The sequence below is a fragment of the Cyprinus carpio genome, chromosome B1, assembly GCF_018340385.1.
Source record: "Cyprinus carpio isolate SPL01 chromosome B1, ASM1834038v1, whole genome shotgun sequence".
NCBI lineage: Eukaryota > Metazoa > Chordata > Actinopteri > Cypriniformes > Cyprinidae > Cyprinus > Cyprinus carpio.
This window is the reverse complement of record NC_056597.1, coordinates 7,643,455-7,787,633: the sequence shown is the minus strand read 5'-3', so window position 1 is coordinate 7,787,633 and position 144,179 is coordinate 7,643,455. Positions and strand designations below refer to the sequence as shown.

General features: G+C 37.3%; 1 protein-coding gene across 2 annotated transcripts; it reads right to left on the bottom strand.

Moving 5' to 3' along the window:
* Nucleotides 1–29,935: 29,935 nt before the first annotated feature.
* Nucleotides 29,936–137,651, bottom strand: nlgn4xa (neuroligin 4 X-linked a). Of its 2 annotated transcripts, XM_042716430.1 has the most exons (7): nt 137,302–137,651; nt 129,918–130,674; nt 117,519–117,575; nt 108,329–108,481; nt 53,795–53,980; nt 48,497–49,286; nt 29,936–32,517 (listed from the first exon to the last, which is right to left on the bottom strand). In XM_042716430.1, exons 2-7 carry the CDS (start codon nt 130,378–130,380, stop codon nt 31,629–31,631), a joined length of 2,538 nt encoding a protein of 845 aa, XP_042572364.1. In that variant the 5' UTR covers nt 130,381–130,674; nt 137,302–137,651; the 3' UTR covers nt 29,936–31,628. The 2 variants fall into 2 exon arrangements, with proteins under 2 accessions (XP_042572364.1, XP_042572365.1); XM_042716431.1 differs by lacking the exon at nt 117,519–117,575 and having other exon boundaries at nt 137,302–137,650.
* Nucleotides 137,652–144,179: the final 6,528 nt, after the last annotated feature.

The following is a 144,179-nucleotide window of genomic DNA, read 5'->3' as shown; positions in this document are numbered from 1 at the left end:
TTTCTTTTTTCTTCTTCTTCTTCGTGGAACCATAGATGCCAAAAAAAAGGACCATTATTTTTAAGAACCTTCATTTAATGTGGAAAAAAAAAATGGTCAAAATGGGCACAGAATTGTGGCAAAACACAAATGCAAATGTTGTAAATGTTGAACTTTTCAAAATCTCTCTTCCAAAGAAAACCTGCCAGTAATTAGGTTTTCTCATTGGAATGACTTTCCCCTCAAATAGAACTGCATTCTGTTTTGCATGCAAGTTATTTGAGGACAGTAATAATCGGTCTGACAGTCACTGACAGTAGGTCGTAGTGACTGGAAAAATGCGGCCATATTCTTGTGTGAACATGAGGGGTCGGAAAGCCACAGGAAGACAGTGATTGATTATGTTCAATGTAATGTTGAAAGGGGTCAAACAGTTTCAGCAGTTTTACATCAATTTTACAATATGAATGTTGGACTAGTGTCCTGAAAGAATGGTGGTTGTGTTTAAAGTATTATTAGAGCAAAGCCTGCCATTTAAGGGAAATTTTTGGTAGCCCATAAAATATATTTTGAAGAACTGCTTTAAATAGTTGTCCTTTATATAATGTCCTTAAAAAACATCATGTGGGCCAGCAGGTGATTGCTAAATTAATCATTCTAATTAAAGCAGGAGTGTCCAGTTCTGCTCCTGGAAGGCCACTAGTTTAGCACCAGTCCTAATTAAACACACCTCAACAAGAGGCCCTTTTCAGAAAGGAGGTTAAGTTATGTTAAACCTGAAATGAGGAAAACTGGGTTTTCCATTTCAGAATGGGAAGTATGTCAAATCCGAGAAAGCAGAGTAAGGCAAGCCTGTTTCTGAAAGAGAGCAGGTTTTCTTTGGTAATTGAAACATACGCAACTATTCAAGACTATTCAATAAACTCTGCTCCTTTTTTTTATCATCACTTTGTCTCCTGCTTCTGTTCTTCACTAGTCTTTTCCTCAGTCAACTTCTTGGTTAATAGAAGACTGTTAATAGAGTTTTGGGTATTTTGGGTACCAGAAAAGACTTCCTGTTAGCAGGTTTTTGGGTATTAGACTACTTTGCTTAATTATCTGGCGTGGAGGCATGATCTAATAGGTTGAAGCTAACTTCTGAAAGACATCAGCTCTCCAAAACCAGGATTGGCCACTCCTGATGTAAACTCAACTTAAATAGCCAGAAGTGGAAATCTAACTGCTTTGAGTAAGCCTAATGAAATGAGAGTAACTTGAATCACATGCGATTAACTATAAGGTACCAATAGCAAACATCAGCAAGTTAAATTATTATTTATTTATTTATTTATTTATTTATTTTTATTTCCACAATTAAATAAAAGCCAAAGGACAACATATTTTCACATAGTTTTGCATTAGCATGGGCCTTCACTTTATGGTTTACCTCTAAATAATTCAACCACACATACAAACACTTGCTTCAAATTGAGAACAACACAGAATCAGCACAGCTATGAGTCACTGGTGCTGCATTCACAGTTGTCAAGCTCATTTCTCTCCAATTAGGTGTCCCTAGCGGTGCCCAAAGCCACGTACATATAACTCTGACTGAGCTGTTTGAAACTTGCATTTGGAAAGATGAGGCTGTGATTCTGTTTGACAGCTCTCCTCCGCTCAGTGGCCGAACTCTGTGGGAAATATGGCAGATTCCTGTGTTTAAAGACCTCTGGTCCCATTCTCTTTCACTATTCTTATTCTCGCTCTCTCCAGTAAGCTCACGGGTAAGAGATGAAGCTGCGTTTATTCTGCAAAAGGAAGTGAGGAGAATGAAATTGAGAGATGTGTCTCTCTCAGGTGCTTTCAAAGATGACGAGCAGAAACAAGGGTGTGTTGAAATGTCTGTAAGGCACTTTGAATTGTTCCTCTAGGTGGCTCAGCGATGCTTTGATAAATGTCTGGTTGGAAAGGCAGAGCCTTACAACTTTGCAGATAATTGTAGGGCTGATTGATGAGATGTAGGGAGCGCCCTAAGGTGATGTCAGCCTCTGGAGGTTGTTTGTGGTAAATGATCTGACCCTCAGGTGCTCTGTAGAAGGAAGAGGCAGAGAATAGTGAACAGTTCTGTGGTCAAGCACTCAGGAGAATTGAGTTGGCCAGTACAGACCAACTCATAGGCCTAGATTTCACTCCCCACCTCACACAACCCTGACCCAACCCACCACACAGAGTTTTTTTAAAGGTATATTTTTAAACATTTATTATTGATAGGTCAGGTGAACCAATGACAGGAAGTGATCATGGGAAAGGATAGAGGCCAGTCTGCCTGAAGCAGTGTTGCTCTGCTGTGGTTCTTGATTGTTTTCAATCAGTGCTAAAAATAATTTTGCATAAAATTCCAGCAATTATTTGTAAATTGCTGATGAATTAACTTTAAATGATTTCCCTTTAAATACAAACAAGCTTCTGAATTAAATAAAATCAATAACAGTAACATACATAACAGCACATAACTAAATTGAACTGGTACATATTTAAATGTACAAATACTCAGTACCATTTCATAGCACTATTACACACTTGCTTTACATTAAAAAAATAAAAACCCAACCCGAAATTACCGCGAGGTAAACGGCTGTTTGATACTAGCGAAACATACAGTATTTGCAGCATATCTGTCATATCTGTTGATTTCTTGAATGCAGCCATATCTGTTGATTTTCTTGAACGCAGTGACCAGAAGTGTTAGAAGTTAGTAAGAAGTTAGAATCCACTCACCACTCAAAACGCTGAGGTTTTTATCAAGTGCCGAGTTCTGCAAGCTTGTGAATCATCTCATTATAACAAAGTGTAGATACAATGTAAATAAGAGATTTATTGTGCAGTGTAGAGAGCTTACTAAAGGAATGTTTTTGGAATGTAATGTACTGAAGTGAGTGACAGCTTTTAATGATTTTATGAGGGTGTGCTCTCTATGTGCATTCTATATAATATGTATTGTCGTGTCGCAAGTAGTTAAGACATAGTGTAATATTTGTTATAGAACAGCATCAGGTTGACTAAATATTTACTAGTTGTGAAGGGATTAATAAACTATATACTATGAGAGTGAGCAAGCAAAATAAGGGTTAGTCGTAAAAGAGGACACAGTTATTGTATTGGGGCCTCAAACCTGAAATTTTCTTAGGGCCCCCAAATCACTAAGACCACCCCTGACTAGACTTTTGTGGCATTGATGAAATTGAAAATATGCATACTACTGCTCAACCAGCTATTTCACAGAGCAATGTATGGTCACAGCATTGAGCAATAGTGTAAGTTAAGTTTAAATTCTTAAAAAAAAAAAAAATAATCACCTGTCTTAGTAAGATCAGGATAACACTAGATGAAAAGTTGATGACTCTTACCTCTTTTCCCTTTTTACTCTTTTCTCATTTGAATCTGTCTTTTCTTCCCTCCTTACATCCATTGTGATTCCATGTGCCGTATACCGTATTCATGGATGTGCTTTACGCAGCAATTATTTCTGTGCTACATCAGAGAAGATAGAATCCATCAACCTGTAGATAATCACCAGTTAATAATTCATTATAATCTGCACTAGAATGCAAGTCTTCACACTTACTCTCCGAATAGACACAGAACACGCTGAAAGGGTGATATAGCGTGTCATTTATTTCAGTGTCTCACATCATGTGAAATCTTGATGCATTAGCAGTTTTTACTTTCTGTTCTCCATAACCTGAACAAGGCCTTTTGCTATGTAGAGGACACAGATTTTACGGAGCATAAAGCGATCACCTTTTTGTATACATTAAAGATGTGAAGCGGGACGTGGTGAGCTGAAAATCAATGCAATCTCCTGCAGCTGTCAGCATGCTGCATCTTGTTTCCCACTTGATGGACGATCCTGCTCTCATTTAAGCTCTTAACATGCCCCTGATTGTATCCCTCAACAGCCCTGTAGCGCACTCAGCCGCATCTTAATGCTCTCCATTTGCCGTGCGCCTCAGGTGAGGCTCTCAAAAAACAGAATTCCTTGTCTTAATTCTTTTCCTCTGTGTCATTAAAAAATGCATAGCACCACTGCAGCCATGATAATTATGTGTGACCTCGTTGATACGGAGTTGACTAATTCTCTGAGGGGGGCTGGAAAACGATATATGTCCTTGCCTGACTTCCATAAACAGATGTTAATGACTGGATTGACAAAACCAGTCTGAAGTGGAACATTAGGTGAAGTGGCCTCATTTTATGTGAGAAAAGTTAATAAATTGGGTAAGAAAAGGGAATGTGCCCCAGTCTTCAATTTTCCCTTTGAAATAAACAAATTAAATGTAAATGTAAGCCAAACAAAATTATATATATATATATATATATATATATATATATATATATATATATATATATATATAAAATAATGAAACTAAACATATAATTAACAAATTTGATGTTACCTTAATATGGAGTTTTAGTCATATCCTTGCTGGTCACACTTTATTTTAAGGACCAATTCTAGGTGCAAACTATTAATTATGACCTGTGCCTCAATAAACTACTAATTTGCTGCTTATTAATAGTTAGCAAGGCAGTTGTTAAGTTTAGATATTAGGTGGGATTAGGGATGTAGAATATGGTCGTGCAGAATATGTGCTTTATAAGTACTAAAAAACAGCCAATATGTTAGTTAATAGTGAGAACTGGCCCTGGCCCACGCAACTGACTTGCAGCTAATGCCGCGGCCCTGTGGTGGTGGTACACGCGGCGGTATTACCCATTCTGGTTGTCCACCTACTGTACGAAAATGTCACCTGCTTGGTTTTATAGGTATTTTTCTCTACCAATGTAAGAAGCCTAAACGTCAAGTTTTGTATGTCACCAAACAACAAACAGGCAGAGTTGTGTGTGGAGCAGGGCGACAGCAATTTTCCCTCAGTGCTTGGAGCATTCTGTAATCACCCAGCCTTTTCCAGCTCCACTCAGAGTTTTCCATTTCCTGCTCCTCACTTGCTCTGAGCGATCTTGGAGTGAGCGTAAGCACCAACACTAAAACCTGCACCTTGCTCCAAGCATAATCACACAACTGTGCTTTCACCCCACACCACTCACATACTCTGGTCTGGAAGGCTGCAAGAACAGACAAACGGAGTGAAACAATGAATTGTCATTGTGCTGCTCTACTAAATGCAGCAATCAATCAAATTTGTTATTGACATTTCAAGTTTGAAGTGTAGAGCTGTAAATTATCATATGCAATACAGACAATTATTTTAAGATATATAATAATTATCAGATAAAATTAAATAATCATTAGCATTCAAATATTCGGGGCTGTTTTTTATGTTTTTAAAAGAGGTCTCTTTTGCTCACCAAGGCTGCATTTATTTGACCAAAAATAAAATAAAACAGTAATATTTTGAAAGATTATTACAATTTAAAATAACAGTTTTCGATTTGAATATACAGTATGTTGAACTGCAATTTATTTATTTGCAGTTTATTTACAACAACATGGCACACACACGTAGCAGAGGGGATAGACGAACAATACTGGACGCTAGACACAGAGAAACACAGGGCATAATTCAATTCAATTCAATTCAATTCAAGTTTATTTGTATAGGGCTTTTTACAAATCGTTGCAAAGCAACTTTACAGAAAATTACGTTTCTACAATATTTAGTAGTAGCTTATCAGTGGTGACTGTCAGTTTATGTGCATATGGCAGAAATGTACGGAAAAAATCAATTAAAGACGTAATCAAACAGACGATGAACACTATTAACAGCAATTATTATATGATGCAATCAAACGTATAGCAAAATTTGGTAGTTCTGAACATTATCAAGAATATGTTTCTAAGATTGAAGAATGCTGTTTTCGTAATATGGGAAATATAGTTTTCAAAAGACAAGTTGATGTCTTATATAACACCCAGATTTTTGACTGTAGAGGACCTAGGACAGATCCTTGTGGCACTCCATATTTTACTGGTGATAAATGAGATGACTCCCCATTTAAATAAACAAAGTGGTAGCGATCGGACTATCTTAAAGCCTGTCCTTGAATACCTTTATAGTTTTGTAATCGATCTATGAGTATATCGCAATCTATGGTGTCAAACGCAGCAATAAGATCAAGTAAAAATAGCGATGAGATGCAGCCTTGGTCTGACGCAAGAAGCAAGTCATTTGTAATTTTAACAAGTGCAGTTTCTGTGATATGGTGGGGCCTGAAACCTGACTGAAATTCTTTATAGAGATTTTTTTTTTTTTTTTTTTTTTGCAGGAAGCAGCACAATTGAGTATTAGATTTAGACACTGTAGAATCTACATTTGTTATTGTATTTCTGATGTTATCTATTTTATCAGTTAAGAAATTCATAAAATCATTACTATTTAACTGTGAGGGAATATTTAGATTGGGTGGCGTCTGGTTTTTTGTTAATCTAGCCACTGTGCTAAATAAAAGCCTTCGATGGTTTTGGTTATTTTCTATGAGTTTGTGGATATGCTCGGCCCTAGCAGCTTTTAGAGCCTGTCTATAGCTGGACTTCTAAGTTAGTTTTTCTTCATTTGCACTCAAGACTATGAGTTTCTTTCTTGAGAGAGTGGGTATTACTGTTATACTATGGCACAGTACATTTTTCTCTAACCTTTTATCAATTTGATGCCAATCATTTCGTCTAGTTCATGTGTATTTATGGGTACACAGAGCAGTTGAGATAAATCAGGCAGGTTATTTGCAAATCTGTCTTTGGTGGCTGGAACAATAGTTCTGCCTGGACGATAACGTGGAGCCATATAGTTAATATCAGTAATACGCAGAATGCATGATACAAGGAAGTGGTCAGTAACATTATCACTTAGAGGTACGATATCTATATCAGTAAGATTGATTCCATGCGATATAATTAAATCTAGCGTATGATTAAAACGATGAGTGGGCCCGGTGACATTTTGCTTAACTCCAAAAGAGTTTATTAGGTCAGTAAACGCAAGTCTTAATGCATCATTTGTATTATCAATGTTAATGTTAAAATCTCCTACAATTAGTGCTTTATCAATGGGAACCAATAAGTCTGAGAGGAAATCTGCAAATTCTTTTAGGAGTTCTGTATATGGCCCTGGTGGTCTATAACCAGTAGCCAGAGCAAGAGATATGATATATTTATTTTGCATATCTGATAGTGTAACATACTTAAGAACTAAGAGCCAAACGAGACACACCTGGAATAAATCACATAATAATAATAATAATAATAATTCCTTACATTTATATAGCACTTTTCTGGACACTCAAAACGCTTTACATAGAAGGGGGTAATCTCCTCAACCACCACCAGTGTGCAACATGCATCTGGATGGTCATTTTTATTGACCACAGAGACTCAGGACCACGGTTTATCGTTTTATCCGAAAGATGGTGCTTTTTGTCAGTATAGTGTCCCCATCACTACACTGGGGGGTTAGAACCACACAGACCACAGGGTGAGCACCCCTGCTGGCCTCACTTACACATCTTCCAGCAGCAACCTAGTTTTCCCAGGAGGTCTCCCATCCAGGTACAGGCCCTGCTTAGCTTCAGTGGGCAACCAACATCATATACATAGGAAACACCTGGGAACCATGAACGTAATCAGACATGGGAGAAACTAGATCATGGGGCACATGGTGAAGGAAAACACAAGACACTGAACAAAACACAACAAAGACAGGAGCACAGAACTGACAAATTTATTCACGTGATGCAAAGCTGAATTTTCAGCAGCCATTACTCAGTCTTCGGTGTCACATGATCCTTTAGGAATCATTCTAATGTGTTTATTTGTTGCTCAAGAAACATTTATTATTATTATTATTGTTGTTGTTGTTGTTATTATCAGTGTTGAAAACAGTTGTGCAGCTTAATGATTTGTGGAAAATGTGATACATTTGTTTATGAATTATAAATAGAAAGTAAAACAAAATCAGCGTTTATTTGAAATATAAATAATTGGTAACAGTATAAATGTCTTTACTGTCACTTTGATTAATTGAATGCATCCTTGCTGAATAAATTAATTTCTTTCAAAAAGTTAAATAAATAAAACAGTTCTCACTGACCCTTGGGTTACTAAACTTGGGTTATGTAGAGTTGTAGCAAGACTATGAGATCGCTAGACCCATGACACTAATCACATACTAAATAAATGTCTTTACACAAACAAGCACGCTCCCTATGGACCTGGGATCAAAGCCTCCTTGACCGAGTATTCATTATGACCCTTTCACCAGCTAACAGCATTCCTAACAGGGATTCAGGTCAATAATTCATGGCTCTTCAAATAAAAAGGAATTATCAATATTGATGTTCTTGTTAGTTTTATACTATGATGTGAACATATATTTGCGGAGTGTGAAAACTTAAACAGTGGCAAAGCACTAACACTCCATTGCCAAGTGAAAATAAAGGGTAGTTTTTCACTGGAGTTCTGAATCTCTCATCGTCTGCTTGACTTTACCTCTGACATATCCACTGAAATATCGACAGTGGTCTAAACACCTTGTTCAGCATCCAATCAGATGTCAATAGTTTGCTTGCGTACATGGGATTTTGCATTGTGTGCATTGTAGAGTTCCTTGTACTGCAACCAACCACTCACATCCTAATTATCCGTGGTTTTTCTCTGGCAATAAAAGTAAAATTTTGCTTTGAAATTCTTGAATAGCACTAAGCTAATGGCCATGTCTATATGCAAACTGGAAGGTACTATTCCTACATATGCAAATCCTAGAACAGGCTGAAGAATAACCAACAAGTACCTGAGTGGAAGAAGAAAAAAGTAAATGATTTGTTATCCTGCAACATGAAGGAAAGCAAAGCAAAGCAGATTTAGATATTTTAGAACCGTATGGAGATTTGCTCATACATAGTTATGAAAAATGCTACAGAGCTTCTGCAGTTTATTCTCTTTCAGTACTGCTTTGCAAACAATATGAATGTGACTTACTGTCGAGCATAGGAACTTTGTGTCTGACACAAGTAAATTTCCCACATTTTTTATATATAGGATACTTCATACTTGACTGAACAAATCTTCAAAAGAATCAAGATTGCTATTAAATTGTAACTATGAAATGTATGTGAAATGCTATCAATCTACTCAAGATATATACATATACATATTGATGTGTGTAAAACAACAGAAGATAGATGAATAAATAATATTAACTCAAACACCTGTTGGTTAAGATCATAATGATGGCAGTGCCTACTAATACATTTGGATGGGGAAAACAGTACTTTAAATGGATCTTCTACATTATTTAACCCATGAAGTTTAGGTTGATTTAGTGATATTAAATAATGTTTTACTTAAAATTATTGTTTTTAATGTTACCTTTATTTTAGTATAGAACCAATATAAATATCTAATGAAATGAAACATGAATTTACTTAAGATTAAAATAACAACAACAGAAAGAAAGCATTACTTATTGGAATAGTTCACCCCAAAATGACTATTCTGTACACACACACACAAAAAAAAAAACAAAAACAAAAAAAACATAGAAGTGGTCTATATGGTGGTTGTTCTCAAGCTGTACAATAGTTTTATATGTGGAACAGAATAATATTTAAGCTGTTATTCACTAATAACCTTGACAGCTCAAAAAACAAAACAAAACAAAAAAAAAATAACTGACAGGGGATTCCTAATTCCAGAAGCCCACACCAGGTCACTGGATCACAACTGTAACCATATTATCTATCTAATCACTGATAACCTGAAATAAAACGTTACACAGATGGCCTACTATTTTAAATCCAATCACTTTTTCCACTCTGTATTTTACCAGAGATTACAGTCCAACTATTCAAAGGATGCTGTTTTACGAAATTCCCAAAAGACTAGGTATAGAGATTGCATTTTGTTTGGCAAGAGATCCCTGTCATGTGGCATTATTAAAATGACCTCCAGGGATAGGATGACTGATTGAGATTGTAAGGCTGAAACGAAGCCCTTTGCATTTTGTGAGTAACCCAATTTCAGTTGCATCTTTTGGGCCATTAAAAAAGTTGCCTTGCTCGGCATGTGTCTTCCCTCAGATTCCCAATAAATCATTGCAGCCTTTCCTCCCTTTTGGTGAAAGGGGCAAAAATAATCTATCTGATAGGGCAAAAAAATAATCTCTCTTCGCCCTTTTGTCCTACATAGCAAGAACTGCCAACTGCTGTCTCACATACTGTAGATGCATCAGTCCAACTAATTGCAATGTCTATTAATGTAAGACCCCCTGTGGTTAAAATTAAGTTTTTAATGTTGTTTACATATCTATCTGGTGCTTTTAATATGCTTAAATACAAACCATGTGCAAATACATCAGCCCCTTTCTAACGGAGCATGCGGCACAACTTCTTGTCCAGGCCCTTGTTATTTCTAGGCTGGACTATTGCAATGGTCTTCTGGCTGGACTTCCATCAAGCACAATCAAACCTCCACAAATGATTCAGAATGCAGTTGCATGACTGGTCTTCAATGAGCCCAAAAGAGCCCATGTTACACCTTTTTTTATCTCCTTGCACAGGCTACCGGTTGCGGCTCGCATCAATTTCAAGACATTGATGCTTGCATATAGAACAGCCACAGGCTCAGCACCCGCCTACTTCCACATACTACTACGAATCTACATCCCCTCCAGAAATCTGAGATCCGCAAGTGAGCAACGCCTCGTGGTACCATCACAGAGAGGCTCAAAATCACTTTCCAGAACATTCTCGTTCACCATTCCTGGCTGGTGGAATGATCTTCCCACCCTTATCCGGAATGCGGAATCCCTGACAATTGACAAACGACAGCTGAAAACTCATCTCTTCCAAAGCTACTTGATTTCATCATCATCATAATCTCTTTACTTATTCCTTCTCTTTCTAGCTTGTACTTATTTGAATAATGTCTAAAACTTGGTATAACAAGCACTTCTTGTGTCTGTTTGCCTCTTTAAGAAGAATCGCTTTACGTATCCCCCAAATGTAAGTCGCTTTGGATAAAAGTGTCTGCAAAATGACTAAATGTAAATGACTAAATGACATCAGTCAACACCAGTGCTGAACATTTTCTCCTTGTGATTTGAAACAACTCCTTTCCTACCCTCAATTTGCTGGATGGGGCTTTTAACCACTTAAGGCATGAAGCAATTCATTTTACAGATAAAAATTTTTAGGTATGTCATTTTGATTATCAAAGATTAGTTTTAAGGGATAAAATTAGTGACTGCAAGGCGACTAATGATTTAACACTATAAATAATCAGTCCCACTGGTTAATGAGAAAGGGTTCCTAATTAAGATAAATACATTAAAGTAGGTGACCATGTCTTTAAAATTATTAGATCAAACTCTAGGTGGTGTCACATAATCTGCTCTTAATGTACAGCTGCTCAACTCCAACCTTTTGTATTATTCCTATAAATAATCTGTCCAATAACATCCAATAACAATCATCTAATAGCGCTTAAGCGCCACGCACATGTCCACCATCAGCCCGCTATAACAAACTGGAAGCACTCCATGGCAAATATGGCTTAGGAAGCAAGATGGTGCTACATCTGTTACAAATTCAGGCAACTTGAAATTATATTATTACATTTCTCTTTTCCCCCACACAAAAAAAGGCTGTCATTTGCTGTATCTTTGATGGCACTGGCTGTTCATGTCCATGTAATTGACTTACATTAGTCAAATGAGCTGGTGATGGGAAGCAAACCATTTAGAAAAATGAACATATTAGAAAATCACAGCTGGCTGCCCAGCTGCTGAGAGTGAACTCCAGATCACTGAGTATCACCATTCTCTCCGTGTCCAACTAGGTCATTCCCACCACTAACGCCAGCAGGGACAAAACTTAACCTGGAATTAACTTGCCCTTTCACACTGATCTCGAATTGGTTTTGCAGTCCTTCTCATAAGAAGGAAGGTTAGTACTTTAGATGTGAATGCTGGTCCTGGATCAAGGTTACTTTAGATGTGAATGCTGGTCCTGGATCAGAGGCAATATGGGAGCTTTACAGCTTTTAATCTAATCAACACAGTCAGGAAGAGCGATGAGCACATTTACCCTGTTTTGTTGGGCCTCTTCCCTGCTAACAGTGTAGTGCATGCACAGCCAGCCATTAAGAGGAATTAGATTTCAGCTTAGCTCTGGATGTGAATGAGGGCTAATGTTTTGAATTTGACAAATCACTGATAGGAGCCATTAAGTGTCCCAGCGGCACTGAAAAAAAAAAAAAAAAGATAAAAATGTGTGATTTGAAATTTCCCTTTAAGGAATTTGAACTGAATTTATTTATTTTACAGAAAGTATTTCAAGGGGTCAGACCAGGTCCATTTGAATATTAAAATCTTGTTTGTTGTTTTACTGCTAATGAGTAATCAGTGCAGGAAAAAAAGTTCCATTAAGCATCACTTAATGGAACAGTTCACCCCAAAATGAAACTTCTGTCATTATTCACCCACCCCTATGTTGTTCCAAATCCACTTGATGTTATTATTTCATTACTTGTACTTTTGTTGAAATCTCTGTCATTTAATTTTCAAAGAAAAGCACTCTTTTTTATTGAATAAAATTAATGAGTGGGGATGTCAAGTTTTAAAGTGGTCATATGATGCGATTTCAAGTTTTCCTTTCTCTATGGAGTGTTACAAGCTGATTGTGCATAGATAAGATCCCTGAAGTTGCAAACACTAAAGTCTCAAAACCAAATATATATTCTTTATAAAAGTTAAGACTCTCTGCCACGCCCTCCTAAAATGGCTCATTCAAACACTCCGCCACATGTGTATGTCACAATGTGGAAATATTTGCGTTATAGCCCATTAGCATCACCAGCGTGGTTGTCGCTAAACCTGCGTGCATCACTAATACTCTATTCACACACATTACAATCGCTTTACTCACTGTTACTTGCTTTAATGGCGGATGTTTGGCTACCTTTGAGTGCAGGTGATGACACGTTTGAGCTGCATTCGGTGCAGCTCGAGCTGGAGGCCGTGGAGAAGCAGATTCGGGTCCTGGAGCAGAGGCAGGCCCAGCTGAGAGAGCGGAGAGCCACGCTGGAAACCTCCCAGGCTGACGCTCACAAGTCCAGGGTAAGTATGCAGTGTGCTACTAACAGTCCCACCACCTCCACCCCGTGTGTTTCTCTGCACAGGCCCGGTGCACCCAGGATGCGATCTGCCCAGATGTCCTTCACTCCGGCGCCGGGACACCACGGACCCTGGGTGCATCCGCAGAGGAGGACGCGAGCCAGGCCCCGGGCGACGACTTCTCCCCCTCCGGTCTTCGAGATCTCCACACGGAACCGCTTCTCTCCCCTCCGCGAGACGGAACGCGACGCTGTGATCGTCGGAGACTCCATCGTCCGACACGTCCGTGCTACGTTAGCCAAAGGTAAAGTGCACACTCACTGTTTCCCTGGTGCTCGTGTTCTCGATGTTTCTGCGCATATACCCGCGATCCTGAAGGCCGACGAGAGCCCCAGAGCGGTCGTGCTTCAGCACCGGGGTTAACGACACCACGCAGCGGCAGACGGAGACGCTGAAGAGGGACTTCAGGAGCCTGATCGAGACGGTTCGCTGCACGACGCCCGCGGCGACGATCATCGTGTCAGGACCACTGCCCACGTATCGACGAGGACACGAAAGGTTCAGTAGACTTTTTGCTCTAAATGAATGGTTATTGTCATGGTGTAAAGAACAGAAACTGCTCTTTGTTAATAATTGGAATCTTTTCTGGGAGCGTCCTATGCTTTTTCGCGCTGATGGCCTGCACCCCAGCAGAGTCGGAGGAGAACTCCTGTCGGACAACATCTCCAGGACTCTATGCTCCATATGACTAGTAAGCCAATTCTCAAATAACTGCTATGATGGCTTTTGTTCTACCCGCTTAAATGTTAGAAGTACTTGCGCTGTCCAATCTATTAATACTGTGCCTGTTCCCCGAATAATGAGGTCAAAATATAAATTTAATGTAGGATCTGGAAAAAATCTTATCATGATTAATAAGAAAAATGTAAAATAAATGAACAAAAACAATTTTAAAGTTTGGGCTCATAAACATTAGATCACTCACACCCAAAGCAGTTCTTGTAAATGAAATGATCACAGATAATAGTTTTGATGCACTCTGCTTGACTGAAACCTGGCTAAATGCCTAATGATTATATTAGTCTAAATGAGTCTACTCCACCAAACTACTGTTATAAACATGAGCCCCATCAGACTGGTCGTGGGGGAGGTGTTGCAACAATATATAGTGATATTCTCAATGTTACCCAGAAAACAGGATACAGGTTTAAATCATTTTGAAATACTTATGCTTAATGTTACACTGTCAGATATGCAAAAGAAATCTATTGTATCTCTTTCTCTGGCTACTGTGTATAGACCACCAGGGCCATATACAGAATTCCTAAAAGAATTTGGAGATTTCCTCTCAGACCTGTTGGTTACCGCTGATAAAGCGCTAATTTTCTGAGATTTTAACATTCATGTTGATAATACAAATGATGCATTAGGACTTGCGTTTATTAACTTATTAAACTGTTTTGGAGTAAAGCAAAATGTCACCGGGCCCACTCATCGTTTTAATCATACACTAGATTTAATTATATCGCATGCAATCGATCTTACTGACATAGAAATCATACCTCAAAGTTGTGATGTTACTGACCATTTCCTTTTATCGTGCATTTTGCATATTGATGATAATAACTATATAGCTTCGCGTTATCGTCTGGGCAGAACTATTGTTCCAGCCACCAAAGACAGATTCACAAATAACCTGCCTGATTTATCTCAACCTGCTCTGTGTACCCATAAATACACATGAACTAGACAAAATGACTGGCAACATGGACACTATCTTCTCTAATACATTAGAAGCTGTTTGCCCCCCATCAAATTGAAAAAGGTTAGAGAAAAACGTACTGTGCCATGGTACAACAGTAATACCCATGCTCTCAAGAAAGAAACTCATAGTCTTGAGCGCAAATGGAGAAAAACTAACTTGGAAGTTTTTAGAATTGCATGGAAAAACAGTATGTCCAGCTATAGACAGGCTCTAAAATCTGCCAGGGCCGAGCATATCCACAAACTCATAGAAAACAACCAAAACATTCCAAGGTTTTTATTTAGCACAGTGGCTAGATTAACAAATAACCAGACGCCACCCGATCTAAATATTCCCTCACAGTTAAATAGTAATGACTTTATGAATTTCTTCACTGATAAAATAGATAACATCAGAAATACAATAACAAATGTAGATACTAATACTTTAGTTTTATCCATCGCACCCAAAGATAAACTGCAGTGCTTTACAACTATAGGACAGGAAGAGCTAAATAAACTTATCACTGCATCTAAACCAACAACATGTTTATTAGATCCTGTACCCACTAAATTACTGAAAGAGTTGTTACCTGTAGCCGAAAAACCGCTTCTCAATATTATTAACTCGTCGTTTTCTTTAGGTCACGTCCCAAAACCATTCAAGCTGGCGGTTATTAAGCCTCTTATTAAGAAACCACAAGTAGATCCTAGTGAACTGGCAAATTACAGACCCATTTCAAATCTTCCATTTATGTCTAAAATTTTAGAAAAAGTTGAGTCTGCTCAATTGTGCTCCTACCTGCAAAAAAAAAAAAAAAAAAGATCTCTATGAAGAATTTCAGTCGGGTTTCAGGCCCCATCATAGCACAGAAACTGCACTTGTTAAAATGACAAATGACTTGCTTCTTGCATCAGACCAAGGCTGCATCTCATTGCTAGTTTTACTTGATCTTAGTGCTGCGTTCGACACCATAGATCACGACATACTCATAGATAGATTACAAAACTATACAGGTATCCAAGGGCAGGCTTTAAGATGGTTTAGATCCTACCTGTCCGATCGGTACCACTTTGTTTATCTAAATGGGGAGTCATCTCATTTATCACCAGTAAAATATGGAGTGCCACAAGGATCTGTCCTAAGTCCTCTGCTATTTTCAATATACATGTTGCCCCTTGGTAATATCATAAAAAAATATGTGATTAGTTTCCACTGTTATGCTGATGATACTCAACTATATATCTCAACAAGACCAGGTGAAACTTCAAAATTATCTAAGCTAACAGAGTGTGTTAAAAATGTAAAAGATTGGATGACCAATAATTTTCTCCTATTAAATTCATATAAGACAGAGATATTACTTATTGGACCAGAAAACATTACACAGAATCTCATAGATTACAGTTTGCAACTAGACAGATGTACTGTTACTTCCTCTACTGTCAAAAATCTGGGTGTTATATTAAACAGTAACTTGTCTTTTGAAAATCATATTTCCCATGTTACAAAAACAGAATTCTTCCATCTTAGAAACATTGCCAAGCTACGAAACATGTTACCTGTTCCTGATGCAGAAAAGCTAGTTCATGCGTTCATGACCTCTAGACTGGGCTATTGTAATGCACTGCTAGGTGGTTGTCCTGCATCCTCAATAAACAAGCTACAAGTAGTCTAAAATGCAGCGGCTAGAGTCCTTACCAGGTCAAGAAAATATGATCATATTACCCCAATTTTACAGTCTCTGTACTGGCTACCTATTAAGTTCTGTATCAGTTACAAAATATTATTACTTACTTCTAAGGCCCTTAATGGCTTAGCTCCTGCGTACCTAACTAGTCTTCTACCACGCTAGAACCCATCACGCTCCCTAAGGTCACAAAACGCTGGACTTTTGATAGTACCTAGGATAGCAAAGCCCACTAAAGGAGGTAGAGCTTTTTCGCATTTGGCTCCCAAACTCTGGAATAGCCTTCCTGATAATGTTCGGGTTTCAAACACACTTCCTCTGTTTAAATCTAGATTAAAAACACACCTCTTTGGACAAGCATTCAAATAATGCATCTCATAATTTTGGACTGCAGTTATATCTGATCAAATGCGCATTATTATTCTTTAGCTTGGGTTAAACTAATTAATTTTACTTGGCTGGAACAGCAGCTATGCTAATTATGTCTCTATTTGGTTCTCAGTTTTGCCACGGGGTTTACATGCTAACTAGGATTTACACAAGCTCCAGTCTGGATCCAGAACACCTGAGAAGGGATGATGCCAACCCCTCAGAGGACCTCAGATGATGCTAACCCAGAGACAACATACAGAACTACCACATTTTGCTATAAGTTTGATTGCATAATTGCTGTTAATAGTGTTAATCGTCTGTTTGTTTACGTCTTTTATTGATTTTTTCTGAACATTTCTGCCATATGCACATGAACTGACAGTCACCACTGATAAGCTGCTACTAAATATTGTAGAAACTTAATTTTCTGTAAAGTTGCTTTGCAATGATTTGTATCGTAAAAAGCGATATATACAAATAAACTTGAACTGAATTGAATTGCATTAATGCCGCCCAAATGTTCACGCAAAGAAAGAAGGTGTTTGTTTCAGTAACCGCAGTTAGTGTTGAAGCAGCCATGTCAGGGAGATGCTGTGTGTTTCTAGGTGAAAGCAAAAGCACTTTATTTGGCCTTCCGAAAGTAGATGCATTTAGGAATCGTTAAAATTACTTACAACAGAACAGCAACACATTTTATGGACGACCATTTCGTGAACCTTGGAGAGGAGGTAATTCTGACTTTTCTACGACAATCAGGCGATTCTTAATCAGCTACAGTAAGTATGTTTTGTTATTAGTTTAAGTATTTGCTATTGACTGTTCAAATGCGGAGTTTTGTGTGTCGTGTGTGTGTGTGTGTGTGTGTGTGTGTGTGTGTGTGTGTGTGTGTGTGTGTGTGTGTGCGAGTCAGCTGTCTTGTGTACTGCAAACTAGAGGACTACACGGGTCCAAAAATTGAACCCGACAAGACCTGTAAATGTGCCACACTCTATTATTTTGAAAATACCAGGCTCGTGCAGAACCGAGAAAAGTCAAAAATGTATTACCCGGAACCGTCAATTATTTGAAAGCTGGACCCGAAACCCGACACAGACACAGACCCGACTGGACCCGAAGGAGATCTGTGAATTAATCCATGTGACATCAGTGGTTCATTCGCAATTATTATCACTGTATTATTATTATTCTTTAGCTTGGGTTAAACTAATTAATTTTACTTGGCTGGAATAGCAGCTACACTAATTATGTCTCTATTTGGTTCTCAGTTTTGCCACGGGGTTTACATGCTAACTAGGATTTACCCAAGCTCCAGTCTGGATCCAGAACACCTGAGAAGGGATGATGCCAACCCCTCAGAGGACCTCAGATGATGCTAACCCTGAAACAACATACAGAACTACCAGATTTTGCTATAAGTTTGATTGCATAATTGCTGTTAGTAGTGTTAATCGTCTGTTTGTTTAGGTCTTTAATTGATTTTTCCGAACATTTCTGCCGTATGCACATAAACTGACAGTCCTCACTAATAAGCTACTACTAAATATTGTTGAAACTTAATTTTCTGTAAAGTTGCTTTGCAAAGATTTGTATCGTAAAAAGCGCTATACAAATAAACTTGAATTATACAAAGCTACGAGAATACTTTTTGTGCGCAAAAAAAAAAAAAAAAAAAAATTCAACAATTTGTCTCCGCCACATCACCCTGGTCCCATTTTAGAAAATATCTCAGCTGCATCATGCCTGAACTGTTTCCTAAATTGTTGTGATTTGATCTGAACGGAAACAGCGTATCGGCATGACGCAGCTGAGATATTCTCTAAAATGGCACCAGGGTGATGCAGAGGAGACAAATTGTCTCATGTGAAATCAGTGGTCCATCTGCAATTATACGAAGCTATGAGAATAGTTTTTGTGTGCAAAAAAAAAAAAAAAACACTTTATTCAACAATTACATGATTGTTACATGGATTATTTTACAGATCTCCTTGCTATGTTTGGGAACATTTCAGTTGCATTGCTGTCTGTGCAGGGTCAGACAGCTCCAGATTCCATCCAAAAAATAATAATAATAATTTGTGTTCCTAAGATGAACGAAGGTCTTACGGGTTTGAAATGACATGAGGGTGAGTAATTAATGACAGAATTTTCATATTTGGGTGAACTAACCCTTTAACAAGTCGACAAACAAGTTCTGAAAATTAAACTTTTTGGCTTACCTAATGTAAGAAGCCTTCTCCCTTGTACCTGACTGTGATGCACATAATCCTCCTTGCCAACAAAGTTCCATCCATGTTATTCCTCTCTTGCCAATAGAAATGCTTAATCCACTTATTATTCCAGCTTCAAAAGTCCACTTGCTGTTACAGTGATGGATGACACATCCGACTTTGCAGTTTTGCATTTTTTGTATCTCGAGTCAACTTGCATAATAATTTAGACTGTTTGCCCATGCATTATAATAACGATTGTTTGTCCAGTGCCATGGCTGCTAACGTTAGCTGTACTTATTTGCTATCAACTCTGTGCTGTCTGAGCCAAGTCTGAGCAAAAATTTTAGATGTAACAACAAGATGGTTCATTCATAATATTAATACAAAAATTGGAGAAACTGCAAAGCGTGGTATGGCGGAATAAGTACCGCCTTCTTAATTAAAAAGCCAATTGTCAAAGGTAAAATCATTGCATCGTTATTTTTATTTTTTTTCTCCACCTTATTTCAAATTACCGACTCACACTTTTCTCATCCTATTTTTACAAGTTGAAAGTTACAAAGCAACACATGCACAGTACTGAGTGACTCTGATAACGGCTGGGTGTTCTCAGTCCGATCGACTCGGGTATTTCACACAATGTTAAACAGACCTGGGACCCGAAGTAATAGATTGGGACCCGACCCGGACCCGAACCCGGCTGACCATTTAAAGTATAGCCCCGAACCCATACGGTTCACAATGCACTGGGTCAGTTGGCCAATCAGAGCAGACTGTGCTTGTTGGAAAGAGGGACTTTGTAGAAAACGACACGTTTGAGAGAGGCAGGGCATAGAGAACCTACAATAACATACAGTATTTGAAAAATAATGTGTTTTTTGAACATTAAAGCATGTCAACATATTCTGTTACACCAAATACACAAAATAATGATCTTTTAAAAAAGCATAATATGACCCCTTTAAAATTAAAAAAAATATATACATATCATAGAAGTGATCTGTACGCTTTCTATTTTTCAGGTCTTTTGAAGCCATAGGCCTACAATAGCTTTGTGAGGAGCAGAATAGGTCACTGACGACCTTGACATCTCCTCTTGCTGCATTCTTGCAAACTTTTGAGTCAGAAAGAAATGAGTCATTTCATGAAGTCCACAAAACCCATATAAAAATCTGAATGATCTGAAAAGAAAGCATTAAATTAATCATACTGATTCAGTTCATGAGTTCAACTGCCTCAGTGATTTGCTAGTGAATAAGTACTTCATTCTCAGTTCTTTCTCGACACAAAGCTAACATATGTAAATATACAGTATTGTACATAAGTCATATTGGTGTTTTTTTATATATATATATATACTTTTATGGTTCTTTTTGTGTCATTTTGAAAATCTTGAAAACTCAATATTCAATATTGTAATTGCAAAAAAAATAAAAAAAAATAAAAGAAAGAAAAAAGGATTACCAGTGCATTAATCAGTATTTTTTTTTCCATGAAAGAAAGAAAACTACACGAATAATGACATATAGATTTCTAAAGATTACTACTTGATTATTGAATTCCTCAACTGTAACAGAATGCTTGATTTGGCAGTGTATAACTTAAATGTGTGGCGCAGTGCTAGACTCATTCACTTATACATGCTGGTTGTGTTGTGTAGTTTTTGAATGTGTGATAAGCTCCCGCTTTTGTCAACGTTTAGTCCTCATCATTCATCACGCTGCCTCCTCTCTGTCCACTTAGCTAGCAGCAGATTGCAGATTACATCAGTAACCATGGAAATGCCTTTCCAAGAGGACACAGAGCCCGACTTTATAACGTTAGTAGAGAGAGAAAGAGAGAAGGCAAGGGGATTTCAGCCGAACTCTTCACTCTGAATTATTTTCCATTTCTCCCTGACAGCTTGTCTTGATAACATTTCAAGAATCATGACAGGATCCATCTTACACCGAAGTTACTTTCCTGTTTAGTTATTCAGCTAAGAAATATTGAGTCTGCCTATTACACATGAAGTCCTACAATTAATAAACCAGATTATGAAGTAGTGGTTTAATATTTGGACCAAGATAATACTTAAATCTAAGTTACGAATGATGCATATACTGATTGTTCATTGAATGTTCCAAGATGGCGCTGCTGAGTTCGGATGCCATCCAGGTCGCTCCACTTAGATTAGTTTTTATTTACTTTTGCACTTTCTTTTGCTCTCTCTTTTTACACACATATTGTCTGCACTGATCACTTACGACAAAGGAACACTTTTGGACACTGGACACCGCTTTAATACCTGTTTCAGGACACTTTATCCTCCAACCCATCGTGGCCATGTGAGATTCTCCAGAACACCAAGATGAACAATGGCCACTTGAATAACCCACCGCGGCGAGGGATCAATAAATACTACGGGAAACGCACTGGGATTCACAACAGACTGAGGAAAAGAGCACACAGCCCTCCTCTGCGAGCATTCTGCTTGCCAATGTCCAATCTCTGGAGAATAAGATGGACGATCTTAGAGCCAGGATAAGTTTCCAATGGAACATTAGGGACAAACATCCTTTGTTTGTCTGAAACATGGCTCACAACCTCAGTCCCGGACACTGCTGTAATGCCGTCTGATAACCTCTCTGTTTTATGGATGGAAAGGACAGTAGAAGCTGGTAAATCCAAAGGTGGTGGAGTGTGTTCAACATCAACACCCATGATCAACAGGAAATGGTGTGATCCCAGGAATATCTCCACTCTGTCGCGCTCCTGCTCGCCTCATCTGGAACATTTATCCATTATTTGCTGCCCATTCTATCTGCCCCGGGAATTTCACTGATCACCGTTACTGCTGTGTACATTCCACCACAGGCAGACACAAGCTTGGCTTTGTCTAAGCTTCATGATGTGCTCAGCGATAACATTAACAAACATCCTGATGCTGCTTCTATCATCGAGGGGGACTTTAACAAAGCCAACCTCAGGCAGGTCATACTGAGCTTTTATCAACATGTATCCTGTCCAACCAGAGGACTGAATACACTGGATCATTGTTATTCTCAGTTTAAGAATGCCTACAAATCTCACTCACTACCGGCTTTTGGCAAATCTGACCATGCCACCATTTTCTTTACACTGGAATATAAACAAAGGCTCCTTCAAGAAACCCCATGCTTCAGGTGGCTCTTGATGACATCGACTGGGACATGTTCCGAGCGAGTTCCTCTGACGTCAGCGAGTTCACGGATGTAGCATTAAGCTTTGTAAACACACTAACCGAACAAGCAACGGATACAATAACTATAAGGACTTTCTCAAATCAGAAACCGTGGGTGGAAAGAACAATCCATGCTGCAGTAAAGAAATGCACTGCCGCATACAACACCGGTCTCTCGTCGGGGAACATGAGAGAGTACAAAACATCGTGCTATGATCTCCAACGAGTGGTAAGAGCGACTCTGCCGATCAGCGCGTCTGGTAGTAGCAGTCAGAGCAGCGATAGTCATGTAATCACAGTGTCGGAGGACGAGGTTCGGAGGGCCCTAAAGCGAGTGAACTTCAGGAAACAGCAGGTCCTGATGGGATTTCTGGTCATGTTCTGAGGTCCTGTGCTGAACAGCTTGCTGGTTTGTTTACATCTATTTTTAATGAGGCCCTTGCTACCTCGGTGGATCCCACCTCCTTTTAAAAAAAATCTGTCATTATTCCTGTGCCTAAGAATAATAGTCACTCTTGCCTGAATGACTATTGTCCAGTTGCCCTTATGTCATCAGTCATGAAGGTCTTTGAGAAACATATAAAGAACAACATTTGCTCCTCCATCCCTAATATTTTGGACCCTCTTTGCCCCAACAGATCTACTGAAGATGCCATCTCTCACATACTGCACTCTTCTCTCACGCATATTGACAGCAGCAATGGGAACTACTGTATGAAAGGTTGCTATTCATCGACTATAGTTTAGCTTTCAATACTATAGTCCCCATCAAGCTAGCTTCTAAACTAATGGACCTTGGCCTGAATTCTTCACTCTGCAACTGGATTCTTGACTTCCTCACTGGTAGACCTCAAGTGGTGAAAGTAGGCCAGTTCACCTCCAACTCCATCACCCTGAACGTGGGAGCTCCACAGGGCTGTGTCCTGAGTCCCCTGCTCTACTCTCTCTACACACATGACTGCGTTTCTTCCCACAGCTCCACATCTATTATTAAATTTGCCGATGGTACTGTGGTTTTGGGCCTCATTTCCAACAATAATGAAGCCACATACTTGGATGAGGTAGAGAAACACACATCATGGTGCCAAGACAATTGTCTCTCTTTGAATGTGAGTAAAACTAAAGAGCTGATTGTGGGCTTCAGGAAGAGACAGAAGCTGCCCTAAACTCCTCTGAAGATCAGTGGGAACCAAGGGGAGAGGGTGAACAGCTTCAAGTAGCTTGGTGTAAATATCCAAGGACCTGACGTGGACTTCACACATCAAAACTCAGGTTAATAAAGCCAGGCAAAAGACTGTACCATCTGCGACATCTGAGAAAATTCAGGGTTTCACCAGCAATCCTGAAAACTTTCTATTCAGGGGCCATAGAAAGTGTATTTACTCAGTGTATCTCAGTGTGGTATGGGAACAGCTCCAGTCAAGACTGCATAGCCCTGCAGAGAGTTGTGCGCTTAGCTGAGCGCATCTCAGGGTCTGCTCTCCCCTCTGTACAGGACATCTACCTCAAATGCTGCAAAAGCAGAGCTATTAAAATAATTTAGGACTCTAACCACCCTGGTAACTGTCTTTTAATTTTTGTTGCCATCTGGTAAGCGCTTCCGTAGCCTGATGGCAAAAACAGAGAGACTTAGGAGGAGCTTTTCTTCCCCCAGGCCCTAAACTCAGACTCAGTCTCTTAACTTCTACATGACTTCACTTAATTATCAGTAAGATACTTAATATACTGACATTGTAACTTGCACACAGCAATTTCTGTAATTTTTATTTACTTTTTTACCTCTATTGCTGCTATGTAAATACCTCGTACAACCTGTTTGCACATTCTTCTCTTGTACATTCCTGCTCATCTTAATATTTATAAGTCTACAGTATACTGTCCTGTGCATTTTATTTTATTTTTATAAGCATTTTATTTCATTCTTATTTTTTATCTTACGTTTTCCATACCATATTTATATATAATTTACTTGTGTTTGTATTCTTTAATAATTGTACTGTCCATTGAGTGGACCTGACTTACATTTCATTGCTGGTCATATACTCTCCATATAACCATGTACTGTATGTGACAAATAAAAATCTTGAATCTTGAATCTTGAATACTGAGACTCTGAATAATACTGATTGCAAAACATCTTATGAGGCTAATATTCGATGCTGGTTAGATAGAGATGCATATTAAAAATCTCAATAAAATACTAAAGCCGGCAATAAGTCAAATGAATTGTTTTGTTATCATTTAATTACTTAACTAATTATCCAGTTCTAAACAAGCTAATGAAATATTTCTGTTGATGTGGAGATCTTTCACCAGAAGGTCCCTGAAAGCTCTTGCCAATTGGACATGTTTTACCGAGCTGCTCAGAAATAATGAAGTATGTTATTAACTTGTAATTGGGAGCCTCTTGTTTGTGGATGCTGCGTAAGCAAGTGTATGTCTGTTTGTATGAGATAAAAACAGAGACAAAGAGAAACAAAACAAGAGAGGGAAAATGATGAAGCCATAAGAATTACAGATTGAAACATTTATCATCACCATTCTGTCAGAGCATATAGTACAAAGGCAACAGCGGCCAACATGGCAACAACATCTAAATAAAATCTTTGTGACTGTGTGATTAAAAACATCTGAATTACTAATTATTAATAAGTTTCACATAAATAAATATTATGTATTTATTTATTTAGCTTTTTATAAATAAAGTGTTTTCAATCAGCTGAGAGAGCATGAAGAGGGTAATATATTTTGTGTAAAATATCAACAGCACTAAACCTAATATACTCCATCATTCTCAATTATGTCAACTCAAATCAAGCTTCCCCAAAACTGTGTTTTCCTCAAAAGTTATCTGTTGAAAATTTAGTGAAATAAGCATAAAATGAAAATATATGAATCCAGGACAGTCTCATAAGGGAAATATCACTCTTTTATCCTTCACCTCATTGCTATTGTGACATTCTTATCTCAGTTTGAAGGATTCCATCAAAGCCTTGATAACCTTCAGATATTATCATGTTTGCATGACGAAAAACATAAATTTAGCTGCATTTAAAAAAAAAATATATATATATTTCTATGATATATTGTACTTAATTTATGTAGATATTTTTGAGCGAGAACTAATTACATTCGATATCACTGATGTCAAACCTGAAATAACCTGTCAAAGCCTGTCAAAAACTAAACAAACAAGTAAACAAATCTTTATGAGATAAATCATTGAAATGATAAGATACTAAGTTATAAGTCAAAATTATAAAAAGTACATATAATTATGACAGAGAAAATGTAATTATTATGAGATAAACATGACTTTTTTGTCAAAATTAAGACTTTATTTTAGAATTTCAACTCAATTTATGGCATTACATTTAATAACATAGCCCATGACTTTGACTCCATATTTTTTTTTACATCACAAAAAAAAAAAAAAAAAAAAAAAAAACATAAAATATGAAGTAATCAATAAAAAATCACAGAATATTAAAATCTAATTGAAGACTTAAAGGTTTTATTTAAAGTGACTACAAATGAGAAATAAAATGAAACTATTCACCCTAACAGTAACTCGGGAGGCCTTAATCAAGCCTTAGCTAAGATTTTCACTGTTTTTCTATGGATGCTTGCATTGCAGTTCCCTGCCTTCTTTCCACTCTCTTTAGATGAATGATGCAGTCTGGATTTTTCCAACACACTCATGTTCGCTAATGATCAGGCATTGCATTGTGGCTCTTGTCTATTAAGACGGAGACTGCCATGTATAGAAGACAAACTGTCTCATTGTTCATTGTTCTTTCTAGAACTACACTGGATGAATTAATCATCCATTTGTGTAAAGACCGAGCACCAGCAAGAACGAAAAATGAACTTTTTTTAACTGTAAAAGTTTTTGAAGTAGTATTGATAGGAGGAAAACGGGAGGAGGAACACAGAGGGGGAACAAGAAGAAAGAAGTTTATCTGGGCTATATTCATTACCTAGGCAGGGCGGCACAGATGAGTGTTCCTCTCCACTTAACTGTTCAGCATATATATTGGCTCAGAAGATTTCATATTCATCTATTAAGGTCTTGCCACTGAGGGAGCAAAGGCAATCAGCTGAATTGGATGCAGAGGTATTTACCTGAATCTTAATTCGTGTTTAGAGAAGGAGAAGTGCAGAAAGATGGAGAGAAGAATGGGGAAAGAGTGTGAGTTTGTTGGAGTGAGAAATAATAGGTGTGTAGAATTTTTATTCTTCAAAAGAAAAAGAAAAAAATCTAAACTCTTAATAGTTGGTAACTTTCTTAATTTCCATACATTTGCTCTATGAACACCCTTGACCATTCTTACATTCCCTTTATATACCCTAGTCCTCTTCCCTTCACACTCCTCCACTTTGGATGGCTACCTTGTCACAGCTTGGATCGATATGCCACGGTAATGACTGTTTAGAAGGGCCCACGCGTGGATGACAGACAGGGGGCAGGGAGACTGATGGAATGCTGGAGCAGGCTTAATTAACTTCCAGTTGAGTCAAGAATATTCAGGGCCCACTCACTTTTCCCTTCTCCTGCTGATTTTGCCTCTTATAAACAATCAGTGTGGTTTGAGAGTTTAGCTTCACAGACTGAACCCCTTGGATATGAGGGTGTAGAAATAGTTTCTGTTGGATAGGATGCAGGGCTTGACATTTTTTTGCTCACCAGCCACTGTGGCTAGTTTTCCAAAATTAGCCATAGCCATAATTTTGTTGCTGGGAAATTACATTTTATATGAATCGGTTATTGAAACATTCATTCATTTCATACAATGAATCATTTGGTAGCGAAACACCGCATGTGTTGCTCAGACATGCGGCAGTCATACTGTGATTTTTGTTTGGAACTATCTTCCTTAAATCGAGCAACAAACATTAATATTAAGTCACTTAATATTAACTATTGTGTCAAATCTGCAGTCAATCTGGTTTTCATGGTAAACTACACTCTTTTGGTTGTGTCATGTTGCTTAACTAGCATTAGGCTATATCGTATGATATATATATATATATCAAATGTAATGAAATCAGAATAATTCTCGTTGATTTTTTTTTTTTTTTTTTTTTTTTTTTTTTTTTTTTTTTTTTTTTTTGATTCCATAATTAGATGTTTTATCACATTTGTTGTCCAGTTGGGCAATCTAAAATTCTCTATTACTTGTCCCAGACAAGCATTAATGTCAAGCTCTGTTACTGTATCTAAACTTCAGCCCACCAAAGTGGCTAGTAATAGTGACCGTGTTACACGCCTCAGCTGAAATCCACCCACATTTGGCAGGTTTTCGCGTTTAAATGTCAACTTGTAACACTGTGATATACTGTATGGAATTTTTTTCTTTCTTTTTTTTTTACATTTCTTTTCAGTTGTTGTTCTTTTGATTTCATTGGGATTACGATGTAATTACAATGAGACGACAATGTAATTACTTTTTAATTATATCAGTTTAGTATAATATAAACAACTGCATGTACTTGACATGTAATTATTATTTAAAATTATGTTATTTCTCCTGTAATTAATTATATTCAAATGTAGCATCTGTAACAGATACAGAAAATACTAATATTAGCTTACCATTAATTTTTTTAAAGTGTTATGCATCACAAAAGCACAAGGTGCCATAGCCCTCTATTTGCTGAGAGATGCCGTTAAACTTTGCTAAGTTCAACGAATCCATTAAATTCCATGTCTGACTTTCAGTCCCTGAAAGACTCAACATACTCCATGGAATGTATAGGGACATCTGTCACGCTTGAGTAACTGCAAATAACTATTTAAGCTTTTGGTTTTTCTCCTGTCATTTCAGTTTTAACTTAAAAGCTAATTTACTAACGGCATTTTAGAAAAGATCAATAACAGCAATGAAAGTGAGTGGCAGAATTTCAAAGCAATTTATTGCACCTCTAGATGAACTCCATGCTGATTCCTACTGGGGAACATGCAAGGCTCAACTTGATATATTATGCCTTTAAGTTCTAAATAGTCTCTCTCTCTCTCTCTCTCTCTCTCTCTCTCTCTCTCTCTCTCTCTCTCTCTCTCTTTCTCTACCAGCTATCGTAACCAATCACAAAGTCAGTTGCTTTGACTAAACAATTTAGAATTCAATTTAGTGTTCTGAAGTTCCAGTGGCTAGATTACAGGAGTTGATAAACTCTGATTTGAGAGCTTAATGAAGTAAAAACTATGAAAGTGATTTCCTCTCCCTACGCCCTGCTCTCCTCTCATTTGAGTGTTTCTGTATGGCATATACAACCATTGAGTAAGGAAACATTTGAGTCCCTGTTGAGAAACTAGTGAGCTTTAGGGCAATTCTTTGCCTTTTTGTTGATGGTTTACTATTTAAATTCCACATTTTAAATTAATCAAACAACCGCCAAAATCATTTGCACTGTTCACAAAGAAATCATCACTGATGCAGTACTATCCTGTTTTCTTGTACTGTGCTACAAACATAAAGCTTCAATATCATATTTAATTAACTTGCAGACACAATACATACGATTAGAAATTCTACCTAAAAAGGCAAATGGAAGGCTTTACAAATTCACAACTTTCTACATCCCCTCTTAGCTTATCTCAAAATCTGAGTTGGCAGTTACACAAAAAGGAACTGCAGGTTGGAAAATGAGAGAGTGCTCTGGAAAATGATGAACAGATGAACCGGCATTAGGGGAAATATTTGTGGACCACCTGCAGAACAGCTGATCAATTTCAATCTTAATCTAAATTAATTAATTAATTAATTTGTGTGTGCATATAGCCACGTTATGCTGAATAAATAAATAAAGAAATAAAGAAATAAAAAAGAAGAGGAAGAAGACGATGAAAAAAAAACACCTGAAAAAAAAAATTAGGAGACTTGATTGAACCTGAAGGACAGAGGTGTCAAGAACAGCAGAGCTGTTTGTCTATTCATAGAATGTTAATGAGAAATACTGTTCACATCACTTGTCAAGAGGGATGGGGTGCAAAAGAAACTGAATAACAGGCATTCCTGTTTGTTTATTTGTTCTCAGCTGTCATAGGTTGATATAGGAGCCAGTGATAAAGAACATGACTTTGTTTTGTATAGGATTTTTTTTTTTTTTCAAGGAGCCCTGCATCTCTTTGAAAGTACAGACAATGATTGTACTTCTTAAGAGAGAAAGTAGTATGAGGGAAGGCAAAGCAAGCAAGCATGAGTGAGTTTTCTGCCCCCTACTGCTGTCTAACTGATTTGGCTTTGCTTGACATTATCATGAACTTTTAAAAGAACAGAGGTCATCTTGTAACAACCATAAAAATTACTGATTTTCAAATATAGATAATCTACTATTAACAAGACATGCACAGGGCACTGACATTGAAAAAAGTGCTGTAGCCTTATGGTTGGTAAATAAGTTAAGTTGGAATTCAAAACATGCAATGGAGTGGGAGATATTTTAATGGGCTTATCAAATATAATAGGCAAGTCAAATTTATTTTTCATTTAAAATGCATTAAAATGTTTACCAATGCTAAAAAGTGCTTTTACTGAGAAAAGAAACAGCTTCATATTGATATCACATACTAGGTGCATATCAGTTTTTCCATTTAAGTTCAACAAAAAGTCAATAAATCTGAAGACACGGTTTTAGAAAATACTGTGATATTTTATTAAAAATGCGGCAGAAAATTTTTATACAGGTGTCCAGCCAGAAATATCATCTATCACTTAAGGCAAAAACTGCAAACAATATAAGACAAACTATTATTTAGAACCCTACATTTGACCCTTGTTGTACTGACAGGTAACAAACCAAGGGCTAACATGAATCATGAACTGATTTAATATACAAATGTATCTTTATAAACTCATTAGTTCATTTATTTTTAAATTCTTTCTTGCGCTTTCAACATCTTTGTTATAGGATGCAGAACTGAAAAATATCAGGGTTATTTTTTTTTTTCTTTGTTTGTATTTATAGTAATCATAATTATTTGTATTTACACTGATTCACTTACGTTTTAACCCAAAATATCACAAGCCTGGCACAATACTTTACATATTGCTAGCATGTTACGAATAGAAATATCTAACATATACTTCTTTACAAACATATCCAACTAATATAGATACCCAAATCCACTGCCTGTGTTATTTATTTATAGATATTTTTAATTATACAATGCTGGTCACATCTGAAGCTCAGGCAGTGATGATACAGATAAAAAAAAAAAAAAAAAAAAAAGTAAAAAATAGAGAGATTTATGCAGGTAAAACGAATTGGACGTGGGTAGAAGTTGCCATGATTTGCATCCATCCCACCTTCCTCCATCAAACCAGCAAATGAGAAAAACGTTACAACTACTCTCTGAACAGCTTGAATAGGCAACCTCACCCAGCACTGTAATGTAATTAGAAGCAATATTTCATTTTTAACATCTGTATGGGGTCAAGGTATGGGGTTATCAAATGTAAAGCAGCAATCAAACATGCAATATTCGTTAAACATTGGGACAAAGGAACACTCAGATGACTGAAATGGATATTTAGAGGCTTTGGAATAAGAATACTGTCTTCTCCTTTATTTATTTTTCATGTGTAAAGGCTGTTTAGCACAGACATAATTTCAAAAATAAAAACAAAAGATAATGATTGATATATTTACACGCACCTTAACGAAAGCGTAAGCTCATAATAGTCATATTTTCAACTAAACAACAGTAAAAGCTTTTGTAATTCATTTTATATTTGTATTTGACTCACAAGTATTTACATTTTGTCACCTTTACAAATTTTTGTTATAATTACATTTCAGGCTGGGATTTTTCAGTTGAGTCCACAGGTTCGGTATGTGACAACACTCTCAGAAAATAATATTAATGTGTTTGTCTGAAATATAGTTCTCATATAATAACATTGCTCTCATTGTTGCTCTTGGTATATGACATATGGTATGGCACATACAAAGCTTCGTCAGAATCTTCAACCTCTCTCTCTCGTTTATGTAGTATATGTTGTCTACGCAAGCAAAATAGTCCTTCAGAAAGAGTTCTCGTCTTTTGGTGTAAAGTCCCCTGCCCTAAACAAGCTTGGCTCCAAATAAAGTATTACTTTAGTGACATTCGTTTTTTTTTTTCGCAAGTACAGTAGGTCATATTTGACTTTGATATATTCTGCAAGAAGGCTTCATAAGAAAATAACTTCTTATCCACCAAGGTAAGTCTCAGAGTGGAACAAAGTCAGCACAGTTTGACACCATGACAAACAAAGGTCCTTAACCCCCAGTCTCTTAGTAGACCATGTCCTATAGTTCTGATCTTTCAGTGCACAGTACAAAGCTATACCCTGGTGGTGGAGTGCCCATGGGGCAGGTTGGTACTGTTCTGACTACCTCCGAACGTGTTAAAATCGTGCAGGGACTGAATTCCGGCCAGATTGTTAGGAATCATTGTTATGGTACTTGGTGTCATGAGCGGCATGTCGTCAGGCGAACGTCGTAGAGTAAGTGTGTAATCGGCTGGGCAGGTAAAACGAAGTGTATCGTGAGTTGGCAGAGAATCGCACTCATGATGGTGCTCGTGTTCCATCTGCTGCTGTTTCATCTGGAGTGACATCATCTCCTCACTCTGCAAATGTGCTATGTCATTAGCAGTAGCCGCTGCATTAGCCGGTGCAGAGTTCCGCTGCGGGCTGGACCCACGTCGGTTGGATTCATGTCGACGCTTATCCTTCTTGTAGTAGAGTGCTGCGAAGGCCAGAATGTTGAGGAACAGGAGAGAAGCACCCACCGCGATGGTCACGCTGAGCTCGGTGGAGTAGTCTCTCTTTGTCTCGATAACCACCGCAGAGTCGTCGCCCAGATCATTGCCTTTACGCTGGTCTGTAGTTTGTTTGGTGTTGGCGGGAGGTACACCAGGATGGCGTGTGGTGGACGGCCATGTTTTCCCTAGTCTCTTAGTGTACGGGAATGGCGTAGTATCCTGAGGAGGTATCTTAGTCGTGGTCGAGACATATTGAAAGAGTTCATTGATGTTATGAAGATGAGGTACCAGCTCTAACCAGAAGGCAACCTTAGTCGCACGATAGTGATCTCTCACCCTTGGCTTCAGTCCAATGTGTAAGTAGAGCTGGTCTTTGGGGTTGTATTTAGACCAAGCCACTTCCTCGAAGCGGTTAGGTTTTGTGTGGATGAATTTGGTGTCTTGTGGAACTGGCTGATTCGGATCCCTAAAACGAAAATTAAAAAAAAGAAATCATCAAAATTTGTTTCAGTAACAGTTCAGAAGCAAATAGCTTTATAAATGCAATGCAGTGTGTGGTTTAAAATTGCAGTGTTAAAGAACAAGTCTACACAGATGCTCATAAACCCACATACATCAATAGCTTTAACCTCTGTGCACTGTATGTGTTTATGAACACACATATGCTATAATAATAGCTTAACCTTAGGTTGTTGAACCTAAGGGTATTATAACATAGAGATGCCTACTACATTTGATCATTTGCAAAGATTCATGACCTCAGAGTGTTCTGGGATAGGATGCCTCTTCATCAGTCTTTTTGCTCAGTTTCATAGCACACAAAAAAATCTGCTCAGTATAATTTCATAACTGACACGCTTGAACTAAAAAATACAGAACTGCTCTGTATTTGAACAGTCATTACTGGTATAGCTTTCCTAGCCACAAAAAAGAACATACCTAGTGATAAAGGTTTTAACCGGAAAGCCAATTTACCACTCCTACACATTATTCAGTCTGGGAACAGCAGACAACCTAGCCGGGCATAAAAGGTTTCTAAATATGGAGATGAGGTGGTAAAAACCGGGCCGGCATTTCTCTCTGAGTGCATTAGCGTTGTCAAGGTTTGTTTCTGAAGCAATAGCTTCACTTCTCTGCAGATTTTGCTCAAATTTGTTTGTTTAAAAATTGGCCTCAGTAGTCATCTTTTGTCATCAGGCATTTTTACATAGCATTGCAGAGCACAAATATTTTGACGATAATTTGGCATGACAGAAAGGAAAATAAGTAGGCTTTACAGTGGTTTAAAGATATTGAGAAACACAGTTTGGAATGCATGCACTTAAACCTTGAAGGCTTGTGAGGACAAATTTACCTTGTTATTATTTGTTTCAATATGTTTTTGGGGACAATAGAAATAAATGACCAAATACTAAAATTTATAAGAAATGAAAAGAAATTGGTCCTTAAAAGAAAGACCAATTCTAACAATTAACTTATTAGTATGCATATCAGTGTTCATTAGAAATTATAAATCACATATTAATGCCTTATTCTGCATGACCATATTTTAGATCCTTTAATCCTACCCATTAATAAACAAATACCTTACCAACTATTAATAATGTTAACACTTAAGTGTAGAGACCAATTCTCGCTATTAATTTGTGCTTATTAGCATGCCTTTTATTAACATAATGGCTGTTTATTAGTGCTTATAAAGCACATATTCTGCATGACCATATTCTACATCCCTAATCCTACCCAATACCTTAATTTAACAACTACATTACTTACTACTAATAAGTGGCAAATTATGAGTTAATTGAGGCAAAAGTCATAGTCAATGGTTTGTTAATAGCAAGAATTGGATCTTACAGTAAAGTGTGACCTTAATAAGCAGCAATAACCAGGAGTTTATTAAGGCAGAAGTCGTTGTTAATAGTTAGTTAATAGTGAGAATTTGTCCCTAAATTAAAGTCTGATAATGGTATTTTGAAATTGAAGGAACCCCAAAATCCTCAAAAAAAAAAAAAAAAGACAAGCAGCCATTATGCTTATTTGAAAGCATTTTTGCAGCCATTTATGTCCCCGTTGATTTAGATGTACCCACCCTGGACCCTGAAGACATTCCCAGTGTCCTTAATCCGACCCTGACAGACCGGGCAGTTAGGTTGAATGCATGTCTGACAGATCAGATCTAGAGAACAGTGCCACTCAGGGCACTGAATATGGTGACTCTCCCGGGGGCCATCACTAAAGCATAAGGTTTAAATGTAAATTAACCAAAGCTTAATTTGAAATTGTGTTGCAAAGCCACAGATTCTTTATTCATTTACCTTATCGCTTTAATTATTAATAAATGGTTTTGTGTCATGGATGAATTGCTGCTATAGATTTAAACGTTGTTATGTAAATATGAACAGTCTCTAGTGCGTAAATATCAATATCAATCAGGCTAAATGGGAGCATATCAGGGATTTGCATATGTAGGGATTTATGATATAGATAGCAGCTATGTAGTTGTTCCTATAGCAGCTTAGTGTCATGCTTTCCATTAAGTATTCTGAAAATAGAACGCTAATGTAAATTAGCTTGTATTATTGTATTACAAGCTGGCTGATTGCTAGTTTCAAAATGGCTCATGCAAAATACTCACATGCATTGCACGCAACTGTACATATGATGATTTCAGTCAAACAATCTTCCAAACTATTTCAAAGCTTTGTTCAGCTGCTACTCATTCAGATTATTATGGCTCTTGAACGGCGTGTCATTGTGTGAAACTTTCAAGGATGACAGATTCAGTGTTCTGCTGGTCTACTTGGCCTCATTTTAGATTATTATCATATTTAATAATAGCAGAAAATGAAAAAGTCCCATAAAGAATTTGACTGCTTGAAATTCCATGATATGGCCATATGCGTTGTTGTGACATGGTGTGCTGTTTTATCATTAAATTCCAAGGTGTGTTGAAAAATGTGCATGACTGAAATCGAACAAGAGCCCTTTTCACATTACTAAGAGCAAAACAATACATTAATGAAAATGATTAAAGCACAGCTAAATAACTGAAATAATTTATGCTTTCAAAGGTGCATAGATGAATAATAAGTGGATGAAATGGATAAAATTAATAAGTTGGTTTAAGAATTTAATGATGGAACCATGTGTCCAACGGGGAAAATAAATACATACATACATACATACATAAATAAATACATACATAAATAAATAAATAAATAAATAAATAAATAAATAAATAAAGGTTTATCTGTCAGTATAGGGGCCTAAAGGAATAGTTTACAATATTCCTGTCATCATTTCCCTCATGTCATTTCAAACCTGCATGACTCTCTTTATATTCATAGAACACAAATGGTGATATTTATGTGATTTTATTAGAAAGTGAATAAGGACTTTGGCTGACATATTGACTACTTTTTGATGCTTTTTGGTCTTTTTTAAGCTTGAAAGCACTAGTTCCTGTTTATTGTAATTGCATAGAGCAAATCAAGTAGTTAGTCATAATTTTGTGTTTTATGGAGAAAGAAAATTATATAGGCATGGAGTTATGTGAGGGTGAATAAACAATGACACAAATGGCATTCATTTTGCGGGTAATATATTCCTTTAAACTGTGGCAATGATGTCATGTGATATTTTAGATGTGTTACTGATATCAAATGGAAGGCAGCTGATGGCAAATGTTAAATTTATTCATGGTTTTGGCTATATTATTTATTATGGCTTGCAAGGTAAATTATTGTGGAAAACATAATATATTTTTCTTTTCCACAAATGATCTTCTCAAAGGGCACCATCTCACTGCAAGCATATATATGGCAGGGACTCAACAATCTAATATAGTTACAAGCAAACATGAGAGAGAATAAATAGTATTTCAGCTGTTTGCTTTAAGCTCTGGTTATGCTTATATAGGTACAGTATGTAAGCAATAACAATACTAACTAGATAGTAAAGTACTGTATGTAGACAAATTTTTTAAGTTGGCTTGAAAAAGCCTAGCCAGAAAGTTTGACGTAGTTTTAAAAGCTCAAAGTTTGAGGGTATTCAGTTTTAACTAATTTGAAGTAGTTTTAAAGTTTTGAAGGCAATATAATCTATCAGAAAAATAGATAAATAAATAGACAGATAGATAAATAGATAAGAAATAGTAAACTTGCATGTTGCTAACATGATTAGTGAGTGACTAGTATGTCACTAGCATGATTAGAAAGTTACTAGCATGTTGCTAGCATGTTTCCAGCATGATTAGCATGTCGTTAGAATGTTGTTGACATTATTAGCAAGTAACTAGCATGTTGCTAATATGATTAGAAAGTGACTAGCATGTTGTTAGCATGTTTCTAGCATGATTAGCAAGTGACTGGCAAGTCGCTATCATGTTGTTAGCATGATTAACCAGTGAATAGCAAGTGACTGGTATGTCGCTAGCATGATTAGAAAGTTACTAGCATGTCGCTAGCGTGTTTCCAGCATGATTAGCATGTCATTAGCATGTTGCTGACATTATTAGCAAGTAACTGGCATGTTGCTAACATGATTAGAAAGTAACTAGCATTTGGTAGCATGATTAACAAGTAACTGGCATGTTGCTGTCATGTTGTTAGCATGATAACAAGTGGTAAGCATGTTGCTAGCATGATTAGCAAGTGACTAGCATGTTGCTAGAATGACTAGCAAGTTACTAGCACGTCATTAACATGTATCTAGCATGTTGCTAAGTTGATTAACAAATGACTGCCATGTTGTTAACATTACTAGCAAGTGACTAACATATCGTTAACACGATTAGCAAGTGACTAGCATGCTGTTAGCATGATTATCATGTTGTTAACATAATTAGCAAGTGACTAGCAAGTGACTAGCATGCAATTAGCATGATTAGCAAGTTCCTAGCATGTTGCTACCATGTTTCCAGCATGATTAACAAGTGACTAGCATATTGCTAGCATGATTAGCAAATGACTAGCAAGTCTTTAACATTTCGTAAGCATGATAACCAAGTCACTACCATTTTGCTAACAAGTTTCTAACATGTTGCTAACATTATTAGCAAGTTACTGGCATGTTGCTAGCATGACTAATAAGTGACTAGCATGTTGTTATCATGATTAGCAAGTAATTAACATGTTGTTTACATGATTTTAAAATGTTGCTAGCATGATTAATAAGTTATTAACATGTTGCTAGCATGATTAGCAAGTAAGTAGAATAAAAACACCAAAAACCAGCCTGTACTGCCAAAATCACTTTAAAACCAGCTTGGGAGACTAGCCAAAGCATCCAAGCTGATTTTTTTTATTTATTATTATTTTATTTATTTTTTTTCTGTAGGGATTCTGTAGGGATTGGAAAAGATATAGCAACCCATGTCAGACCAGTCTGAAGGTACTGAAGGTTTGGTGGTTGTAGCAAGAAGAAGAAGAAGAAGAAGAAGAAGAAGAAGAAGAAGAAGAAGAAGAAGAAGAAGAAGGTTAAAACGGATTTCAGTAAGTTGGCTTTTTCAAGCCAACTTAATGACTATTTCAGAGAATTCAGACCTGAGAAAGGCAAGCAACGCTCTAAGCTATTTACCCACAGAGCCAATCTACAGCTCCTTAATTTCTGTGTTCCACATAAGAGCAGCACTTAACTAAAGTGGCACAGTGTACAGCATATTTCACATTGCATCCACTTTGCTTTTATCATTTGTACAATCACACAGTTAGATGCATTCAAGAGAGATGAAACTGTGCACACAAAATTAACAGACAAAAATAACTTTGCATTTTAAAGACAACATTAAATGTATATTGCTATTGTGATGTATATGTACAGTATAAACAGTCAAATATACAGTCAAATGGCTTAACAAACAAGTAAAAAATAACGAGTTATAAAGTGTACAATAAAGTACAGTCAAATCCTTATATTATAATCACATTGCACTTGAATAAACTAAAAGGTGTAATCTGTCGATTGTCCTGCAGGTGACCGCATAAATATGTCACTTAGGGCTTTACGATTACTCCAGAGCATTCGTAGATCTAAGATGATTTTCAAGTGGAACTTAAGTTACGGTGCTTTCGGGAAATAGCCCTTTATATTAAGATCAGTCATCCGATCGTTTTTACAGACTTTTTCGGCTTACAAAGTTTTTGGGAAACGCAACCCAGACCAATTGGTGAGCTACTGTATGCAAAATGGAAGCAGAGCAGAAAAGTGGTGTACCTGTTTTTTTAATCACTCCTAATTGCTCAGAATGGGGTTTCTACCACCAGTGAGCATGGAGCAAATAGAAAGCGGTAAACGGGAAATCTTTTAGTATTTACTGTGATATATAATTTTATTTTACACAATGCAACATACAGGGCCGGGATGTCAGTCACCATTGGCCGTTTCACATAACAGAAATGCTTGTTGTCCTGTATAAACTGATTTTATTTGTTATTTTACTGAATTTAATTGGTTTGGATGGATGTTAAAATGTGTTATACTGATATATTTCAGCTTGAGGTTCGCAGTTCCTCCGCCAAACATCATTCCAACACTAGCTCAGATTTTAGCAATACACCAGCATGAGAGCCAGCACTATTTCATTGGAGAAGCTTTTTTTTATTATTATTTATTTATTATTTATTTTTTTCCTTATTTGTTTGTTAAATGAGTTTAATGGTATGCATGAATAATAATAATAATAATAATAATAATAATAATAATAATAATAATAATAATAATAATAATAATAATTATACATTTTTACAAATGATCTATATATGTTGCATTTACAGCTGTATTCATCCAAAAAAAAAAAAAAAAAAAAAGTAAAAATTACCTAGAATAAGTCAACCCATTATGCTAAGTTATATTAAACTCAAAATTGGTTTCAAAACATCTCAAATAGGGTTACTTTCATTCCAAGACTTTAACAATTTAACAGTCTGGAACATGAACGTATGTATTTATGTAATTGTATGTATAATCTTCTTTCATTCAGGCTATTTACAATGCTGGAACAGGTCACAGTTATTCAACAGTTGGACATGCTGTCCACCAACAGTTCTGAACAGTTTAGTGCACTACTGAAGCTGTTTGTATTACTCCATTTGTCTGTGTTTGCAACATTCCAGACAAGCTGCCAGTCTGTGCGTCGCTCAGTAACACCAAACATTTTACAAACTGCATAGCCTTGTGCCTACAGCCAAATCACAGCCACGCTGATATTCAGTCAAACAGTGCTCATATTATTTAATTATTGCCTGAAGTATACAGTCATCACAGGTTTATATTCAGATTGTTCACACTGTAGGCAATGGTACTTTCTTTTGAATTACAAAAACCTTTTCCATGGTTAAATCCACCGTATCCTTAGACAGCATCAGGGAATGTTATGCTTCATTTCAGTCAGTGAGTATACTTCTGTAATGGCTGAAATCCATATTGATTTTCACTTTCATTAACGGATTTGACTCTCCCAGCCAGAATTTGGCAAACGGTGTGATTCCATGATGCAGAAATGCATTTACTTAAAGATCCACTTAATGGTGTGTGCAGAATATAACTGGGAATAGTCATTTCTTCACATTTTCTTGTGCTTTCTGAAACTAATATCTGTGTATAGCCATTATCGTCATGTGTAATGTAATGCACAATACTGATAATATTTCAGGGCTTGTAAAGCTAACTGGTGTGTTATGCTGTAACAATAAACAACTAAACTGCACAAGCATTCAAGCAGGAAGTGTCATATAAAGAGTCGTTTACATCACCTCATTCAATTCGTAGCATGACAAGGTGATATTACTAAAGTGGGGTACTGTTGGATCTTTTTTTTTCTTCTTCTTCTTCTTTTTTTTCCCCCCAGCATTACCCAATCACTGAGTAAGTGGTTAGTTTAATTTTCAGGGATCCAGATATATCCCTGCCCTCAAAAGACCCCTCAGCAGCAGTGTTACTGCAACCCAATCGAAAATCAAGCTGGTATTGGGGAAAAATCCACGCCAATAGTAAACAAAGATGATAAACGATCAGAGAAAGAACAAACTGGAATAGAGGATACTGAAGTAGATGGTGAAAGTGAGGCAGCTGTAGAAAGCTACACTCAGATGTCCACTATGAGTTCAGAATATGCTCATCCTGAAAATGATTCAGACAATAATCTGGAGAGTTTAGGGAGTCTGTCGGATGGAGAGGATTCTGAAAGAACGGAATCATTTATCCCTAAGTTGTATGTAATGAAACCAAAGGAGTTCGTAAGCCACAAATTAAGGCTTTCTTTCCAGATTTGAAGCGGGTTTTGGTGTCTGGTAAAACTGCAATGAGAAAATTAAGTTTTGATGAACTCAGTAGGCAGAAGTGGTATCGCCTTAAAAAAGTAATAACAAAGGTGGAAGGCATGACTAATTGTGATGAAAAAAAAAATCTGATTATTACAGAATGAGGAAGAAATAATTTATTGCTTTTTGTTTGATACGTTTTTTTTCTATAGTAAACACTATGACATCCTTGAATTTTGGATCTCTAAATATTAATGTATGCCTTAGTGCTGAAAAAGGACTGTTTTGTTTGATTTTGTAGGTTTGAAAAAAAAAAGTGTAGTTTTCTCCAAGAAACGCACACAGTTATGGACAATCAGGCACAATGGTCGAGTGAATGGAGAGGCCAAGCTTTCCTTAGCAATGGATCAAATGTTAGGGCAGGGGTGGCAGTTCTTATTTCCTCAGATTTACAAATTCAAGATAATAAGGTCACAGAAATTATACCTGGCAGAATGCAAATGTTAGATATTAAGTTATATGACTTATGTTTTTATCTTATTAATGTTTATGCTCCAAATGATGGTGTAGAAAGAGTATATGTATATATATATATATATATATATATATATATATATATATATATATATATATATATATATATATATATATAAATGTTATCTCAGAAATCCCAAATAATAGAATAATAATTTTAGCTTGTGATTTTAATTGTACTCTTGATTACACTATGTATAGGAATCATGTTGAGCCTCACTTAAATTCTCATGCTGAAACTCTCAAAACCAGTATCATAGTCCAGTAGTCCAGTATCATAATCTCATTGATGTATGGAGAGAGGCTTTTACAATTAATATACATGGTTAAAAATTAATGCTAACACAGTTTCTGGTGCAAGACTTGATAGGATTTATGTTCCAATGGGTAATAGAGGAAGAATTTTAATAGTTATATTTCACCAACGTCACTTTCTGATCATCACTATATTGCTGTAACTATGTCTATAACACAGAGCACTTCCTACTATAATTATTGGTGGTTTAATAATAGATTTAATTAGATTTTTTTTTTTTACTCAGTTTTCGGGAGAGTGGAGAGAAAGAAAGAAAGACACAGTACAAAACTCTAGGCCAGTGGTGGGACATTGGAAAAGTACAGATCCAAATTGTTTGCAAACAATATACAAGGAATCTTGCGGTTGAAATAAGAGGAAAAAGTAATTTTTTTTGAAGCAGCAAATTGTTAAGTTGAGCAGCTTTATTGGTGTGGGTGAAGATACAGAGACTGCAAAGATACTTGGAAAGTATACCTTTGTATACCTTTCTTCAACAATTTTTATGAAGAAAGGAGCCATAGCACATCTATTTGTGGGAACTTTCTTCTTTTCATTGGAGAAGAAGATTAGAGAAAAGAAGAACATAATTATCTCAAACTGTTAAATGGAAAATAAATAAATAAAAAAAGAAATAATGTTTTTATATAGATTTACAGGTGCATCTCAATGAATTAGAATGACGTGGAAAAGTTCATTTATTTCAGTAATTCAACTCAAATTGTGAAACTTTTGTATTGAATCAATTTAATGCACACTTTGGTTATTTTAATTTTAATGATTTTGGCTCACATTTAACAAAAACCGACCAATACTATCTCAACAAATTAGAATGCTTCATAAGACCAATAAAAAAATAAATAAATAAAAAAAATAAAAAAAAAAACTTTTTAGTGAATTGTTGGCCTTCTGGAAAGCATTTACTGTACATGTACTCAATACTTGGTAGGGGCTCATTTTGCTTTAATTACTGCTTCAATTCGGCGTGGCATGGAGGTGATCAGTTTGTGGCACTGCTGAGGTGTTATAGAAGCCCAGGTTTCTTTGACAGTGGCCTTTAGCTCATCTGTATTGTTTGGTCTCTTGTTTCTCATTTTCCACTTGACAATACCCCATAGATTCTCTGTGGGGTTCAGGTTTGGTGAGTTTGCTGGCCAGTAAAGCACACCAACACCATGGTCATTTAACCAATTTTTGGTGCTTTTGGCAGTGTGGAGAGGTGCCAAATCCTGCTGGGAAATGAAGTCAGCATCTTCAAAAAGCTGGTCAGAAGAAGGAAGCATGTAGTGCTACAAAATGTATTGGTAAACGGGTGCAGTGACTTTGGTTTTCAAAAAACACAGTGGACCAACACCAGCAGATGCACCCCAAATCATCACAGACTGTAGAAACTTAAGACTGTGCTTCAAGCAACTTGGACTATGAGCTTCTCCACCCTTCCTTCAGACTCTAGGACCTTGGTTTCCAAATGAGATACAAAAGTTGCTCTCATCTGAAAAGAGGACTTTGGACCACTGGGCAACAGTCCAGTTCTTCTTCTCCTTAGCCCAGGTAAGATGCATCTGACGTTGTCTGTGGTTCAGGAGTGGCTTAACAAGTGAAATACGACAACTGTAGCCAAATTCCTTGACACGTCTGTGTGTTGTGGCTCTTGATGCCTTGACCCCAGCCTCAGTCCATTCCTTGTGAAGTTCACTCAAATTCTTGAATCGATTTTGCTTGACAATCCTCATAAGGCTGTGGTTCTCTCGGTTGGTTGTGCATCTTTTTCTTCCACACTTTTTCCTTCCACTTAACTCTCTGTTAACATGCTTGGATACAGCACTCTGTGAACATCCAACTTCTTTGGCAATGGATGTTTGTGGTTTACCCTCCTTGTTAAGGGTGTCAATGATTAACTTCTGGACAACTGTCAGATCAGCAGTCTTCCTCATGATTGTGTAGCCTGGTGAACCAAACTGAGAGACCATTTTGAAGGCTAAGGAAACCTTTGCAGGTGTTTTGAGTTGATTTGCTGATTGGCATGTCACCATATTCTAATTTGTTGAGATAGTATTGGTGGGATTTTGTTAAATGTGAGCCAAAATCATCACAATTAAAAGAACCAAAGACTTAAACTACTTCGGTCTGTGTGCATTGAATATATTTAATACACGAGTTCCACAATTTGAGTTACTGAAATAAATGAACTTTTCCACGACAATCTAATTTACTGAGATGCACCTGTATATAGTGCACGACCTTATAATCTTGAAGCAACTGTTCAACTTTTAGATGGACTTCCACAGCTTGGAAAATGAGATAAAGCTGAATTAGAAGGAACATTGTCTTTCCAGGCGTTAAGTAAAGCCGTACAGCAGCAATCTTCAGGAAAAACACCAGTACTGGATGGCCTGACTTCTGATTTTTATATATATATATATATTTTTTTTACGTTTTTTGGTCCATCATAGGACAAAATCTTACCTCTCAGTTGTAGAAGAGCAGTGGTAACCCTTTTACCTAAGAAATGAGACCTTGGCTTATTAACTAAACTGGTGACCAGTAGATTACAACATTTTGTCTAAGGCTTTGACAAATTGCCTGATAAAGTTTAGAGCATCAATTATTTATGGAGACCAATCTTACTGCATTCCAAAATGATCTGTATTTGACAATCTTTTTCTTGTGCTAGATATGTTGTATTTAACCGAATTGCATAAACTAGATCTTGGTCTTGCGTGTTTGGATCTAGAAAAGGCTTTTGACAAAGTTGACCATGAGTATTTTGTTTTTAAAACGCTTGAAGGCTTTGGCTTTGGAAAACAGTTTACTTTATGGATAAGGCTTCTGTATAAGGATGTGCACAGCATGCTGAAGGTTAATGGAACTTTGACAAGACACTTTTCGGTGCATAGAGGAGTTAGACAAGGTTGCAGTTTATCTGGCCTCTTGTACACAATTTCAGTTGAACCGTTGTTAAGGATGTTGAGAGAGAAGTTGCAAGGAGTGACTTTTCCATCATCTTGCCGCCTGAATACACCAACATTGAAACTAACAGCTAATGCTGTCAGCATCACATTTATTATTAGATCTGAAGATGATGTTAAACATCTGTTTTCATGTCTTAATATCTTTGAGTGCATCTTCTGCACCGGTTAATTTAGGGAAAAAAAAACTGACACTCTGTTATTGGTTCGTTGGTCAGATCAGAGACCTACTTAGCTTCCATATCAGTGCCTTTGGAATAAAGAGGGTGTTAAAATACTTGGATTGTTTTTTTGGGACTAAGCAATATATGAAAAAGAATTGGGAAGGTGACTGGAAAGCTGCAGAGATGGAAATTGATTCAAGCTCTGCTTTCTTACAGAGGCAAAGTATTAGTAGTGAACAATCTTGCTGCCTCAATGCTGTGGCATCATCTGACAGTATTGGATCCTCCAAAAGACAATGAGGGTGGTCAAGGGTTAATCCATCTGGCCTCTATGGAGAAAGCCATGAGGTTACAAACTGCCCAAAAGTTGCTTTATTCTTCGGACTCTGCACCATGGACTAGTTTTGGTCTTGCAATTTTACAAAGAACAAAACAAACAAAAAAACAATGCAAAAGATAACACTATTATAACGTTTTATGGATCTGTTTTTGAAACTTGGAAATATTTTAAGTTAGAGCAGAGAGAACATTTTGATTTTGATGAACCACTTTTTTAAAATCCTTGGCTTTGTCAAAACTGTACAGTGTCAATGGTGATAATGTGGACAGTTAATTTTTTTTTTGGACAGTTAAGAGAGAGGAGAGATATAAAATGAAGAAAATAATTAATCTTCTTTGCGTTCTTTGTTGATCTTTGTTTACATGCAAATTTTCAGTTTCTTCACTTTGTACTGTGTGCAAAGATCCTGACACTGTTTTTCAGATTTTCTGTGAATGTTGCAAATTATTTCCTCTTTTTAATATTTTAGATGGAATTTTCAGTAGGTTAGATTTAAATTTCTCAAAAATAATGTTTATATATGGGTATGAATACTCTCGCAATTAGAAAGAGATTTGTTATTTTTCTGATTTTTTGCTTGGACAAGCAAAGTTAGCTATCTGGAAGACTTATAGAGTTGAAATAGAAGGTCAGGAAGTCAGTATGGTCAATTTGTTTAAGGCCTTAGCTGAATGTAGGATTCGACTGGAATATGAACATTATCCAGTAAACAGTGATGAACTGATGTTTGAGAGTAAATGGTGTTTAAAAAAGTGTTTGGTTTTTGTAGAGGATGAAAACCTCTTTTTTAACTGGTAGTGAGTTATAAAATTTGTTTTTGTTTGTGATAATGTGTTTAATGGTAAAAATAAATTGCTTTTAAAAGTAAAGAAAAAAAGTATCTCTCTCTCTCTATATATCCCTCTCTGTGTATACAAAAATCAATAGGGTTCAATGTTGTTTTGGACTCCATTGACTTTTCTCAGAAGAAGTAAAGTAATACCGGATAGGAACAACATGATAGTGAGTCCCAAAGATTTCCATCCATCCATTTCAGGTTTTTATCTCGAGTCTGCTGTTGATGTATAATACAATGTTTGTGTATAATAGACCTGACCCATAAAATCCACAAAGCCAATGTTGACACTTGACATCCAGAACACCAGTGTATGCTAATTTTCGTCAGTGATAGCATTAATGACCCATGTTTTACTCTCTAGAGTGAGCACCCAAGCTTGACAGCCATGGCAACAAACGAAGGCTACAAATGATACACTTTGTTCTGCACATTTCCCTCCACGTTATTTATTCGCCCTGTTTATTTATTTATTTATTTTATTTACTTTTTTTTTTTTTTTATGTGGAAACACTCAGAGAGGCTGATATCACCACTGGAGTGTTTACCAGAGGCTGGAGTGACTCTCTTGCAAAGCGAGCATTCTCCAAGTGCTGCTGAAATTGCTTTCGTTTTTCCTCCTCTGTTTTAAAGTACTCGCACTGAGAGAAACACTTAGCCAGCAGAGGGAAAGCAGCCTGACGTGAGGTATTGATGAGCCTGCCAATCTATCTCATGACACACAGGTATCACCTGGAGTGGTGCCAAACATCAGTGCCTGTTCTGCTTACAAACGGTGAATGGAGCCCTGAATGTATGAGGGGGCCCCAGTCACTTATATTTGAAGTATGTTCGGGATGAACTGGGCTTGCCCTGAGTGCAGTCATGCTGTATGGGAAAAAGGATGGAGAGAACCCCATAATTCAAGAGGCTAGTTAAGAGCTGGTCCGACACCATTAAAAGAATAATCTGACTGACACTGTTGAGTCTTCATATTGTGAAATGTGAGGTGTCAGCAAAGGTCACTGAAGGTTCTTTAATCAAAACCATGACACATTTAGGACAAGTTCCCTAAACAGAATGTGTTGTTCTGCCATGGCCTGTATGCACGCTCACCACGCAAGGCTCTACTGCTAAAGAAAAAGCATGTTGAAACTTGTTTGTTGCACAACATTTAGACAAGCCTGGGAAATACTAGGAAAATATAGTCTGGTCAGATGAGACAAAAATTGTACTCTTTGGATACCATAATACACACCATGTTTGGAGGTCAAATGGGACTGCACATCATCCCAAAACGTAATGGTGTAGCACTGAACAAATTCATATAATTGAAGGAAGGGTGAATGGAAAATGTACCGATACATTCTTGATAAAAAAAAAAATCAGCCAAGGAAACTCTTGTTTAGTTTCAGAGAAAGAAAGTAAAGCTGCTAGAATGGCCAAGCCAATCACCTGACTTGAATCCAATAGACAATCTATGAAAAAAAAAAAAAAAAAAAAAACTAAATATTTCATAGGAGAGGCCCATGGAACCTTAAAGATTTGAAGACTGTTTGTGTGGAAGAATGGGCCAAAATCACACTTGAGCAATGCATGCGACTATAGTTTTTCCATACAGGAGGCGCCTTGAAGCTGTCATTACCAACAAAGGCTTTTATACAAAGTATTACATAAATTTCAGTAAGCACGTTCAATACTTTTTTTCCCTTGGGTCTTTCCATTTTATTACACAGAACTTAATTTCTAAACTTATTTGTATTGTTTTCTTCGTATGTATGGATTACTTGGGTTGTTACCGACATCTGGTGAAAATTTCATGTTAACAGCTCCTTTAGAAATATATTTACTGAGAAAAATGGTGATGTGTTCAATATTTATTTTACCCACTGTATATGTACATTAATATACATATAATGCATTGAAAAATATATTACATTTATTTATTTAAATATATTTTAGTCTTTTAATGCAATATTTACTACAAATATAATAATTATTTATGTATTAGTCATTTGGGGAAAGGCTATCTTTGACTTTAGCCCTATTTGGATGGGACTAGTTTTCTAAACTACGTCTGTGATTTTCATGTACCAATTCCGATGGGACTAACATCTCTGTGTTAATTACAGAGTTGGGAGGGTCTGTTTTGTACATATGTTTTGTTATCTCTGGTATTGCAGAGATAACACACTCTATGTGCATGCAATGTGTATTGTCATTCGGACTGATTACCATTAGTATAACCACATTTTTACGACCAATACCATGGTTAAGCTATGGCTAGTATAGCAAAACCATGGTTAATTTGTTGTTACTTTAACTATTTTTTTTTTTTTTAATTGTAGTAAAACCCATGTTTAATTTTTGGTAAGATATGTAATTAAAACATTGTGTGATTGAGTAGCCAGTCTTAACAGTTTACGTGATCTGGCTCTTGAATTTATTATTATTATTTATTTATTTATTGTTAATTTCTTTGCCGGGAGGCAAACATGAAACACGTTTTCTCAGAGGATCGCTGAGTTTGCCGAAAAACAGTAAGTAACCAGAAGTTGTGTGAGAAAAACACAGACGTGACAGATTCGGATTGGATTAAAATCACAAAGTATGTCTGTGAAACACAAATTTTTCTAACGGCCCCCTGTAAAACTAGTCCTGTCCAAATAGGGCTTATTTTAACTTTTCTATGAACATGACATTATGTGATTTTCTTTTTGAATATGTAATCTTTCTAGCATGCCCTTATTTAAGGACAGCTATCACACTCATAATAAACATTTTGTCTTTATGACCCCTAAAAATATCAAAATAAAAAAGCATTCTCATCACAGAAGAGGTGTATTAATAATAATAATAATAATAATAATAATAACTATAAATTACATATTTAAGTTTTTTTTTTTTTTTTTTTTTTTTTTTTGAAAGAAGAAGAAGAAACTAATATATAAAATGTTGTTGACTATGATAACAAGTGAAAAAGTGTTCAAATAACTATTCACACGTATTTGATACTGAAGCCATTGTACAAGACTAATTAACAGAACAAATAAAATGCTTCAACTTACCCAGTTTTTGCGAAATTCGTCCAGTAAGTCATTACCACCGCTGAAAGCATGACATCATTCTTGGAGAAATTACAGTTAAAGAGATCAGTGGGGCCAATCATGGGAATTCCAAACACATAAGGCACCTCGTCTCCATGTGCTGAATCTGACCAGCTAGGTTTCATTTCGCTCTGACAGTGGTGGTAGAAAGCGTAAAAATACGTAGGAGATCCGTATTGAGCATGAAGGTCTGCCGTAGCTACCGCTGGTGCCACCCATTGGTGATCAGTAAACAGTGCAACAAGAGTCTTTCGCCTGGTCTCCGGGTTCTCCTTGTCAGCCCAGTCGGTATACATGAACTTGATGGTTTCTCGAAGCGTGTCTTTGCCCTCTGGATAACCATAGAGGTGGTCCACAAAATCAGACACAGCAAAGTCAAAGTCGTTTGCAGAGACACCATCCTCACTGTCCACGATGCCATCCACAAATTTAAAACCTTCACCCTGGTTGACGCCCAACATGATGTCATAATTGAGAAACTCTCCCTGTTCCATCAGAATTTGGGGGTCATCTGGGATGACATCACCATCAATAACTGGACCAAAAGCAATGTGGTACTTGGCCTGTGTGATGTACTGTTCAATCAGTTCCTTGTAGTTTTTGTTCTGTAGACATTCCACCAGATCTATAGTATCTAGCATATTGCAGCCGACCTTCTCAGCTAGTATGCGGGTGTATTTGGCTGGCTGGTAGTTGACAGCCCAGCTTGACAAAGCAGTCCCACTCTGGATGATGGCTTTCTGAAATAAATCTGAAAATAAAAATAAAAATATGAATTAAAATTAAACCATTATTTCACCCCAAAATTAACATTGCTTAATATGTGCCATGTGTTGCGCACGCACATTTAAGCTTCTACAAGAACCAATGAGTTTCGTTTGCATGTCAAGCAAGTACAGTTGCGCTTCCATGAACCATATTTGATGTGCTCTATGTATGTGTGTTGATCAATGTTTATATGTAAATAAAAGCCTAAATTAAAACCTATTCATCATATGAATGGATCGTGTCAGAAGACTTTAAGCAGCTTGATTCATATGGATTGCTTTTATGATGAAAATTTTATGAAGCATCCAAGTTTTAGGTGAATGGACTTGCAGTGGAAGAACAGCAATCTCTTATGTTTCATTAAAAATAATGGTAACACTTTAGTATAGGGAGCAATTCTTACTATTAACTAGTTACTCATTAGCATGCCTATTATTAACACATTGGCTGTTTATTAGTACTTATAAAGCACATATTTTGCATGACCATATTATACATCCCTAATCCTACCCAATACCTAAATTTAACAGCTATCTTATTAACGATCGATAAGCAGCAAATTAGGAGTTTATTGAGGCAAAGGTGTAGTTAGTTGGAACAACATGGGAGTAAGTAAATGATGACAGAATTTTATTTATTTATTTATTTATTTATTTATTTATTTATTTATTTATTTATTTATTTATTTATTTATTTATTTTGTTTAGTGTCTATCTCTTTAACACAAATCAAAGTGAGAACTGAGGGAAAATAATGAGCATAATAATAACAAAATTGAAGAAACAAAAAGCAAGGTGATTGTTTATTTCATATTGTATATTACAATGTGTCATCAAAGACTTCATTTGGACCTGACCAAAAAGGGCTTGAAAATGAAAGTGCATGTAGAATAAAAATGCTTTGTAATGAAACCTGCGGTCTTTGTCCCTGCATAATGTTATATGGGTAAGTAATATCAGACAGTGCCTGACATAGACACCTAATATGCATATGCATTGATGCTGTACCTTTGTCAGCTCAGCCAGTCGTGGCCATAACACGTTGACACAGATTGTGTCCTAGAAAATAGCAATACCTCAGGGCACGGATCTCACTAGGCTGAACCAAGGTTTCTGACGCACTGACACGGAGTGAAAAATAGCCTGCACTCAAGTTTAAAATATCAAAAAATGTGGACTGTCAAGAGCTTTCTAATGTACAGGCCATTAAAAATATCAATATCAATGCCCAGACAATGGAGCTTAGCAGACCCTTCCCATAAAACAAAGACTGATTACTCATAATATGTTTTTAACTAGGTTAAAGGAAGTCCAAATCAAACCCAGATGCATGACAGCTTTGCCAGGCACATTGAACACATTGCAAGTGGGATCTGAACAATATTATAAGAATAAAAACAGGAAATAACAGCATTTTCCTTTTAAAAAAGAAGCTCTTCTTTAGATCAGAAAATGATTTTACATCCTAAATAATGTATTTAATTAACCATACATTAATTACAGTTATTATTATTATTATTATTATTATTATTGCAAAAAAACAACAACACTGTAGAGGGCCTGGCATGCATCTGAAGACAAAGGGCTTAGGAGAACAGCAGGGGTAGCAAGTGAAATTAAATGCCCTTCTGCTTATTTTACAATTTACATTATGTAATTCATTCATAAATCATGGTCGACCTTTCAGACAGAACACCAGGAGGGAACTGTACATCTTGTCCTGTTATTTTGATCAAAATGGCACTTCCTTATTTGGGGATGTGTTAGTGTTAGAGTAACTGTAGCCAGAGGTCATTTGATCCATTACTAGATTTTGTCTGCTATCTAGCCAGGCTGGACATTGAATGTAAAATCTATTTTTATAGTGGGACAATTGAGTTCCAGATGAATGCCTTGTAGGGGTTGTTGCAATGAAAATTGCATGCAGCCAGGCACACTGGAACCAAGGGCTTTTGGTTCATAGAAGATCTTTCAATCTATCAGTACAGAGAAAAGAGGGTTTGTTGTAAATGTAGATAAATAATGGTTTGGAAAATGAATTTTGAATCAGCGAGAGAGAGAAAGAGAAACAAAATGGAACATAATTACAGTTTATTTTCTCATAATTACAATTTAGGGCATGCTCAGACCTGTATTTCACTGATTTTTGAGACATGGGGACATGGAGACATTTGAGACATGTCTTCTCACTACATCTAAAAGGTTATCAAAGGTAACACTTAATAATATCTAATACCAAAGCAAGGTTGTTTTTCAGTGACACGTGTGTTTCATAAGGTTTCCAAGTTGTGTCCCCACTTTTTGTCAGCACTGTCAGACATTCATTAGAATGTAAAAAAAAAAAAAAAAAATCAGTGGTGACTGTTACTCTAAACGACCCCCTTGCCACATTCCACCTCTGCAGAGTACATCAATAGAATATTTTAGATGAAAAATAGATGTTTTAGAATATTTTAATATTTCCTCTGTCACAACCATGATATGTCAACACCATCTTCCAATTTTTGAGGAAATTATTTAAAATATTTAGATAATTGTATTCTCCTGAGGCAGGTTCTATCAGCATCTAGCATCAACAGAGAAGAAAAAAATGGCTACTACATGAACTCCATTTGTTTTGTGAAAGAAATGCCAAATTTGTCAACACTGTCAGAAGTCAACACTGTAAGATTTTCGGTGTTTTTCCAATGATGGAGTTGACATTCATCACGTGAAGTCATCATATCTTTGTGGTTTTCAAGTCATTTTTAATTATATTAAATATAAAATAGTGTTTATTATTATTTTATTTATTTGTTTTCTAATAATGTATAAATACTAAATATGTGACCTGACGGCATTGCCTTTGTGGATTGATAGTCAACATTCTAGCAGAGTTAGGGATGAGGGAACACATAACTGTTCTGTCAGCTCTGTCAGATGAATATTTTGATAATATTGCATTAGATTTTATATTTGTTGTCGTACATGTGTAAGTGTAATCTGTCTGCTAACTTGAGAATGTGTTTTGAAATGTAAAAAAAAAAAAAAAATCTTGATTGCTGTTAAAGATTATGTTGAAATTATATTTCACAGTCCAAGGTAAAAAACACTGTTTGATAAAAAAAAAAAAAAAAAAAAAGAACAAAAATAAAAGCACATTTTAATAGGTTGCATCAAAGCATAGCTCAGTAGCTTAGTACATATAAGATACATAAATGTAGTTTAATTTGTCTGAATACAATTTTATTTTTATTATTATTATTATTATTTTTTTGCACCCTGCTTTGTCCCACTTTTCAAGAATCAGTGATTTATTTGTTTATTTATTTGCTTTTTGTTCCAGAACAGGGATTAAAATTGTTTTTATTTTTATTCTTATTTTTTAGTTTGCTTTCACCAGGCAACATGTCTAAATGGACCAAAATTTGTTAATGCAAGTCATATTATTCAAATGCAACTGGTCTCGTAGCAGGACAACAGTTTAGCAGGCTTGCAGCATTCTTTCTAATCATTAGTTATGTTTATGTATGAGTCTGGACATAAATTAAGGCTACATCAGGACAGCAGTGCTTCTCTAGACCTGTTTCGCAAAGAGCAATTAGAAGGTATTTTCAGATAAAAAGGGGGTGTATTGATTATGAATTGCAGTGATGTGCTAGTACACCGATTCTGCCTCATCTTTGCTCCAGGTTAACTGGTTCATTCTGCTAGACAAACAAACAGTGCTGTCCCTCATGCAGCAGAACTCATGCATAATGATATTGGTTCTTTCATCTGCTGGGTCAGATTGCTATCTTTCAAGATGCATATCTTTCTAGAGTGTGTCTTCAATCAGTCCCTGATCACTTGATGATTGTTTTGGTGCAGATCTGAATTCAAATGCTATTTATATTTTTGCCTAAATGAAATTAAGGGAAAAATGCACTAGGTTCCAAACCAAAAGCTCCAAATGAGCCAGGTTTTAGAGGTCTTAAAGGGAGAGTTCACCTCATGTCGTTCCAAAACTGTACGAGTTTCGTTCTCATGTTGAACACAAAAGAAGATATTTTGAAGAATGTTGGTAATCAAACAGTTGATGGTCCCCATTGACTTTCATAGCTTTTTTTTCCTTTCTATGGTCAGTGGGGAGCAAAAGTCAATGGGGACCAACAACTGTTTGGTTCTTTAAAATTCTTCAAAATATCTTCTTAAATGATGACAAAATATTCATTTTTGGGTGAACTATTCCTTTAATGTCTCATATTTGTGACTTTATTACCAACAATTGGGACTTTAATTCTGTAAGATATTGAGAGATATATCTCAATTGCGATTATATTTTGACTGTGATCTTACACCTCACAATTGTGACTTCCTTTTTCATCATTGACATTTGCGACTTTATATTTCACAACAGCAACTTTACATATATCACAATTTGACTTCATTTTCCTCTTATTTCACAATTACTCAAAGAATGATCTGATAACACTGTACTGTATCTAATTGTCTATTACAAAAAGCTTTTTACCTTCTGAATAGTGTGACAGGGTCAGCAAGCTAACACAGGATGCCCCAGCTCCTGATCCAAATATAGTCACCCTTTTCGGGTCTCCTTTGAAAGCCAGGATATTCTCTTTGATCCACCGGAGTGCTTGGATCTGGTCCAACAGCCCATAATTCCCTTTGGCTGCCTGGTCACCTGTACTCAGGAACCCTAGTGACACACAAACAAACACACACACACAAACAAACACAGACACACACACACACACACACACAGACACACACACACACACACACACACACACACACACACACACACACAAAATGCATTTAGAAGAAATCTCAGAAAGCTTTTAAAGGTATTATTTAGAAGTAAACCATTGCTTATTAATATTCAATCTTTCATTTTTTTCACATAATCCTTTTATTTCTCATAGACATCTGTGGGCCATTTGATTAAAACTTTTTTTTTTATTCTATTTTTTTTTTATTTAATTGTTTTTCTGACACGTACGTTCCCTCCCACTCACAAACACATGTACATAAAAGAATCACTGCACTTGACATCTGAATAGGCAGAGCACAGAATTCTAAAAAGAGACTCTTAATGGCATGCCTTGGTTACTTCATGTTAAGGGCACTAATGGCTGCCCTCGAAACCCTCTCATTATTTACCTCGGGACCCTATCTGTCCCACTAGCCTTTCACTAAAGTCATCATTGTGAAGAAAGAATCAAAAAGGAAGCACTTTGGGTGCAAGAGACATGCTGTTAAGGCACAGAGGATAGTTCAAGGTTGCATTTTAGACACTAATAGGATCATTCGACCGTCTTTATGGATAAAGGCTGAGGTTACTTCCATGTTAATTGATGCGATTTAGATACTCATTCAAAGTTGAATGTAGAGGTGCCCATAATTTCCATTGGGTTAAGGGTCCATTGGCTTGATGGCATCTTTTTGCAGAGGTCTCCATGTGGATAAAAGCTAGAATCTAATCAAAATTAGCATTCAGATTGCTAAAGGAAGGCAGCACCTTCGTATTAAATGGTGATTTGTCTTTAGGCATTGTTTGACAAAATCACTTCTTATTTGAGGAGACACTACATCAAAGTGACAACATGCAGCAACAGATATTTCCTAAAGACTTTTTAAATAATCCCCATTGCTCCGATCGGCTTACGGTAAGTGTGCCAAACTTTAACAGGCTTGTCAATGTGCACAAAATCACAAACAGGTTGACAAATTAGCCGACTGTCTTAAACCCATTAGCAAGACCCGGAAAAGCCTCAAGGGTGTCAACTCTGTTCCTTTGCCCAGTCTTGGATTTCCGACTCTGGCCTATGGCAAAGGCACTTTCCTCATACACACGCTTAGGGGATGGTCCCAGACAGCGCTGGACAAATAGGATGAGAAGCAAGGGAAGCAGGGCTAGCCACTGTGGCTTTTTGATAGAGGGACAGATCCAGTTGGTCATGCCTACACAGAAGGGGCTTGCTGTGGGAGAGGGATTACAAAGCCCAGGACAGCATCACTACTGTAGCTCAACTGGATAACCCATGGCCATGGTCACATACAGAACATCATCATGACAAAGAGGGAAAAGAAGTCAGAGGAATTCTGCGAGTACATCTTACTGTAACCTCAATAGAAATATCCTAGGAGAAAGTACTAGAATATATGCATGCAGATAATGAATCCTTTCTTGAAACATTCATCAATTCCCAACAGCCAGGCCTCATCCAGTCCCATCCAGTATCAAAGGGAATATTGCTGGGAGTGTGATGAGGCACACCTGGTGCATATTGCACTTTGTCCACTATTGTGTGTCTACTATCTGTGAACCTGTCCATTCACAAGATATTCTTCAAAACCATTCTTTAGGAGGAAAAGAATGGAGTGGATTGAAAAGTATTATTTTGTTGATATCTGTTGGTGATTTTTTTTTTTTTTTTGTTTGTTTTTTGTTTGTTTGTTTTGTAACCTTATGATTTGAAATAATGTGTTTCAGTCTTTTTGAGTACTTTTTTTTCCAAACCAGAAGTGCCTCCCATAATAACTCCCAAAACACAGTGGCCTCATTCAGAAAAAAAAAAAAAAAAAGTGGATTGGTTGATTGATTGATTGATTGAGTGAGTGAGTGAGTGAGTGAGTGAGTGAGTGAGTGAGTGAGTGAGTGAGTGAGTGGTATTTCTTACGTTGTCTCAATATGTAATGTCAAATAGTTCTTAAAAAGTGAGAGAACTAAACAGTGTGTGTGTGTGTGGATTGTGGAGGGAGGGGGGCGATTCACAGATCTCAAAAAGGATGTACAAGGCTTCATTTGGTTTGGCAGGAAAAATCTGAAAAGTAATTGTATTTCACAGCATGCTACACCATAATAAGAGCCTGGATCCAAGGCATTCAGTGTTAAAACTTCAAAAAAAATGCTGACAATAAAAGTAGAACAGTCAATCATCATGTAAATTCTGCACTTTTTTGTTGACCCACTATTTTTTTATTTTTTTTTTTGAGTGTGCATGTTCAGCAACGTGTTCTGCTGCAGACATCACAGGTATAACAGAGTCAGGAGCTTAAAAAGTGCTTAATAGTTCTTTTTTTTTTTTTTTTTTTTTTTTTTCTCTTTCTATGTGTGTACATACATACAATCTTGACACCTGCTTCTGGTTCTTATAAAGCATAATGTGACGTTATTTTCTCTTTACGGACCACAGTATTATATTAATACTTGGCCACATGATGTGGACACTTTTGTATTAGTGTTAGGATAGACACTCCGGAACATTCAACAAGGATTGATGCAGTTCCTGGTATGTTGTTCAAAGTAAGACCCTCACTAATCCTTTTCTGTATTAAATGGTGAAGCCAGCAAGAGCCGCGTGCAGAAATGTAGGTCACCCCTTCAAATACTTTGGAGAGATCAGAAGGCTGAGCGACAGTGACAAAAAAGATCTTGCCAGGCTCACAGCTAGCTGCTGTTGCTAAAACACTTCCAAATGTATCCCTAACACACCTCAGCAGGATGTATGGAAGGAAAGGGCGCTCACACTGATGTCACCACAGCGGTGTCAGCAGCACAATTATACACTAGCAACAATCCCCAAAGCAGTCTGCGATGACAGTTATGACTTCTAGGGGAGCAGTAAAGTAAACAGAGAACCTAAACAGCATGACAGGATAGTTTAGTGGAAATAAATAAATACATGTCTCTCAGGATGGAATACTGCTTATTGATTGATTGATTGGATTATTTGTTTGTTTGTTTGTTTATTCTGTAGAATGCACAAGGACAGGTTAAAGGTATAGTTCATCTAAAAATGAAAATTGCCTTTATTTACTCACCCTAATGTTGTTCCAAACCTGTATGAAATTCAATGAAGATTAATTCTAATTTTAATAATTGTTGGCAACCAAATTGTTTCTGTTCCCATACAATACATTGTATTTTGTCCTTCCAAAGAAAGTCAATGGGAACTAAAACTGTTTGGCTACCAACATTTTTCAAAATAAATGAATAAATAAATGAATGTATGCAACGTGGTCTCATGATGAAAATGTACCTTGAGGAACTAATAAAAAAAAGATACTGTTTTTATGTTGTTTGTACATTTGTACATTGAAGATTTAAAGTGAAATTATTGCAATATAAAAGTATATTTAAAAAAAGCTTGACTGTTAGGAGGGATTAATCGTGATAATTTTCATGAAAATTGTGCGATTAATTAGCTATTTTTTTAATCGTTTGACAGAACTAATATATATATATATTATATATATATATATATATATATATATATATATATATATATTATATATATACACACACACACACACACACACACACACACACACACACACATACAGTACACATACCGTATCAAAAACTAGCTATTGTTTTTGTCCATTAGATTTTAATGTGTTGAAGCACAAATTGAAAACACATTGTATTACATTGTAGCTAAATCCTAAGAAAACTTGACTGTTCAGAATGTTTCACACATTTATTGAAACATTTCTGAACTATAAAGTTTTCTTAGGATTTAGTTTTCTTGATGAACTGGTATTTCTTGATGGCAAATGAATGTACAGTATAAGTTGCTTTCTTCTGTGGAACACAAGAGAAGATTGAATGAAGATGTAAGTTCATTTTGAAGAACAAACTGGTAACCAGTGCATCCCTTTGACTTCACTGTGTTTTGTCCTTCCAATGGAAATCAATGGGAACTGAAAATTATTTACGAAGCTTCTTCAAAAAAATATTTTTCTCAAAAAAATGTATATTCCACTGAAAAAGACATACAAGTTTGGAATGACATGTGAGTAAATGTGTTCCAAACATTTATTGAAAAAGTTTCTGAAATATGCAGTGACTCTCTGTACTTCATGGCTTGCCAGTGACTGGTACTTCTAAAAGATCTATCGATTAGTTTAATAAACACAGCTTCAGTCAGGACACACTTAAACCCACTAGAAATTGATTGGAATGCTTCGAGTCCTTGGTACTGATAGTACTAAATATGTCATATCCAAGTGAGTAGTTGTGAGGGAAAAAAAAACAATGTACATATTGATTTCATTTCTTTTGGATGACACCCTCTTATTTTATAACGGCATAAAAACAGCCACATTTGTCAAAACTTGTCTTTAATGCCAAATCCTTGTTAATACATGCATTCAGCAATCATTAACTAATGTTTTTTTTTTTTTTTTTTTTTTTTTTTTTTTTCATCAAAATATACAAAGGCAGCAAGAGAAAGAATGAATGAAGGAAAAGAAAGCCGTATTCTGACAGGCTGATGGTAATAGTGTCTAATTGTGCTCACTGTCAAGAAGATAATCCCTTTGAATTCTCAGATGAAATGTAAATTTTCAGAGAAGGAGATGTGAGAGAAACATTCTGGATTAGCTCAGTTGAGGTCAGGTCACACACATTCACCATACCAGGAATTTTATTTGAGACTTTATTGGTCAATGTCTTTTGTTTCAGAATGACACCAATAGAGCGGTAATGAAGTCTGGTACAGCATCTCTAAGGTGCAGGTGCCGGTTATAATGACCGCCATTAGGGCTGATGGGAAATTAACCTCAGTCCATCAACTCCGATCACTGCATTCACACTAGACCTCAATCTGCAGTTGAGATGATACAGCATCCATACAAATTTATTCTGGGATCATTACTGTTAAATATATATATATATATATATATATATATATATATATATATATATATATATATATATATATATATATATATATATATCTGGGAGAAGTAATGGACCTTTTTCACATTTCTGGGTTTCTCTCAGCAGCGGAAGTCATCATAGTTGGGTTAACTTGAAGAGCAGGGATTGGTAGAGTAAAACCACAAATACATATATATATATATATATATATATATATATATATATATATATATATATTTTTTTGCATTCCCATTTGCTCAAATAGAGAAAGAAAAACTTTCACCAAAAGGAAAACAAATAGAGAGAGACTGATAATGGCAGTCAGAAGAGAGAACGATGTCAAATTTACCATCCCTCCCATAGACGCTACACTAAAAACACCCTCGCAATAGCATCAACCGGTGTTTTTTTTTTATTATTTATTTATTTATTTATTTTTTATTTGTAATTTGATGCAAAGGTGATATAATACAAAGCATAGTGTCATAAATATACATACATTTAAAAAAAATAATAATAATACAAATATGAAAAACTTTCGAGGATTTACGATGCTGATGACCGTAAAACATGTCATCACAGTCTTGTGAAAAGGGTCCGTAGTCTCCAAAGCTGAAAATGGCAACCGGAAGAAACCGGAACCATCATAGCTGAGCCCAGCAGGGATAGACTCTAAAATAAGTGAACTCTTAGTCACCCTGGATAAAAGTGTCTGCTTACTTACATAAGCAGATGCTCATAGACATGTTTGTAAAGGGAATTCTACTACAACATATGTGATACATGGATACATTAGAACATATACGAGTAGTCACAACAAAATAAAGTCATCATTTATGCAGTTTCTATCATTCTGCTGTATAGACTTGTTTGACTTTTTTCTGTGGAAGACAAAAGGTGTTTTTTAAAATCTTCCTTAGTTCTTTTGTTTTTGAGAGAAGTAGTAATGACTGTTTTGTAAAATAATAGTTATTTTGAGTCAGTTGAATCAATAAATCGATTGATCCTGTTCACAAAAATGGTCTGACATATTAGTTCAAATGGTCACAGTGATTAACAGTCCAAATTATAGAGTGAATGAAGACTTGACATACATTTCTGTCATCATTTACAATTTTTTTTTTTTTTTTTCAAAACCTGTATGATTTTCTTTGTTCTGTGGAATATAAATGTTGATGTCTATGTGATCCACAAAAGGAAGAAAGTAATTAAGCTTTGAAACAACATGAGGGTGAGTAATTTTTATTTTGTGTATGTGTGTACGTTCGTACTTATTTATTATTATTTTTTGGGTCAACTATTCATTTGAATGTCATGCAAAGCAAATGTATGGCTTCAGAAATTTTTTAATAAATGTTAAATGTTTATGGTGCTTTTGCATCCTATTTGACATTTGAAAGTCCCATGAAAGTGTAACTCCATGAAAAAAAAAAAAAAACAACGTCCAGCACATACACACAACATACTTTACAACATACACACACACACTTTAATTATGATAGATGATTAGATGAATGTTACAAAATCACTGATGAGTTATTATGAAATCCATAAAAATATTAATATTTTCATTTTATGTGCATTTATGTTTCAGCACAGATGTACATGAATGAATCATGTCTTGTAGATTATTTTTATTCATGTGCAGTATCAAGCAAACAAAGCTATAAACACTTGGCCTTAAAAGACATCCTTTTTTCTCTGTTTGATAAAGAAACGCCTTAAAGGGTTTGTTTGACATTGCAGCTTAGTTTCTTTATCTGTGTATTTCAAGCCTTAACAAGTAAACAAAGCCGTTCTTTTTAAGCCTGTCTGCAGCAGCAGTTGATTGTTTCACACACAGATACTGGGAGAAAGATGCTCACAATATATATATATAAATATATAAATATATAAATTTAAATGAAAACATTTATTTATATCTGTACGTGTTTCTTACATCTCATATGAAGATATTTTAGTTCTTCTCAAACCTTAACCATGATGACAGTGCATAAAAAAATTGTCAAATCTGCCAAGGGAATCATTAAACAGACCTTTGTAGTCCACCAACCACAAAAATCATAACTGAGTGGGTTAGCCTTAAATTCACTTACTATTTCCGTAAATGATACACCTAATATCATCAATGATATCAGGAGAAACCTCAGTGGGATTATTTACCAAAGCAACCCACTATTTACAGCTTTGGATTGCATTAAAATTGAGCATCTACTGTAGTTAAAAGCTGCATGTATTAACACATATACAATAACAGCTGTGCTACTGATCACACTCCAAATGCCATAGTTAAAAATAAGACTCTGGCCAGTACTCAATCCTGCCTTTTTTTTTTTTTTTTATTCCCTTTCATCGAGATTACATAAACTGCAATCTGGCACAATATTTGGTGAATGTTTATATACATTTTTTAATCAAGTGCTTTACGCCACTGGCTCTGAGTAAACAACTGGATTCAGTCTGTCATTTTGGACTTAATGTAGAACTGTGCCGTCAGCCTGAGGTCCTATTCTGATGATATGCTTGCAGGATGTCAGACTGCATGATTTAGATAATTTATTATTCTCAGTTACAAATGAGAACTTCGGATATTTTTGGAAGAAATAAAAGCACTAGTTACATACTGTTCCTTTGGCTTGTTTCATAAAGAATTACGCCACTTATGGTAACTGTATAGCCGTAAGTGTGAGCCTTCTTGTTTGTTATTTACATTTCAGAGTTACCATCTTCCCTGACTCAGTTGCAATCTGTCACAATGCTCCTTCACGACTAGGAAAATCTGGACCAACATCTTTGTAATTCTATTGTGACTATGGAACAGATGTATGGAGCTTATTTCCACTATCAGATTAAAAAGGAATCACAATTCTGAATTTTTTCCTTGCATTTATGAGTTTATATCTATGTGAGTTTATATTTCACAAATATGACTTTATATCTCACAATTATGAAAAAAGTCACAATTATCTTTTTATTTATTTATTTATTTATTTATTTATTTATTTATTTATTTATTTATTTATCCTGTGGTGGAAACAAGCTTCCATAGAGATTAGATAAAAACATAATTCTCTAAACAGCATCTAAAATGTAACTGTGACAATATAACAGTTATGCACTGTACTTGCAATACTTGCTTAAAACCAATGCAAGCAAAAAATATTGGTTTTATGAAGATGTAAGTGTCAGTCTATGGAGCAACAGAAAATAGTGCTCCATCACACCTATTGCATAAAACACAGAAGCACATTATCACAGAAGTGATTAAAATGAGCATGTGTAATTATCAGGGAGTCTGTCTGATGTGTGGTGAAAACGCCATCTGTTCTTTATTTAGTGAGAATTGTGCTGTCGAGAAAGTGTCTTTTCTACCATCAGTGCTGCTGTCTGTCTGCTGTATAAAAGGTTATGATATTGCAGGGAAAATGCTCCAATTCTGTAACTTAACACCTTCAGATATTCTGTGGAATACAGAGACATGCCAATAAAGCTCAGTTGAATTGAATTGAAATGCATGTAATTTCATTAAAAAATTTAATTATAAGCATAATTATTTGAGTAAAAAATGAACACAACTTTATGCATGCTTTGCTTTAGCACTCGAGCTGGCATAGAGCCCACAAATTTGTGCAAAACCTGATGATAATACTTTCCAAAATGATTCACTTTTTCTCAATCTTCTTGTGGTTTTAATAAAACTAAAACATATAGCCTTTTGCTCATGGTAAATTTCACAAATGAGCTTATTTCATTAGTCATTAAGAAAACAAAGAGTAGAATCTTAATTATTTTCCTATTCATTTTGCATTACTTTTCTGTGTATTTCTTAATACTAAAACATTCTGCTTTATTTAAATTACACTTGGAATCCCAGATTTTTAGTTTCGGACTCCACTGTATATATTCCTTAAATATGTATAGAGAAAGGGATATATAATTAAGTAGTACGTCAAAGCACCATGAAACGAAAGCCCGGTTGACTAATCAAATTGCATTATTCATTGTTAAGCCTAGCATTATAGTGAACTGCATGCATTTTAGATGAGTGCACTTGGTTGACTGCTCTCCTGAAGTCATTCAAGGTCCATATAAGCAAGGACTCCTGCCTCTCACAGGCCGTCTATAATGTCCTGCAATCTTTCCTTGTTTCTCTCTTTTAATAGTGGGCACCACTGTGTACTGAACTCTTCAGAATTCCTGGAAATGTTGCATGAGGAATTATGCAATTATCCTTTTTTTTCTGACATAAAAAAGCTCCAGTATCACAAAAGGTTCTTTTTGGCGAAAGAAGGGTCTTCAGATTATAAAAAGTTGAGAAAGAGATGGTTCTTTAAAGAAAATGGTTCTGTGAAGAACCTTTTAAGCACCTTTATGTTTAAGAGTGTATGTCTTTCACACTTTCAGTCTGTTTTTCTTAATTAGTAAAATGGAATTTTACAGGAGGAGTTGAATCATGCAGACAACAGGTTAAGTAAAAATATTAAAATGCAACAGCGCATAAATATAGCAAAATGCTCCTCTTTATAGTTATCTTTCATGGAACTATCTGACTGATGAGGTTATTGACACCAAATGGTTATTCTGAGGTAAATGTATATTGCAAATTACAAGCTTTACAGGTTTTCCGCAGTTTAAAACACTGAATGAGCTTTTACATGAGACATTTCAGTAAGTTGTACTGTAGGCTCTATTATAAAATAGCCTACCTTTTGATGTTAATTCATGTTCATTATGTACTATCGTAGTAAAGAGAAAGATTAAATGGGTTACTTGCCGCTTGAACTGAGACGCTAAAGCAATTGTGCCTGCCACATTAAAAAGCACCAAAAACAAAACTGTATTTATTGTTTGTATTTCGTTATGAATTTTAAATAATATTAAAGCTGATACTTTGTTTATTAAAAAGTAACAAAGCACAAAGCATTTTCCGATTACTGGACGGCAAGTGCGCTTCAAATAATATGAAGTTCATACATTAACAGAACAAAGCATAGACTAAGATCTTGATAAGAAGAAGCCATATTAGTAATGATTATAAACGAGAATTGTTAACGATATTGCCAATATCCACACAGCTGACAGCTTTGCCTGTTGTGGTTTGTTCAAGTTGTGCACAAAATAGATGCTGCTTTTCTGCCCTTTCACTTCACACGTCTCTGTCATTTCGATCTCTTTCACGTTGCACAACTGAGCTGCATTTAGCAGGTATGTGACAATGCTACTGTGCGGCAGGGGCGTTGCACAAGATCCCGGGCCCTATGCATAGGCAGTCCTGATGGGCCCCCATGAAAATATCCAGGTAAAATAAAATATATTCCAGACTTTTCAAGGGCCCTCTCTTCCTTTGGGGCCCTGGTAAACAGTACTGGTTTTACCCCCAGTCCGACGCACCTGCTGTGCGGCAGCGATGAGAACTGTTTGAAACTCTTTTTTCCACTAAAACTTTGAAGTGCATTATCTCAGTTTAATACGCGTACAACAAAAGATGTGATCGCAAAACAATCAGGAAAAAGGCATTACATGCCAATTTTTAAGTTATAACATGTAAATACATAGGTCTAGTCACCAGTTGGGACCTCAGCAAAAATCTTTACTTGCCTTTTAATATTTTTGGTCACAAATGCGATCGTTTTAGTCATAGTTAGGAGCCATGAAGTTCATATTTCTCTTCTGATTAAATAAAAGTTCTCCTTTGAAATTATACATTTATACACATTGGAACTCTCACAAACTCAAACTGAGTGAACTATAATAATTTATTCAAAAAGAAAAAAAAAAGAAAAAAATGTTTTCATTGTTTATTCTAAAGCCAGTGAGTAACTCTTTTTCTTGCCTTTTCCATAGACATTTACATTTATGCACTTAGCACTTTTATCCAGTGCAACAAAAGAGGAACAAAGCAATTTGTCAAAGAGTCAACAATAGTGGTAATACACATTGCCAGATTTATTAGACAACAAGATTAAGAAGCAAACTAGAGAAGATGATAAATGCAGAGAAGATTGATTGATTGATTGATTGATTGATTGATTGATTGATTGATTGATGCATATATACCAAATATACTGATCCTTTTATACTGAACATAAATGAACGAATGAACAAATGAAAGAATGAATGATAACATGTACTACTGCAGATCCATTGTGGTACAGTGAAAATGTACATATTTTTTCAATGTTCTGTAAAACAGTGACAGTCAAAGTTGATCTGTGAATTAATTAATGGATGAATGAATGAATGAATGAATGAATGAATGAATGAATTCCTTATGTATTATAAATATTGAATAGCATAATTTAAGGATCATTTTAGACAGCATGTGTCTTCTTTCAAAATAATAATAATATTAATAATAATAATAATAATAACTGTAGAAAATCATTATTTCGGAGGGAAAAGTCAAATGTCATGTGGCCTTTTTTTCCCTTCTAGAAATTCAGATAATTTGAATTCCTAGAACCTGATAATCAGAATTCCTAGAAAGCGAAAGGAACATGTTATGCTTCCATACTATATGGCTACAATACCTACCTTAAAACGTTTAGCAGATAGTCCTAAGCACAGTCAGATCCCAGTCATTTCAGAGGAGGGAAAAACTCCAGACACCTAGTAACTGCAGTGCCCTTCCTCACACAGGGCATGGCATATGTCTCTCAAATTCTCTTTCTTTCTCTTTTGGAGTAAAATCCTCACAGACTCAGTCAAGTGTAATTTGGTTTAAAAGGATATAGTGAGGTAATACATACAGAAGGTCTGGTGTGAAGTAACTCCTCCAGCTCCTCTACTCCCTCTGAACCGTGAAGAGTGCAATTGGTTACACATCCTTGGAGCCAGGCTATGCCTCCCATGATCTATTAGCGTATGTTCATTTAATTCTGCCGAGGTAATTAGAATCTATTTGACACCCCTAAGAGAAGGACTGCAAGGCTTGCAGGATCATACAGTAAAAAATAGCCCTAAAGCTGAGGGAAAGTACAGTGCATAACTCTTAATAAGTTCTCATGCAAGTTCAGAAGGAAGTTTATGTTTGTGTGTGTGTGTGTGACTGTTTGAGTTAAGAGGTGGTTAGACCTCACTTGCACTCAGTTCTATCAATTTGTGCTGCGAATGTAATTGGATTCATAAATTTATGAATTAATTTCCATAGACGGTTATAAAATTAGCCACTGCAAGATGTTGAATCTTTACTCCTCGCGGGTAGGTGTTTTATCTTTGGCCCCTGAGGCACAAATAAGTAAGTCTTTAATATATGACTCTATTAGACTAGGTCTTGGCAGCATTGTGTAAAAGCAGGATAAGCTTCAGGGGCATGATGTTGTAAAGGACAAAATATTCCCCATCTATCAGCAAAAACCTCAGAGGTAATTGATGGAGTCCTCTTTCTGCTCCACTTCCTGTCATTCTGCCATTGTCAGATAGACATATTTTGATGGATGATGTCTTTTTCTGGACCATGATATATTCTTAACATGCTCTTTTTCTTTCAATCTATTTTCTCATACTGGTTATTCTCATACTCAAGCTGTCTCAAGGATGTCTTCATGTTTGCATGACTGCTGAATCTCTTTATTTATTTTTATTATTATTATTTTTCACTGTTCTAAAGTCTGAGATCAGAAAGAGCTGGCTTTTAAAAGAAAGAGAATTGTTACACCAAGGCTGCATTTATTTTATCAAAACTACATCAAAGAAGTACTATTGTGAAATACCATTAGTTTAAATGAACTGTTTTCTATATTTAATAAACAGTATTAAAAACTAAAAATATAATATGAAATATAAAAAATATAATGATTGTATGCATTTATAATAATAATCACAATCAGTAATAATCACAATAATCACAGTTGAAAATGATTGTGCTGCTAAATGAGGTAAGGAAACCACAATACAGTCTTTTCCCCCAGGATTCTATGATGATCAAACTGTTTGAAGAACAGCATTTATTTTAAATCTTTTGCAAAAATGTAAATGTCTTTAATGTCATTTTCACAATTTAAAGGGGTCATGAACTGAGAAACCAGAATTCCCTTGATATTCTGACATATATGAGGTCGTTGTAGTATAAAAAAACATCCTGTAAGTTTCAGAACTCAAAACGTTCTTGTTAGTCAAAAAAAAAAAAAAAATGTTATATTGAAGGCAGTTAGCCAAAACAACAGCTTGTGCAATGTCACTCTTTGATGTAGCAGTGTGGCTAAACACTGCCTCCACAGAAGATCAACGCCTGCTTCTATTTCGCTGCCTGTTTAGTCCCTCCCACCGCGTCGGTAAGAACTTAGCCCTTTCTTTACTTCATTTTACTGCGGATTCCTTTACACACAAATAAAAATTAGACGCAGGATTTTCAGAAAGATTGAAGCTGAAAGACGATGCTGTGCCGACTTAACTGGATCCAACAGTAATGTCTCAACACACAAGTGTGAGTAACTGTTTTTATTACATGGCCACTATTGCTTTGTCTGTTATTACACATTGTTTGAAATGTACTGAGCATTTATGTGTTTTTGACCTAAAACATAGCAGCATCCATCTATAAAAAATGGAGGCTGTCAAACATACACAATTGTTAGCCAATCATGGCACTGGGCATTTTCTTCCGAGTCTACATGCCTATTCAAACAGAGCGTTCTGATGAAGGTGTTTAAAAACATGACAGAAAATAGCCTATTACTATTACTACGTATTTATTTATTTATTTATTTATTTATTTATTTATTTATTTATTTATTTGTGTGTGTGTGTATGTATGTAAAAATCTTGATACAATTATTAGGGGACCTCAGAGAGAAAGAGAGAGAGAAAAAAAAAAAAACAGTCGTAGTGAAGTCAACCAGAAATATGCAGTATCTAAATTAAGAGATATAGTGAGCAAGTAAGATAGTAAGTAATCTTTCTATGTTAATTGGGATTTTGCCATTTTAAGAGTCAATTCAGGGTGCCCTAATCACAGAGGTGGACATTGTTGTATAGTCCTAGTAATGTACTCCTGCTGCTTCCTCAAGCACCTACAGTAACATTTAGAACAGACCTACAATACTGGGAACTGTGGCATGCAAATTTGTTCAATACTAAATCAGTAAATACAGAACACATTTGGTGAAATCTTGTGCACTTAGGGTGCTTTCACACCTGGGACATTGTTTCGGAACCTGGCATGTTTCCCCCCTTAGCTCGGTTCGTTTGGGCATATGTGAACACGGAAATCAAGCTCGGAACAATTGGTCCGAGATTGAGAACATCAACAAGCCCTCAAAGATGTTGTAGTTACATCAAAGCTGGTTCCATCCTGACGGATGACAGCTATGAGCGGAATTTCGGAAAATAGACCATGAAACTTTGACCAATGAGAGGACAGTTTACTTGCACGTGACTTGTATTAACATTTTTGGTTCATTTAGAAACTTTGCAGTGTGAAAGCGAACCACACCAAGAATAAAATGCAACATTGTAAATGTTAATTTTAATCCCTGTTTCGGAATGAAGCAATCGATCTACAGGTGTGAAAGCACCCTTCGTATTTTCTGTGAACATTCTTTAGCACAGAAAAAAAATACCCTTCTCATTTTCCTCAGAGTATTTTATACTGTTCATCTTGGATGAAGTTGAAGTTGAGCTCACTGAAATGCATTCTGGCAATGCCTTATCTGTGAAGGATGCATGCTATGCTGCATAAGAGTTTGGCCAATTTTTTTTTTTTTTAAAAGGCAGCATAATTTTGCTCTCTACAGTTTCAAACATCATTTGCATCAGGAGAGTGTCTAAAATGCCATCTAGGTAGGCAGCTCTGCTGTTTTTTGGAATAGAGCTCCTTACAGAACTTGCACATCATATTCTGGTCTCTCTCACACACACACACACACTGTTGAACAGGATGTATAGCTAAGAGCATCTTCGACAGACATTTAAGACACTTTCTGACCCCAAACTGTTAACAAAAAAACATATTGGCAAAATGCAGTCAAAGAAAGCAGGGTCTGCATGTGACTGAAATCAGACATACTTAAAGAAAGAAAGAAAATTCTATCATCATTTGTTCATTCTCAATGGCCATCGAAACTTTCATGACTTCCATTCTTCTGTGGAACATAAAAGCAGATATTTAGAGTGTTTTTTTGTCCATATAACTAGTCCTACTTGCACCGCTCCTAAGGGGATTCAAACAAGCGTATACTGGAATGGAAGGCAGGAGAATTAACAAGGATGGTTCAGCCTCTGGCTTTAGAGTCTAGTGCACCTTTTCAGGCCAGAGAAGTGTGGCTTACCTGCACAGCTCTTCCCAGCCTGCCTCCGTTACACTAACCTCCATAAACCTCACTCTCATCTGGGTCATGGTAACCTGTCCTACTCAAACTGTTTCAAGAGGGGTCTAAACTTGCATCAACCGGCATGGGAGGTTGGTGTGCTTCCTAGCTGGCCTCCATTACACTCATCTCCCTAAACTGTGAATTTGAATTTTAGGGTGAACTGTTCTATAAAACTTTCCTGTCCTCCTATTTTATCTCCCTCATTTTCTATGCTTTTTTTCTTCTTCCACCGTTGGACAGCATATCTATACCCGTAGGCCCCTACCTATCATCTTTAGCCTTCTCTCTGTCTGTCTCATACTTCATATTAAGACAGGTGTCCAGTCTACTCAGTTTGACTGGACAAGGATCAGCAGTGAGTGGGAGACTGATGAGGGGCCCTGTGGGTGAAGGAGTCCAGACACTCTCTGCCCATGAAGGTCTCTCCTGCTCTGATGTATGGTTAAACTGTCACAGGAATCAAAGCTGTGTCTGGTGGGTATTCAGAATGACAGGTCACTCAGGTGAAGGGCACCAGTGTTTTATGGGTGGACAAAGACAGCTCAGCTGAAGACAGACATGTGACATTGACAGAAAAGAAAGGAGGATGTAGTGTATGTTTGAGCTATATATTTCTCTCTAGAATATTTCTCTATTAGGCAGTTCGGAATACCTCCTCTCATCAGTTGTCACAGGACGGGTCAGAAACCCAGACACGAGTCTCATTCCTCTTCCTGCACATAAATAAAACACGGCCTGCACTTCATGTTGTCCCAAAGCAGGAATGTGAATTCTGATCAAAACCTTTTACTCTGGCTTCATCTATATCTCTGAGTCAAGAGAGCCACAGATGAAACTCTGCAGTGAAGGCTGATTTCCCAAAACACATGTGAGGGATTTTTTTTTTCTATTTCCATGTCTGATAAAACGTGAATTTGCCCTTGACCAGAAGCTGCAGGGAAGAACAGAGGCAAAACAGGCCTCCATAAATACTCTGGGATTGAACAGAGGAGAAAAAACACATATATCACAGTAGAAAAGAACACATTGTCATCCCCAGGATTCCAACAACCTCGGACAGGGGAAAACGTGGAGACTGCTTAACTGAGATCAGGGTCAGAGAGAATTAAATCCCCCTGTTGCGAGTCCATACACACATACACACACACACACACACACACACACACACACACACATCACCTCAACACAAGCCATCTGTCCTCCAAAAGCATGGCAATCAGATCCAATAGGGTCTCCCAGGTCGCTATCTGCAGGGCAGAAAAACCCACGTGCCCATGCCATCTGACAAATACGCTGAGCTCTCTCTTACTAACACCCAACTCTCTGCAAGAGCTGGCAAACAACAGGCCAGATTCTTCTATGTCTGCATATAGAGTACAGCATTACTATATTATGTTGGGTTGTTGCTTACGACCAGATCTATGCTGATCTATAAGGACTGAGGCTAGAGAAAAAATGTTGCTGTAGTAACAATGAATTAGAACTAGCATTGGGGTATATCTCACTAATAAAATATATATTTTTCCAGTAATGTGACTGTAGCTCTGTAGCTGATATATCCACGAATACTGATGTATTATAGTCACATTGTATGGATTCTATTATTTATGTTTAGTATAACTATTTTTTTATAGAAAGAAAGAAAGAAAGAAAGAAAGAAAACTGTATAAATTATTAGTAGCTCATAGCTACAGTTACAGGTAGCTTCCTCACCACTTATTTAATTACATCTGCTATGAACGCATAAATTAAAGCATATGGTTGATGGTTTGAAGGCCCCCACTGGTAAGATATTTTCTTACCTTAAAGGGACAGTTCACCCAAATATAAAAAAATACCCCATGATTTACTCACCCTCAAGCCATCCATCAAATGAATACAATAAGAGTTGTATTAAAAAAAAAAAAAATGTCTTGATTCCAAGCTTTATTATGGCAGTGAATGGTGGTTGAGATTTTGAAGCCCCAAAAAGTGCATCCATCCATCATAAAAAGTACTCCACACTGTCAAAGGCCTGCTGTAGCTAATTGATTCATTTTTGTAAGAAAAAAAAAATATCGATGTTTAAAACATTACAAAGCTTGGAAGAGCCAGGGCATGTTTTAATATAACTCAGATTGTATTCATCTGAAAGAAGAAAGTCATGTACACTTAGGATGGCTTGGGGTAAATCATGGGGTAAATTTCATTTTTGGGTGAACTACCCCTTTGAATTTCTAGCTGGTTTTTCCTAGCAAAGAGAGTATTACTTAATTTTATTACATATGAATACGAATTGTATTAATAATAATATATCAGTTTGGATAATTTTAAGTCATCCTGCAACACTTTTGGTTGTTTGCCGAGGCTCCCTAGAGGGTCATGGCTGAGACCCATTGGTCTAAATTAATAGATACAGTATAAAGTCACAAGAAATTATTGTGGGCAGAGACACAGATCAATATACTGTGTGTGTATATATATATATATATATATATATATATATATATATATATATATATATATATATATATATATATATATATATATATATATATATATATATAAAACAGACTAAAACCTGTATCACTCATTTGGGCACCACAGCTCCATGTGTCAAGGACACATGCATTACCTACTTTAGATCAAATATGAGGCCCTGTTTTGTCACACAGTAGTAAGAAATCTATCCATTTTTTAACCTCTAGCCAATCACCAAAACCTGCAAAGACTGTCAAAATAACTTTCAGTTTTAAACTTTGAGCATCGCAGTTCGCTCCATCAAACATTAAGAAGCTTCCAGGGGTGAGAGTACACATCCCTCAGCACTTTAGTGGTAACCACACAGGTCCATGATGAAGTCGGCTGTCCCTTACAGGCCACTATCCTTCACTCACAAGATGAACATCACGCCTGGGAAATGCTTTCATGTCAGTGTCGATGATGGATGTCAGAGTCAGTTGTACTCATTAAGACAGGTGGTCTTCACCTCAAGGCTCAGAAGAACCTACAGACAGTATATGATGTGTTTCTCCTTCACCTTTGACATGGAGCATTAGTCAGTCAGTGACAAAGCCAGTGTGAAGATGGAGCACAGTGATATTTAAGTTACATAACATTAACATGCCATGAGCATTATTACTCTAGTGTTATAGGATGTTACAAGCAGGGCTCTATGATTTTAGCAGTGTTGAAAATGCAGTCAAAATTGTGAAAACCAGTCATTAAAAAGGAAATTACTGTTACAGAATTTGGCAATGTTTTGGAATTCTAAAACAAGTGTAGGACTTTACCGTTTATTTAAAGGGGACATATTATGCTGCTTTTTAAATGATGCAATATAAGTCTCAGGTGTCCCTATAATGTGTCTGTGAAGTTTCAGCTCAAAATACACCACACATCATTTATTATACCATGCTAAAAATGACAAATTTTTTAAACATGTATTTTAAATGAAAATGAGATGCGATTCCCCACCCCCTTACCGGAAGAGGGCAGTACCTTTACAGCGTGTGCTTTGGATATTCTGCCAAAACAAAGGATCTGTTATGTCTATTATATATATATATATGTATAACATAGTTTTCTGAGCGCAAACATCTGAAACACTCGCATAGAAAGCTGTGACTGTGAAGTTCTCTTTCGTACTGAGCTTAAACTGTCAAATATACACAAAGTTATGTCAAAAACACACAAAGTTCACATAAACACAGTTACAGTATGTGAACGTAAAATGCTTGGAAAGAAATTGCATGTCCTGTATATATGTGATCTGTGCATTTCTGAATGGCTTATTTTGAAACATAATTTTCTGTTTTATGGGGAAAACAACAAACAGTGTAGTAGTAGTAGTAGTAGTAGTAGTAGTAACACTACAACTAATAATAAGACAATAACATGCTTTACGGAACATCACACAATCAAATTAAATTTGTATCTATGTTTTAATTGATACAGTTAAGCTGCTACACTATTACAGTTTTAATGATAAATATGGATTAAATTATAAACAGTGAATAGAGAAAGAAAAAAAAATTGTGCAAAATAGAAAAAATGAAACAGATTGGGCCCTGTCAAAATTTTAATAAGTTGTTAAACTATGAATATTTTATGAATTGCATCTATTAGACATGCTGTTCGACAACAAAAATGTAATTAAACCATCCAAGTTGAATCCAAATACTAATCATTTTAATTTCCTTCATTTAAAAATGGACAATTTTGCTTACAATAACCTTAACTAGTAGTTAACCTTAACTACGTTGGTGGTTACCAAGGAGATTTTAATAGGAAATATTAAATGACTCTTTCATACAATGACAGCTTATCCTCTGATATTCTAGGGTTAACTGTGTGATAATCAGCAGCTTGATTTACGTTGACGTACAAAGAAACAGTTACAAAGTATTAACAAAGTATGTTTTAAAGAGCAACTTTAATGGTCCAATATGGATCCAGTAATATGAAAGATGGCACCAATTAGCAATGGCATTTAGCCTCATTTTGTCTCTAATTCATTCATCTGGCAGAAGCTCCCTGATAGAGTTTGTTCTTTTAGTAGAAAGTACTTGGCCACTAAAACTCTTTGTTGTGTCACTGAAATGGTTTATGCAGCCATGAGTGGGGAGTGGAGAGGACACATTAGGGATAGATCGATACTAAGTAAATATATAACCATGTCAAAACACAAACAAATCCACTTTATCAACAAGAGCTGGAGTTCTTTTTCAAAGGCCAGGATCCACACAAAAAAACAGCACTCTACAAATGATGCAAACATGTTACCAATGAGCCATGACAGCAGCTCCAATGGGTCTCCTTCGTACAATATATTGAATTCCTCTGTCAGTGTTCTACATGTGTAGAGTTTTCCCTCAACTGCAACATCTAGTTAGAACCTCAGGACGCAATCCACATCTCAACAGCATCATGCAGCACTTAAATAACATTGGTGTGGCTACTTGACTCATATTTCACATCACTATGACTGTGGATGCTGAACAACCAATTAAAATTAATCTTAGACTAAGCTGTATTAACATACAGTTGAAGTAAATTAAGCATTGATATGAAAATAGGAGGAACACCATGAATCCAAACATCCAAATTAAATTTTAAATGAAGAAACGTGTTAGCTATGCTCAGAGCTGGCTTGAGCACCACAGGGATTGAGACTATCTTTGTAATAATCACCTGGTCATCAAGCAAATAGTTTTCTTCCTTTAATGCAACCAGACAATCATGAATCATGCTTTTTGCTATTACCCAGAGCAGATGAATACAAAACCAAAAAAAAACTTTGTTGTCATGGCAACATAGCTGTTATCTTCTGATGTGTCCTCTGTGAAGTTGGCACCCCATAAAAAGAAATAATCACCAAAACTATGCCATTCGTTTGTGCTACGTTTGTGCTGATTTGTGCCACAAAAACAAACATTTGTGCTGGTTTGGTGTTTGAGATATTAAACATTTTGTAACACTTTTTTTGATAGTACAGTTCGTATGTGCTGGTTTGTGCTGTTAAAGATATACTGTAGATATAACCAAAATGCTTTCGGGAGCTGTGACGTCACTCTTCACCCCAGTTCGTCTAAATCACACAAAACTGGTGTCATGTGTTTGTCCTCGATTAGTGCTGATATGTGCCATTAAAATTAACATCAAATATATTTCCCCTTCTTAGAAATTACAAACAGAATTCGAGGCAGTGATGTCACTCTCAACCCATGCCGTCCAAATGTCTCCAAACCGGTGCTGTTCATTTGTGCACGATTTATGCTGGTGCCGTTAAAAGAAACCCTGTAACTATGATTGCTTCTTTTATGTAACTAAAATACACTTTTTACAAACAGTGACGTCACTCTCCACCCCAATGCAATCTAAATCGTTCCAAAATGGTGTCATTCGTTTGTGCTCGATTTGTGCTGGTCTGTGCTGTTAAAATAAACATTGTATCTATTTCCAGTTCTCAGGAATAGCAAATACAAAATGGGGCAGTGACGTCACTCTCCACCCTATGCCCTCCAAATCCCTCCAAACCGGTGCCGTTTGTTTGTGCTCGATTTGTGCTGGTTTGTGCTGTTAAAATAAACAATGTAACCATGACTTCTTCTTAATGTAATGGGAACTTTATTTTCCATCCCATTTAGTGCGGCCACAGAGTTTTTTTCTTTTTTCTTTATTTATTTTACAGTGAATCTAAATCCTTTTGTTTGTGCTCAATTTGTGCCGTTAAATTGAACACTGCATTTATCCACCTAAAATATATATATAGGGCCTATGCTTCAGGGCGCTCTTCACAACAAATACCGCATTCGTTTGTGCTCAATTTGTACCTGGGAAATAAATCCTGGTTGTAATTACAATTCTGGCTGTAACTACAATTCTTCATAAATATGTAATGAAGAGAAAAAAAACAAAAACAAATTGTTAATATGCCATTATAGGCTATAGGGCTGTCAAAATGGCTGAAAAACTAAATTCAAATTTTGTACTAAAATGTTATCCAAATTCAAATTCAAATTTAAAATGCATAATTTCAGTTAGGGTAAAGAAAAGCTTTTGGCTTCTCTCCTGGGGCCACAAGAGGATACATCGAGCAAAATATTACCAAAAGTAATGCATTTTCATTTAAAGCATAAAACATAACTATCTGTGAAAAAAAGTGCATAGTGTTTAAAATAATGTTCATAAACTAATTCTAATTAATTAAGTTGCTTAAACAACTATTAACAAAACAGCGTAACGTGTGTATTCATAGTTTAACACAAATAGTTGAAAGCCAAATCCAAAAACCTTTTATTTACCTGTACATCAGTCTTCGTTTTGTTCATTAAAAAAATGGGTTTAATAAGCGACTTTGTCATTGTAGGCTACTATTGCTGATGTTGAGTGTCGGATTTTTTCTATTTTTATTAAGAGTATAAATTAACCATTCATTTTGTTCCAAGAATAGGAAAGATCATCTCTAGGTTACGTATGTAACCCTAGTTCCTCGAGGGAACGAGACGCTGCGTCGAATGCTTTGGGGAACGCGTCTAGCGTGAGTGACTCTGAATATCGTGTGAAATCAGTCCAATGGAAGAGCGTGACATCACGGTGACGTAAGCGACCAGGAAGCTATAAAAGCACATGCCGCGCAGCTGGCATCAGCTTCGAGTACCAGCAAGCGCCGGCAGGGGTGCCGGGGGGTATGGCTCCGAGACGCAGCGTCTCGTTCCCTCGAGGGAACTAGGGTTACATACGTAACCTAGAGACGTTCCTCTTCAGGAACTCGAGCTGCGCCGAACGCTTTGGGGAACGAGTACCAACGCTGCCAGACTCCCAAACCCCTGCCTAGTGTGTATCCGAAGAGCACAGCTTAGGACGAGAGGACGGATGCGCCTGGAGTGACCGGCATGTCTAGGCCGTAAAATCTTGCAAATGTAGAGGGCGTGGACCACCCTGCAGCGTTGCAGATGTCCAGCATGGATACACCTGCCAAAAAGGCCTTGGAGGCCGCCATACCTCGTGTGGAGTGAGCCTTGGCTCCCAACAGCTGGGTACGACCAGAGGACTCATAGGTGGCGTTGATAGCCTCGACTATCCAACGACTAATAGACTGCTTGAAAGCAGGAGAACTCCTCTTGGGGGGACCATAGCATACAAGCAATTGGTCTGTTTTTCTCCACAGGGCAGCTCTGTGGACGTATGCGTCCAGTGCTCGAACTGGACACATACAATTTAGCTTCTCTTGGTCGGGCTCCCGAAAGGGAGGAGGACAGAAAGCCTGCAGCACTACAGGTTGTGGTGTGACAGAGGGGACCTTAGGAACATATCCCGCTCGAGGGTATATGAACGCTTTGGTCATGCCAGGTGCAAAGTCCAGATATGTAGGGGCCACTGAGAGGGCCTGCAAATCTCCTACTCTCCTCAGAGAGGTAATGGCCAACAGAAAGGCGGTTTTGAGTGTCAGATGTCTGTCTGAAATATCTTGAATAGGCTCAAATGGAGGTCTGCACAAAGCCTCTAGCACCACAACCAAGTCCCACGGGGGAATACGGGTCCGTACTGGAGGTCTCAGCCTCAGCGCACCGCGGAGGAAACGTGTAACTAATGGATGTCTTCCCAAAGACTGACCATCGAGAAGGGCGTGGTAGGCCGCAATGGCCGCCACGTGGACCTTCAACGTGGAGTGGGTCAACCCTGCAGAGAACCTGGCCTGTAGGAACTCCAGAACTGTACCAACTGGGCAGTTTACTGGGTCTAACTGGCAGTCTCTGCACCATGAGGTGAAGAGTTTCCACCTCAGGGCGTACAGTTTCCTCGTTGAGGGAGCACTGGATTGGAGGAGGGTCTCAACAACCTCGGTTGAGAGACCGGATGCAATGAACTGCGCCCCCTCAGGGGCCACACCCACAGCTTCCACAGCTCCGGGCGAGGGTGAATTATCGTGCCCTGCGCCTGTGAGAGTAGGTCCACCCTGATCGGTATCTCCCAAGGAGAGCCGTCGAGGAGCGAGACCAGATCTGCGAACCATACTCGGCCCAGCCAGAACGGGGCTACTAATAATAGACGGACCCCGTCCCGGCGTACTCTCGCCAGAACTCCCGGGAGCAGAGCAATAGGGGGAAATCCGTACAGACGAAGCCTAGGCCAGGTCTGTACCATAGCGTCCAGTCCCAGGGGAGCTGGATGAACTAGAGAGAACCGAAGGGGACATTGTGCTGTCTCCTGAGTTGCAAAGAGGTCTACTTGAGCTCTGCCGAAAATTCTCCATATCTGCTCCACCACCTCGGGGTGAAGCTTCCATTCCCCGGGCCTCGGCCCCTGCCTCGACAGTATGTCTGCTCCCACATTCAGTTTCCCAGGAATATATACTGCTCTGAGTGAGAGGAGTTTGCCCTGGGACCACACAAGGATCTGGTGTGCCAGCTTGTACAAGGGGCGCGAACGCAGACCTCCCTGGTGGTTGATGTAAGAGACCACCGATGTGTTGTCGGTGCGCACCAACACATGGTGATCCCTTAGGTCTGGGAGGAAGTGCTTCAGTGCACGATAAACTGCTAGCATTTCTAGACAATTGATATGCCATGTCAGATGGCGACCGCTCCACAGACCGCGGGCAGGGTGGCCACTCATGACCGCACCCCAACCAGTGAGGGAAGCATCCGTCGCTAGTGTTACACGGCGACCAGGAGCTCCCAGCACTGGGGCCCTGATTCAAGAACCAAGGTTTCTTCCACATGTCTAAGGCACGGAGGCAGCGCCGCGTGACCTTGGTAGTTCGAAGTGGATTGCCCCTCGGAGAAAATCCCTTGGTCTTGAGCAACCACTGTAGGGGTCTCATGTACAGCAGGCCAAAAGGTATCACGTTGGACGCAGCTGCCATCAGACCCAACAATCTCTGAAATTGTTTGACAGTGAGTGACTGGCCTTCTTTGACTCTCTCGACTGAGATGAGGATCGACTCGATACGAGCAGGGGACAATCGTGCCTGCATCGCGGTCGAATCCCATACTACGCCTAGATAGGTGGTTCTCTGAACTGGAGAAAGTACACTCTTCTTGGCGTTCAGTCTCAAACCCAGCTCCCCCATATGTGCGAGAACGACATCTCGATGCCGAGCCGCAACCTGCTCTGACTGAGCTAAAATCAACCAATCGTCGATGTAGTTGAGAATGCGGATGCCCTGCATGCGCAGGGGGACCAGAGCCGCATCTACACATTTCGTGAACGTGCGGGGTGAGAGTGCAAGGCCAAAGGGAAGTACTCGATATTGGTAAGCTTCGCCCCCCGAAAGCAAACCTCAGAAACTTCCTGTGTTGTGGAAGGATGGATATATGGAAGTATGCATCTTTGAGATCTATTGTGACAAACCAGTCCTCGGACCTGATCTGCGCTACAACATGCTTGATCGTGAGCATTTTGAACTTCAGTCTCATAACTGATCGATTTAAGACCCGCAGGTCTATGATCGGACGCACTCAACCATCCTTCTTTGGAACTATGAAATACCGGCTGTAAAATCCGGATTCCCTGTCTTGAGGAGGGACCACCTCGATGGCCTCCTTCTCTAATAGGGCTTTCACTTCTTGTTCCATAACCAGACCCTGCTCGGGGCCGACTATCGTCGGAGTAACCCCGTTGAACATCGGCAGTGCAGAGCCGAACTGAATACGGTAGCCTTTCTCTACCGTGTGCAGGACCCATTGAGATACATTTGGCAGTAGTTTCCACGCTGGCAAATAATCTACTAAGGGAATCAGTCTCTCGAGACTGACCTCTGGTGTAAGAGGCCCCCGCAGGGGTGGCGAGCGTCTCAGCCCCGCTATGCGCACGGGCGGAAGATACTGAGAATGATGCTCGCTGGGGATCGTTAATTCTTAATATGTATACGGCACAGACATGTTACAGGTAATAATATGATCAAAAAGCCATGGCAACAAATGAGTTTTTGAGTCAGTTTAATAAGTTGAAATGACTTTCACAGTCAGTTTGATTCTACTAAATTCTTGCTTGTATTGTCACTGTAGGATTAGGCTACTTTTTCAATTAATTTTAATGAATACACAATTTAATAAAATTATTTTTTTAGTAATTTTTTGTTACAAAATTTTCATTTATTTGTTTTTAACAATCAAATTTTACAGTCAAAAACTCACATGAACGTGTGATATGCAATTTTTAACACATTAAGTTATGTTTCGCAAGTCAGTGTAGACTTACATTTCATTTTATTTCATTAAGAGATATTTGCTGTCTTTATATTTCACATATTCCTCAAATATAATATACTGCTGAGCAATGGTAATATTTATGCTACGAAAATTTGATCATCTGCAATGTGCACCGTGCCCTGAATTAGCATAAATGTGTTGTTTTTTAGAGGGGATTAATACAGTGTTCAATATCCTAATGGCACAAATCGAGCACAAATAGATTAGAATGATTTAGACTCACTGTAATGAGTGTACTGTAAAAATACCCTTTTACAAATTAATGCTGGCTTGAAATTTAAGCTTAGTCAAACTGAAATATGAAGTCATTGAAAACTTGAATATTTGAGTTGACTAAATTTAAAGTTTCAAGGCAGCACGAACACTAATTAAAAATAAATAAATAAATAAATTACACTGGGGTGGAGAGTCAAGTTTCCATTATAAGAAGAGGCCATGGTTACAATGTTTATTTTAACAGCACAAACTGTGCACAAACGAATGGCACTGTTTTGGAACGATTTAGATTGCATTGGGGTGGAGAGTGACGTCATATAACGAAGAAGTGTATTTTCGTTATATGAAAGAAGTTACAGGGTTTCTTTTAATGACACAAACCAGCACAAATCGAGGACAAATGAACAGCACCAGTTTTTGAGAGATTTGGTCGGCATGAGATGGAGAGTGACGTCACTGCCTCAAATTCTGTTTGTTATTTCTAAGAAGGGGAAAGATATTTGATGTTAATTTCAATAGCACAGATCAGCACTAATCGAGACACAAAACATGACACCAGTTTTGTGCGATTTAGATGAATTGGGCTGGAGAGTGACGTCACAGCTCCCGAAAACATTTTGGTTATACAGTCGTGGCCAAAAATATTGGCCCCCTTGGTAAATATGATCAAAAAGGCTGTGAAAATTCATCTGCATTGTTAATCCTTTTGGTCTTTTATTTAAAAAATTCTCAAAAATGTATCCTTTCATTGGATAATAAGAATCTAAAACGGAGGGGAAATATCATTATGAAATGAATGTTTTTTTCTCAAATACTCGTTGGTCACAATTATTGGCACCCCTATAAATCCTTATGAGTAAAATATCTCTGAAGTATATTCCCATTCATTTTCACAATTTTGAGCACTCCAGCATGATTATAAACATGAAGTCATCCAGCTCTGGCTTCCTGTTTCACAGAAATATAAAGAGGAGGGAAAACAAAGCCCAAATTCCCTTTATCATCACAATGAGAAAAACCAAAGAATATATTTCTGATGTGCAGCAAAAGATAACTGAGCTTCACAAATTGGTGAAGTGTCTTTAAGAAAAGAGCTAGAGCAGTGAAAATCCCCATTTCCACCATCAGGGCAATAATTAAGAATTTCCAACCAACAGAAAATGTTACAAAACTCCCTGGAAGAGGACGTGTGTCTATAACGTCCTAATGTGTGGTGAGAAGGAGAGTTTTAGTGGCTAAAGACTCTACAAGGACCACAGCTGGAGAATTGCAGAAAATAGTTGAGTCTCTGGTTCAGAAAACCTTTAAGAAAATTGTCAAACAGAACCTACATCAACACATGTTGTTTGGGAGGGTTTCAAGAAAAATTCTCCTAGCTCATTCAAAAAAACAAACTCCAGCATATTTAGTTATCAGACACGACTGGAACTTCAAATGGGACTGGCTTCTATGGTCAGATGAAACTAAAGAATTTGCTTTTTAGCAGCAAACACTCAAGATGGGTTTGGTGAAAACAGGGATAAAAAGTACACCATGTGTACAATGAAATATACTGCTGTATTTTTGATGTTGTGGGCCTATATTTCTGTTGGAGGTTCTGGACATCTTATTTAGACACATGGCATCATGGATTCTATCAAATGCCAACAGATAAAAAGTCAGAAAGTGACTGTAATGGGCCATGTTTGGATCTTCCAACTGTACAATAACCCAAACACAAACCTCAGAAACAACACAGAACTGGGTCACTGAGCTCAAAACCAAGCTTCTGCTATAGCCATTCCAGTCCTCTGACCTGAACCCTACGGAAAATGAGAGGAGTGAACTGAAGAGGAGAAGCACCAACATGGAGCTGGGAATCTAAAGGGTCTGGAGTGATTCTGGATGAAGGAATGGTCTCTGATCTCTTGTCAGGTGTTCTCTAACCTCATCAGGCATTATAGGAGAAAATGTAGAGCTGTTAAACTGGCAAATGGAGGTTTCAAAAAGTATTGAATAAAAGGGCCATTAATTGTAGCCAATATGTATTAGAGAAAAACATTTATTTCATAATGATATTTCCCCCCATTTTAAATTCTTATTATCCAATGAAAGGATATATTTTTGTGAATTTTTTAAATAAAAGACAGCCTTTTTTGTTCATATTTACCAAGGGGGACAATATTTTTGGCCACGACTGTATCTAAGGAAGGAAAATAATACAGTGTTTGTTTTAACGGCACAAACAAGCACAAACGAACTGCACTGATTTGGAGTGATTTGGGCAACATGGGGTGGAGAGTGACATCACACAATCAAAAAAATATGTAAATGTTTAATATCTCAAACACCAAACCAGCACAAACGTTCGTTTTTGCGGCACAAAAAAAAAATCAGCACAAATGTAGCACAAACAAATAGCATAGTTTTGGTGATTATTTCTTTTTACGGGGTGCCAACTTCACTGAGGTTCTGATGTGCATTTTAGTAATGTACTTTGCACAGAAAAATTAAACTGGCTAATTACAGTTTAGACAGCTACAATAATTACTTTAAACACAATAGTGATAAAAAATACTATACTGTTAGGAATTTAAAGAGCAAATAGAATGTTTCATATGTGCACTCAATGTCTAAATTGTTTCCATATGTGACTTTCTCTGTCACAATGTCACTTATGTCTTTGTGATCGAATTACAAAGAACATCATTTGCGTCTGGCCTTCCCTTGAATTTTATCTGAGATCATCATTAATTAAAATTCAAAAATGAAGTGAGCGATCACAGAGTAGATGACATGATAAAAAAACGATTTATAATCCTGCAAATGACGACCATGATTGCACATCAAAGTCTTTACAGTTGTTTACTGGGACTTTCATTGGCAAATATGCAAATCCTCATTTCTATTAAAGCACTGGGGGAATCTACAGCTATATGCACATTAATTGACATGTTCTCTTGTTAATTAGAGTATTAACAGCTTCTCTGATGTGAGGTTATGTAAGACCTGTTTCACATAGCACACACATGCAGCACACAAGTGAAGCAGCAGCATAACTGCAACAGCAGATTAAAAAAAAAAAAAAAAAAACCCGGTTCAATTGTCCAGATTTAATTGGGGGGGGTTAATATATTTAAAAAACGTGTCGTTAGGCAGAGAAACCTCACAGCTTCGGCTATAATGCAGCTTTTCTTATTCTTTCCCTGTATATTATCCAAAAAAAAAAAAAAAGTGAAATCACTGCACTCAACCAATACTTACCAGTGCATAGATCAGTAAAAATCATAACTTCGTTACTTCATACACACACATATATATTTTACAACCAAAGTTACATATTTTTCCTTTTTTTTTTTTTTTTAAATATTATTTTATTTTTGTTTTTTGTTTTTTTACACTGCATTTCAGGAAATTACAGAATCATAGTTTGTGAAAACGTTCGTATGTAGATTCCAGGCACAAATTTGTGCATACGCACACTTGAATGAGAGGCATTCATCTTTAATCAGCTTTAATCTTAGAGAAGAATTCAATCCTTAGAAGACAGAAGCAAATTAACTTTTAAATTTTGTTTTTCAAATGCTGTGTCCATTTTCTGAAGATAACAAAATAACTACAGAAATGCCATCAGTATAAGATGGAAGCCTGCTAAATGTCAAACCATCAGTTATTACCACCTGAAATGTTATGCACAGCACAACTAGACATGTGTGTTTTTTTAAATAAAGATACACGCATAGATGTGTCAGCATGTCACATTAATTAAACTCTGTGATAGATGAGGAATCGATGCTTAAAGGGTTAGTTCACCCAAAAATGAAAATTAGGCATTTTACTCACCCCCTAGGCATCCTAGGTGTATATGACTTTCTTCTTTCAGATGAATCCAGTCTGAGTTATATTAAAAATTGTCTTTGATCTTTCAAGCTGTTTTATGGCACTCAACGGGTGTTGCATTCCTTCAGTCCAAAAGACGTGAAATAAAAAGCTCCCTTTGTGTCTCACATGTCTCTGGGGGGTGAAGAAAGGCCTCCTGTAGCAAATTGATGCGATTTTGTAAGAAAAATATCCATATTCAAAACGTAATAATCACCTTAATTTAGCTTGTGCCCACTGTTGTAAACTAAGCAGTTCCGGGGGTTATTATGTATGAGGTCAGCTTTGCACATGCGCCGCTCAGAAGTGATGCACATGGAAACGTATCGAAGAGATGAAAACAAAACAATGGTCACTAATTAGAAGTACAAAACGAGGATTTGTAAAGAAGGATGTCAGAGGATTTCGGTATAAGCCAAGAGGAGACTGATTTAACTTTCCTAATGTAAGGAAACTTTGCTTCTTTTGGTCCTGTAAACAAATGTTGGTTTTCACGAGACTCACAGGCACATGCACAATGCTGACCTTATACGTCATCCTCCCGGAGCTGCTTAGTTTACAACAGTGAGCGAAAGCTAGATTAAAGTGATTATTATGTTTTGAATATGGATATTTTTCTTACAAAAATGCATAGATTCGCTACAGGAGGCATTTGTTCATTCCCCGGAGCCATGTGAGTCACTTTTTTTATGGAAGGGCGCTTTTTATTTCATGTCTTTTGGATTGAAAGAATGCAACACCTGGTGCCTACAAAGGAAGAGCTTGAAAGGTCAAAGACGATTTTTAATATAACTCTGACTTGATTCGTCTGAAAGAAGAAAGTCATATACACCTAGGATGCTTCGTGGGTGAGTAAAACGCAGCCTAATTTTCATTTTTGGGTGAACTAACCCTTTAAGTCTTCAGATATCACATGTTCTAATATCTTAGTAGAGATCAAAGGATTAATGACATTGAGGGCCTAGAATGCTCTCTTTCAGCTTGAGTTGTAGAAAGGTCCACGTTTCAGTACATTCTGTTTTCCTTCCTTCTTTATCTAAGAATTGCTATGGATAGACGACATCTGCTCTGACAGGTCTCAGTTTCAGCTCCCCGGGCAGATACCTGCTTAAGTGAACAGCTTGGTATAGAATGTAATTCAAGCATTCATTCTGAAGGATCCACAGAGTGCCCTTGGCCTAAAAACAACCAGCAGATGGATTAACTAAACACTACGCCAAACTGAGCAATAATGTAACCCTAAGCATTGTTGTTGTGAAAGAAATTTCATGGTTTCTAAATTAGATCTCTTGTCTTTCGTCGCAGCATGGTGGATGAAAATGTGTTCATGTGCATCATTTGGATGAAGCAGAAAATAGGGAAAGGCGTGCTGTTACAGGATTTCCATAGTCTTTTCTAAACATCATCCGGAGAACAGCTGTGGCACAAATCTGCTCATACATACAATTACAGACAGTAATAAGCACTCATCTAACAGTATGGTCTTTGGTCAAAGTCTGATATAAAATACTCAATCAAGATTAATTTTAGAGTACTAGGGCTTGGAGAAATCAAAGCCCTAAAATTACTCTCAAGTTTACGCTTAGTCATCAGACAAACATACAATGTCTACCAATGCGGTGAATATGCATATTTAAAATTTCCAAATCCTTTGATCTGTCACCTGCACAATAAGCAACACTGAGAAACAGCTGTGCATTTACACAGAAGATCAGGGAAATCCACACAAAGCAGTGCTAAAAAAATATATATTTTAGGGTTTTTCACGGTAACTTAAAAACCCAGACCCCCTCTATAATCTGTAAACGGGCATTTAAACACATTGCCTTGCACATATAGCTTCAGTAAATTTGGTACAATTTGGAGAAGCTTATAATATGCACTGCTCATGTTGACATTCTGAATATCAACTTATAGTGAAGGCCTTAATCGGGTCCAAGCTCATGTAATTAAAATCATTCTCAGCAGGGATCATCCAGTAATTAGTGTCAAGCCATTAACGTTACTTTATATGTCTGTTAACAGCATATTTAAAATAGTTCTCATGAATTCTAATCAGACCACCACATCAAAACAGTATGCATAATTTAAAATTAGCAAAAAGTGCAAGACAGGAAATGAATAGGGAAGAAATGGGGGTCTGAATGATGATTATGTTGATAAGGCAAGTGATGTCAAAGAGGATAGTCATGACAATCATTCTAATTAGAACAAAACAGCAGTATCTTTGGGACCTTTAACCTTTAACCTCAAGAACTAATTTAAAACATGAAAGAGCACATTCCATTTAGCAGCTTTGTAACATTTTCTACATTATAGTTTCTAATTGTTTTACTTCGTAAGCAGCATTTTTACACTTTCACACTCCTTTTATATCTCAATACATCTAATAACATAATCCAATTTAATCTGCTTTACATATATCAGGCCAATAGGCTAATGGAGAATTTAAATGAAGGCAAAATGGAAATCTGCCACTTTTATTTCCCAATTCTTAAAGGAATAGTTCAACCATTGAAATCTGGATAGATTTAGCATTACATCACTTGCTTACCATTGGATCCTCTGCAGTGGATGGGTGCCGTCAGAATGAGAGTACGTCAATTAAAGCTGTTTATTCATTTAGACAGCTTTTTGTTTCACAAGACATAAAGTGATGGACTGAAGTCATGTGGATTATTGTGATGTTTTTATCAGCTGTTTGGACTCTCATTCTGATGGCGCCCATTCAGTGCAGAGAATAAATTGGTGAGCAAGTGATGCAATACTAAATCTCTCCAAAGCTGTTACCATGAAGAAACAAACTCATCTACATCTTGGACGGCCTGAAGATTAGTACATTTCCAACCAACTGTCACTTTTGGATGAACTATTTTTTTAACTATTTAAATATCTGCTTCATATTACACTCATAATGCTTCAAAATAGCTATTCAGTATATCTCATTATGCAGTATTAATTAGTGACTCCTTGGAGTATTACACACTCCTAATGTGTTGAAATGTACAGCTAGAACAATTCATATTGCAATATCGCCTAATGAAGTGAAGTGAAGTGAAGTGAAAACTCATGTTTCATCAAGCTGCATTGTTCCAGTGCATTCGTAAATCCCATTGCTCACGACATTTAATGTTTTCAGTTCATGGTGTGATCACATGACCATTCAGCAGTCAAGTCCAGCTGAGCCCATCACATTTTCCCTCCACCTTCATTTCCAAGGCACCTATTTAGAAATGTGAGAATCTCTTGATAAGCCTCTATAAGAGGACATTACCTAAATGCTCTTAAGTGTCTGTACTGGATAAAGAGAACAACCTTTGATGTAAAAAATTGTAGCCATCTGAAGCTACACAAGATATCCTGTGGAGAGATAAGGCTCTTAACACAGCCTGGTCCTCATTCAAAAGTAAATGGAGCGAGAAGTTGCTGGGTTGGAGGGAAGGACAAGAAGAAGAAAAAAAAGTGTTGCATTTTTTGAACATCATGGTTATCAAACTAAGCATTTTTGCTTTCATGGGAAGGTAAAATGTGCAATATTGTGCAACAGCACATTTGGCAACACATCACTGTGTTGCTATTGTTCCTCCTTCTCTGGGAAAAGAAAGAGGATCTTTTTTTTTCTTCACATAACTAGCCAAACACAGTTTATTTAACACTTGGCACTAATTTAACACTTGGCACACTTTAGCAGCTATTAGAACTGCTTGTTTGGCGAGCCGTGTGCTTGGAAAATTAACTTTATTTTACAGGTATATTCAAAAGAAAGAGAGAATAACCAATTCTGACAACAAGCCTTGGCCAGTGTCAAGTGGTGTAACCATATCAAATACGTTGAGTGTATCTTAAAGGGATTCACCCAAAAAATTTAAATTCTGTCATTAATTACTCACCCTCATGTGGTTCCAAACCCGTAAAACCTTCTATCATCTCCAGAACACAGATTAAGATATTTTGAATGCATTCTGAGAGCTTTCTGATCCTCCCATAGACAGCAGGGATCCTTACACAATCAAGGCTCAGAAACATTGCAAGGAGATTGTTAAAATAATCCATGTGACACTGGTGGTTCAACCGTAATTTTACAAAGCTACTAGAATACCTTTTGTACACAAAGAAAACAAAAATAATTACTTTATTCAACAATTCGTCTCCTCAATTCGAACCACCCTATAGTGACATTTTGGAGAGTATCATATACGTAAAATGTACGCTGATGCGTTGATTACATTCAGATCAAAGCGTAAACAACATAAACAGCGTATCCACATATGGTGCTGCTGACACTGAACAGCATATGTTGTTTATGCATGTGATACTCTCCAAAATGGCACTATAGTGTGAGGTCGGAGGAGAGAAATTGTTGAATAATGTTAAATAATAATGTTGTTATTTTTGTTTTCTTTGTGCACAAAAAGTATTCTCGTAGCTTCATAAAATTACAGTCACATTGATTATTTTAATGATCTCCTTGCTACATTTCTGAGCCTTGATCGTGTTAGGATCCTTGCTGTCTATGGGAAGGTCAGAGAGCTCTCGGAATGCTTCAAAAATATTATAATATTTGTTCCAAAGATGAACGAAGGTCTTACGAGTTTGCCATGACATGAGGGTGAGTAATCAATGACAGAATTTTTATTTTTGGGTGAACTATCCCTTTAAGTATTATTTTCAAAAAAGTTTTTGCATCTTGATCTAACCTGACCTTGTAATAAAAAAGTCATATAATATATTTCATGTTACACCTCAAGGTTACGTATGTAACCCTAGTTCCCCAAAGGAACGAAACGCTGTGTCGAGATGCTTTGGGAATGTCTTAAGCATGACCACACTCTAAATCACATGTGTAATTAGTCCAATTAATGGGCGAGATGTCACGGACAGGGAGACGTGGCAACCAGGAAGCTAAAAAAGCATGTGTGGTGGAAACAGTGGCAACTTCTGGTAGAATGAGGGAAGTGCTCGCAGGGATGCTGTAAGTATGGCAGGAGACGCAGCGTCTCGTTATGTACTTGTATGTACTCAACACAACTATGGCAAAAGGACAGAGGAACCAGGAGCAGTATGAATGTTGAGGTCATAGAACTTGACGAAGGTGAGCGGCGTAGACCAACTTGCAGCTTTACATATATCCTGCATGGCCACACCCAACAGGAAGGCATTGGAGGCTGCCACGCTTCGGGTGGTGTGAGCCTTGACCCCCAAGGGCGAGGAGAGACCAGCACACCCATAGGACATAGAGATGGCATCAACAATCCACCAACTGAGGATCTGCTTAGTGGGAGACAGACCCCTCTTGGAAGAACCAAAATATGCAAATAATTGGTCAGACTTCCTCCACATGGCAGCTCTGAATCAGAATGAGCTTTATTGCCAGGTATATTTACACATATGAGGAATTTGTTTTTGTGACAGAAGCTTCTGCAAAAAAAAAAATCAAATAAGTAGGTAAGGAATGACAATATACAAATTGACAATTGTATGTGCAGGTATATTACAATAGGCAGTTTTGTATGTACAGGTATATTATGTGCAAATTTGAAGTGTAGACTAAGTATGTGTGTTAGATAAATAAGTGTATGTGTGTATAAATAGTGTTGTGTGTTCCACAGTTATGTCAAGTGTTCATTAGATGGATTGCCTGGGGGAAGAAACTGTTCCTGTGTCTGGTCATACTGGTGCTCAGAGCTCTGTAGTGTCGACCAGATGACAACAGTTCAAAGAGGAAGTGTGCTGGATGTGAGGGGTGCAGAGTGATTTTGCCAGCCCTTTTGCTCACTCTGGATAAGTACAGTTCTTGAATAGAAGGGAGGGTTGTACCGATGATTCGCTCAGCAGTCCAGACCACCCTCTGTAGTCTTCTGAGGTCAGATTTGGTAGCTGAGCTTAACCAGACAGTTCCTGAAGTGCAGAGGACAGATTCAATGATGGCGGAGTAGAACTGTTTCAGCAACTCTTGTGGTAGGTTGTATTTCCTCAGCTGGCAAAGTAAGTACAACATCTGCTGGGCTTTTTCACAATGGAGTCAATGTGAATGTCCCACTTCAGGTCCTGAGAGATTGTGGTGACCAGGAACCTGAATGACTCCACTGCAGTCACAGTGCTGTTCAAGATGGTGTGTGTGGGGAGAGCAGGGGGGTTTCTCCTTAAGTCCACTATCATCTCCACTGTTTTGAGTGTGTTGAGCTCCAGGTTGTTGAGACTGCACCAGACAGCCAGCTCTTTAACCTCCTATCTGTAAGCAGACTCATCACTGTCCTGAATGAGGCCGATGAGTGTGGTGTCATAAGCAAACTTCAGGAGCTTGACAGAGGGGTCAATAGATGTGCAGTCGTTGGGGTACAGGGAGAAGAGCAGTGGGGAGAGAACGCAGCCCTAAGGAGCTCTAGTGCTGGTTATACGGGTGCTGGATGTGTATTTTCTCAGCCTCACTAGCTGCTGCCTGTCTGTCAGGAATTTGAAGATCCACTGACAGACGGAGGTGGGCACTGAGAGCTGAGTTAGATTGGGCAGGAGAAGGTTTGGGATGATAGTGTTAAAGGCCGAGCTGAAGTCCACAAACAGGATCCTCACATAAGTCCCTGGTCTGTCTAGATGTTGCAGAAGATAATGCAGTCCAATGTTTACTGCATCGTCCACAGACCTGTTTGCTCTGTAGGCAAACTGAAGAGGATCCGGTAAGGGTCCAGTAATGTCCTTCAGGTGGGCCAGCACCAGTTTTTCAAATGATTTCATGATGACAGACGTTACAGCCACAGGCCTGTAGTCATTTAGTCCTGTAATTTTGGATTTTTTTGGGATGGGGATGATGGTGAAGCGTTTGAAGCATGAAGAGACTTTGCACAGCTCAAGTGATCTGTTGAAGATCTGTGTGAAGATGGGGGCCAGCTGGTCAGCACAGGATTTCAGACTGACTGATGTAACACAATCTGGGCCTGGTGCTTTTTCCTTTACCTTGCACACCTCCGCTTCGCTGATCTGAATTGCAGGTGTGGGGGAGAGGGGATTTGCAGGAGGTGTGAATGGTGTGAGCGGTTGTTTGGAGAGGTGTTCAGGGCGGGTTGCAATGGGTGTGAATGGTGTGAACGGTTGTGTGGAGAGGTGTTCAGGGTGGGTTGCAGGAGGTGTAAATGGTGTGAACGGTTGTGTGGAGAGGGGTTCAGGGCAAGTGATGGATGTTCTTTCAAACCTGCAGTAAAACTTGTTCAGATCGTCTGCCAGTTGTTGATTCTCCACAGTGCTGGGGGATGGTGTCTTGTAATTGGTGATCTCCTTCAGACTTTTCCCCACTGTTGCTGAGTCGCTGGAAGTGAACTGAGTCCATATTTTGTCAGAAGAATAACTCTTTACACCTCTGATCTCCTTTTCCAGTGAGTATTTAGCCTGTTTATACAAGACATTGTCCCCCTTCCTGTAAGCATCTTCTTTGGCCTGAGGGAGCTGTCTGAGTTTTGCAGTGAACCACGGTTTGTCATTGTTGTAAGTTAGATTAGTCCTGGTAGGAATACAGATATCCTCATAGAAACTGATATAAGATGTTACGGTCTCTGTGAGCTTGTCCAGATTGGTGGCAGCAGCTTCAAAAACACTCCAATCAGTGAGGTCAAAACAAGATTGTAAATCCTGCTCTGCTTCATTAGTCTGTCCTTTTACAGTCCTTAATACAGGTTTAGCCTGTACAGTTTCTGCCTGTAGGTCAGTATAAGAACATAACAGTGATCAGAGCGCCCCAAAGCTGCTCATGGAACAGAGTGATATGCATCCTTTATTGTGGTGTAACAGTGATCCAATATATTACTGTCTCTGGTGGGACATGTGATGTGCTGTCTGTATTTTGGCAGCTCACGGGAGAGATTTGCTTTATTAAAGTCCCCGAGAATGATTAAAACAGAGTCCGGGTGTTGTTGTTCTGTCTCTGTGATCTGATCAGCGACTTTCTGTAAAGCCAGGCTCAAGTGCACTTGCAGAGGGATGTAAACACTCAACAGAGTGAAGGTGTTGTTGTTCTATGGCGAATAGAACAGCTCGCAGTGAAGAGTGTTTCTAGATCTGAACAGCACATCTTCTTTAATACTGTTACATCTGTACTCCACCTTTCATTGATGTAAAAGCATGTCCTGCCGCCACGCGATTTCCCCGTTGATTCTGCGTCGCAGTCTGCTCTGAACAGCTGAAAGCCTGGCTGATGGAACACACTGTCTGGAATGGCGTCGTTTAGCCAAGTTTCCATGAAACAGAGCAGCAGAGTGTGAGAAATCCTTATTTGTCCGGGAGAGCAGAAAGAGTTTGTCCATTTTGTTGGGTAGAGAGCAGAATTTGCCAGATGGATGCTAGGCAACGGCGTTCGAAATCCGCGTTTGCTCTCCTTCCCTGTCTTCGCGTCCTGATGCGCGTGATAAGCGCAGCTGCTCGGTCAACGAAAATGTCCAGCAAAACATCAGAATATACCGGGAGATGTGTGATGCCGAATGTCCAGCAATACATCCCTTGTGAAACTGATTGCAGGATTCTAACTAAAGACAGGACAAACTAACAAACACAAAAAAAACAACTTAACGGAGGCAGCCATCCTGTATCGGCGCCAGGAGTAGATTGAGACGCCTCTTGGAAGAACCAAAAAATGCAAATAATTGGTCAGACTTCCTCCACATGGCAGCTCGGTCCAGCATTAACTGTATGTGTCCAGTGCGAGCATAAGTAGGTGGGTTTGAAAGATCGTAGTCTCCGCCTGTGTGAGGAGATTCTTCCTGATGGTAATCTCCCATGGAGAGCCATCGAGAAGGGAAATCAGGTCCGAGAACTATTCTTGGCCTGGCCAGAATGGGACTACTAGCAGCAGATGGACCCCATCTCGGCGCACTCTCTCCAGAACTCCTAGGAGCAGAGCAATCAGGGGAGAGGCATACAGACGTAGCCTCGGCCATGTCTGTACCATGACATCCAGTCAGAGAGGAGCTGGATGAGTCAGAGAGAACCAAAGGGGACAGTGCAATGTCTACTGAGTCGCAAACAGATCCACTTGAGCCTGGTCAAACATTCTCCAATTCTGACACACCACATCTGGGTGGAGTCTCCATTCCCCAGGCCTCGGCCCTTGTCTCGACATGATGTCCGCTCCTTGATTGAGACGCCCAGGGATGTGAACTGCTCTTAGTGGAAGGAGTTTCCCCAGGTCCCACACAAGGATCTGGTGTGCCAGCTTGTACAAGGGGTGCAAATGCAGACCTCCCTGGTGGTTGATTTATGAGTCCACCGCTGTGTTGTCAGTGCGGACCAACACATGATGGCCTCTGAGGTATGGGAGGAAGTGTTTCAGTGCTCGAAACATGGCCAACATCTCCAGGCAGTTGATGTGCTACGTGAGATGGTGGCTGCTCCAAAGACCGCGGGTAGGGTGGCCAATCATGACTGCACCCCAACCAGTGAGGGACGTGTCCGTTGTTAACATTACAAAATGACAAGGAGCTCCCAGCACCGGCCACTGTGACAAGAACAAAGGTTTCCTCCACATGTCTAAGGCACGAAAGCATCGCCACGTAACTTTGATCATACAAAGCGTATTTCCCCTAGGGGAAAACCCCCTGGTCTTGAGCCACCACTGTAGGGATCACAGGTACAGCAGGCCAAAAGGTATCAAGCTGGATCCAGCTGGCATCAGACCCAACAGTTTTTGAAACTGACAGTGAGTGACTGGCCTTCTCTGACTCTCGCAACTGCAGTGAGAATCAACTCGATCTGAGCAGGAGACAGCTGTGCCTGCATCGTGGTCGAATCCCACACCATACCCAGATAAGTGGTCCTCTGTGATGGAGAAAGCACTCTTTTCTGGGTTTTTAGTCTCAACCTCAATTCTTTAATATGGGTGAGATGGACATCTCAAAGCCAAACCACCGTCTGCTCCGATTGAGCTAGAATCAACCAATCATCGGTATAATTAAGTATGCCAATGCCCTAGAGTCACAGTGGAATCAGAGCAGCATCCACACACTTTGTGAAAGTTGGGGGTGAGAGTGCAAGACCAAATGGAAGAACTCGATACTGGCAACCTTCACCCCCAAAAGCAAACCTCAGGAACTTCCTGTGTAAACTCTGGAATAACTTACCTAACATTGTTCGGGACGCAGACACACTCTTGCAGTTTAAATCTAGATTAAAGACCCATCTCTTTAACCTGGCTTACACATAACATACTAATACACTTCAAATATCCAAATCCGTTAAAGGATTTTTAGGCTGCATTAATTAGATAAACCAGAACCGGGAACACTTCCCATAACACCCAATGTACTTGCTACATCGTTAGAAGAATGGCATCTACGCTCATATTAGTCTGTTTCTCTCTTATTCCGAGGTCACCATAGCCACCAGATCCAGTCTGTATCCAAGTCAGAGGATCATTGCAGTCACCCGGATCCAGTATGTATCCAGCCCAGATGGTGGATCAGCACCTAGAAAGGACCTCTACAGCTCTGAAAGACAGCGGAGACCAGGACTAGAGCCCCAGAGACAGATCCCCTGTAAAGACCTTGTCTCAGACGACCACCGGGGACAAGACCACAGGAAACAGATGATTCTTCTGCACAATCTGACTTTGCTGCAGCCTTGAATTGAAACTGCTGGTTTCGTCTGGCCAGAGGAGAACTGGCCCCCCAACTGAGCCTGGTTTCTCCCAAGGTTTTTTTCTCCATTCTGTCACTGATGGAGTTTTGGTTCCTTGCCGCTGTCGCCTCTGGCTTGCTTAGTTGGGGACACTTTATTTACAGCGATATCGTTGACTTGATTGCAAATTATTGCACAGATACTATTTAAACTTAACTGAGCTGCATGATGACATCACTGAATTCAATGATGAACTGCCTTTAACTGTCATTTTGCATTATTGACACACTCTTTTCCTAATTAATGTTGTTCAGTTGCTTTGACGCAATCTTTTTTGTTTAAAGCGCTATATAAATAAAGATGACTTGACTTGACTTGACTTGTTGAGGAAGGATGGAGACATGGAAGTATGCATCTTTTAGATTGATTGTGACAAACCAGTCCCCGGACCTGATCTGAGACATCACTTGCTTGAGTGTGAGCATCCTGAATCAGTTGCATGCCTGAGCGGTTCAAATGACGCAGATCTAAAATGAGACGCAACACCCCATCCTTCTTTAGAACAATGAAGTACCCGCTGTAGAACCCAGACTCTATGTGGAGGGATCACCTCGATGGCCTCCTTCCTCAAGAGAGTTTTTACTTCTTGTTCTAATACCAGAGCCTGCTTGGGACCCCCTGGGGTGGGAACGATCCCGCTGAAAAAGGCGGTGGAGAACCAAACTGAATCCTGTAACCTCTTTCTACAGTCTGCAGGACCCAACATGAGATATTCAGCAGAAGTTTCCACGCTGACAGGAAATCTACCAAGGGGATCAGTCTCTCGAGACTGACCTCTGGTGTAATAGGAGCGGCACATTTGGTGCCCTGAAATGATGGACCGCCAGAGAACGACTGAACTAGCCACTCTAGATACCTCCTCAGAGGTAGCGAGCCTCCCAGAGCCGCTACGTTTCCGGGCAGACACTGAGATGTGTGCTCACTCAAGACCACTGTGCCCTGAAGCACTGGTTATGGCAGAGTTAACAGCGTGGCCCCCTGAGGAAACTGAGGAGAGATGGGCACCATGTAGTGAGATGTACATTGCTCTTCCCCAATGGGGGCTGCCTTCAGAAGCCCTGGAACACGACCATCAGGGTTTCTTGGTCGAAGACTTCTTAGTGAGAAGGACGGTCCTCAGATCGGCCTTTGGCTTCGAAGCCTTCATTTGTGAGTGTTGCTTTCCCTGTGACCCCCATTCCCCAAGTTGGGGAGTACGGGTGGTGACACTCAGCTTTTCCACCTCTCTGTATGAGGAGCATGCACATGGTTGGGGCTGTTCCCATTCAGCAGCCCCATAAGCTAGAGAGAAGCGAGACAGGAACCGCTGAAATGCTGCCACATGTTTACAGGCCTCCTGAAACCTGTCAACGACATCAAGTAGGAAAAGCCTGTCCTTCTTTTTTATTTCTGACAGGGTAAACCAAAGATGCCTCTTCGTAGCCACTAAGCCTGCCATATACCGCTTTATTGCTTTGGTGGTCTCTTTCGTGGCACAGAGAGACAAATCAGAGTTTTTTTCGAAGCTCTTTGATGTCGTCAACTTTCACTTCCTCGCCCTCATCTAACTTTTTCAGCAGGTCCACTTGGTAGCCTTGTAGTACTGCCATGGTGTGAAGGCAAGCACCAGCCTGGCCTGCTGCCGTGTACCCTTTGCCCACCAATGGCGATGTATTATGAAACGGTTTGGTGGGCAATGCCAGGGTTTTCAGGAACGATGCTACGCCAGGAGACAGATAGCTCGCGAGTGTCTGCTCAACCCAGGGCATCACCCTGTAATTTAGTCCCGTAACGTTAGAATAATCAACAAGGGAGGGACTAAATAGGGATGCCGAGTGTGGTTTCTACCACAGTCTCGACAACTTGGATGTGGAGATCGGGAAAAACGTCAAGCCCTGTAAAAAAGCCGTAAAAAGCGCTCATCTAACTTGCTTTTCATCAGCTCAGCCTGCTTCTCGGTGGGCCACTCAAGATTTAACTTGGCCACTGCATGAGTTATCACCTCCACAAACTCCTCATACTGGGAGGATTGAGGGGACTAATTGATGGTCTCGACATCCCCCTCCTCAGAGGATGATAGCCTGAGTGTCGAGCCCTCTCCCTGTGGGAGAGAACCCGCAGAGCATGTTTCCGAACTCTGGGAGGGGTTACTGGATCAGGAGGTTGAGGAAGAAGAAAGGGACTCCATTCCTTCTGATATATCCATTTGCGAAACTCACAACCACCACCGCCACTCTGCCTCAGCAGCAGTGGGGCCTGAGCCGCAAGGAATGCTGGCGAGGGCTCCCTCCTTGAAGACAGCCCTCCAGGATCAAAGCGTCCACAGTGATAGGCACTTACAGTGCAGACAGTCAGCCCCCTCTAGAGCTGACTCAGCGTGCTTCACTCCCAGGCAAACAACACAAAGCCTAAACTGATGTTTGCATTAATCATCACCCATATTTGTCTTAGCCTCTGACTTAGGCATGCTTAAATTGTTGGAGATAGTGACAGACAATGTTAAATAAGACATACACACACAGAACGCTTCACTGAATTACAGAAGCTGGCGCTTTTTCCACCGCACATGCTTTTTTAGCATCCTGGTCACTACGTCACCCCGTCCGTGACGTCTCTCCTGCAGGGGAACTTATTATATAAGGTATGCATCGATACCACTTTTTTCCCATAATGAATACAGATATTTTTTTTTTCTTCATTATGAAATCAGGACAGTTGCATCATTATTTGATAGGACAAAAATGCATGCACTGATCATTGATCCTAGCGTCAGTACTATCTTTAGTCAAATTGTCGCTTGTCCGTTATTTTGCTGTTGCTGTTGATGCACTACTTTTCATGCATACTGATGCAGATGTTTGAATGTTTTGCATGTTTATCCCATCAAACATAGTATGCATTGATATTAGGGTTGTGGGTAATGACAGTACCATGCATTATAAAAACATGGCAAGAAACACAACATTATGATTTTAGGCATTCAAATGGGTGCTTCCTTTTGCTTCCTGTTGCTGGTCCTTTGGCAGTAAGCTGACATAAGAGTTTCTTTCATGTTTTCTGTATCTGTCAGTTTTATGACACCTTAATCATTGCTGTATAGTAAGATGCTATACATAGTTTTCACGCCGTATGCAGAGCATAAATATAAATTCAGTATTTCCACTGAATCTGCTAGCCTAGGATTGGGTTTGAATTTATGTAATGATTCACAGAGTATGCTATGTCAGCTGCTATTACGTGATGCGAAGCAAATATTTTATTTTGGAACTCCTTTCAAGAATCTATTGTGATTATAGTTGTGACGTTAGCTATGATGTTCATACTCAAATCAACAGTCATATTGGTCATATAAAACATCATATAAAATGGCTTGTTCTAACACGCCCCCACATGTCTACGTCACGATGTGGGAAGATTTGCATAACGCCACCCAAATGTTCACGCAAAGAAAGAAGCCGTAACTTTGATTCTCACTGTTGCCGCCGCCGCTACCATGTTGTGGAGTCACTGTGTGTTTCGTTGTGAAAGTAAACTTCTTTGTGTGGCCTTCCAAAAGAGGACACAACTGGAACTCAATGCTTAAGTTGTATTTACAACACTGTTCCAGAACAGTTCATCCCAAATATAAAGATGTGTGCTGCCCATTTTATGGAGGATGATGACTGTTTCCTAAACCAGTAGCCTACAATGTGTCACACAAAGGCTGTTTCTATAAAGCTGGGTAGTTCCAACTTTGCAAGGACAGTCTGGCACTTCTGATTCACAGCCTGTAAGTATGTTTTTTATATTTAAATAATTTGTCAATGATGATTTAAACGTGAGTTTTGAGCAGTGTAGAGTAGGCTTGGTGTTTCTCCAATCACAAATGCAGAAATGGTTTTATGTTTACACAGTGTGAAATACAGCTCAAAAAGACAGTACAAGTCCTTATAATCTGTAATTATGTCCCCACTGGATGCAACAAATGCCTCATTTGTAATGGGTTTTATTGGTTTTGTCTCATCTAGTGATGTCTGGATTGCGAACGAATCGTTCTATTCAACCGAATTCTCTTAGTGAACCGGTTGAACCAGTTCACCAAATCGAACTGAATCGTTTGAAATGGTTTGCGTCTAAATTACTTAAGTTATTCAGTTTATAAACGTGCCTGACACTCCCTCTGACACGAAATAAACCAATAACCAGAGTCATTCAGTTACTCCTAACACTACATTGACTGAACTGCTAAAAGAGAACCAATAATGGGATGTGCATGAGCAGAGCAGTTGGACTGAGTCTCGTCCGGCTGGGAGACAGCAACAATATGTTAAGGGGCATAACATTTCCATCACATGCTTGAGGAATTCGGCCAATCACAACACACTGGATAGCTGGCCACAATCAGAGCACACCTCGCTTTTTCAGAACGATGAGCTTTGTAAAAATCGACACGTTTCAGAAAGGCGGGGCATAGAGGAGAAACAATAATGTGCATTATATGTAAAATAATGTGTTTTTTGAACCTTAAACTGCATAAACACATTGCATTACACCAAATACACAAAATAATATTCTTTTTAGCAACTTCATATGAACGCTTTAATGGTCTTTTATGCTCACAAAGGCTGAATTTATTTAATTAAAAATAAAATAAAAACAGTAATATTGTGAAATATTATTATATTGTTTTTTATTAATATATTTACATATTTTATATTTTTTTAGCAGCCATTACTCCAGTCTTCTGTGTCACATGATCCTTCAGCAATCATTTTAATATTCTGATTTGCTGTTCAATAAACATTTCTTATTATTATCAATGTTGAAAACATTGTGCTGTTTCAGCTTCATATTTTTCTAGGAAATGGTGAATAGACAGTTTAAAAAAGAGCATTGATTGATTGATTGATTGATTGAAACCATCATTTATTTTTTTTAATAAATTTAATGCAAAAGACTCCTTAATCAATCAATAAATCAAATCAATCAATAAATCAATAAATCAATCAATTCTTAGAAACCCCAAACCTTTGAATGTTAAAGGGATAGTTCACCCAAAAATACAAATTCTGACATTAATTACTCAACCTCATGTTGTTCCCAACCAGTAAGAACTTTGATCATCTTCGGAACACAAATTAAGATGTTTTTAATTAATTCTGAGAGCTTTCTGTCCCTGCATAGATGGCAACACAACTGACACGTTCAAGGCCCAAAAAGGTAGCAAGGACATCGATGAAATAGTTTTGAAAGAATTTTAATTTTTGGTTAAACTATCCCTTTAATGTAGGCATTGCTTTTTCAACCACACAAGACGATGTTTGACCCCTCAAACAAACAAAGTGACCCATGTTTGGAGAACTGTACAAAGCAAATCATTTTTGTAACTGGCTGCATGTTGCATTTGCATTTGAGAGCCCTCTTTAACCCCATTTACCGGTAGAACAGTAAATGGACTGACACAAATAAAACAATTTAGTGTGCCTAAATGACTCATGTCAAGTCAAGGTCATGTCATTGCATGTTTACATTGCTTTTCCCGTTATGCCTCATTATGTTTCTCCCTACTTTTGTCAATGCTCTCAATGTGATTTTAATTTCAAGATTTAATGCCCTACACAATTACATCCTCCATCCAGTGGCACTGCTATGCCGCAGCTCAAAACAAAAACAAGCAAACAGCACATTAGCATCCGAACGTGTGCAGGGCAAAGAGTTCTGCATCTCCCCCGGCACAGCAGCCCAAAACAGGGTAAGCATGACTGAACACGAGGCTTGAACCAGCCAGAGAGGCAGCAGCCAGATTCACATTAACCCTTTGCCCTCTTGTGCCCCAGCACACTGCATCCCTGAGCAACAAGTTGCCATCCACAGATCTTCAGACAGAATTCATAGGATTAACCAATCAACATAGTGAGGTCTTCTCCTCTCACAGGGACCAGGCCATCTGGAGTTATGGTGAAAACAAGGCCAGATCTCTCCAGTACATCTGGTTCATGAAGAAGGTCCACTTTGAGGGCAAATTGAGCTCCGTGTTTCAGTGTGGAGATATGATGATACCAGACTGTGCATATTTGAGATGAGAGTCAGATGACAGGACGAGGAATGTTGACTGATGTCTGCAGGTCTGTAAACAACCATGCACATTTGTTTGATCTAGTTTCTGAGCTGGTTATTGCAGGGCTAGGCAAAATTCAGAATGTAAGAACAGGCTGAATCCTGGAGATTCAATTTGAATTGAATTAGCTGTGCACTACCGGAAGTTTCCACAGAAACTACAGTTTCATTTGGAATTTACTGAATTGCAATTTAAAGTAAATCAGGAAATGACATTCTTTATTATTATTATTATTATTATTATTATTATATTCCTTATTTATATCCATCTGCAAGGTTTAAATAACTTTTTTTTTTAAATTAACAGCTGCAGTTTACCACATATTACAGTGTAAAAGCCCTCAATTATTCGAGATTTTGAAACTTTAAGCAAGGTCTTGATGAGCTATATTCAAAGTTTGTCTTTAAATATTTAACTTTTTGTTGTTGTTGTTGTTGTTGTTAGAATTACACATATTGCAGAACATGCATTTTAATTTATTCTTATTTTATTGTCTTAAAAATTTGCTTTAATTTCCAAGAAGTATTTTTTTTTTTTTTTTTTTTGGTTATATTTATTCAAAACATACATATTTATTCAGCAGTGACACATTAAATTGATTCAAAAGCACAGTGAAGTCTTTAACTTTGTTACAAAAACATTATTTTTTAAATATTATAAAATAAATAAATGCAATAAAAGCAATTTTATATATGCAATTTTTTATGCGTCTTTAAAAAGAAGAAGAAGAAGAAGAAGAAACACATCCCAAACTTGTGGACATTTGTGTACAATAAAAAAAAATAAAAAATAAAATAATAAAAAAAAAAACCTTCACCATTAGAGATAAAGACAGAAGAGCTGAGTGCACAATAACATGTTTCGTTTTCACAAATAGATGGAATGTGGTTTAAAAAAAAAAAAAAAACTTCAGAGCCCATTATAATACTGGCTTTACAGAGAAATATGACAACAATAACCTTTACAATGGAAGCCAAGCATAGACATCCAGACTTCATAAGGGCAGAACTGGGGATGGATTTCAGTCTGCATTCTTTAAAGGCTCTTAAGACAAAAGCTATTGTAAAAGCTAAATCTTTATCAACAATGACTTAAGACAAAAGACTTTGTTAATTCTTTTTTTTTTTTTTTAAACAATCATTTAAAAAAATAATAATAATACAGCAGCCATATTAAATGACTGAAAGATTCATGTTACCAGGTAAAATTACAAAATGGAGGAATTTCAACAAGTGGCTCTCAAGGTAGCCTTCCTTATCTGAGCTGCCAGACCCTCTCACAGAGCCACGATGATTCAAAATGTCTGAATTATCACTACAAGAGGGCTTGCATCATCCGGAGAGGATTCTGCTCATTTATATAAATCCTAGAGGTTTGTGTTTCTAAAAGCCATTAGAGGTGTGTGTTTATGTGTCAAACTGGAAATGTCAGTTGGGGCTTGATCTGTCTTTAATTAGGTTTTGTTTTTATTCTTTTGGTACAGCTTTCTCACCCGCCTTGGGCATCAGTGCCATTCGAAAGAAGCTTGTTTGCTTATTGTTTGTGTTCTGAGCTGATTGTAATGGGAAGATGTTAACCAGCGCTGTATGCACTGAATGTGTCACGCTTTGAAGACTCGCCTCAGGCAGTCACCTCAATTTCTCAACCTAAACCTCTTTCCTCATCCATCCTATCCTTTACATTTTCTTTTTTTTTCTTTTGAAAATATGAGGGGGGAAAGCAACAAGAAAATCAATTATTTTAAATATCAGCGATTGAGCACACTGTAAATGTGATGTCCTGCAACTGTTACCTTAACAATCTATTTCTACCTGATTCAACCTAATAAAAAATATAGTTTAGTTGGAATAAACTGATGTATTTAGGTTGATTCAGCGATATTATATATATATATATATATATATATATATATATATATATATATATATATATATATATATATATATATATATATATATATATATATGTATTTTTTTATTATTTATTTATTTATTTATTTATTTATTTATTTTTTTTTTAAACCTAACAGTTGTTAACAAATATTTCTCAAGGTAATGTTTTACATAAATATCATAAGGTAATAATTCATATATATATATATATATACACCTTCACATGGCATTTTACAACCTGAACTATCCTAGCCATTCCATGAAACAGTAAAGTAAAAAAAAAAAAAAACATTTTAAAAGATTTTAAATTGTTCATATAATTTATATTATAGTTTCATTTTAGCTATAAATAAGAACTATAAGAACTATTTGGTAATAGTAATACAATTGTTGTTGTTATAAGTAATGGTATTTACCTTTAAGATTATACTATGGTAATTTTCATGCTAAATTATAGGGATGGGAGAAAAAAATCTCTAATGTGTTGCAAGTCTGTCTTTAATGATTCTGAAAATTTCAGAATGCATGTGAGAATCGTGCGCTTTGCTTGACAACTCGTCCTTTCAACTCCCGATATTTCAGTGTTTGCTCTTGCATTATGTCATTTGGAATGCAGTACATACTGGATACACAAAACTCACGTGCAATTTTGTGTGTGTTTGCAGCTGTGCATTATCTGTGTATGCAGTTCTATTAACTTGAATCTCCAAATGCTTTTACTATGAAAGATTAATGTAATGGCAGTCAGTTATATTTTCAGGACAGAACAAAAAAATTGATATGCTGAAACAGAACTGTGCATTATTGTGAATCCAGCCTATTAAACGTGCTGCTGAAGTCATCAGTAATAATTAAACAGCAATAATGCTGAGGAAAAAGAGAAAAATCCATAACTGTGTCTGTCTGGAAACTTTCAAATACTTAAAGCACTCTCAGATATTGACAGTAATTTTTGTTTATCACTTGTAATATGTTTCTTTGTTCCACTTATTACTTTATATTTGCTTGTATGTTTTGAATCTATCTTTAGCATATAATTATTAACATACAATTGGTTTTATTTAATAATTTATTATTAATTTGCAATTATTTTAAAAAAGTAGCCTATTTATATAAGCAATCTAATAAAAATGCACACACACACACACACACCAAAAAAAAACAAAAAAAAAAAACAAAAAAAAAACTATTAATAAGATAAAGTAATGTGGAACAAGAATTGTAACTTTCCATTTGTTTAATTAATAACAGATATTGGCAGCAAATTCACCACAGAACATTAAACATGCAAGTACCAAGTGAGAAAAATAAATACTATACAGAAAAAAAAAAAAAAAAAAAAAAACATCAAGATGCATCGATAATCATTTTATGATCACAATGCAGCCTTCTGAATCATAACTGAGTTGAATTGTGAGGTGCCTCGAGATTCCCATCCAGATTCCCTACTAAATAAATAGTGAAATGGAGTTTAAAAACACTTTGGAGCAGTATTTACATGGGAGGATCAATCATCTCTATATAAAAGCAGTAACAAAGATATTAATATTTAAAGTTGGATCTGCCCGTCTTCACATGAATCAATTCAGGCTGAACTCAAATCTATTCTCGGAGAATATGCCTGGAACACGCACTAACTTCTAGGCCGTGGCTCTAATGTCCATAACAATTAATGTTATTTCTTCTATTCCCTGTTTCCCCATGTCGTATCTCCCGTTCTCTGGCAGCCTCTTCTGCCCTTCCTCTCCTAGTGTTGACATGCTATCTTTAATCTACTCAATAGTCTGTGATCCCTCACTCCTGTCTACTCCAACTCTCAACACATTTACCTGCAGCAGTCCTCCACTGACCTCTTCTGCCATTACCTTACACCACCTCTCCTCTCTCTGTTTTTGTGTTAAAGAAAGCAAAGTCAGTAGAACTATTACGAGACCACAACAAACAACTCTGCCTTTCAGCATTTGAGGACAGCATGACATGCCCACAGACACCCAAGCCCATTCTCACCTTTATTACTGCATCATTGTATTGCTATTGCTTAAAATGTGACCCAAAAAAGCCCTCTGTTTCTCATTTTCTGTCGCTCCTAATCTCTCTATTTCTCTTCCCACATGCAAGCATTTCAGAGGACCAAAGCCCATTTGGCCTTCCCCCCTGGGCAGTGCCTGTCCTTGCCCTGCTGTGAAGACTCTACTCACAGAGGCCTCAGGGAAACTGTAGGAGCCTTCCAGGCCAGACAGACTGACAGAGACAGAAGTGAATAGGATAAAGGCTCCACAGAGATTGACCCACTGCAGAGGGGTCTATTAGCGTAAGCTACTGTCTGTTAAACGACTCTGAGGGTGATTTGGGAAGGTTTTTTAGTGTCTTGCTTGACAAAAGCCAAAGTGAGATTCTGCAGGACTCTCTGCAGTACAGTTTTATGGCTATAGACTGTAAAATCTCAAGAAGCAGATTTTCGTCTATTAGAGGTTCAGCAAGAAATCAGTTATACAGGGAACTTTAATCTGATTGGCTACATTCACAGTGTCACTGTTTAGGAATGACAGCAGTATTTACTAACAGATGTGAAGCAATCAAATTGAACTGTTCATACTTACAGACACAAATAATGCCTATTATCAATGACCTAAGTCAAAGATACTGGCTTACAGATCACTAAAAAGACTTAAGACAATGCTATTTCACACACACACACACACACACACACACACACACACACACACACACACACACACACACACACACACACACACACACACACACACACACACACACACACACACAAACACTAAATACTTGGTAAATACTACTGTTCTAAAACATTTTGTTCTAAAACTGGACTACTATTGAAAACATTTTGGGCCAGATTTACTAAACCTGCTTTAAGACATACATTTTTTGGGCTTTAAATAATGGCACAGATACCAGTAATTTGACAAGTGCATCATGCTGCATGATTCGTTTTATTACTCTCCTCCCATAAATTTGGCATCTCAAAGGGAAACTCCTACAAATGCATATTCAGTAAGGTCAGGCATTTCAGGGCTCTTGGCAACCCTCTCTTAAACAATATATATAAAAAAGGCTGTTCAGTGCCGCTGTTTGAACACAGCCATTGTGATTCTTCATTTAGTGCCGCATAAATACTTCATTATGACAAATTGGAACTAAGTTTCCCATAAAGCACTGAGATGAAGAGTAAAGTACAGAAACAGACCCATTCTGCTGTATTGTGAAGCACATCAGCAGTCTGCTCACGTTGTCATCAGAGAGAAAGAGAGAGAGAGAGAGAGAGAGAGAGAGAGAGAGAGAGAGAGAGAGAGAGAGAGAGAGAATCATGCGCCAGTGACACATCTCAGTTCATTCTAACAGCCTCCACTGGATCATCGGCAGGCCACATGTGCCCCACTGCAGATGAAGCAATTACTATGAAAACACACACAGCTACATTCGACAGAAAAATGCACATCCGTGCACATGCCTACCCATGCAGCCTATACAAAATGAATATAAATATACACCCATGCAGTTGTATTACTTCCCACATGATTATGACACTAACAACCCTGTTATGCATACCAAACTGTCGCTGTATCTATTTTAAATGTGTCTACATATGTTAAGCCACAATTTTTGTTCTCCAACAAGTCTTTTCAAGAAAGGAGTGCATGACTTTCTGCAAACAGTATTTTCACACCGGAATGCTCCTCTCAACCTTGGCTAATCAGTGAGTATGTGTCTAAAAGCTGGATAAAGCCATTACAAACTAGATCTAAAAACAGCTGAGAAGAAAATCTGTCTTGCTGGTGGCGGACTTGGCACGGGCCAACTAGACAGCAGTCTGTGCAGTGCACACACACACACACACATGCTGTAACCAAGATACCTCAGAGGTGTTAAAATATGACTTTTGTCGTGGAGAAAGAGCTCTCGCTCTCTGAAGAAGGTGTACAAAAGGGAAACGATCCTGCAATTTTATATGCTTGGGAACATGTTCCAATCTCACTTTATCCTCTAGGACTCAGCTTTTCACTGCCACCACACTTCAAACTGTTCTCCATAAAGACGGAGACAGCCAGACACTTTAGAATATCTCCATCACCTTCATGCTGCGCACTGTCAGGCAGAGAAGCAGAAACACTTTTAACAAAGGCCTCGCTCCCACTCTCTCACTCCTGCCCTCGGTCTTGCTGCCACTTTCCTCTCTTTCCCCCAACTACTGCCTTTTTCCAGCAGTGCACACTTTTGCAGGGGCCTATACCCTTTCCTCCAACACATCTAAATATAGCCAGCCTCAAACAGAGCTGTGGCTGATAATGAGTTATAAGAACAGCTGAAGTGGAGGACTGTGAATAAAACTATGATCTTTTTTAATATTTACCCACCACGTCCAATAGGAGAAGTAACAGTCTGAAAGATTGAGATTCTTAAAAGTAAATTATTAATCATACTTATTATTAAATATTATTAATATTATATCCTACTGAAACAGAACTGTACTGGAATGAAAGGTGAAAGAAGAGTTTATGAAATTCAGCATGGACTTTTAGATAGCACCAATTCTGAATTTGATGACTAGCAATGTAGTAACATTCCTTTCTCATATTTAGAAATTACTGATTTTTTCCTCCTCGAGTTTGTGGAAGATATTCATTGTTATTCACATGTTTTATGAGGGCAATCTAAAATAAATAAATGAGTGAAAAATGTTGCCTTACTACTTACCATAAATAAAATAAGTTTAAGTACAAAATTTACTAAAAAAAAAAATAAAAATAAAAAAATAAATAAATAAATAAATAAATAAAATAAATAAATGAGTGATATATATATATATATATATATATATATATATATATATATATTATATATATATATATGAATTTTTTTATATATTTATATATTTTTATTGTATTAATTGTGTATTTAATTATTTGTTTATTTATATTTGTGTAGTTGTTTAGTTTAGGTATGGGTAGGGTTACGGGATCTAAAATATAGCCATGCAGAAAAAGCATTAATATGTGCTTTATAAGTACTAATAAATGGACAGTAAGCTAGTAATATGCATGCTAATATGCAGCTAGATAATAGTGAGAATCGGTCCTTAAAGTCTTAAAAATAAAAAATAAAAATAAATAAAATAAAAATGACAAAAGGCACATCAAATTACTAGAACATAAACTACAACTGAAAAAAAAAAAATGTACATATATATATATATATATATATAAATCGGCTCCTTCTAAATATTAATAAATACTATAACAGCATAATAACACTGAAGCATAACTGGTCAAGAAACTGAACTCATTTGGGATTTCTTCCAAAAGGAAAAAGATTCAAAAGAAAATCATAAATATTGTATTTGCATTTCATGACCATAACTGCATGCAGAGAATTAAACTATGTCTTATAAAACATTTACATAACATTCTATCTCTTCTTCTTTTTATTCAACGGATAAACAAAATTAAATCTTCATTTTAAAGTCTGTGACTTTTAAGCCTATGTTCCTTTTATTTCTTAGCTATCCCAAGATCATGAGCCACTTTAACACATGTGTATATCTTCATTACGTGTGTAGGAGGGTGAATATAAAACAGGAGGTCAGCAAGATATTCCATAATCAAAACCATCTACCATTTAATGAAAAACCAATGACTTACCAAGCACTCCCAGCCTATAGTTCAGGGTCACCACGATTACATTTCCGTAGCTGGCCAGAATGCTGCCGTCAATCATGTTGCCTGTGCCTTCCATGTAGGACCCACCATGGATGTAAACCATAACAGGTCTCAGCCCATTCTCATCATGGATGTCTGCAGGAAGAAAAAAATATAATAATAATAATAATAATTTGAACATACTGTAAACACTTTTTATATTTGTAGGATGATTAAACAATCCTTTCTCACCAACTATTAGTGGCCTGACAAAAGCACTGGCAGTTTTTCTCAGTAAACGAACATCAGTAGAATACATTAGGCTTTACACTTTGACAAGCAAATCCAATAGTAAAATCCCAAATTAGAAGATCAGACAAATATCCCAAATTAAATTGCTTTTTTATACTATTACCAAGACGCATTTTCATTGAAACTAATCCTACCTCAGCGAAATTCACCTCAAGATGTGGCTCATGCACAGGGAAGTCCGTAATTGCTGCAGATGAGTTGGTTATTTGTGGGTCTCTCTTGTTCTGATTAAAGCCCCTGATTAGTACATGTGTAGGAGGCTGATTATAAAACACGAGACATGAAGCCCTAGGATGAGGAAGTCTTTGATAACATTTCACAAATTGCACGCAGGCTTACCAGACTATAGATTTCTCACATCAGATATCTAACGGTCTTGAACAGAACAACAAATGTAGATACAGATGTGTCCTTTTGTTTAGTCACAATAAAAACACACATTAAAACTTTCTAGACGAGTGCTTTTACTGCAGACCCTGAACAATAACATCAAGAAATGCAACTTAAGGGAAGCTGTAAACCACTCGCCTATATTTACACTTAACAGTCACTTTATGAGGTACACCTGTTCAACTGCTTTGTTAACGCAAATAGCTATTCAGCCAATCACATGCCAGCAATTCAGTTCAGATTGATCATGAACACAGCTAAAAGGCTTTTATTGGCCATCCTTCACAAAATTTAACATTTACCATCAGTTTCAATACAAGCAATTCAGTCAAATGTAATTTATGCAATATTTAACACCTTTAACCCATGGGAGAAAATCAACCCTCCACAATAGTATAAAATCAGCTCAATTCCGTGCAAACAAAAAAAATAAAATAAAATAAAATGTGGATTTGGCAACCCTGCTTCCAACACAAGCTGCATCCAGAATGATTTAAATACTCTGATAGCGGCTCCCTGTTGCACAAAAATTATATAAAATATTATAATATTTCCGGGAGCAGGCAGTAATGGTCAGGAATTCAGTGGGAGCGGAATTAAGAAAACAGTCCTGTGCAGGGCTTTAATACAAAAACGCACACAATGAATGGCAACTTTTGGTAGAAAGCAAAAACTGAATCCCGGACATTTTGGGCAAACTAGAAATCCCGGCCGGATGCATTTTTTTAGGTCCAAAAAGAGGACATGTTCAGGAAAAAGAGGACATATGGTCACCCTACATTTAGGTACATATGTAGACATGGTCAAGACAATCTGCTGAAGTTCAAACTGAGCATCGGAATGGGGAAGAAAGGTGATTTAAAAAACGCAGCATAGTTGTTGGTACCAGATGGGCTGGTCTGAGTAGTGTATTTCACAAACTGCTGATCTGCTGGGATTTTCATGCACAGCCATCTCTAGGGTTTACATAGAAGGGTCAAAAAAGAGAAAATATCCACTGAGCAGCAGTTCTGTGGGCGAAAATGCCTTGTTGATGGCAGAGGTCAGAGGAGAATGGCCAGACTGGTTTGAGCTGATAGAAAGGCAACAGTAACTCAAATAACCACTCGTTACAACTGAGATATGCAGAGCAAGTTCTCTGAAAGCACAACACATCAAACCAGCAGAAGACCACAGTGGCTACTACTGCTGCCAGCTAAGATCAGGAAACTGAGGCTACAATTTATACAGGAGACCCAAAATTGACAATAGAAGATGGGAAAAAGGTTGCCAGGTCTGTTGAATCTCAATTTCTTCTGTGATTTTTAGATGGCAGGGTCAGAATTTGGTGTAAACAAAATTAAAGCATGGATCCATCCTGCCTTGTATCAATGGTTCAGGCTTCTGCTGGTGGTGTAATGGTGTAGGGGATATTTTCTTATTACCTGTTGAGCATTGTTTAAATGCCATGACCTACCTGAATATTGTTGCTGATCATGTCCATCCCTTTCTGGCCACTTCCAGCAGGATAACGCTTCATGTCAATTAGCTTAGATCATCTCAAACTGGTTTCTCGAACATGACAATGAGTTCACAATACTGGAATAACCTCCACAGTCACCAGATCTCACTCTGACAGAGCACCTTTGGGATGTGGTGGAATGGGAGATTCGCATCATGGATGAGCAGCCAACAAATCTGCAGCACCTGTGGGATGCTTTCATGTCAATATGGACTAAAATCTCTAAGGAATGATTCCAGAACCTTGTTGAATCTATGCCACAAAGAATTAAGTCAGTTCTGAATGCAAAACGTGGTCCAAACCGATACAAGCAAGATGTACTTAATAAAGTGGTTGGTGGGTGTCTATATATATACTGTACTTTCCACAGAAGAAAGAAAGCAATACAGATTTGGAATGGCATGAGGGTGCGTAAATGAAATCTTTTTTTTTTTTTTTTACATTTGTGGGTGAACTATTTCTTCAAGACAGTTAACTTTTCTGAAAGTTCACAAAAACACCTACGTAACAAAGACTTAAAATTGATTCAAAGCCTCCTCAAAGAAAAATAAATAAATAAATACTGGTCACAAACAAGTCATAACTCTGTTTTTTCAGGGTGAATAATCAGTGTGCATCTTTAATTAAGTGTGTTTTAATGCTCTGTGGTTTGGACTGTTACTCTTATTAGGGTAATGGGTATACTAATATTTCATCAAACAGCTTCCTCAGCCTGCTCAAAACAGCTGATGGAATGAGAGCTAATGGCTTCAAATAGGGGTTAAGACATTCAGTGTGTGTGTCTGTGTGTGTGTGTCTGTTTGCATCCACCTCCATTAACACACTCACTGCAAACAGCCTCCTCTCAGTGGGAGTGGTATATCTGCATTAGAAACGCCCTTTTTGGCTTCTCAGACTGGAGTGGAGTCCAACGGGGGTACACCGTAAGACCCAGAGTAATTGGTATTCAGCCAAAGCCACCTCACTGTACTTTGATTATTGGTTTCTGTTGCATATGGCATCATTAACTGCATAGAGGTTGTACACAAACACGCAGACACATACACACACACACAGCGTGGTCTGCTGCAGCACTGGCACAATCCTACAGCGCCTGTGGGCAGGCGAGCAGAATTAAAGGCAAGTCTGTGTATCGTTCTCCCCCGCAAAGGAAAACAGAGAGAAGGAGAGAGAGGGAAACAGAGTGAGAGAGAAAGAGAAAGAGAAGGAGAGCTGGAAAACAACCCGTCGTGACAGGTGATTAATCTCGGTCGGGTTCTGAGTGGGCGCCAGGCAGCGCACTAATGCGAGTGCATCTATTTTGCAGCTCTTTGCTGGTGTACAACTTTCAGCGTCGCAGCACCTTTATTGCGCTGGACCATCAGCAAGGCCAGAACCTCCTGTCTAATACTCTGCCTCTCAACCAGGCAGACTAATAGCTGTGCAAGGGCTTCACATTTAGTGGAGATGTTACACAAACATTGTGTTGATGTTTTACCCATTTATACCGGTCTAGGATTACCTATCCTGACCCATTACTACCAACGCTGGCAAAACTTTCCACCTATGCAGTTGGAGAGCTCTATTATGGAGAAACTTAACTGACAAACTTAACCCAGTAGAAGCAGTTTAGATACTAATTCTGTGGGCTCCTTCCAAGAAAACAATTTAAATCCTTCATCGGCACAGCTATTGGAAGGAGAACTACCCAGAAACACATTACGAGAATGGAGTGCTGCCATGAACTTGTTTAAAGTAGATGCCGATACACATCTTAAGGCTCTTCACAGTGAAACCCATAGATCAAGGGGATATATTGAAGGGGCTTTTAGCAAAGAAGGCAGCACATCTATGCACATTTTGCATCCCAGGTGTGTTGAAACTCAACTGGCATTGGAAACCTGCGAAGTTGGCAAACATGTTGGCCCTTGGGATTGATGAGTTGGGGACTGTTCACCCAGAATGAGTTCTTGCATGCAAAAACAGCTACTGCTGTCGCAGTGGAATGGAACCAAACATCTTGTTTTTAAAAGCCGGTATTTATTAGATCAGTTATGCACTCCATTGGAATTTAACCACTCTGAGTTACTAATGCAATACTCTACAGTTTGTACAACACTTACTTTAAACTTGCACATTTACATGACACATTTTCATCCTTATGTTATAGGACTGTATGGAAATGTATAGATGTTATGGAGTTGTTTTGCTTTTCCTTATTACAAACAAACTTTGTGGTTAAAGGGTTTCTTAACCTTTAATTGAAAATTCAGCCATCATTTACCCACCCTTTATGTGTTCCAAACCCTTGAAGATATTTGTAATATTCTCTCATGAGACTCCATGCATTGACAGTCCACGCTACCAAAATTTTCAAGATTCAAAAATGTAATCCAGAGAAGTTGCATAGCTATTATCAGTAAATAACAACAAATAATCTTTAATGTGCTTGTAAAATGAGTTGTTTCACCTTATTAGTTAATGGAAACAACAGTTAATCTTTAGTCCATTTGATGACTTAACTCTGCCATAGCAACAACCAAATTAATCACTTACATTCTATGCATCTTATCTACTTTATTTCTTTATCCATTCCTGGTAGTAATTGCATTAGTTAATCATTCACATACTCCTTCTAGAGCATATTTATATAGAAGAACAACCCGGGAAGATACAAGAGCATTTCCTGTGTGAACAGCCCTTTAGGCGTCCACTCTGACCCCATCCTGTCAATGCCAAGACTTTCACTGCTAAGATGTTATACAAGTTCCCTTTCTTGTTTTGTCTGTGGAACTGTGCAGTGACAAGAAGACACAGGTAAAGAGGATGAGTGAACGTGAAAGACAGAAATAAAATAAAAGGAAAAGATATAGAGAGCAAGAGTGTCAGAGAGATAGAGAGAAAAGGGAAGGGAGGAATGAACGAAAGGAGAGAGTGAGTGTGGGTGACTCCGCAGTGCACACACCCTGGACATTCATCATTGCCAGGACAGGCCGAGGAGGATAATATATTCCCTCATGTGCTGCACGGCACTGCACACATTACTCATCTTTATACAGAGCAAGAACGAGAGAGAAAGAGCTGAATTCTTCATTAGACTCAACAGTTCTTATTAAAGAAATAGTTCACCCAAAAATGAAAATTCTGTCAGCATTTTCTCGTCCTCGTGTCATCCTGAACCTGTATGACTACTATGGAACACAGAAGGAGATATTTAGTAGAATGCACTGGCTTTTCATAAAAGTCTCTTATGCTCACCAAAGCATTAATTTGATCAAAAATACAGTAAAATGTGTAATATTGTGAAATTATTCAAAATAATACATTGCAAATGTCTATTATAGTAATTTATTCCTGTGATGCAAAGATGAATTTTAGCAGCCTTTAATCCACTTTGCAGTCTCACATGATGCTTCGGAAATTATCCTAATATGCTGATTTGCTATTTTGATTTCTTAGTATTAGCAGTTGAAACTGGTTGTGCTGATTGATATTTTTCTCGAAACTATTTTTCTTTTTTTTTTACCTTAAAAAAGATAACATTTTACAAGGAGCCTTTCTGTATAATACATTATAAATGGTTATTGAAGGGTATAATACATCTCATTACACAATGTGTGTTCACACATTGTAAATTCAAATGTGTAAGTTCACATTTAAAATGCATAATGTAACAATCAATTGATAAGTGTTGTACCTGTGGTTACAATTATTCATGATATTGTACAATGCATTATAAGGTGTATTAAAAGGCATAATTAATGCATTAAAACAACATGATTTTTGAAAATTGTTTAAAATGGAGTTATCTGTTTTTGGAAATTAACTTTTAATTTTAACTATTTTACTTTCGCTATAACATTAAAAATAATAAAAAAAATGTATTTGTGTTCTACAGAAGAAAGTAAGTCACACAGGTTTTGAAAGATAAGAAAAGAATGAGTGAATTTTCATTTTTGAATAATCTATTCCCAGAAGTGTTAGTAGGGAAGGATGGCTGTTAATGACCATGCATTCTGTACAGTGCTGAGCTGTTCAGTCAGTCTGTTCAGCTGTAACACAGAATTGTAATGCACAGCAATACAAGACAGGCACGCCAGCGAAAACATAGCTGTAATATATCATTAAAGGCAACTGTATGCCAATTATTGGCCTCACATCAAGCCGAAGTCAACCGTGGCTTCTGGACATGCACCATATTTGATATTCATGTACTGCTACTGGATCTTAAATGTAAGCTTTTAACATAAACCTTTAATAAAGCTGTTAAAGTAGTGCCGTAGGCCCTTCATTCAGAGCCCATGTTAACCAATTAAGGCATGGTTGACAAGTGATATTCTTTCACTCGTTCATTTCCAAACTAAAGCTCTTTTTTTCTGTAAGGCTGAATCTAAAGAGTGTCATCCTTTTAAATGGACTACAGATGGAAAGAACAGCTTTCTCTTTCATTTCTATGCATTTAAAGAGTCTTTCTGGGTGAGTTTTTAAAGGTGGCAGGAAATTGCGGAGGCTGGTGCATTGCTGTAGGGTGATTTTGCAGGGGAGTCTTATGGCATAGGTACAACCTCAAGGGAGCCTGGAAGAGTAATTCATCGCCACTGCAGATGTTCACACAGACAGAGAGCATCGATCCTGCCCTTCTGAAAACACCATCTTCGTCTCTTCAGAACAAGAAGCATTTGGTGGAGGTATTACAGGTCTTAACACGGTTTCTTTTTAAGGCAGCCTAATTTCAAAATGCAGAAATTAAACAGGCATTTGTAAATGTAAGTATGCCATCTGGATAACTCAGTCCAAAGTCCAAGTCTATTCCTTATATATTCATTGATGAGTAACATGTTTCCCCCCCCCTAAAATGTATGCATTTTTTTAGATTATATAAAATGTGCCATAAGCAATCTTTTCAATTATACACGAATCACTATACACAAATAATTGGCAAGTAGAAAACGTGTCCAGGCTAAATAAAGAACTTTTCAATGCTCAACATAACACCATTGTTATGCTATATGGCACATGAGAAAAGGATTAACAAATTCTCACTATTAACTAGTTGCTTATTAGCAGTGAGTAATCATGAGTAAATGATGACAGGCTTTGATTTTTGTGTGGGAACTACTTTTTTTAAATTAACTGTTGATGTTGACAATTTTACCATTATGTGTTCACACAGTGACAGGTCGCAAGAGGAATGGCATCTATTTCGACAAACTTTCTGAGCAATAGTATTCAGATTATTGCTCAAGCTGAACCTTGTAAAAGAGCAAAAATAAGATCTCAAAAATGCTTCTTGTAGTATTTTCCCAGCTGGCTACAAACATGTGTTTGCTCTGTTCCATACAGATACAGGTATCAGAGGGCAATCAGAAAGTACAACATATCTGGACAGCAGCAATCAATGATCGCACACATCACTCAGAGATCATGACAGCTGACTCCTCAGCAGCCACAAACCACAGTCAGATCCACTACAGCAATTTATCAGACGTGTCAAGAGACACCACTACATCCTGTGCCCAATACAGATCAATTCAATTATCATATATGTTTAACTGATCTGCCTCTATTTGCGGCATTCCCTCTGTAAAATCACTATTCACCTTACCATCACCTTGATGGATAATGTTGTTTTGGACACATTTTGGTATGGTACCAATCCTCACTATCAATTAGTTGCTTATCAGCATGGCTATTATTAACATTATTTATGCTGTATGTGTGACTTTGAGGGATGGAAAGATGATACACTATTGTGTATGGAATTAGAATGCCCATTACTTTTCAAGTAATGAAAGAAAAATACCCCTGTATGATTTTTTTTTTTTTTTTATCACACAAGCAAGAGTGCTTTCCTGAATATCAGCATGTGTACATAATCACAAATGTGCTATTAATTTTATACAACAGTGCAGGCCAATACTGCAGTGTTTCTTTCCTGATTGAATCCATTTTTGAACGAATCGAGTGAGCCAATAATACAGCATTTCCATTCATAAAGATTCTTACTTAGTTTCTAATTGAATCAGCCATTTTGAATGAATCATTTGATTTGAATGATTCAATTAATCATTTATTAAAACAGGGGCTTGCTGCCACCTACTAACAGTTTTAGTGTCATGTTTATTAATGACACGTTCAGAAAAAATATCATTTAACTATTATCGACAATCATTATTAACCATTTTAATAGTTTTAATCGCAAAATTAAACTTTATCGACAAATTAATTTCATCGTTTCATTAAATAAAAATGTTTAAAAATTAAACAAATTTTTAAATTATTGCATAAAGTCAGCTAAAATCATCCAACCAGAATTTTTTTTTTTTTTTTTTTTTTTTTTTACAATTCGACCACTACAAATAAAACATGCATTCACATGGCTCTACCCTTTCTTGGCACCTTATAATGCGTTGTGTCTTACAAAATATTATCTGTCCAAGTGTAATGGGATGCAAAAGAGCAAGCCATTAATATTACAGTGAGAAGCGTTTCTTTAACACAGCAGCTGACAGGAGTTACAAATGAACAGATTTCCACTGTCAAAACAACACAGGTTAGTGCTCATGCTTCACCGGGCAATGAAGGAAAAATAATGGCAAAATTGAGAAAAAAGAGGGAAACATGACTGTTTAATCTTTTCTTTGAGGAGGAGAGGAAAAAAAGTCATGCAGACTTTCGTCGACCATCTTTCACTTTGCAGCACTGGAAGAAGGTAATGTTTATGTGGGAACAAGTGTTATTTTATGGATGTTCTTGTATTTTCAGCAGAGGCAAACTTTAGCCTTTTCACACAGTCCTTCAGCTCTGTGCTAGGAATCGCCAAAGAGGAAAGAGGTGTCAAAAAGATGTGCTTTATGATGGTGCGCTTCGATGGCCAAAAAACGTAAGAACAAAATTAAATAAATCTAAAGAATTCATTACAGGAAGTAAAAAAATGGTTTCGCTTTCATGCAGGTTTCAGGCTGGGATCTTTTTTGTTGTTAAAAAATAGAAAAAAGATGGAAAAAATACCTTTATTTTCGCCACCCTCATTATTGGTGAAATCATCGCCTTTGACTGTGTTGGCTCCTATTGTCAACAACAGGGGAAAAGTAAAGAGGATAAATAGGGGAACAGATTTTAAAACAGCAGCTTAAATATTAAACGAAAATCATTTCCAAAATGATTTATTTCAAGTTTGAAGAAAGTCTGCTGAAAACAACTATTTTAACACAATGGGGATTAGTCATTACAACTTTTTAAATATATTTCTAAATGAATAAATACATTTTGTAGATAATTACAAATATTTTCTTGAACAAAGTTGTACTATTGTAAAATACAAATAATATTAATCATAATCTTCAGTAGTCTTGTATTTTGGTGTGCAAATGAGGGGGAGAATAAAGTGCCAAAAAAAAAAAAAAAAACTTGCTTTAAGCAAATGCAGATTGAGCATCAGGATTCTGGTGTTTCTGTAAATGACCTTGGCTCATTACATATGCAGCACTGTGTGTTAACATCTCACACTGAGAGTTCATGCAGGTTCCAATATTTCTTCAGTTAACAGAGGATTGTTGGATGTCAAGCTGTATAAACAAAAGCAAGTAGCATGTAAATCACTAGAGTGTGAACAACACACCCACCCTGCTGGGTCATAAGCACCACACAACAGGGATTATGAGGTTGGACTATAGAAAAAAAAAGACATGCAATAACTTTGCCAAGAGGTGATCACGAATAGATCCTGAATAATTATACACTTCTTTTGTCTTCTTTTGTTTTATTGGTTTTGGGTTTATCACAATATATGTTATTAATAATACAGCACAGTAGTCTCAGCCTAAAGGCTAGATTTTTAATTAAATAAATGACTGGAATGATAAAGTAGGACACCCAATGATTAGCAATCTTGCTAGCCTGCATTTCTCTCTCCTTTCCTCTATGAATGATGATGACCCAACAGTTAATAGAGTAAGATATAATAAGATTGTATTTAGGTACACTCAAAATGTATTAAGCTGGAAATTATGTTAATGTTAGACATGTAACGCAATATTGTTGACAAAAAGAGATGTAATATTAGCATCAATTCCCACATTTAGATATGTTTAGGTTATGTAGGCTAATATGGAATTAGAGTTATTGATCTTCTCAAAAATGAGCTACCAAGATTCAGTTTATATCAAGTCGAATGATATTCTCTTGCATTATTTCTCTGCATTGGGTCTTCCATTTTTCTTTCTTGTAATAAGATGTTCTGTCCCTGCTGATGAAAAGTAGCCCTACGGCGTGATACTTCCACCACCATACTTCATTCTAGATGTGGTGTGCTCTGTGTATTGTTAGGTTTGCATCACACAGATCTGTTTGACTTCTAGCTAAACAGCTCTGTCCTGGACTCTAAATCTTTCCCTTCACAAATGCATCAGTGTTATGAATTTTGGCAAACTGCACAGATCCTTTTACATGGTTCTTTCTGAGTAATGACTTCTTTTGTACAACCCTCCTAAAGAGGCTTGTATTATACAAAGCTCTGCAATGGTGCAGCTTTACAGTACAGTATGTGTTTCCAGCCACAAAAGTGAATGTTGCATGGCTTAAGACTAACATATGAGAGAAGTGGGACCTGTGCCAAGTTCTATAGATGGGGGTTAGGAATGAGATAATATAAGTAGACGTACACAATTTACATAATAAATTCACATTAACAACAGTAACATTTATAAAATGAGAAAAAAAAGTAAATATTATGCCATTCTTTTTTTCTATTCTATCTATGCATTTGCACATCCTGATTACTCAACATCATGTATGTCTCTTTACTACCATGCCAATATATATATATATATATATATATATATATATATATATATATATATATATATATATATATATATATATATATATATATATATATATATATATATATTATTATTATTGTAAATGTTCGCTTATACTACACTATTCCTTCTGTTTTCCATTTTAATGATGTTGAGAATGTCAGCACTGTTTCATCTTGCTTTAAACTAGTTGAAATCACACATACATTTGTGGTTCATTTTAAGAGTATTTCACATCAAATTCAAACATTTCTTACTGGATCTCGCTGCACTGTTTAATATTGCTGGTGTGTGACTGAGATCAGTCCGTGAGTAAACCACTGATCAGTGGAGTAAACACATGTGCTGTGAGGTGAATTTGGCCTGATGTTGGCCTTTTATTGTCACTTTTTCTTCTTGTTTGCTCAGGGGGTTTTAAGGAACAACCTTTAAACTTGAGCCAGCATTGGACGACAAATGACTAAATATGTAATCCCAAAAATGTCTCACATTAATTTTGTACTCTTTCCCATACTGCTGTTTCATACATTTTTAGCATGCAGTTACCTAATAGATTTAATAGTGTCATTTACAGACTTCTAGTTTTTCAAATAAAAACTATTTGGTGAATTTGATGGCATCAGATCTGTTACGCTGAACATTTTAGATGTTTGCCTTGCTAATCTACTTCACAATTTCACATTTAACATATTATTTTCAACTTTGTGTTAAACTCAGGTCCTCAGGCTATTTAATTGACTTGTTATAAAGGAGGCTGTTTCTTTGTTTTCTCTTTCAACTAATAATTACTGCCAATTTCTAGTAATTAGGGATTGTGCCAAGGATCTAAAATATACACAATTCCAGGAGATTAAGTTCAATAATCAATCATGAGAAAACCTACAGTCATGGCCACAAGTTTTGGCAGTGACATCAATTTTGTGTTTTGCAAAGTTTGCAGCTAAAGCTGTTGTGGTGTACATTCACATTGTTTCTAGATTTTTGTGTAGAGTGATCAGATGCATTTTAAATAATTGCTAAAAGATTCATTGGCCAAAAGAAAAAGGAGAAAAAAAAAAAAACACTGTTTTTTGGTCCTGACACAAAATGACCAGCTAACATTAACTGACTAATTATATCAGCAGCACATGTGAAAGTGTGAATGGGTACTAGTCAGGCAAAATCACCAACATACTAATTAGATTGTAAGAGCAGACTGATTGCTATAAAAGGAGGGGAGAAGCACTCCCAATCATTGTGTTCTTGTTAGCAATGGTTACCTCCAAAGAAACATGTGCAGTCATCATCACTTTGCATCAAAATGGCCTCAAATGCAAGGAAATTGCTTCAAAGAATATTGCTCCTGAAAGAACCATTCACTGGATCATCAAGAACTTCAAGGAGAGAGGTTCGACTGCAGTGAAGACGTCTTCAGGACATCCCAAAGTGTCCAGCAAGTGCCAGGACCGTCTTCTCCTGAGGAGTCAGCTCAGAATCATGTCTCCAGCAGTGCAGAGCTTGCTCAGGAATTTCAGCAGGTGAGTGTGAGAGCATCTGCACACACAATAAGGCAAAGACTTTTGGACAAGATGGGCAGCAAAGAAGCCACTTCTCTCCAAGAAAATGTCATGGACAGACTGAAATTCTGCAGGAAGTACAAGGATTGGACAGCAGAAGACTGGTGCAAAGTTATTTTCTCTGATGAACTCCCTTCCGACTGTTTGGGACATCTGGAACAATGATTGTTCAGAGAAGAAAAGGTGAACGCTTCCATGAGTCCTGTGTTGTGCCAACACTGAAACATCCTGAGACCATCCATGTGTGGGGTTGCCTTTCAACCAAGGGAGTGGGCTCTCTTATATTTCTGTGTGGGGTTGCCTTTATGAATAGGGAGTGGTATCTATTATTTCTGCAAGAGCGACAACTTCTGACAATCCATGAGCAATTTGGTGATGATCCGTGCATTTTCCAGCATGATGGAGCACCATGTTACAAAGCAAGAGTGATAAAGGAGTGGCTCGAAGATCATTACATTGAAATTTTGGATCCATGGCCAGGCAACTCCCAGGATCTCAATCTCATAGAAAACCTGTTGTCAGACCTCAAAAGGTGAGTGGACCAGCAGAAGCACACAAATTGAGCTCAACTCTGAGAACTAATAAGGCAAGAATGAATCGCCAGTTCTTCAGAGGTTATGAAGAACAAGGCTCAACACTGTAAATATTGACTCATTATATGTCTTTGCCAGTAAAGGACTTTAAAACTTATGATATGCTTATCGTTGTTTTTCTGTGTACCATAGAAACATGTAAAAAAAAAAAAAAATCTACAAATGCTATATACACAAAGTAGCAAACTTTGCAAATCACAAAATTAATGACACTTCCAAAACTTTTGGCCATGACTGTATATTGATCAACCTATAAATCTAAATATTGGGTGAGACATGTCCACTTCAACATCTATAGTTACAGCTCAGGATTGTGCCTTGAATAAGACAAATCACTTTTATTTGTTTGGAATCTCCTCATAAAAGGATGAGAATGGCAGTTTTTAATAAATCAAGCCCAAAGATGTTAGAGCTGTAAAACTGCCCTGGTGGCTCAGTAATTATGCCTAAGCTAAAGGCAAACTGTCTGTGTCAATATTGACCTGGTGGAAAAGAAATTGACAATGGGCCATGCTTATTAATGATGTGAATCAACGGATAAATAATTAAAGATTTGCTAATAATTAAACTGATTAAGTTATAATGCATTATTAAAGGTCCACAGAAATGTCTTTACTCACAAAATAAGCCCTGAATTATTAAAGTTTGTCCGTATGAAAACATGTCAAATTTTGATAGCATGCAAAATATATCCAAGTTTATATATATGTATATATATATATACCGTCTACCCAGAATTGTTTTAAATAAGTAATACAGCAGTGTTTTCCATGCTAAATATGTAATCTAAGACGTGTCTCCATAGAAAGGCCAAAATGCAAAAAAGTGTATTGAATTGCACCTGTCTGCAAAGCTGCGAGTCATTTCAGTTTGTTATTTGTGAATTCATATCTTTCTAAAATGGATTTGTGAATATCCAACAGGCATTCCAATAAATAATTCGACATGTATAGATGTAAATCCTAAAAATTTGACTCCATGTATTCAGCTACATCAGCAAACAAGTTGTATGGATAACATTTGGTATTACTGCAAGCAAAAGTCTTCTTGAAAAAATTTTGATTTTTGTGCAATTACTCTTAGCACATCACCAGCAGTATGCCCACAAAGCTCACATAATCTGTTAGACTGGACATTCATTATGCGCCCTAAAAAATGGCAATGAAAATTTTCCAAATGCATTCATACTGCCACCACTATGGAACAATAAAAAAAGGGGGTACACCATGTGGTCACATGCACATTTTGTGTATACAGTATGTAATTGGGCATAGGTATATGTGTCTATGAACACATGGCCTTGCAAGTTCTAAGACATTTGCTTTCTATGGTTGACCGGTTCCACAGACACTTACCCCTGTATTTCCACTCTCCAGGAAATCCAGGAGATCTACTGCCCTACACACTTCTGTGTAATCACTCGGACATATACCCATGAAGCAGTGCTCTTAGCCAAAAGGAGAACTGAGGTTCCTTTCACAGTTATTTTAAACATTTACCTGATCTCCACAACCAAAATGAAGAGGTCTACACTTTAAAACGAAGTGTCACTAGTAGGACTAAATGGAGCTGCCAAAATAATGATAGTCAGGTTTCCTAAACACTTTCTTAAACACTCCTGTGCCTTAAAGGGGATAGTTAAAGCTGCAAGCTTAAAATACATGAACTATTCTAGAAATGTTTATTCACTGCCCTAGAGTCTTTCAGCATTAGCTTACACAAATGTCTGCATAAGTGATGTTATGGTTGCATTGGCTTAGACAGATTAGCTTGATGTGCTTACATAAAATTATTTAATTAAAGTCAAGACTGAGGAGAATTTCATTCAGAGGTCGCAAAAGCAATTTTAACAGCTAAGTGTTCATCTCTATGATTTTGATGTGTGTAGGGTCAAAAATTATCAAAGACTTCTGTTTCCCTGTCCCAAACTATCTTGAGTAACAAAAGGGCCATTTGGCATTCCTGAAGACACAGAATTGCTGATATCGATCAAGGCCTGTAGGCCAACATGTTTTATACATCGGGGGTCTGCTAATTGTCACACCTTTTGCACAGTGGGTGAAGCTGTAGTCTGCTGATTGGTCAGTTTGAATGTCTCACATTTGGGTTTCAGTCACATGGTCAAGGAAGGGATAAAAGAAGACTGTAAATGTTGCTCTGTCTCTTTCTCTCTGCTGGCTTTTCTTTGCTGGAGCTCTCTTCTCAGGGCTCTGCCCTCTCTCCCTCTTTTTTCTCTCTCTCTCCATCTTCCCCTCTCTCTTTCTCTTTCAGGTAATATTTTACATACATGTTAGGTACAATTAACTATATGTTTTACTATCCTTCATCTATTTTGTAACCAATTCAAGTGTAACCATAACAAAAATATTGTTATTAAACCATTTCAATTATTAATTATGTGCTAACTAATCTTGATTCAATATTTACTTTGAAGTGCTACCTATTGCAATACAATATAGTCACTTAATAGCAACGCTCTCCCACATATTTAGCTATTGTAACTGCGCTTATTTCCGTCGTTGGTATAAGTGGCAGTGGGTGGTAACAGACTAGAAATGTACAGTTTTATACCATCGTGCTGATAACGTTTCTTTAGTCCTTCGGCAATCCTACAGCCTGAACCACTGTAGGGAAACCACCCTTACATGTGCTATTAACCAAATGCAAGATTCCAAAGACACAAAATAAGACTTGTCCCATTTCATAACTGGAACTCTTAGTTTTTGTTTAATTTCATAAAAGGATTTTCAGGGCTATTCAAGATTATCCTGAATACTGTACCAGTGCCAAAAGAATGTTTCCTGTAAAGTAGTGAAAAGGTTGGATTATATGCTATCATTTGTCGGTAACACTTTATAACACTAGAATAACATTCCATTAGTTAATGTTAGTTAACTACTTTAGTTAACATAAACTAAACAAGAAAAATCCTTCTACAGCATTTATTAATCTTAGTTAATGTTAATTTCAACATTTAGTAATGCATTATTCAAATCAAAAGTTGTGCTTGTTAACATTAGTTAATGCACTGTGAATTAACATGAACTAACAATGAACTGTATTTTCATTAACTAACATTAACAAAGATTAATAAATACTGTAATAAATGGATTGTTCATTGTTTGCTCATGTTAATTAATACATCAACTAACATTAATTAATGGAACCTTATTCTAAAGTGTTACCCATTTGTCATTCTCAGTTCTCAGGATGACTGTTGAGTGACACTAATATGGTAGTGATATGCATACCACAAAAAAATACAAAAAAATTAATAAAAAAAAAAAACCTTCAGGGATACCCTCCACCCCTGTGTGTCCAGGTTTGACACTTAAAAAATGAATGAATTTTTTTTCTCCTCAACACAGGTTGAATCAGTATTTTTAGCATGTAGGAAGCACATTTATTAATCCCTTAGTTCAGAAGCTCATTAAATTATATTCATTAATAATTCAACCCGAAGAATGTGAGGAACTAAGTTACACTAGCTTTGAACACTTTTTTTGGTGCTGAGCTTCAAAGGACATTTCATCACCCAGCGGTTGATACTATCCCCACAGCTCAAATAAAGCTTTCACACAAAACACATTAACCACAAGAAATAGCCAATTATTCATAGGTGATTGACAGCAACAAATTAAAAGCCACAGCGGGACGTAAAATGAGAGATGATCATACGTGATTGTATGAGGTACCTCAAAGATTCACCTTACAAGAACCATATTATCATATGTTATTTTATCTATGTTTTAAATGATAAGTTCACTTCCAAAATAAAAAATAATCCTGAAAATTTACTCATCCCCATGTCATTCAGGATGTTCATGTCTTTCTTTATTCAGCCAAAAAGAAATTAAGTTTTTTTGAGGATTTCATGATTTTTCTCCATATAGTGGACTTCAACAGGAGCCAATGGTTTGAAGGTCCAGATTGCAGTTTCAATGCAGCTTCATGATCCCAGCTGAGGAATATGGGTCTTTAATGAAACGATCGGTCATTTTTATATACCTTTTAACCAAAATTGCTTGCACTAGCTCTGCGACGAGCGACTTTCCCCATTGTGCGCATCTGTGCAGTTAGTTCTTCATCTGTATACTACGGTTCAAAAAGCTAGGGTAGGTTGAAAAACTCCATCTCATTTTCTCCTCCAAAAATCATCAAAATCATCAGACATCTTTGTTTTGTGTTTTTTTGTAAAGAGTGTTTGACTTTCTTTGCACGTTCGCTTTGTAAACACTGGGTCAAGTATTTCCCCTCAACCCTCTGGATGGTTTATGTAAGTACAAATGTGTAACAGGACATTGGTAACAACACTTTTTTTCACTTCACTACGTACTCATGTAACAGGAATTATATAACTACATTTTGTAACAACAATATGTATAAGAGCAATTCGAACCATTTGATCCAGGGGGTGGAGATGGGTAGGTTTAGGGGTGGAAATGGGATTCATGGGGTGGAGATGGGTAGGTTTAGGGATACGTAAAGTGGGAGGAGTTGGATCTTGAGTTGGTGCACCACTGTAATACCAGTGTACTTACATAGTAACTCCTCAGGAACTGTCCACTTAATATAAAGTGTAACATTCTGGACACCAACCACAATTTGTATGTAAAGCCTAACTTTCTGGCCACTGCTGTCTAACATCAGAGTAATTACATGATTAATCAAATATAAAGTGTAATACTTTCTTTACCAAAAAGTGCTGTTAGTCCTGTTACACATTTGTACTTTCATTACCAAAAAGTGCCGTTACAAATGTCCTATTACACATTTGTATTTACACATACCATTCAGTGGGTTGTTACATATGTGTAGTTACACAAACATTAGAGCTGTAGATACTATGTACCAATGTGTACTTACACTGTGGTTACATACTATGCACACATCTAGTTACTATGTAAGTACACAGGTATTAGGGATACAATATAAAGTGGGACCTTTTTTTTATTCTGAAAGTGAACTAATTCTTTAAATTCTAATGACTAATTTAACTGGCTTGAGTTCTTGATGGAATATATTTAACAAGCAGAAACATTCCTTTGAGATTCTAGCCCATACTGACATAAGAATATCACACATTAGCATTGGCTGCACATTCATGCCATTCCCAGGAGACCATTGTACTAAATTCAATGACATCACCTGTCTTTGTGACATGGCATGTTATCATGCTGGAACGAACTATTAGAAAATGGGTAGACTGTGTGTGTCCGTAAAGAGATGCACATAGTCAGCAAGGATGCAGGATCACAGCAGGTTGGATGTTGAATTTAAATGATGCTCAAACAGCCTGGAAAGGAAGTGTGACAAGGAAATATTCACAACATTTTACCAGCAGGAGGAGCCTGAACCAAAAAAAAAAAAAAAAAAAATGCAGGATGGATCCATGAATTAATGTGGTTAACACCAAATTCTGACCCTACCATCAATATCACATCTTAAATCTTGATTCATCAGACAAAGTTTTCCAATCATCTAATGTCCAGTTTGGCGAGCATATGCCCACTGTAGCCTCCTGTTCTTAGCTGACAGAGGAGTCTGCTGTTTGCCTGCTGCTCTGGCCAGCCACTTAAAGGTTCAAGGTGGATAGCACTGTTGTCATACATTGCTATTTTAGTTATTGCCACCTTTCTAATAGCTTGAACCATTCTAGCCATTCTCTGTCAAACCCTCTCATTAACAAAGTAGTTTCACCAGCAACTGCTGCTCATCTGATTTTTTTCCCCCCCTCCAAACTCTAGAGACTCTTGTGTCTGACAATCCCAGGAGATCGGCAGCTTCTGAGATGCATGCTGAGATATATTTAGTGGCGTGAAGAAGTTTGAGATGACATTGAAAGTCTGGGATTCAAAATATAACTCCAAGGTAAAAAAGTTTTATGATTTCCAAAAAGAAATAAATGTTATGACTTTAAATAGGAAATATTTATATGACTGTTCCCTTTTCTAGGTCACTTATCAAATCAGCACATTTGACAATATGTGAACTGCTTGGTCAGAATGTTTTTTTTTTTTTGCTTCCATTAAAGTTATTTGGAACATTCTCAAATTATGCCAGATAATGAATTATTGTAAGTATTGCATATACTTATAAAATTTGTATCAGCTGTAGAGGGCTGTTATCAAAGAAGTACATACAACAGCTTAATAAATACTATGATATGAAAATCCTCAAATTCATTTTATATTTAACTTTCTCTCAGATTGCAATGCAACCAAACAATAGATAGATAGATGATAGATAGATAGATAGATAGATAGATAGATAGATAGATAGATAGATAGATAGATAAAATAAAATAAAATAACAGTAAGACAAGACTGGATTTCAGATGTTAAGCTAAAGAAGTCAACCCACTGAAATAGACAATGATGGTAACAAGGACTGATTTGTCGTGACTGCCTCTTTTCAACATCTTTCTGTTTCTCTGAATGGGTTTTTTGAATAGTCCAATTGAAATTAAATTGGTTAGCATTCCCAATTGAAGAGTGGAAGGGAGTCTGCATTGTCTCTTCACCCAGACCGTCTCTTCAGGCTGAAGCATTCATTGTGATTAATTCACAACAAAACAGGATGCCACCTCCACAGCCTTCACTCGTAACTGCACTGAGAGATAAAGCTGACTCTGTCACTAACAGACTGCAGTCTCTTTTGTGCGTCTAGCTAACAAAAGAAGTGGGCAACTAAAACACAAAGAACATTTATGTGTCTATAACCTGTTTTCTACAGATCAGGAAGTGGTGATCCCGCTTTTCCATTCTAGCCTTGAACGCCATGCTTTTCCTTTTGATATGGTCTTTGCACTAAAGGGCTTTTTTATATCTGTCATCCTGCTTCAACACTGCCACAACTGTAGAGCAAGTCCCTCTTTGAGTCAAAAATGCCAGGATGGTCCCATATTACACAGGATTTTGAAAAGGGCAATTTGGAGAGCCGAAGCATGATGGGTGGTTAGCGCATGAACGCTAACCGGGGATGACCGACTTCAGTACGGCACAAAAGAGGATTGAATTTCAACATCACAGAAGGGACTTTTTTAAGCAAAACTGCGGGCTGTCAGAATATGCTGACACATTCTGTTAGAAATTTACTGCACACTGGATTCAGAGGATTTAAATTATTTCAAATTCCAAAAAAAAAATAATAATAATAAAATACTATCATCGATTTTAGGTTTCAGATTGCAATAAATAATAGTATAACAAAACAATATGTACTGAGCAAAAGGATTCATATCTTCAAGATACAAATTCTCCTAAAATGCCTGAATAATCGAATCCTTGGCAAAATGTTTCATCTTGATTATGTCACAGTAATAAGACAACAATAATTTGAAGATGCAGACATGGCTGCTCCACTCATTAAAAGATTTTCATTTGCAAGTTAATCTCTCTTCCTTAATCTTTCAGTCCAGTGTCCAAGCTAAATTTAGCACACTATTATGGAATTCAAGACTATAGGACATACAATCTCAAACAGCTGAGTGCTTTCTGTGAATTGTTATTATTTACGGTAACACTTTATTTTAAGGTGTCCTTGTTACGCAGGTCGCATATACTTACTATTATAATAACAATTCATTATGCATAATTACATGCAAGTAACCCTAAAACAACCCCTAATCCTAACCCTAACCATATAGTAAGTAGATGTAGATAATTAATAGTACCCAGTACTTAAATGTATAATTACACTGTAATAAGGACACCTTAAAATAGTGTAACCTTATTTACACTTACATAACAGCAACTTTTAAATAAAAAAGACATCTAATATACTGTAAGATTTACTGTAGCCAGGACATGCAGGGTCAACATTATAAAAAAAAAAAAATAATAATAATAAATAAATAAAAAAGTAGACTACCCAGCTAAACTTTTGGACTTTTTTGAGATGATAAAAATTATACAAAAATGACTAGTTTAATTTGGGTTAATAGTCATGAGCTTTACCAGCAAACTAAATGTGATGGGATACCTTGCCACTTTAGTATATGGACCAAGTCTCACTCATAACTAGTTGCTTATTAGCATGCATATTACTAGCATATTGGCTGTTTATTAGTATATTAGCACATATTCGGCATGACCATGTTATACATTTATCCTACACAATACCTAAACTTAACAATCTTACTAACTATTAATAAGCAGTAATCAGGAGTTTATTAAGGCAAAATCCGTTAGTTAATAGTGAGAACTTGTCCTTAAAATAAAGTGTGAAAAAAAAAAAAATCTAATTTTGGAATGTCTGCAACAATTAGCTGAACTTGGAAAATCTTCACAGATCAAGTTGTGATGATGACAACTAAGCAAACTAAGCTGCTAAAAACAACTGAGATGAACCTTATCAGAAAACAAACAATGAAACTTGTCAAGAGGAAAACAATATACATCAAATAACTTTTTTTTTTTTTTTAAGAAAATTACATACCATCCTCCGTGGGAACATAAATGTTTAAGTACAGGCAGTCTTCACTTTGATCTTGTACGTAGGTTACAACGGTATCCAAGTTGGCGGTGAACCATACAGGTAACATATCATTGAGTAAAAACCGATCTTCCAGAAACTGAGGACAAACGGGAGCAAACTGTGTGGCATTTCGAATCCCAGGCCATGACATGGGGGGCTCGGGGGGCTGAAACCTTCTCTCCCCTGTGGGTGGGAGGGCATAGGGAATCCCAAGATACTGTTCCACAGGCCCTAGAATCTCATTGGGCAGAGGCGTTTTCAAGCCTCTTAGCTTGCCGTAGTTTGTCGTGACAATAGGGTGCTGCTGGGCCCGTGCAATGGCTAGCCAAGCAGCCGCAAGCACAATCCGGGTAAAAAGGCGTGGAGTAGCCAGCGGATGAACCATGGTGAGTGGTATCCATGGGGTTCCTCTGAGCCGTGACATGGTTCAGCTGCAGTTAGTAGAGTTGGTTGAATTCACAGTCCTCCAATCCTTCCACAGCCAAGGTCAAATCCCGCCCTCAGGCTGCAAAGGACAGATGATTGACAGCGCGCCCACCAATCAGATCAGCAATCATGTCATTCCCCCATGACATGAGGGCGATTCTGGATCACAGTTGTATTTTTGTCGTTCTTTAACTGCTATCCTATTGACGAGAAACAAAATGCAGTTCTTTCCGCCTGAGCTGTCCTCTGGTGTAACTACTCCCTCCTTTCAATACCTCCTTTATTGGTTTGCCTGTGGGAAAGAAAGAACAGCCCATAAATTATTATTCATTGTCATAAACAAAAACAGAGGAATTCAATTTCCTTCATTATTTTGCATGCTTTGTGTTAAGCTTTGGAGGCACCAAGGTAACCTTGCACTGCAAGAGAAAAAATATACAATAATAGACGTAAATAGCAAATAAATGCTAACACTTAGACATCATTATACTCTAGATTCAAACAATAGCTATTTTGAAATATGACTCTATGTTTCAATTGACTGGGCCACAATTTATACAGTAAGTGGTCTGGTAAATTGATAGGCTCAAATAACTGCATGCGTAGCACTGTAGCGTATACACAAAATATTGTATAGTATATCCATTTGTGAGGTTATTTGCACTAAATAAGGCTGTTTAGAACATATCGATCTATTTGCTTTGAAACTGTCTATCTATGACCAAAGCAGGCACTTTGATTGAAGCAGTTATGTTTTAGAACAACAATTGAGTTCAATATATATACATTCTCTCTTCTCTTTCTCATCACTTAGTGTATAAATGCCCAATCTATGACTTTGAAGTGTTCTGATGACTTGGTCCTAAAATGGAAGCTTTCAGTTGTCATTGTGAAGTTCCAACATCCATGTATTTGGCAGACACTTTTAACTTATATTGCATTCAAGGTTTTATACATTTTATCAGTTCATGCATTCCCTGGGATTCAAACCCATGAACTTCCATGAGTTTTGTATTGCTAACAGTTTGAACTACATGATTACTCTTCATAGTCATCATCAGTAAAAGGATGAGATGGGAAGTCAATGAGCACGATCAGAGTGTGAAATTCATCATGGTCTGTCATCTACACGAATCCAAACATTTATCCATTATCCTTTGACTCTGGTCTGTTGTTCAAGTACAGATTTGGGAATTTAGCAATAGGAAACCTTTTGTGTAATTATGAAAGAATGAGTGTCATGAAAGACTTTGGTTTGAGACTCCTCTAAATTTGGAAATGATAAAGGTCATGGTGTTTCCAGGGATCTTTCCAGGAAGATCCTCTGGAACAAATCAAATGCATTCAAAAGAAATTTTCTTAGAGACATATATTGGAGTAGACATGAATACAAATTTGCCTCTGATTTAAATATATGTGAATTGTAAAATAGTATGTCTGCATCACATTTACTGTCTGAACAAATGATAATCTTTCCACCTGAATGAACAAACAGAAGAAGCGCACAAAGCTGAGAGCAGATTATGCACAAGAAATGCTACCCAGCGTGTGAATTTGAATAATGAATGCTCCATGCATTTCATCCACATACAAGAAAAAGGAGGAAGAAAGTGGGTGTGAAACAAGAATCGAGAAGATCCTCATCAGTTGGTGTTTTTGATACTCTTGAACTTCAACACCATCATACAACACAAACCATAGCTCTGACTTGTTTAACTTCATATACAGTTCAAGATCATCACATGGATTGCTCATGCACATTTACCTCAAATTACTGAACTAGGCTCGCTGGAGCCTCTGGAGGGAAACTTTAATGACTTGAGTCCTTGAGTAAATCTGCAAGTGATGAACTGTTTGGTTCGCCCTGATCCCTCCATTAATAGCTCTGTCAGTGAAAGCTAAGCAAAGTTTCCTCTGAGACTGTTCTTGAATCAGTACCTCTTATTTAAATAGTCATAAAAGGGCATCATTCCGCCAACATCTTCAAAATATGGTGTGTTTAACAGATGTCACACCCAGCGTTATCTGTGCTTTCATTTTCAAAGCCTGTCTAAATAATTCTTCAAGAATCTAAAACTGATTGATATAACTTTTTCATTTCACAAAGCAATTTCAGCAGAGATCAGATGGTAGATAGTATAACCCAAGGAAAGTTAATTGAGCGAACAAAGCAGTGATGATATAATATACTCATTGAGACAGTCACATTAACTGGAATTGGTGTTGAGCAATGCTAAATTACAAAAGGATTAGGGTTATCTTCACTTTCCCACTTCATAACAGTACAACGGCAGGATGTTTCAAGAACTGCCAGTCACAAGAGAAAACTAGGAAGCACAAGAAAACAAACAACACGGAAGGCTTATCTCCTTTATGCAATGCAGAGAACATCCCCAGATACAGTACATGACTGTAAAATATTATTCTGATAAATATTTACTGGGACTTTAGAGCATTTGAAAGGTGATATTCCTCTAAAGCAGCATCTAATGAAGGAGTACGGCTTTAATAAAGCTTAAGTCCCAGTGCACATGACATGCTTTAAAAGATCTTTATTGGTGGTCTCAGAAAGACCCATCCCGTAACACCCTTGGGTTTTAAGTCCACTCTTTTTTTTTTTTTTTTTTTTTTTAATTAAAACCATCATTTAGCTCAGATATTGAGATATGCACTGTGTGCACACAGCAATGGCTTCTTTATAAAGAGATACAACCACAACAACAAAAAAAGTGAGAAAACTTGTTCTCTTTAAATAAAACACATTTTGATAGACTCGGTAAACAAATAACACTTAAGACAGCATTATCCATCAACAGGCCTTTGTTGATCTACTGTAAGAGGGAAGGCCTACTGATTTTTAAGTCCTAAGCTTTCATTAGTTCTCTCTTTGCTGTTTATCATTATATATCATGAAATTGAGATGGGCATTTCAGAAAATCTTTCACGTACATATTTTGTCCTCCGAAGCAAATGGGCCTGCATGTCTGGCTGGCAATTTCATTTCCAACGCAGACAAAAAGCTATGTAGCATCCACCAGTTTGCATGCACTCTCATCTGATGTCCAGCTAGACCAGCCAAGAGGGATTTATTTAATAACTTTACGCCAATATTGCTACATCCTCAAGCAATGCTTACATTTAAGTGGCTCAGAATATGGAGGCACTTTCTGCCAAAATACCATATTACAACAACGAAGAACAAAGACAAAAAATGTCCATTCTGGCTACCAGCCCAAAGAGATACTTCATTCATTCACCCTCATATTGTCCAAAATCTGTATGAATGCTTTTCAGAAAAGTGTTTTGTTTTGTCCTCACCTTTAGAAAAAAACATGCTGTTTCTAGTATTAATTAAATGCATCAAATCTTTTAGAAAGAAAGAATGTATGTTTCTGTCAGTTATATTTAGATAAAGGTGATTGGGTGGAATTTCTATTCTAAATGTTCTGCACACTTCACTTTAATGCACCCTTGATACATGAGTGAGTATGACAAATAAAAAGGAGAGAAATGAGACCAAAGAGAATAAAATGAAAGAAAATAGCATTTACTGCCTGTGTGATCACTGAAGATAACTCACGCGAATCTCAATGAAGGTGCTGGGTCTCTCTCTGAATTTTAATTATAATAAATGATCTGCTTGAAGGAGGCTGTAAGAATTGCACTGTTCAAAGAGTGACTTGTGATCCAAAGGAGACAGTATCGATTTGGTCCAAGCGATAGACAAAAGACCACAGAATAAAGCAGAGAAATCGCTGTGACCTTTGGGTGAACTTCAGATAAACATGGTGCGATTCCACCGCAAATGCACCTGCTATGACTTATTCAACATGGCGTCTGGGCTGGCAAGTAAGCTGGAATTTGTTTTCACAAACTCTATTCTCTCCTTCTATCTTTCTGTCAGCTGACTGAGTGTGGATAGGAACCCCAGAAAGTAAAGAAAGTGAAAATTTATTTAAAGGTGGCACTAACAGCCAACCACTGATCCTATGTGCTAGTGAGAGAGAATGGAAGAGAAATTAATACTGAACTGGATCTCTAAACCTCAGCGATCAAGACCAGAATTAATTTGGTTTGTGAAAGCACCATGCCTATTTTTAACTACATTTTTGTGATTACAAACTCAAAAGTAGTTTCATCACTCTTACTATATTTATTTTTTGTAAGTGGCTTATTCAAAACAACTGTGATGATTACAAGTATGTTTGCATTTTCACTACACAAAACATAAAAGGTATTTCCTATTGTCTATCCAACTAAATATTTTCAGCCACATAATCAGACTAGGCTTAGCCTTGTCTACACCCTATTATGCCACTTGTATTAATTTTTTACAAAATTGACCAATTTCTTTCCAAGTATGAACACATCTTTGTGTAAGAATATGCATGTTTTGTATTATAATGCAACAAGCAGTACATCAAATGATTAAGATATTACAAATATCCATGAAACAGTAGGTGAACAATGCCAAGATGATGTACAAGATTACGTCTAATATCCAAAAGTACTACAGGAGCTAAAAAAAATGGCAGACACAGCACTCTTTTTAAAATATGTGTCCTGCTACAGATACCAAGAAAGTTGCCCCAGTAGGGGAGAGTGGGGATGGTTGCAACACTTTTTGCATTTCCTTTAGTTTCTCCGAGACTGTTAGCGTTAGAAAGCGTGAATTTTAATACAATAAAGCCACATAAGTCAGCTACTCACCCACATTGCTGTTACACATGTACATTTGAGTATATACATACAATTTATACCTTAATAGACAAAGTCAAATGTTGCAACTGACCCCATAACAGGGGACGGTTGCAACAATGCAAATGGGCAGTTGCAACATTCGTTAAAATGTAATTAAAACCATTCTTAAATATCACTTTGCAATTTCTTAGTTTTATTTGTGCATAGACATGGTCTTTAACAAGTTCAACAGCAAAGAATAGTAAATAGTTACTTTTTTTTTTCAAGTAAAAAATAACAACCATGTCTTGGTTAATTATTACAATACATTTGAACTACAAGATATTAATTTAATTAGAATCAAGACACTGAAATTTAATAATAGCCTACTTCTTTTAACATCTGTAAAAGGTTACTGAACTGAGGCCTCTGCATAAACATAGCCACTATTTGTGTGTGTGTGTGTGTGTGTGTGAGGCAGATGCATGTATGTGTGTAAGACACAGAGAGGGTGAGAGTGAAGGAAATGAGTGCACTTTTACTTAAATAAAAAATAAGAAATACCTTACTATTGAAAGGGGTTCTTTATTAATCCATAAAATTGCAATTATGTAATGTTATGGCAAGCTTTTATATAAATGTTGGGACGGTTGCAACAACACGTTGCAATTGTCCCTATACTGACAGCTCTGGTAAAATCATATGTTTTACAATGCTTCACGCAAACAATTCGACAGAAATGACAGATGATGATAAAAAAGGTGTTTTTTTGTTGTTGTTTTTTTTTTTTTTTACCATGAAAATAATAGGATGAGGGGATAATTGAGCATGTGCAGTATGAATGTCACTGTAGCTCATTCCTGATTGAAGAAATATGCCAAGTTGCAACTGTCCCTCATTGCAACGTCCCCACTCTCTCCTACACTGTAGGCCAACTTAAGTTACAGCACACCATGACATTTGGAAAGTTACAGGCAAAAGAATATATTGGTCAAAGAACTATGCCAACATTGTCAATGAAGTATGTATGTATTAAGCCTATTACACACTTAGCCTACCCCCAAAAAAACATCCTTTATCGGTCTGTTTTTCTAATTCAGTTCTTACTTTAAAAAGGACAGCTAATGACTGCCTTTAGAGATTTACATTATAGAGAGACTGCACTTGTTGGCACTTTTCAAATTACTTCAATTGTGAACCATTTTTCGCCACTTAAACCTACTCTAATGTCATGCAGTTGCCGCGCATTCTGACAAAGTGAAGGTTATGCTGTACAGTGCGAATGTTCGAGAGGCGGCCCAATTTCCCCTCCTCACTACTCCATCCCAAAAACACGCACGTATGCAGGAGATGTCCACAGTACCACCTTGTGGTTCACCGCTGTATAAGCGGGACAGCTTGGGTTGAAACAGTGGTCCCTGTGATGAAAGTCTGGACTCACCGCATCTTTTGAGGAGAATGTGGTTCGTCTGGAATTATAGCAAAGCTAGGCGAAAGTTAACAAAACACGCCATATAGCTAATTCAGTCTCAGCGCACCTGCTAAGTGTCCCATCACAGACTGATATTCTATTTTATCGCAAACACAATACGTTGTAAGCCGAATAAATGATTAACATGCATGTGGATGTGAACCGCTATAAACGGACGACGAGGAAACCAATCATACATCAATCAACATAGTAGCTCATTGTACAGAGGTTTGGTTAGCCACAGGTACGTATATCTGCCACATGAACCCCCTGATAAAAAAATAAAAAATAAAAATAAACAATTCCCCTCATCTGCTGAGTATCTAAGTGCGTAGGCTACATATATTTACTATGACTCATATGAACTCTTGCATGCAGTGTACTTGCGCTTCATCTTTAAATGTAGGCTAGATTCTGACACTTGATGGAGAGTAAAATAATAATAGATAATAATAATTTCGATGAGGAAAAAAATGTCTACGCATTGCTATTGCCTAAAAACTACTGAAACAGTTTGTAGGGTCAGCCTTTTTCATGCAAATCAGCGCGAGTAGCCGGCGCGAATTAAACTCGCAAAGCAAAATCGTTGCATCGTTCGTCGGATGGATGAAGCTTTCAGAGAGCGAGAAAGAGAGAGAGAGTGAGAGAGGAAAAATCCTGGGAACCAGCTGGAAATAAGCGTGTTCGCGGCGTCTGGCAAACAGTTAAAATATGTATAAGCTTGTTATAGGGGATGCTTTGTCTTGGGTGGCTGTTCTTGTGGCTTACCTCTGTGGTATCTGCATTGTACTGCTTCTGTCCTGCCGCCGCGACTTCCTGAGGTACGGTCAAAATGTATGTGCCACACAAGGGAAAAAATCAAACTCCGTTCTGCCCCTGTTAAAATCCAACGTGATGCTGCCGTCCAAAAGAGAGGTGGCACACCGGGGACTATTCAGCAGAGACGCGGCAACATATCTGATGTAAATGACCCACATAGATTAAGGTAATTCATTGAAATTACTGCGGAGGAACAGTAAATTGTAGAGAATCTGATTGTCTCCATAGAAAGATGCAGCACTGACTGGAAAAAAAAAAGAGATTAAAGGGAGAGGGACTGAGTCTCTCTCTCTCTCTCTCTCTCTCTCTCTCTCTCTCTCTCTCTGTGTCTCTCTCTCTCTCTCTGTCTCTCTCTCGCTCTCTCTCTCTCTGGTTGCCATTGGACTGCACTGAATGAAATTTACAATGCCTACAACCAATAGATTGCCGCATTCACTCTATCACCCTTTAACCAGCTTCAATACATTTTAATAGCTGTGTTTTTGGTTGTTTTGGGTTACAGCTATATAGTGGATCTGATAAGGCAATATCACATAAGTATGAGTGCTGTTGTACTGAATATCAACACGGCAATATGGTTTTGATTCCCCACTTGATCATTTCACCTCAAGTAGTTTACGTTTCAAACAGAAATTATATAGCCAGTTAGGTTGTTTCTCCTCCACCAACAGAGATAGTTCCAAAAGAAGCCAAACTTATAAAATTGAATATTGGCAAGCAATATACACTCGAACAATCGGTCTGGAATAGTGTATGATTTCCCTTCTAATCACTCAGTGTGAGCTCCACTCCAGGTTTTCCTTAAGCTCCTCTTCAGGTTTTCCCTGCTCTGACTGTTTATTAAGTGAGAAAATGTATAGATGGTCTGACTTTCAACATAGCCTACTCTACAAATTCTTTATAAGTGAAAACTCTAAAAGTGTGATCACAATAATTTCAATAGGAATCCATGTGATCAGGAATTCCAAAAAGCTTTCACATCAGGTTCTTATTTGTCATGCAAATTTGTTGTGTTGTCATTCACACAGGCAATTTCAAATGACGGTTTCTTAACTCTTAACTAAAAAAATGTTTGCTCCCTGCAGCAGACAGTCTGTTTTCACTTTACACCAATCACATGCTCTTGTCCACGAACAGTGAAATGTCCCAGTACTAATTAGCAGCACTCTTGAAACGACTGGTTTGTTCTTTTTTTTTTTTTTACATTTCTGTCACCTTTCTGAGTTTTGTTTAATCTTGAGTACCTATAGAGTAGTATTGCATCCTTCATATCTCCAAAAAGTCTTTTGTTTTATTATATTTATAAAAGAAATATAGAGCTTTACGATTCTCTCCGGAAACAGCCGAGATCCTGGAGGCATGCCATGGGCGGAGCTAAAGAGTGACGAGCACTTCCCCGATTGGCAATAAAACACAGATCAATCATGACCGGGATCTTTTACAGTTGGGACCGCTCCATCCTTCATTATTAAACGATGTGCAAATCCAGCGCCAAACTGTGGATTGTTTATTTGGGGTTTGTTTATAAAAAGTTTTGTGAAACTCTGTTGCTGCCCCGGAAAAATAAACTGCATCCACTGTTTACATAACACTGGGTTATTTAAAAAGCTGAACAAAGTTATCTTTCCCTTACAACCAAAAACACACTTCTTTGGAGACATTCTTCCTGAACGAGTCCCGTGCAGTGCAACCAAATGAAGTGCGTTGATGGGCACGATCTCGCTCTCACACCGGTCGATGCGTGCATGGGTGCGTAACTATTCCCAACACAGTAATATCGTTGAATTGACACGACTGACACTATTGAATGAGAACTAAACTTGAAAGGGGTCATCAGATGCAAAAATTAACTTTTCTTTTAGTTTAAAAAAAAAACCCTATTTTAAAATCCCCTTTCTCAAATCAAGCTGTCCTGAGATTCCTGTCAGAATGACGTTGTTCTGCAATTCCGGATCTGCCTAAATGCGTTTAAGTTCTCACAAATCATATGATCCAGCTTCATCTACAGAAGTGAGTACAAGGGTTTTAGGAGTATAAGGAGTCTTTGCAAATCACCTTTCCTAATAATGTGCTAGTTAGCCAGTTTCGCGGATGAAGTTTACAGTCTGCTCGTCACCCCATGGAAGAGAGGGGCGGGGTCACCACAGCTCATTAGCATTTGAAGCAACATGGACTAGAACAGCATGCTGAAAACAGAACTGATTTTGACAGGGTAAAAAGGGTGTTTTTTACACAGCCATTGCAAAATTTCAACCAAAGTATGTTATAGACTTTTTATTAAGACCCTAGAGAATCATATCAACTTGTGGAAAATTTGCATCCGATGACCCCTTTGAACAGAATTAAGCTGAATAATGACAGAATTGTCTTGCTACTGTTGCTGAAATGTCTGTGAAACTCTATTGTATAAAGTGCTATAAAAAATAAAGGTGGCGAATAAATAAAAGTGATATATATTATATACACTTGTAAATCACTTTCTTTTTCTGGCAAACATACAGACACTGAACTTTAGGTTTACTGAGACCAGACTTCATATGAGTTCAGCATATTTTTTTTAGGGTGACAAGGAACACTGTCATTTTCTGGAGTGCTCTCTCTATTGGAAAAACTTCTGTCATTTATTAACTAGTTTGTTTTAATCTATGATATTATTATTACTGGTCACAGCTGTAATTGGATGTTTAGATCCAATGGGCTGATGTAATTTGTGCAGCTTGGAAAGTACAATTACTAAGAGGGGCTGATGCACTGTGGTGCTGTGGCTGTAGTGGAAATTACCGAGTGTGCCTAAGTGCTTCGGATTGCAAAGATACAATCACGGGCGAGAGACTTAGATCAAAGACCATGGGCGCTCATTTCTCCAGGCGTTCAAACTCCCGCCGCAGATGAAGCTTGTTGCCTCAGGGCAGCAAATGGATTCATATGGCAGCCGAGAGGCCACGTGAGTGTAATGTGAGTAGATTCCTGCCACTGTTTACTCCCTATTCTTCATATCTGTTACAAAACAGTACTTTTTAAAACATAATCATACCAGCCACTTTATAGTTTTTTCTCCCCAGTGAAAGCCTGAGGAAATAAATGTTTCCAGCCTCTGGCTTAGACTGAAAAAGACTTTTCAAAGAGATTGTGCCAATACGACAACCAGTACAATACATATATTATTATTTTTTTATGTTTTATTTTTTTAGATACATCTGATGTTAAAAGTTATTTTAGCAATGATAAGACTTTTTCCATTAGTTCCCAAGTCAGTGCTGAGTCTCCAGCTCATTCTTCTACCTTCCATCCCATTCTTCCACCGCTATTATATTTAAGTAACCCAGCAAAAGAAACTTTTCCACTCTCATTTCTCAGATTTTCTCATGTCTCGAGTCAATGCAGCTCATTTTGCCTCACTGTCTCCCTCATCCCAGTCTAATAGCAGGGATCTGTCTAGTGCCTGCTGACCCCAAACATAGTTACACATTTAATCTGGCCGCATCCCGCAGCCATGTAACAATTGCTACGTCTCTAGCGGAAAGCCTGTGATGTATCGGACATGACACCCGCATCAATGGCTGCTGAGAGCTAGCCAAGTGCTATGGGCAGTATGAAATAGCATATCAGCTTTTACACCTGAAGTGTGCCTGTCAAAAGCAATGAGTGTAAGAGTAAAACTGAGCCGACTGTTCTTTAATAATTTATGTTCTGTACTTGACATATAGCACTGTTTGTATTGATTTGATATTAAATATTACGTTTGGCTGTGGCATAGTGAAAAAGTGCACTGTTAGTGTGCATCCAACTGTGAAAGGTTCAATTTTAGGGTGAGAGTTTAAAGACACAATACCCTTGTCTAGTTTTGAATAAATCTGAAAGGCAATTCTTTCATGAATGGATGGAACTGCAATATATGATATTGCCCTATCAAGAGTGATATTGCCATTATGTTTCCGCATACTATACTAACATTATCTGGGTTGATGAAGATTTTAGTTTGGAACATATAGAAAATGACCATAGTAAAATTTGTATATGCACATTTTTTTTTTCTTTTACTTCATATATTTAATAAATATAATATATTACATTTGCATATGGGAAACCCTGTTTTATATATTTTAGTATTCTTTATTACTTTTGTGGTTTCTTTTTCGAGGGGATTGAGCAAGAGTTGAATTGAAGCATGTGCCAGATAATCTCTGTATGAGATTCCAAGAGAAATTACTTACATATCTGTAATACATCTACTTTATATGATAAATATGGATTTTTAGTCTCAATGAATATTAATATGACAGTTAAATATTGATGTATGAATGAATAAATAATCATTTATTAACTCCCATTGACCTTACATTTCTACAAGATTTTCTTTTTTTTCTTTTCTGAGAATTAATCCCTCAACCATTTTCTATATCAATTTGTCTAGATGTAAATTGTAAAAACCATGTGACAAGTCAGTGATGAGTCTTGATAAGACAATTTTCAAGTTTAATTTTCAAGAAAATTCCATCCATGTAATATGAGACTAAGCAGAATGTAATTTGATGAAACGCCACAACCTTATTAATGTTCACATTGTCATACACCTTTGTCCTCTTCACTATTCACCCCAGGTTCCAACTCTCTACATGAGGGTTATTGGAAATGCATATATTTATCACCAGTTATTTTATTGGAAACAGTATTATAATTATTGTAACATCATAAAAGACACAAGTAATAATAACAACTCAGATGCATTTAAAATAAATAAAATAAAATAAAATGCATATATACAGAAAATTTTCCACTGGTAGTTTTCCCCTTCATTCGTTTTAGATAGCAATACTAACCTCATTCTGAATCAGTCACTCACATGGACATAAGGAGTTAAAAAAAGAGCATTGCAAGGTGCAAAATGACACACAAGAGGATGCAACCTTTCCTTCACAGAACATCGTTGCCCAGACACTGACCACAGGGTCTATATCATCCCACATCAGACAGAAGCACTCCACATTGCACGTTCATGCAAAATCTTTGATATGAATCCTCTGTGACATCTGCCAGTCTCACAAGGGCTGATGGACAGATTGAGTGGTCCAATTTCGAAGGATCTCCATATTCAAAGAGCAGCTAAAATAAGCACTGGAGTGCTGCTGTCCTTCAGCAGCAACAGATAAGGAAGGCAAAGGGGGTAAAGAGATCAATGTCAAAACGGAACATGTTGATGGATATGGATGATGTGGTTTGACCTAAGCCGTTAATAATTTATAGACTGATGATATTGTTTGTGTTCATGAGTGCCTCTTTCCTTCTAATGGTGTATGAATAATTGCATTCCTTTGTTACACTTTTCTTTTCTATGTCCTATCCATTTTTTAAATAATTTAATAAGACTATATTTAAAGATGGTCAGTGAATGAGCTGTACATTCAGAAGAACTCTGAAAAAGTGTAAATATTTGCTTATTTGACTGAGTATCAGAGTTTGCATGTTTAACTTCACTGACTCTCATGTGAATTTGTTAAAGCAATTCAATCAGGCATATCAGATTAAAAATAAAGAAAACATTCTTGTGTAACACTTCCACAGTGAAGCATAAATATTTGCAGTTCTCATTTCACCTGGGTGCATAATTTCTTTGCCTTCAGGCAAATATGCAACAATAATAAATAATTTCATTGGCAAATGAGATGAATAGAATATTGAACTCATCTACTTTGTCATAACCAACAAATTATTATCATGCAGCTACTTTTTATGTAGTGGCATCGATATTGATATTATATTGATATTTAAGAAAAAAAAATGCATTGTGTGTCATTTGTATAATTGAGATTTCGTATTTGCTTTTCATTCTTAAGGTCAGGGGAGTATGTTCCACTTTCTTGGAAAATGGTGCTGGATCATTAGTGGTGGTTTGAAACTCTTTCTGGTTTCCTCAAGGGGAGCATCAGAAGATTGACCTGCTTAGATGTGGTGATTCTGGCTCCACATTCCTCACAAAGACACTCAGACACACATGCATTCACTGGAAAAGCATAAACATGCCATCTTAAAAGCAAGATTATTCAGGCAAACGTTCTCCTAGGCAAAAACACATTTATCTGCACATGGTAGTCACACATCACAGGACATGTATGTATGCACATTTGCATGTGAACATAAAATATGTTTTCATCCAGTGCTTCATGGCAAAATTATGGTGTAGCTGTTTAACACAGCTGATGTCTAAAAGCTTCAGGTCACCAGAGGTGCAAAGTGATAAAGAATTATGTCATTTTATTTCACAGTGTTAAAAAAGCATAGAAGAATTAACTGTAACAAATTCCAAATATAATATAATGTTTTTATAAAGGTGAGGTAAATCATCGCACTATATCCCCTCCCCAGCATTCATAAATGTAATCCTTTTCAGCTGCAACCAAAACCATGCAAATACAAAGTCATACATTAACTTTTAAATACATAAACTTTACAAAAAACATAATTTTTCCTGCAGCTGAATATGTTAAAGCTGCAGTCCGTAAGTTTTGCCTCTTTGCTGCCTTCTCTGTTTGAAACCTGCAATTGCAGTTATTCACAGAATTATCATCTTACGTGCATCAGTACGGCTCAATGTGGATGAATCTAATGTTTTAAGGTGTATGTGTGGCTGTCAGTGTGTGTGGATACTGTACTTCGGAATCACAGATTCTACATCTTGGAAGTTTGACCCAAATAAGAATTTTCACCGGAAAATGTCATCAGAACAAGTAAGTAACAATGCCACTTTTGTTCTGACCAACTGAGAAGAAGAAAAAAGAAGGGAAAAAAAATGTACTTTCATGAGTACAAAATAGAAAACATTATTACAA

What these genes read in the sequence shown, in the direction of transcription:
- nlgn4xa (XM_042716430.1), bottom strand. Translation starts at nt 130,380, where the DNA reads ATGTCACGGCTCAGAGGAACCCCATGGATACCACTCACCATGGTTCAT. An exon ending in TTATGTTCCCACGGAGGATG is followed by an intron (nt 117,576 to 129,917) that starts GTATGTAATTTT and finishes TGTTGACAATAG; the next exon opens with GAGCCAACACAGTCAAAGGC. An exon ending in ACGAATTTCGCAAAAACTGG is followed by an intron (nt 32,518 to 48,496) that starts GTAAGTTGAAGC and finishes TTTTCGTTTTAG; the next exon opens with GGATCCGAATCAGCCAGTTC.